The following is a 144,179-nucleotide window of genomic DNA, read 5'->3' on the forward strand; positions in this document are numbered from 1 at the left end:
GGAGACAGTGTCCACACGAGGGAGACAGTGTCCACACGACAGTGTCCACACGAGGGAGACAGTGTCCACACGAGGGAAACAGTGTCCACACGACAGTGTCCACACGAGGACGACAGTGTCCACACGAGGGAGACATTGTCCACACGTGGGAGACAGAGTCCACACGACAGTGTCCACACGAGGACGACAGTGTCCACACGAGTGAGACAGTTTCCACACGACAGTGTCCAAACGAGGACGACAGTGTCCACACGAGGGAGACAGTGTCCACACGAGGAAGACAGTGTCCACACGACAGTGTCCACACGAGGACGACAGTGTCAACACAAGGGAGACAGTGTCCACACGACAGTGTCCACACGAGGACGACAATGTCCACACGACAGTGTCCACACGAGGGAGACAGTGTCCACACAAGGACGACAGTGTCCACACGACAATGTCCACACGAGGACGACAGTGTCCACACGAGGGAGACAGTGTCCACACCAGAGTGTCCACACGAGGGAGACAGTGTCCATACTACAGTGTCCATACGAGGACGACAATGTCCACTCGAGGATGACAGTGTCCACACGAGGGAGACAGTGTCCACACGAGGACGACAGTGTCCACACGACAGTGTCCACACGAGGGAGACAGTGTCCACACGAGGGTGACAGTGTCCACACAAGGACGACAGTGTCCAAACGACAGTGTCCACACGTGGACGACAGTGTCGAAACGAGGGAGACAGTGTCCACACGACAGTGTCCACACGAGGGAGACAGTGTCCACACGAGGGAGACAGTGTCACCACAAGGACGACAGTATCCACACGGCAGTGTCCACACGAGGACGACAGTGTCCACACGAGGGAGACATTGTCCACACGACAGTGTCTACACGAGGGAGACAGTGTCCACACGAGGGAGACAGTGTCACCACAAGGACGACAGTGTCCACACGACAGTGTCCACACGAGGGAGACAGTGTCCACACGAGGGAGACAGTGTCCACACGACAGTGTCCACACGAGGGAGACAGTGTCCACACGACAGTGTCCACACGAGGGAGACAGTGTCCACACGAGGGAGACAGTGTTCAAACGAGGGAGACAGTGTCCACACGAGGGAGACAATGTCCACACGAGGGAGACAGTATACACACGACAGTGTCCACACGAGGGAGACAGTGTCCACACGAGGGAGACAGTGTTCAGACGAGGGAGACAGTGTCCAAACGAGGGAGACAGTGTCCACACGAGGGAGACAGTGTCAACACGAGGGAGACAGTGTCCACACGACAGTGTCAACACGAGGGAGACAGTGTCCACACGAGGGAGACAGTGTCCACACATCAGTGTCCACACGAGGGAGACAGTGTCCACACCACAGTGTCCACACGAGGGAGACAATGTCCACACGAGGACGACAGTGTCCTTACGAGGGAGACAGTGTCCATACGAGGACGACAGTGTCCACACGACAGTGTCCACACGAGGACGACAGTGTCCACACGAGGGAGACAGTGTCCACACCAGAGTGTCCACACGAGGGAGACAGTGTCCATACTACAGTGTCCATACGAGGACGACAATGTCCACTCGAGGATGACAGTGTCCACACGAGGGAGACAGTGTCACCACAAGGACGACAGTATCCACACGGCAGTGTCCACACGAGAACGACAGTGTCCACACAAGGGAGACAGTGTCCACACGAGGACGACAGTGTCCACACGACAGTGTCCACACGAGGGAGACAGTGTCCACACGAGGGAGACAGTGTCCACACGACAGTGTCCACACGAGGGAGACAGTGTCCACACGAGGGAGACAGTGTTCAAACGAGGGAGACAGTGTCCACACGAGGGAGACAATGTCCACACGAGGGAGACAGTATACACACGACAGTGTCCACACGAGGAGACAGTGTCCACACGAGGAGACAGTGTCAACACGAGGTAGACAGTGTCCACACTAGGGAGACAGTGTCCACACGAGGGAGACAGTGTCCACATGAGGACAACAGTGTCCACACCAGGGAGACAGTGTCCACACGAGCACGACAGCGTCCACACGACAGTGTCCACACGAGGGAGACAGTGTCCACACGAGGGAGACAGTGTCCACACGACAGTGTCCACACGAGGACGACAGTGTCAAAACGAGGGAGACAGTGTCCACACGACAGTGTCCACACGAGGACGACAGTGTCCACACGAGGGAAACAGTGTCCACACGAGGGAGACATTGTTCACACGAGGAAGACAGTGTCCACACGACAGTGTCCACACGAGGGAGACAGTGTCCACACGAGGGAGACAGTGTTCACACGAGGGAGACAGTGTCCACACGACAGTGTCCACACGAGGGAGACAGTGTCCACACGAGGGAGACAGTGTTCACACGAGGGAGACAGTGTCCAAACGAGGGAGACAGTGTCCACACGAGGGAGACAGTGTCCACACGACAGTGTCCACACGAGGGAGACAGTGTCCACACGAGGGAGACAGTGTTCACACGAGGGAGACAGTGTCCAAACGAGGGAGACAGTGTCCACACGAGGGAGACAGTGTCAACACGAGGGAGACAGTGTCCACACGACAGTGTCAACACGAGGGAGACAGTGTCCACACGAGGGAGACAGTGTCCACACCACAGTGTCCACACGAGGGAGACAGTGTCCACACCACAGTGTCCACACAAGGGAGACAGTGTCCACACGAGGGAGACAGTGTTCAGACGAGGGAGACAGTGTCCAAACGAGGGAGACAGTGTCCACACGAGGGAGACAGTGTCAACACGAGGGAGACAGTGTCCACACGACAGTGTCAACACGAGGGAGACAGTGTCCACACGAGGGAGACAGTGTCCACACATCAGTGTCCACACGAGGGAGACAGTGTCCACCCCACAGTGTCCACACGAGGGAGACAATGTCCACACGAGGACGAAAGTGTCCACATGAGGGAGATAGTGTCCACACGAGGGAGACAGTGTCCACACGACAGTGTCCACACGAGGGAGACAGTGTCCACACGAGGGAGACAGTGTTCACACGAGGGAGACAGTGTCCAAACGAGGGAGACAGTGTCCACACGAGGGAGACAGTGTCAACACGAGGGAGACAGTGTCCACACGACAGTGTCAACACGAGGGAGACAGTGTCCACACGAGGGAGACAGTGTCCACACCACAGTGTCCACACGAGGGAGACAGTGTCCACACGACAGTGTCCACACGAGGGAGACAGTGTCCACACGAGGGAGACAGTGTTCAGACGAGGGAGACAGTGTCCAAACGAGGGAGACAGTGTCCACACGAGGGAGACAGTGTCAACACGAGGGAGACAGTGTCCACACGACAGTGTCAACACGAGGGAGACAGTGTCCACACGTGGGAGACAGTGTCCACACATCAGTGTCCACACGAGGGAGACAGTGTCCACACCACAGTGTCCACACGAGGGAGACAATGTCCACACGAGGACGACAGTGTCCTTACGAGGGAGACAGTGTCCATACGAGGACGACAGTGTCCACACGACAGTGTCCACACGAGGACGACAGTGTCCACACGAGGACGACAGTGTCCACACCACAGTGTCCACATGAGGGAGACAGTGTCCACACAAGGACGACAGTGTCCACACGAGGGAGACAGTGTCTACACCACAGTGTCCACACCACAGTGTCCACATGAGGGAGACAGTGTCCACACGAGGGAGACAGTGTCCACACCAGAGTGTCCATATGAGGGAGAAAGTGTCCACACGAGGGAGAGAGTGTCCAAAACACAGTGTCCACAAGAGGACGACAGTGTCCACACGAGGGAGACAGTGTCCACACGAGGGAGACAGTGTCCACACGAGGGAGACAGTGTCCACACGACAGTGTCCACACGAGGACGACAGTGTCCACACGAGGGAGACCTTGTCCACACGAGGGAGACAGTGTCCACACGAGGGAGACAGTGTCCACACGAGGGAAACAGTGTCCACACGACAGTGTCCACACGAGGACGACAGTGTCCACACGAGGGAGACATTGTCCACACGTGGGAGACAGAGTCCACACGACAGTGTCCACACGAGGACGACAGTGTCCACACGAGTGAGACAGTTTCCACACGACAGTGTCCAAACGAGGACGACAGTGTCCACACGAGGGAGACAGTGTCCACACGAGGGAGACAGTGTTCACACCACAGTGTCCAAACGAGGACGACAGTGTCCACACGAGGGACACAGTGTCCACACGAGGAAGACAGTGTCCACACGACAGTGTCCACACGAGTGAGACAGTTTCCACACGACAGTGTCCAAACGAGGACGACAGTGTCCACACGAGGGACACAGTGTCCACACGAGGAAGACAGTGTCCACACGACAGTGTCCACACGAGGACGACAGTGTCAACACAAGGGAGACAGTGTCCACACGACAGTGTCCACACAAGGGAGACAGTGTCCACACGACAATGTCCACACGAGGACGACAGTGTCCACACGAGGGAGACAGTGTCCACACCAGAGTGTCCACACGAGGGAGACAGTGTCCATACTACAGTGTCCACACGAGGACGACAATGTCCACACGAGGACGACAGTGTCCACACGAGGGAGACAGTGTCCACACGAGGACGACAGTGTCCACACGACAGTGTCCACACGAGGGAGACAGTGTCCACACGAGGGTGACAGTGTCCACACAAGGACGACAGTGTCCAAACGACAGTGTCCACACGTGGACGACAGTGTCGACACGAGGGAGACAGTGTCCACACGACAGTGTCCACACGACAGTGTCCACAAGAGGACGACAGTGTCACCACAAAGACGACAGTGTCCACACGGCAGTGTCCACACGAGGACGACAGTGTCCACACGAGGGAGACATTGTCCACACGACAGTGTCCACACGAGGACGAAAGTGTCCACACAAGGGAGACAGTGTCCACACGACAGTGTCCACACGAGGGAGACAGTGTCCACACGAGGGAGACAGTGTCACCACAAAGACGACAGTGTCCACACGGCAGTGTCCACACGAGGACGACAGTGTCCACACGAGGGAGACATTGTCCACACGACAGTGTCTACACGAGAACGACAGTGTCCACACAAGGGAGACAGTGTCCACAAGAGGACAACAGTGTCCACACGACAGTGTCCACACGAGGGAGACAGTGTCCACACGAGGGAGACAGTGTCCACACGACAGTGTCCACACGAGGGAGACAGTGTCCACACGAGGGAGACAGTGTCCACACGACAGTGTCCACACGAGGACGACAGTGTCCACACGAGGGAGACAGTGTCCACACGAGGGAAACAGTGTCCACACCACAGTGTCCACACGAGGACGACAGTGTCCACACGAGGGAGACAGTGTCCACACCACAGTGTCCACATGAGGGAGACAGTGTCCACACGAGGGAGACAGAGTCCACACGACAGTGTCCACACGAGGACCACAGTGTCCACACGAGGGAGACAGTGTCCACACGACAGTGTCCACACGACAGTGTCCACAAGAGGACGACAGTGTCCACACGAGGGAGACAGTGTCCACACGACAGTGTCCACACGAGGACGAAAGTGTCCACACGAGGGAGACAGTGTTCACACGAGGGAGACAGTGTCCACACGAGGGAGACAGTGTCCACAAGACAGTGTCCACACGAGGGAGACAGTGTCCACGCGAGGGAGACAGTGTTCACACGAGGGAGACAGTGTTCACACCACAGTGTCCACACGAGGGAGACAGTGTCCACACCCAAGTGTCCACACGAGGACGACATGGTCCACACGAGGACGACAGTGTCCACACGAGGGAGACAGTGTCCACACGAGGAGACAGTGTCAACATGAGGGAGACATTGTCCACACGAGGGAGACAGTGTCCACACCACAGTGTCCACACGAGGGAGACAGTGTCCACACCCAAGTGTCCACACGAGGACGACATGGTCCACACGAGGACGACAGTGTCCACACGAGGGAGACAGTGTCCACACGAGGGAGACAGTGTTCACACCACAGTGTCCACACGAGGGAGACAGTGTCCACACCCAAGTGTCCACACGAGGACGACATGGTCCACACGAGGACGACAGTGTCCACACGAGGGAGACAGTGTCCACACGAGGAGACAGTGTCAACATGAGGGAGACATTGTCCACACGAGGGAGACAGTGTCCACACCACAGTGTCCACACGAGGGAGACAGTGTCCACACCACAGTGTCCACACGAGGACGACAAGGTCCACACGAGGACGACAGTGTCCACACGAGGGAGACAGTGTCCACACGAGGAGACAGTGTCAACACGAGGTAGACAGTGTCCACACTAGGGAGACAGTGTCCACACGAGGGAGACAGTGTCCACACGAGGGAGACAGTGTCCACATGAGGACGACAGTGTCCACACGACAGTGTCCACACGAGGTCAACAGTGTCCACACTAGGGAGACAGTGTCCACACGAGGGAGACAATGTCCACACGAGGGAGACAGTATACACATGACAGTGTCCACACGAGGAGACAGTGTCCACACGAGGAGACAGTGTCAACACGAGGTAGACAGTGTCCACACTAGGGAGACAGTGTCCACACGAGGGAGACAGTGTCCACATGAGGACGACAGTGTCCACACGACAGTGTCCACACGAGGGAGACAGTGTCCACACGAGGGAGACAGTGTCCACACGAGGGAGACAGTGTTCACACGACAGTGTCCACACGAGGACGACAGTGTCCACACGAGGGAAACAGTGTCCACACGAGGGAGACAGTGTTCACACGAGGAAGACAGTGTCCACACGAGGGAGACAGTGTCCACACGAGGGAGACAGTGTCCACACGACAGTGTCCACACGAGGGAGACAGTGTCCACACGAGGGAGACAGTGTTCACACGAGGGAGACAGTGTCCAAACGAGGGAGACAGTGTCCACACGAGGGAGACAGTGTCAACACGAGGGAGACAGTGTCCACACGACAGTGTCCACACGAGGGAGACAGTGTCCACACGAGGGAGACAGTGTTCACACGAGGGAGACAGTGTCCAAACGAGGGAGACAGTGTCCACACGAGGGAGACAGTGTTCACACGAGGGAGACAGTGTCCACACGACAGTGTCCACACGAGGGAGACAGTGTCAACACGAGGTAGACAGTGTCCACACTAGGGAGACAGTGTCCACACGAGGGAGACAGTGTCCACATGAGGACGACAGTGTCCACACGACAGTGTCCACACGAGGTCAACAGTGTCCACACTAGGGAGACAGTGTCCACACGAGGGAGACAATGTCCACACGAGGGAGACAGTATACACATGACAGTGTCCACACGAGGAGACAGTGTCCACACGAGGAGACAGTGTCAACACGAGGTAGACAGTGTCCACACTAGGGAGACAGTGTCCACACGAGGGAGACAGTGTCCACATGAGGACGACAGTGTCCACACGACAGTGTCCACACGAGGGAGACAGTGTCCACACGAGGGAGACAGTGTCCACACGAGGGAGACAGTGTTCACACGACAGTGTCCACACGAGGACGACAGTGTCCACACGAGGGAAACAGTGTCCACACGAGGGAGACAGTGTTCACACGAGGAAGACAGTGTCCACACGAGGGAGACAGTGTCCACACGAGGGAGACAGTGTCCACACGACAGTGTCCACACGAGGGAGACAGTGTCCACACGAGGGAGACAGTGTTCACACGAGGGAGACAGTGTCCAAACGAGGGAGACAGTGTCCACACGAGGGAGACAGTGTCAACACGAGGGAGACAGTGTCCACACGACAGTGTCCACACGAGGGAGACAGTGTCCACACGAGGGAGACAGTGTTCACACGAGGGAGACAGTGTCCAAACGAGGGAGACAGTGTCCACACGAGGGAGACAGTGTTCACACGAGGGAGACAGTGTCCAAACGAGGGAGACAGTGTCCACACTAGGGAGACAGTGTCCACACGAGGGAGACAGTGTCCACATGAGGACGACAGTGTCCACACGACAGTGTCCACACGAGGGAGACAGTGTCCACACGAGGGAGACAGTGTCCACACGACAGTGTCCACACGAGGACGACAGTGTCAAAACGAGGGAGACAGTGTCCACACGACAGTGTCCACACGAGGACGACAGTGTCCACACGAGGGAAACAGTGTCCACACGAGGGAGACAGTGTTCACACGAGGAAGACAGTGTCCACACGAGGGAGACAGTGTCCACACGAGGGAGACAGTGTCCACACGACAGTGTCCACACGAGGGAGACAGTGTCCACACGAGGGAGACAGTGTTCACACGAGGGAGACAGTGTCCAAACGAGGGAGACAGTGTCCACACGAGGGAGACAGTGTCAACACGAGGGAGACAGTGTCCACACGACAGTGTCCACACGAGGGAGACAGTGTCCACACGAGGGAGACAGTGTTCACACGAGGGAGACAGTGTCCAAACGAGGGAGACAGTGTCCACACGAGGGAGACAGTGTTCACACGAGGGAGACAGTGTCCAAACGAGGGAGACAGTGTCCACACGAGGGAGACAGTGTCCACACCACAGTGTCCACACGAGGGAGACAGTGTCCACACGACAGTGTCCACACGAGGGAGACAGTGTCCACACGAGGGAGACAGTGTCCACACGAGGGAGACAGTGTCAACACGAGGGAGACAGTGTCCACACGACAGTGTCAACACGAGGGAGACAGTGTCCACACGAGGGAGACAGTGTCCACACATCAGTGTCCACACGAGGGAGACAGTGTCCACACCACAGTGTCCACACGAGGGAGACAATGTCCACACGAGGACGACAGTGTCCTTACGAGGGAGACAGTGTCCATACGAGGACGACAGTGTCCACACGACAGTGTCCACACGAGGACGAAAGTGTCCACACGAGGACGACAGTGTCCACACCACAGTGTCCACATGAGGGAGACAGTGTCCACACAAGGACGACAGTGTCCACACGAGGACGACAGTGTCCACACCACAGTGTCCACATGAGGGAGACAGTGTCCACACGAGGGAGACAGTGTCCACACCAGAGTGTCCATATGAGGGAGAAAGTGTCCACACGAGGGAGAGTGTCCAAAACACAGTGTCCACAAGAGGACGACAGTGTCCACACGAGGGAGACAGTGTCCACACGAGGGAGACAGTGTCCACACGACAGTGTCCACACGAGGACGACAGTGTCCACACGAGGGAGACCTTGTCCACACGAGGGAGACAGTGTCCACACGAGGGAGACAGTGTCCACACGAGGGAAACAGTGTCCACACGACAGTGTCCACACGAGGACGACAGTGTCCACACGAGGGAGACATTGTCCACACGTGGGAGACAGAGTCCACACGACAGTGTCCACACGAGGACGACAGTGTCCACACGAGTGAGACAGTTTCCACACGACAGTGTCCAAACGAGGACGACAGTGTCCACACGAGGGAGACAGTGTCCACACGACAGTGTCCACACGAGGACGACAGTGTCAACACAAGGGAGACAGTGTCCACACGACAGTGTCCACACGAGGACGACAATGTCCACACGACAGTGTCCACACGAGGGAGACAGTGTCCACACGAGGGAGACAGTGTCCACACAAGGACGACAGTGTCCACACGACAATGTCCACACGAGGACGACAGTGTCCACACGAGGGAGACAGTGTCCACACCAGAGTGTCCACACGAGGGAGACAGTGTCCATACTACAGTGTCCACACGAGGGAGACAGTGTCCACACGAGGACGACAGTGTCCACACGACAGTGTCCACACGAGGGAGACAGTGTCCACACGAGGGTGACAGTGTCCACACAAGGACGACAGTGTCCAAAAGACAGTGTCCACAAGTGGACGACAGTGTCGACACGAGGGAGACAGTGTCCACACCACAGTGTCCACACGAGGGAGACAGTGTCCACACCACAGTGTCCACACGAGGACGACAAGGTCCACACGAGGACGACAGTGTCCACACGAGGGAGACAGTGTCCACACGAGGAGACAGTGTCAACACGAGGTAGACAGTGTCCACACTAGGGAGACAGTGTCCACACGAGGGAGACAGTGTCCACATGAGGACGACAGTGTCCACACGACAGTGTCCACACGAGGACAACAGTGTCCACACTAGGGAGACAGTGTCCACACGAGGAGACAGTGTCCACACGAGGAGACAGTGTCAACACGAGGTAGACAGTGTCCACACTAGGGAGACAGTGTCCACACGAGGGAGACAGTGTCCACATGAGGACGACAGTGTCCACACGACAGTGTCCACACGAGGGAGACAGTGTCCACACGAGGGAGACAGTGTCCACACGACAGTGTCCACACGAGGACGACAGTGTCAAAACGAGGGAGACAGTGTCCACACGACAGTGTCCACACGAGGACGACAGTGTCCACACGAGGGAAACAGTGTCCACACGAGGGAGACAGTGTCCACACGAGGGAGACAGTGTCCACACGAGGGAGACAGTGTCCACACGAGGGAGACAGTGTCCACACGACAGTGTCCACACGAGGGAGACAGTGTCCACACGAGGGAGACAGTGTTCACACGAGGGAGACAGTGTCCAAACGAGGGAGACAGTGTCCACACGAGGGAGACAGTGTCAACACGAGGGAGACAGTGTCCACACGACAGTGTCCACACGAGGGAGACAGTGTCCACACGAGGGAGACAGTGTTCACACGAGGGAGACAGTGTCCACACGAGGGAGACAGTGTCCACACGACAGTGTCCACACGAGGACGACAGTGTCAAAACGAGGGAGACAGTGTCCACACGACAGTGTCCACACGAGGACGACAGTGTCCACACGAGGGAAACAGTGTCCACACGAGGGAGACAGTGTCCACACGAGGGAGACAGTGTCCACACGAGGGAGACAGTGTCCACACGAGGGAGACAGTGTCCACACGACAGTGTCCACACGAGGGAGACAGTGTCCACACGAGGGAGACAGTGTTCACACGAGGGAGACAGTGTCCAAACGAGGGAGACAGTGTCCACACGAGGGAGACAGTGTCAACACGAGGGAGACAGTGTCCACACGACAGTGTCCACACGAGGGAGACAGTGTCCACACGAGGGAGACAGTGTTCACACGAGGGAGACAGTGTCCAAACGAGGGAGACAGTGTCCACACGAGGGAGACAGTGTCCACACCACAGTGTCCACACGAGGGAGACAGTGTCCACACGACAGTGTCCACACGAGGGAGACAGTGTCCACACGAGGGAGACAGTGTTCAGACGAGGGAGACAGTGTCCAAACGAGGGAGACAGTGTCCACACGAGGGAGACAGTGTCAACACGAGGGAGACAGTGTCCACACGACAGTGTCAACACGAGGGAGACAGTGTCCACACGAGGGAGACAGTGTCCACACATCAGTGTCCACACGAGGGAGACAGTGTCCACACCACAGTGTCCACACGAGGGAGACAATGTCCACACGAGGACGACAGTGTCCTTACGAGGGAGACAGTGTCCATACGAGGACGACAGTGTCCACACGACAGTGTCCACACGAGGACGACAGTGTCCACACGAGGACGACAGTGTCCACACCACAGTGTCCACATGAGGGAGACAGTGTCCACACAAGGACGACAGTGTCCACACGAGGACGACAGTGTCCACACCACAGTGTCCACATGAGGGAGACAGTGTCCACACAAGGACGACAGTGTCCACACGAGGATGACAGACTCCACACCACAGTGTCCACACCACAGTGTCCACACCACAGTGTCCACATGAGGGAGACAGTGTCCACACGAGGGAGACAGTGTCCACACCAGAGTGTCCATATGAGGGAGAAAGTGTCCACACGAGGGAGAGTGTCCAAAACACAGTGTCCACAAGAGGACGACAGTGTCCACACGAGGGAGACAGTGTCCACACGAGGGAGACAGTGTCCACACGACAGTGTCCACACGAGGACGACAGTGTCCACACGAGGGAGACCTTGTCCACACGAGGGAGACAGTGTCCACACGAGGGAGACAGTGTCCACACGAGGGAAACAGTGTCCACACGACAGTGTCCACACGAGGACGACAGTGTCCACACGAGGGAGATATTGTCCACACGTGGGAGACAGAGTCCACACGACAGTGTCCACACGAGGACGACAGTGTCCACACGAGTGAGACAGTTTCCACACGACAGTGTCCAAACGAGGACGACAGTGTCCACACGAGGGAGACAGTGTCCACACGACAGTGTCCACACGAGGACGACAGTGTCAACACAAGGGAGACAGTGTCCACACGACAGTGTCCACACGAGGACGACAATGTCCACACGACAGTGTCCACACGAGGGAGACAGTGTCCACACGAGGGAGACAGTGTCCACACAAGGACGACAGTGTCCACACGACAATGTCCACACGAGGACGACAGTGTCCACACGAGGGAGACAGTGTCCACACCAGAGTGTCCACACGAGGGAGACAGTGTCCATACTACAGTGTCCACACGAGGACGACAATGTCCACACGAGGACGACAGTGTCCACACGAGGGAGACAGTGTCCACACGAGGACGACAGTGTCCACACGACAGTGTCCACACGAGGGAGACAGTGTCCACACGAGGGTGACAGTGTCCACACAAGGACGACAGTGTCCAAAAGACAGTGTCCACAAGTGGACGACAGTGTCGACACGAGGGAGACAGTTTCCACACGACAGTGTCCACACGAGGACGAAAGTGTCCACACAAGGGAGACAGTGTCCACACGACAGTGTCCACACGAGGGAGACAGTGTCACCACAAGGACGACAGTGTCCACAAGGCAGTGTCCACACGAGGACGACAGTGTCCACACGAGGGAGACATTGTCCACACGACAGTGTCCACACGACGGAGACAGTGTCCACACCACAGTGTCCACACGAGGACGACAGTGTCCACACCACAGTGTCCACACGAGGGAGACAATGTCCACACGAGGACGACAGTGTCCTTACGAGGGAGACAGTGTCCATACGAGGACGACAGTGTCCACACGAGGACGACAGTGTCCACACCACAGTGTCCACATGAGGGAGACAGTGTCCACACAAGGACGACAGTGTCCACACGAGGATGACAGACTCCACACCACAGTGTCCACACCACAGTGTCCACACCACAGTGTCCACATGAGGGAGACAGTGTCCACACGAGGGAGACAGTGTCCACACCAGAGTGTCCATATGAGGGAGAAAGTGTCCACACGAGGGAGAGAGTGTCCAAAACACAGTGTCCACAAGAGGACGACAGTGTCCACACGAGGGAGACAGTGTCCACACGAGGGAGACAGTGTCCACACGAGGGAGACAGTGTCCACACGACAGTGTCCACACGAGGACGACAGTGTCCACACGAGGGAGACCTTGTCAACACGAGGGAGACAGTGTCCACACGACAGTGTCCACACGAGGGAGACAGTGTCCACACGAGGGAAACAGTGTCCACACGACAGTGTCCACACGAGGACGACAGTGTCCACACGAGGGAGACATTGTCCACAAGTGGGAGACAGAGTCCACACGACAGTGTCCACACGAGGACGACAGTGTCAACACGAGTGAGACAGTTTCCACACGACAGTGTCCAAACGAGGACGACAGTGTCCACACGAGGGAGACAGTGTCCACACGAGGGAGACAGTGTCCACACAAGGACGACAGTGTCCACACGACAATGTCCACACGAGGACGACAGTGTCCACACGAGGGAGACAGTGTCCACACCAGAGTGTCCACACGAGGGAGACAGTGTCCATACTACAGTGTCCACACGAGGACGACAATGTCCACACGAGGACGACAGTGTCCACACGAGGGAGACAGTGTCCACACGAGGACGACAGTGTCCACACGACAGTGTCCACACGAGGGAGACAGTGTCCACACGAGGGTGACAGTGTCCACACAAGGACGACAGTGTCCAAACGACAGTGTCCACACGTGGACGACAGTGTCGACACGAGGGAGACAGTGTCCACACGACAGTGTCCACACGAGGACGAAAGTGTCCACACAAGGGAGACAGTGTCCACACGACAGTGTCCACACGAGGGAGACAGTGTCCACACGACAGTGTCCACACGAGGACGACAGTGTCCACACGAGGGAGACAGTGTCCACACGAGGGAGACAGTGTCCACACCACAGTGTCCACACGAGGACGACAGTGTCCACACGAGGGAGACAGTGTCCACACCACAGTGTCCACACGAGGACGACAGTGTCCACACGAGGGAGACAGTGTCCACACGACAGTGTCCACACGAGGACGAAAGTGTCCACACGAAGGAGACAGTGTTCACACGAGGGAGACAGTGTCCACACGAGGGAGACAGTGTCCACACAACAGTGTCCACACGAGGGAGACAGTGTCCACGCGAGGGAGACAGTGTTCACACAAGGGAGACAGTGTCCACACGAGGGAGACAGTGTTCACACGAGGGAGACAGTGTTCACACGAGGGAGACAGTGTCCACACGACAGTGTCAACACGAGGGAGACAGTGTCCACACCACAGTGTCAACATGAGGGAGACATTGTCCACACGAGGGAGACAGTGTCCACACCACAGTGTCCACAAGAGGACGACAGTGTCCACACGAGGGAGACAGTGTCCACACGACAGTGTCCACACGAGGACGAAAGTGTCCACACGAGGGAGACAGTGTTCACACGAGGGAGACAGTGTCCACACGAGGGAGACAGTGTCCACAAGACAGTGTCCACACGAGGGAGACAGTGTCCACGCGAGGGAGACAGTGTTCACACGAGGGAGACAGTGTCCACACGAGGGAGACAGTGTTCACACCACAGTGTCCACACGAGGGAGACAGTGTCCACACCCAAGTGTCCACACGAGGACGACATGGTCCACACGAGGACGACAGTGTCCACACGAGGGAGACAGTGTCCACACTAGGGAGACAGTGTCCACACGAGGGAGACAATGTCCACACGAGGGAGACAGTATACACATGACAGTGTCCACACGAGGAGACAGTGTCCACACGAGGAGACAGTGTCAACACGAGGTAGACAGTGTCCACACTAGGGAGACAGTGTCCACACGAGGGAGACAGTGTCCACATGAGGACGACAGTGTCCACACGAGGGAGACAGTGTCCACACGAGGGAGACAGTGTCCACACGACAGTGTCCACACGAGGGAGACAGTGTCCACACGAGGGAGACAGTGTCCACACGAGGGAGACAGTGTCCACACGACAGTGTCCACACGAGGACGACAGTGTCCACACGAGGGAGACCTTGTCAACACGAGGGAGACAGTGTCCACACGACAGTGTCCACACGAGGGAGACAGTGTCCACACGAGGGAAACAGTGTCCACACGACAGTGTCCACACGAGGACGACAGTGTCCACACGAGGGAGACATTGTCCACAAGTGGGAGACAGAGTCCACACGACAGTGTCCACACGAGGACGACAGTGTCAACACGAGTGAGACAGTTTCCACACGACAGTGTCCAAACGAGGACGACAGTGTCCACACGAGGGAGACAGTGTCCACACGAGGGAGACAGTGTCCACACAAGGACGACAGTGTCCACACGACAATGTCCACACGAGGACGACAGTGTCCACACGAGGGAGACAGTGTCCACACCAGAGTGTCCACACGAGGGAGACAGTGTCCATACTACAGTGTCCACACGAGGACGACAATGTCCACACGAGGACGACAGTGTCCACACGAGGGAGACAGTGTCCACACGAGGACGACAGTGTCCACACGACAGTGTCCACACGAGGGAGACAGTGTCCACACGAGGGTGACAGTGTCCACACAAGGACGACAGTGTCCAAACGACAGTGTCCACACGTGGACGAAAGTGTCCACACGAGGGAGACAGTGTCCACACGACAGTGTCCACACGAGGACGAAAGTGTCCACACAAGGGAGACAGTGTCCACACGACAGTGTCCACACGAGGGAGACAGTGTCCACACGAGGGAGACAGTGTCACCACAAAGACGACAGTGTCCACACGGCAGTGTCCACACGAGGACGACAGTGTCCACACGAGGGAGACATTGTCCACACGACAGTGTCTACACGAGAACGACAGTGTCCACACAAGGGAGACAGTGTCAACACGAGGACGACAGTGTCCACACGACAGTGTCCACACGAGGGAGACAGTGTCCACACGACAGTGTCCACACGAGGACGACAGTGTCCACACGAGGGAGACAGTGTCCACACGAGGGAGACAGTGTCCACACCACAGTGTCCACACGAGGACGACAGTGTCCACACGAGGGAGACAGTGTCCACACCACAGTGTCCACACGAGGACGACAGTGTCCACACGAGGGAGACAGTGTCCACACGACAGTGTCCACACGAGGGAGACAGTGTCCACACGACAGTGTCCACACGAGGACGAAAGTGTCCACACGAAGGAGACAGTGTTCACACGAGGGAGACAGTGTCCACACGAGGGAGACAGTGTCCACACAACAGTGTCCACACGAGGGAGACAGTGTCCACGCGAGGGAGACAGTGTTCACACAAGGGAGACAGTGTCCACACGAGGGAGACAGTGTTCACACGAGGGAGACAGTGTTCACACGAGGGAGACAGTGTCAACACGAGGGAGACAGTGTCCACACCACAGTGTCAACATGAGGGAGACATTGTCCACACGAGGGAGACAGTGTCCACACCACAGTGTCCACAAGAGGACGACAGTGTCCACACGAGGGAGACAGTGTCCACACGACAGTGTCCACACGAGGACGAAAGTGTCCACACGAGGGAGACAGTGTTCACACGAGGGAGACAGTGTCCACACGAGGGAGACAGTGTCCACAAGACAGTGTCCACACGAGGGAGACAGTGTCCACGCGAGGGAGACAGTGTTCACACGAGGGAGACAGTGTCCACACGAGGGAGACAGTGTTCACACCACAGTGTCCACACGAGGGAGACAGTGTCCACAAGACAGTGTCCACACGAGGGAGACAGTGTCCACGCGAGGGAGACAGTGTCCACACGAGGGAGACAGTGTCCACAAGACAGTGTCCACACGAGGGAGACAGTGTCCACGCGAGGGAGACAGTGTTCACACGAGGGAGACAGTGTCCACACGAGGGAGACAGTGTTCACACCACAGTGTCCACACGAGGGAGACAGTGTCCACACCCAAGTGTCCACACGAGGACGACATGGTCCACACGAGGACGACAGTGTCCACACGAGGGAGACAGTGTCCACACGAGGAGACAGTGTCAACATGAGGGAGACATTGTCCACACGAGGGAGACAGTGTCCACACCACAGTGTCCACACGAGGGAGACAGTGTCCACACCACAGTGTCCACACGAGGACGACAAGGTCCACACGAGGACGACAGTGTCCACACGAGGGAGACAGTGTCCACACGAGGAGACAGTGTCAACACGAGGTAGACAGTGTCCACACTAGGGAGACAGTGTCCACACGAGGGAGACAGTGTCCACATGAGGACGACAGTGTCCACACGACAGTGTCCACACGAGGTCAACAGTGTCCACACTAGGGAGACAGTGTCCACACGAGGGAGACAATGTCCACACGAGGGAGACAGTATACACATGACAGTGTCCACACGAGGAGACAGTGTCCACACGAGGAGACAGTGTCAACACGAGGTAGACAGTGTCCACACTAGGGAGACAGTGTCCACACGAGGGAGACAGTGTCCACATGAGGACGACAGTGTCCACACGAGGGAGACAGTGTCCACACGAGGGAGACAGTGTCCACACGACAGTGTCCACACGAGGACGACAGTGTCAAAACGAGGGAGACAGTGTCCACACGACAGTGTCCACACGAGGACGACAGTGTCCACACGAGGGAAACAGTGTCCACACGAGGGAGACAGTGTTCACACGAGGAAGACAGTGTCCACACGAGGGAGACAGTGTCCACACAACAGTGTCCACACGAGGGAGACAGTGTCCACACGAGGGAGACAGTGTTCACACGAGGGAGACAGTGTCCAAACGAGGGAGACAGTGTCCACACGAGGGAGACAGTGTCAACACGAGGGAGACAGTGTCCACACGACAGTGTCCACACGAGGGAGACAGTGTCCACACGAGGGAGACAGTGTCCACACGAGGGAGACAGTGTCCAAACGAGGGAGACAGTGTCCACACGAGGGAGACAGTGTTCACACGAGGGAGACAGTGTCCAAACGAGGGAGACAGTGTCCACACGAGGGAGACAGTGTCCACACCACAGTGTCCACACGAGGGAGACAGTGTCCACACGACAGTGTCCACACGAGGGAGACAGTGTCCACACGAGGGAGACAGTGTTCAGACGAGGGAGACAGTGTCCAAACGAGGGAGACAGTGTCCACACGAGGGAGACAGTGTCAACACGAGGGAGACAGTGTCCACACGACAGTGTCAACACGAGGGAGACAGTGTCCACACGAGGGAGACAGTGTCCACACATCAGTGTCCACACGAGGGAGACAGTGTCCACACCACAGTGTCCACACGAGGGAGACAATGTCCACACGAGGACGACAGTGTCCTTACGAGGGAGACAGTGTCCATACGAGGACGACAGTGTCCACACGACAGTGTCCACACGAGGACGACAGTGTCCACACGAGGACGACAGTGTCCACACCACAGTGTCCACATGAGGGAGACAGTGTCCACACAAGGACGACAGTGTCCACACGAGGACGACAGTGTCCACACCACAGTGTCCACATGAGGGAGACAGTGTCCACACAAGGACGACAGTGTCCACACGAGGATGACAGACTCCACACCACAGTGTCCACACCACAGTGTCCACATGAGGGAGACAGTGTCCACACGAGGGAGACAGTGTCCACACCAGAGTGTCCATATGAGGGAGAAAGTGTCCACACGAGGGAGAGTGTCCAAAACACAGTGTCCACAAGAGGACGACAGTGTCCACACGAGGGAGACAGTGTCCACACGAGGGAGACAGTGTCCACACGACAGTGTCCACACGAGGACGACAGTGTCCACACGAGGGAGACCTTGTCCACACGAGGGAGACAGTGTCCACACGAGGGAGACAGTGTCCACACGAGGGAAACAGTGTCCACACGACAGTGTCCACACGAGGACGACAGTGTCCACACGAGGGAGATATTGTCCACACGTGGGAGACAGAGTCCACACGACAGTGTCCACACGAGGACGACAGTGTCCACACGAGGGAGACAGTGTCCACACGACAGTGTCCACACGAGGACGACAGTGTCAACACAAGGGAGACAGTGTCCACACGACAGTGTCCACACGAGGACGACAATGTCCACACGACAGTGTCCACACGAGGGAGACAGTGTCCACACGAGGGAGACAGTGTCCACACAAGGACGACAGTGTCCACACGACAATGTCCACACGAGGACGACAGTGTCCACACGAGGGAGACAGTGTCCACACCAGAGTGTCCACACGAGGGAGACAGTGTCCATACTACAGTGTCCACACGAGGACGACAATGTCCACACGAGGACGACAGTGTCCACACGAGGGAGACAGTGTCCACACGAGGACGACAGTGTCCACACGACAGTGTCCACACGAGGGAGACAGTGTCCACACGAGGGTGACAGTGTCCACACAAGGACGACAGTGTCCAAAAGACAGTGTCCACAAGTGGACGACAGTGTCGACACGAGGGAGACAGTGTCCACACCACAGTGTCCACACGAGGGAGACAGTGTCCACACCACAGTGTCCACACGAGGACGACAAGGTCCACACGAGGACGACAGTGTCCACACGAGGGAGACAGTGTCCACACGAGGAGACAGTGTCAACACGAGGTAGACAGTGTCCACACTAGGGAGACAGTGTCCACACGAGGGAGACGGTGTCCACATGAGGACGACAGTGTCCACACGACAGTGTCCACACGAGGACAACAGTGTCCACACTAGGGAGACAGTGTCCACACGAGGGAGACAATGTCCACACGAGGGAGACAGTATACACATGACAGTGTCCACACGAGGAGACAGTGTCCACACGAGGAGACAGTGTCAACACGAGGTAGACAGTGTCCACACTAGGGAGACAGTGTCCACACGAGGGAGACAGTGTCCACATGAGGACGACAGTGTCCACACGACAGTGTCCACACGAGGGAGACAGTGTCCACACGAGGGAGACAGTGTCCACACGACAGTGTCCACACGAGGACGACAGTGTCAAAACGAGGGAGACAGTGTCCACACGACAGTGTCCACACGAGGACGACAGTGTCCACACGAGGGAAACAGTGTCCACACGAGGGAGACAGTGTTCACACGAGGAAGACAGTGTCCACACGAGGGAGACAGTGTCCACACGAGGGAGACAGTGTCCACACGACAGTGTCCACACGAGGGAGACAGTGTCCACACGAGGGAGACAGTGTTCACACGAGGGAGACAGTGTCCAAACGAGGGAGACAGTGTCCACACGAGGGAGACAGTGTCAACACGAGGGAGACAGTGTCCACACGACAGTGTCCACACGAGGGAGACAGTGTCCACACGAGGGAGACAGTGTTCACACGAGGGAGACAGTGTCCAAACGAGGGAGACAGTGTCCACACGAGGGAGACAGTGTTCACACGAGGGAGACAGTGTCCAAACGAGGGAGACAGTGTCCACACGAGGGAGACAGTGTCCACACCACAGTGTCCACACGAGGGAGACAGTGTCCACACGACAGTGTCCACACGAGGGAGACAGTGTCCACACGAGGGAGACAGTGTTCAGACGAGGGAGACAGTGTCCAAACGAGGGAGACAGTGTCCACACGAGGGAGACAGTGTCAACACGAGGGAGACAGTGTCCACACGACAGTGTCAACACGAGGGAGACAGTGTCCACACGAGGGAGACAGTGTCCACACATCAGTGTCCACACGAGGGAGACAGTGTCCACACCACAGTGTCCACACGAGGGAGACAATGTCCACACGAGGACGACAGTGTCCTTACGAGGGAGACAGTGTCCATACGAGGACGACAGTGTCCACACGACAGTGTCCACACGAGGACGACAGTGTCCACACGAGGACGACAGTGTCCACACCACAGTGTCCACATGAGGGAGACAGTGTCCACACAAGGACGACAGTGTCCACACGAGGACGACAGTGTCCACACCACAGTGTCCACATGAGGGAGACAGTGTCCACACAAGGACGACAGTGTCCACACGAGGATGACAGACTCCACACCACAGTGTCCACACCACAGTGTCCACATGAGGGAGACAGTGTCCACACGAGGGAGACAGTGTCCACACCAGAGTGTCCATATGAGGGAGAAAGTGTCCACACGAGGGAGAGTGTCCAAAACACAGTGTCCACAAGAGGACGACAGTGTCCACACGAGGGAGACAGTGTCCACACGAGGGAGACAGTGTCCACACGACAGTGTCCACACGAGGACGACAGTGTCCACACGAGGGAGACCTTGTCCACACGAGGGAGACAGTGTCCACACGAGGGAGACAGTGTCCACACGAGGGAAACAGTGTCCACACGACAGTGTCCACACGAGGACGACAGTGTCCACACGAGGGAGATATTGTCCACACGTGGGAGACAGAGTCCACACGACAGTGTCCACACGAGGACGACAGTGTCCACACGAGGAGACAGTGTCAACACGAGGTAGACAGTGTCAACACGAGGTAGACAGTGTCCACACTAGGGAGACAGTGTCCACACGAGGGAGACAGTGTCCACATGAGGACGACAGTGTCCACACGAGGGAGACAGTGTCCACACGAGGGAGACAGTGTCCACACGACAGTGTCCACACGAGGGAGACAGTGTCCACACGAGGGAGACAGTGTCCACACGAGGGAGACAGTGTCCACACGACAGTGTCCACACGAGGACGACAGTGTCCACACGAGGGAGACCTTGTCAACACGAGGGAGACAGTGTCCACACGACAGTGTCCACACGAGGGAGACAGTGTCCACACGAGGGAAACAGTGTCCACAAGTGGGAGACAGAGTCCACACGACAGTGTCCACACGAGGACGACAGTGTCCACACGAGGGAGACATTGTCCACAAGTGGGAGACAGAGTCCACACGACAGTGTCCACACGAGGACGACAGTGTCAACACGAGTGAGACAGTTTCCACACGACAGTGTCCAAACGAGGACGACAGTGTCCACACGAGGGAGACAGTGTCCACACGAGGGAGACAGTGTCCACACAAGGACGACAGTGTCCACACGACAATGTCCACACGAGGACGACAGTGTCCACACGAGGGAGACAGTGTCCACACCAGAGTGTCCACACGAGGGAGACAGTGTCCATACTACAGTGTCCACACGAGGACGACAATGTCCACACGAGGACGACAGTGTCCACACGAGGGAGACAGTGTCCACACGAGGACGACAGTGTCCACACGAGGGAGACAGTGTCCACACGAGGGTGACAGTGTCCACACAAGGACGACAGTGTCCAAACGACAGTGTCCACACGTGGACGACAGTGTCGACACGAGGGAGACAGTGTCCACACGACAGTGTCCACACGAGGACGAAAGTGTCCACACAAGGGAGACAGTGTCCACACGACAGTGTCCACACGAGGGAGACAGTGTCCACACGAGGGAGACAGTGTCACCACAAAGACGACAGTGTCCACACGGCAGTGTCCACACGAGGACGACAGTGTCCACACGAGGGAGACATTGTCCACACGACAGTGTCTACACGAGAACGACAGTGTCCACACAAGGGAGACAGTGTCAACACGAGGACGACAGTGTCCGGACGACAGTGTCCACACGACAGTGTCCACACGAGGGAGACAGTGTCCACACGACAGTGTCCACACGAGGACGACAGTGTCCACACGAGGGAGACAGTGTCCACACGAGGGAGACAGTGTCCACACCACAGTGTCCACACGAGGACGACAGTGTCCACACGAGGGAGACAGTGTCCACACCACAGTGTCCACACGAGGACGACAGTGTCCACACGAGGGAGACAGTGTCCACACGACAGTGTCCACACGAGGGAGACAGTGTCCACACGACAGTGTCCACACGAGGACGAAAGTGTCCACACGAAGGAGACAGTGTTCACACGAGGGAGACAGTGTCCACACGAGGGAGACAGTGTCCACACAACAGTGTCCACACGAGGGAGACAGTGTCCACGCGAGGGAGACAGTGTTCACACGAGGGAGACAGTGTTCACACGAGGGAGACAGTGTCCACACGAGGGAGACAGTGTTCACACGAGGGAGACAGTGTTCACACGAGGGAGACAGTGTCCACACGACAGTGTCAACACGAGGGAGACAGTGTCCACACCACAGTGTCAACATGAGGGAGACATTGTCCACACGAGGGAGACAGTGTCCACACCACAGTGTCCACAAGAGGACGACAGTGTCCACACGAGGGAGACAGTGTCCACACGACAGTGTCCACACGAGGACGAAAGTGTCCACACGAGGGAGACAGTGTTCACACGAGGGAGACAGTGTCCACACGAGGGAGACAGTGTCCACAAGACAGTGTCCACACGAGGGAGACAGTGTCCACGCGAGGGAGACAGTGTTCACACGAGGGAGACAGTGTCCACACGAGGGAGACAGTGTTCACACCACAGTGTCCACACGAGGGAGACAGTGTCCACACCCAAGTGTCCACACGAGGACGACATGGTCCACACGAGGACGACAGTGTCCACACGAGGGAGACAGTGTCCACACGAGGAGACAGTGTCAACATGAGGGAGACATTGTCCACACGAGGGAGACAGTGTCCACACCACAGTGTCCACACGAGGGAGACAGTGTCCACACCACAGTGTCCACACGAGGACGACAAGGTCCACACGAGGACGACAGTGTCCACACGAGGGAGACAGTGTCCACACGAGGAGACAGTGTCAACACGAGGTAGACAGTGTCCACACTAGGGAGACAGTGTCCACACGAGGGAGACAGTGTCCACATGAGGACGACAGTGTCCACACGACAGTGTCCACACGAGGTCAACAGTGTCCACACTAGGGAGACAGTGTCCACACGAGGGAGACAATGTCCACACGAGGGAGACAGTATACACATGACAGTGTCCACACGAGGAGACAGTGTCCACACGAGGAGACAGTGTCAACACGAGGTAGACAGTGTCCACACTAGGGAGACAGTGTCCACACGAGGGAGACAGTGTCCACATGAGGACGACAGTGTCCACACGAGGGAGACAGTGTCCACACGAGGGAGACAGTGTCCACACGACAGTGTCCACACGAGGACGACAGTGTCAAAACGAGGGAGACAGTGTCCACACGACAGTGTCCACACGAGGACGACAGTGTCCACACGAGGGAAACAGTGTCCACACGAGGAAGACAGTGTCCACACGAGGGAGACAGTGTCCACACAACAGTGTCCACACGAGGGAGACAGTGTCCACACGAGGGAGACAGTGTTCACACGAGGGAGACAGTGTCCAAACGAGGGAGACAGTGTCCACACGAGGGAGACAGTGTCAACACGAGGGAGACAGTGTCCACACGACAGTGTCCACACGAGGGAGACAGTGTCCACACGAGGGAGACAGTGTCCACACGAGGGAGACAGTGTCCAAACGAGGGAGACAGTGTCCACACGAGGGAGACAGTGTTCACACGAGGGAGACAGTGTCCAAACGAGGGAGACAGTGTCCACACGAGGGAGACAGTGTCCACACCACAGTGTCCACACGAGGGAGACAGTGTCCACACGACAGTGTCCACACGAGGGAGACAGTGTCCACACGAGGGAGACAGTGTTCAGACGAGGGAGACAGTGTCCAAACGAGGGAGACAGTGTCCACACGAGGGAGACAGTGTCAACACGAGGGAGACAGTGTCCACACGACAGTGTCAACACGAGGGAGACAGTGTCCACACGAGGGAGACAGTGTCCACACATCAGTGTCCACACGAGGGAGACAGTGTCCACACCACAGTGTCCACACGAGGGAGACAATGTCCACACGAGGACGACAGTGTCCTTACGAGGGAGACAGTGTCCACACGACAGTGTCCACACGAGGACGACAGTGTCCACACGACAGTGTCCACACGAGGACGACAGTGTCCACACGACAGTGTCCACACGAGGACGACAGTGTCCACACGAGGACGACAGTGTCCACACCACAGTGTCCACATGAGGGAGACAGTGTCCACACAAGGACGACAGTGTCCACACGAGGACGACAGTGTCCACACCACAGTGTCCACATGAGGGAGACAGTGTCCACACAAGGACGACAGTGTCCACACGAGGATGACAGACTCCACACCACAGTGTCCACACCACAGTGTCCACATGAGGGAGACAGTGTCCACACGAGGGAGACAGTGTCCACACCAGAGTGTCCATATGAGGGAGAAAGTGTCCACACGAGGGAGAGTGTCCAAAACACAGTGTCCACAAGAGGACGACAGTGTCCACACGAGGGAGACAGTGTCCACACGAGGGAGACAGTGTCCACACGACAGTGTCCACACGAGGACGACAGTGTCCACACGAGGGAGACCTTGTCCACACGAGGGAGACAGTGTCCACACGAGGGAGACAGTGTCCACACGAGGGAAACAGTGTCCACACGACAGTGTCCACACGAGGACGACAGTGTCCACACGAGGGAGACATTGTCCACACGTGGGAGACAGAGTCCACACGACAGTGTCCACACGAGGACGACAGTGTCCACACGAGTGAGACAGTTTCCACACGACAGTGTCCAAACGAGGACGACAGTGTCCACACGAGGGAGACAGTGTCCACACGACAGTGTCCACACGAGGACGACAGTGTCAACACAAGGGAGACAGTGTCCACACGACAGTGTCCACACGAGGACGACAATGTCCACACGACAGTGTCCACACGAGGGAGACAGTGTCCACACGAGGGAGACAGTGTCCACACAAGGACGACAGTGTCCACACGACAATGTCCACACGAGGACGACAGTGTCCACACGAGGGAGACAGTGTCCACACCAGAGTGTCCACACGAGGGAGACAGTGTCCATACTACAGTGTCCACACGAGGACGACAATGTCCACACGAGGACGACAGTGTCCACACGAGGGAGACAGTGTCCACACGAGGACGACAGTGTCCACACGACAGTGTCCACACGAGGGAGACAGTGTCCACACGAGGGTGACAGTGTCCACACAAGGACGACAGTGTCCAAAAGACAGTGTCCACAAGTGGACGACAGTGTCGACACGAGGGAGACAGTGTCCACACCACAGTGTCCACACGAGGGAGACAGTGTCCACACCACAGTGTCCACACGAGGACGACAAGGTCCACACGAGGACGACAGTGTCCACACGAGGGAGACAGTGTCCACACGAGGAGACAGTGTCAACACGAGGTAGACAGTGTCCACACTAGGGAGACAGTGTCCACACGAGGGAGACGGTGTCCACATGAGGATGACAGTGTCCACACGACAGTGTCCACACGAGGACAACAGTGTCCACACTAGGGAGACAGTGTCCACACGAGGGAGACAATGTCCACACGAGGGAGACAGTATACACATGACAGTGTCCACACGAGGAGACAGTGTCCACACGAGGAGACAGTGTCAACACGAGGTAGACAGTGTCCACACTAGGGAGACAGTGTCCACACGAGGGAGACAGTGTCCACATGAGGACGACAGTGTCCACACGACAGTGTCCACACGAGGGAGACAGTGTCCACACGAGGGAGACAGTGTCCACACGACAGTGTCCACACGAGGACGACAGTGTCAAAACGAGGGAGACAGTGTCCACACGACAGTGTCCACACGAGGACGACAGTGTCCACACGAGGGAAACAGTGTCCACACGAGGGAGACAGTGTTCACACGAGGAAGACAGTGTCCACACGAGGGAGACAGTGTCCACACGAGGGAGACAGTGTCCACACGACAGTGTCCACACGAGGGAGACAGTGTCCACACGAGGGAGACAGTGTTCACACGAGGGAGACAGTGTCCAAACGAGGGAGACAGTGTCCACACGAGGGAGACAGTGTCAACACGAGGGAGACAGTGTCCACACGACAGTGTCCACACGAGGGAGACAGTGTCCACACGAGGGAGACAGTGTTCACACGAGGGAGACAGTGTCCAAACGAGGGAGACAGTGTCCACACGAGGGAGACAGTGTTCACACGAGGGAGACAGTGTCCAAACGAGGGAGACAGTGTCCACACGAGGGAGACAGTGTCCACACCACAGTGTCCACACGAGGGAGACAGTGTCCACACGACAGTGTCCACACGAGGGAGACAGTGTCCACACGAGGGAGACAGTGTTCAGACGAGGGAGACAGTGTCCAAACGAGGGAGACAGTGTCCACACGAGGGAGACAGTGTCAACACGAGGGAGACAGTGTCCACACGACAGTGTCAACACGAGGGAGACAGTGTCCACACGAGGGAGACAGTGTCCACACATCAGTGTCCACACGAGGGAGACAGTGTCCACACCACAGTGTCCACACGAGGGAGACAATGTCCACACGAGGACGACAGTGTCCTTACGAGGGAGACAGTGTCCATACGAGGACGACAGTGTCCACACGACAGTGTCCACACGAGGACGACAGTGTCCACACGAGGACGACAGTGTCCACACCACAGTGTCCACATGAGGGAGACAGTGTCCACACAAGGACGACAGTGTCCACACGAGGACGACAGTGTCCACACCACAGTGTCCACATGAGGGAGACAGTGTCCACACAAGGACGACAGTGTCCACACGAGGATGACAGACTCCACACCACAGTGTCCACACCACAGTGTCCACATGAGGGAGACAGTGTCCACACGAGGGAGACAGTGTCCACACCAGAGTGTCCATATGAGGGAGAAAGTGTCCACACGAGGGAGAGTGTCCAAAACACAGTGTCCACAAGAGGACGACAGTGTCCACACGAGGGAGACAGTGTCCACACGAGGGAGACAGTGTCCACACGACAGTGTCCACACGAGGACGACAGTGTCCACACGAGGGAGACCTTGTCCACACGAGGGAGACAGTGTCCACACGAGGGAGACAGTGTCCACACGAGGGAAACAGTGTCCACACGACAGTGTCCACACGAGGACGACAGTGTCCACACGAGGGAGACATTGTCCACACGTGGGAGACAGAGTCCACACGACAGTGTCCACACGAGGACGACAGTGTCCACACGAGTGAGACAGTTTCCACACGACAGTGTCCAAACGAGGACGACAGTGTCCACACGAGGGAGACAGTGTCCACACGACAGTGTCCACACGAGGACGACAGTGTCAACACAAGGGAGACAGTGTCCACACGACAGTGTCCACACGAGGACGACAATGTCCACACGACAGTGTCCACACGAGGGAGACAGTGTCCACACGAGGGAGACAGTGTCCACACAAGGACGACAGTGTCCACACGACAATGTCCACACGAGGACGACAGTGTCCACACGAGGGAGACAGTGTCCACACCAGAGTGTCCACACAAGGGAGACAGTGTCCATACTACAGTGTCCACACGAGGACGACAATGTCCACACGAGGACGACAGTGTCCACACGAGGGAGACAGTGTCCACACGAGGACGACAGTGTCCACACGACAGTGTCCACACGAGGGAGACAGTGTCCACACGAGGGTGACAGTGTCCACACAAGGACGACAGTGTCCAAAAGACAGTGTCCACACGAGGACGAAAGTGTCCACACAAGGGAGACAGTGTCCACACGACAGTGTCCACACGAGGGAGACAGTGTCACCACAAGGACGACAGTGTCCACAAGGCAGTGTCCACACGAGGACGACAGTGTCCACACGAGGGAGACATTGTCCACACGACAGTGTCCACACGACGGAGACAGTGTCCACACCACAGTGTCCACACGAGGACGACAGTGTCCACACCACAGTGTCCACACGAGGGAGACAATGTCCACACGAGGACGACAGTGTCCTTACGAGGGAGACAGTGTCCATACGAGGACGACAGTGTCCACACGAGGACGACAGTGTCCACACCACAGTGTCCACATGAGGGAGACAGTGTCCACACAAGGACGACAGTGTCCACACGAGGATGACAGACTCCACACCACAGTGTCCACACCACAGTGTCCACACCACAGTGTCCACATGAGGGAGACAGTGTCCACACGAGGGAGACAGTGTCCACACCAGAGTGTCCATATGAGGGAGAAAGTGTCCACACGAGGGAGAGAGTGTCCAAAACACAGTGTCCACAAGAGGACGACAGTGTCCACACGAGGGAGACAGTGTCCACACGAGGGAGACAGTGTCCACACGAGGGAGACAGTGTCCACACGACAGTGTCCACACGAGGACGACAGTGTCCACACGAGGGAGACCTTGTCAACACGAGGGAGACAGTGTCCACACGACAGTGTCCACACGAGGGAGACAGTGTCCACACGAGGGAAACAGTGTCCACACGACAGTGTCCACATGAGGACGACAGTGTCCACACGAGGGAGACATTGTCCACAAGTGGGAGACAGAGTCCACACGACAGTGTCCACACGAGGACGACAGTGTCAACACGAGTGAGACAGTTTCCACACGACAGTGTCCAAACGAGGACGACAGTGTCCACACGAGGGAGACAGTGTCCACACGAGGGAGACAGTGTCCACACAAGGACGACAGTGTCCACACGACAATGTCCACACGAGGACGACAGTGTCCACACGAGGGAGACAGTGTCCACACCAGAGTGTCCACACGAGGGAGACAGTGTCCATACTACAGTGTCCACACGAGGACGACAATGTCCACACGAGGACGACAGTGTCCACACGAGGGAGACAGTGTCCACACGAGGACGACAGTGTCCACACGACAGTGTCCACACGAGGGTGACAGTGTCCACACAAGGACGACAGTGTCCAAACGACAGTGTCCACACGTGGACGACAGTGTCGACACGAGGGAGACAGTGTCCACACGACAGTGTCCACACGAGGACGAAAGTGTCCACACAAGGGAGACAGTGTCCACACGACAGTGTCCACACGAGGGAGACAGTGTCCACACGAGGGAGACAGTGTCACCACAAAGACGACAGTGTCCACACGGCAGTGTCCACACGAGGACGACAGTGTCCACACGAGGGAGACATTGTCCACACGACAGTGTCTACACGAGAACGACAGTGTCCACACAAGGGAGACAGTGTCCACACGAGGACGACAGTGTCCACACGACAGTGTCCACACGAGGGAGACAGTGTCCACACGAGGGAGACAGTGTCCACACGACAGTGTCCACACGAGGACGACAGTGTCCACACGAGGGAGACAGTGTCCACACCACAGTGTCCACACGAGGACGACAGTGTCCACACGAGGGAGACAGTGTCCACACGACAGTGTCCACACGAGGACGACAGTGTCCACACGAGGGAGACAGTGTCCACACGACAGTGTCCACACGAGGGAGACAGTGTCCACACGACAGTGTCCACACGAGGACGAAAGTGTCCACACGAAGGAGACAGTGTTCACACGAGGGAGACAGTGTCCACACGAGGGAGACAGTGTCCACACGAGGGAGACAGTGTCCACACCACAGTGTCCACACGAGGACGACAGTGTCCACACGAGGGAGACAGTGTCCACACCACAGTGTCCACACGAGGACGACAGTGTCCACACGAGGGAGACAGTGTCTACACGACAGTGTCCACACGAGGGAGACAGTGTCCACACGACAGTGTCCACACGAGGACGAAAGTGTCCACACGAAGGAGACAGTGTTCACACGAGGGAGACAGTGTCCACACGAGGGAGACAGTGTCCACACAACAGTGTCCACACGAGGGAGACAGTGTCCACGCGAGGGAGACAGTGTTCACACGAGGGAGACAGTGTCCACACGAGGGAGACAGTGTTCACACGAGGGAGACAGTGTCCACACGACAGTGTCCACACGAGGGAGACAGTGTCCACACCACAGTGTCAACATGAGGGAGACATTGTCCACACGAGGGAGACAGTGTCCACACCACAGTGTCCACACGAGGGAGACAGTGTCCACACCACAGAGTCCACACGAGGACGACAAGGTCCACACGAGAACGACAGCGTCCACACAAGGGAGACAGTGTCCACACGACAGTGTCCACACGAGGGAGACAGTGTCCACACGAGGGAGACATTGTCCACACAAGGACGACAGTGTCCACACGACAGTGTCCACACGAGGACGACAGTGTCCACACGAGGAAGACAGTGTCCACACGAGGACGACAGTGTCCACACGACAGTGTCCAAACGAGGGAGACAGTGTCCACACGAGGGAGACAGTGTCCACACGAGGGAGACAGTGTCCACACGACAGTGTCCAGACGAGGACGACAGTGTCCACACGACAGTGTCCAGACGAGGGAGACAGTGTCCACACGAGGGAGACAGTGTCCACACGACAGTGTCCACACGAGGACGACAGTGTCTAAACGAGGGAGACAGTGTCCACACGACAGTGTCCACACGAGGAAGACAGTGTCTACACGAGGGAGACAGTGTCCACAAGAAAGTGTCCACACGAGGACGACAGTGTCCACACGAGGGAGACAGTGTCCACACGAGGGACACAGTGTTAACACAAGGGAGACAGTGTCCACACGAGGGAGACAGTGTCCACACGACGGAGACAGTGTTCACACGAGGAGACAGTGTCCACACGAGGGAGACAGTGTCCACACTAGGTAGACAGTGTCCACACGAGGGAGACAGTGTCCACACGAGGACGACAGTGTCCACACGACAGTGTCCACACGAGGACAACAGTGTCCACACGAGGACGACAGTGTCCACACGAGGACGACAGTGTCCACACGAGGGAGACAGTGTCCACACGAGGGAGACAGTGTCCACACGAGGGAGACAGTGTTCACACGAGGAAGACAGTGTCCACACGAGGGAGACAGTGTCCACACCACAGTGTCCACACGAGGACGACAAGGTCCACACGAGGACGACAGTGTCCATACGAGGACGACAGTGTCCACACGACAGTGTCCACACGAGGGAGACAGTGTCCACACGAGGGAGACATTGTCCACACAAGGACGACAGTGTCCACACGAGAACGACAGCGTCCACACAAGGGAGACAGTGTCCACACGACAGTGTCCACACGAGGGAGACAGTGTCCACACGAGGGAGACATTGTCCACACAAGGACGACAGTGTCCACACGACAGTGTCCACACGAGGACGACAGTGTCCACACGAGGAAGACAGTGTCCACACGAGGACGACAGTGTCCACACGACAGTGTCCACACGAGGGAGACAGTGTCCACACGACAGTGTCCAAACGAGGGAGACAGTGTCTAAACGAGGGAGACAGTGTCCACACGACAGTGTCCACACGAGGACGACAGTGTCTACACGAGGGAGACAGTGTCCACAAGAAAGTGTCCACACGAGGACGACAGTGTCCACACGAGGGAGACAGTGTCCACACGAGGGACACAGTGTTCACACGAGGGAGACAGTGTCCACACGACGGAGACAGTGTTCACACGAGGGAGACAGTGTCCACACGAGGGAGACAATGTCCACACGAGGGAGACGGTGTCCACACGAGGAGACAGTGTTCACACGAGGAGACAGTGTCAACACGAGGGAGACAGTGTCCACACTAGGGAGACAGTGTCCACACGAGGGAGACAGTGTCCACACGAGGAGACAGTGTTCACACGAGGAGACAGTGTCAACACGAGGGAGACAGTGTCCACACTAGGGAGACAGTGTCCACACGAGGGAGACAGTGTCCACACGAGGACGAGTGTCCACACGACAGTGTCCACACGAGGACAACAGTGTCCACACGAGGACGACAGTGTCCAAACGAGGGAGACAGTGTCCACACGACAGTGTCCACACGAGGACGACAGTGTCCACACGAGGGAGACAGTGTCCACACGAGGGAGACAGTGTTCACATGAGGAAAACAGTGTCCACGCGAGGGAGACAGTGTCCACACGACAGTGTCCACACGAGGGAGACAGTGTCCACACGACAGTGTCCACACGAGGGAGACAGTGTCCACACGAGGGAGACAGTGTCCACACGAGGGAGACAGTGTTCACACGAGGAAGACAGTGTCCACACGAGGGAGACAGTGTCCACACAAGGGAGACATTTTCCACACGACAGTGTCCACACGAGGAGACAGTGTCCACACGAGGGGACAGTGTCCACACAAGGAGACAGTGTCCACACGAGGGAGACAATGTCCACACGAGGGAGACAGTGTCCACACTAGGGAGACAGTGTCCACACGAGGGAGACAGTGTCCACACGAGGACGACAGTGTCCACACGACAGTGTCCACACAAGGACAACAGTGTCCACACGAGGACGACAGTGTCCAAACGAGGGAGACAGTGTCCACACGACAGTGTCCACACGAGGACGACAGTGTCCACACGAGGGAGACAGTGTCCACACTAGGGAGACAGTGTCCACACGAGGGAGACAGTGTCCACACGAGGACGACAGTGTCCACACGACAGTGTCCACACAAGGACAACAGTGTCCACACGAGGACGACAGTGTCCAAACGAGGGAGACAGTGTCCACACGACAGTGTCCACACGAGGACGACAGTGTCCACACGAGGGAGACAGTGTCCACACAAGGGAGACAGTGTCCACACGAGGGAGACAGTGTCCACACGACAGTGTCCACACGAGGACGAAAGTGTCCACACGAAGGAGACAGTGTTCACACGAGGGAGACAGTGTCCACACGAGGGAGACAGTGTCCACACAACAGTGTCCACACGAGGGAGACAGTGTCCACGCGAGGGAGACAGTGTTCACACGAGGGAGACAGTGTCCACACGAGGGAGACAGTGTCCACACGAGGGAGACAGTGTTCACACGAGGGAGACAGTGTCCACACGACAGTGTCCACACGAGGGAGACAGTGTCCACACCACAGTGTCAACATGAGGGAGACATTGTCCACACGAGGGAGACAGTGTCCACACCACAGTGTCCACACGAGGGAGACAGTGTCCACACCACAGAGTCCACACGAGGACGACAAGGTCCACACGAGGACGACAGTGTCCACACGAGGGAGACAGTGTCCATACGAGGACGACAGTGTCCACACGACAGTGTCCACACGAGAACGACAGCGTCCACACAAGGGAGACAGTGTCCACACGACAGTGTCCACACGAGGGAGACAGTGTCCACACGAGGGAGACATTGTCCACACAAGGACGACAGTGTCCACACGACAGTGTCCACACGAGGACGACAGTGTCCACACGAGGAAGACAGTGTCCACACGAGGACGACAGTGTCCACACGACAGTGTCCAAACGAGGGAGACAGTGTCCACACGAGGGAGACAGTGTCCACACGAGGGAGACAGTGTCCACACGACAGTGTCCAGACGAGGACGACAGTGTCCACACGACAGTGTCCAGACGAGGGAGACAGTGTCCACACGAGGGAGACAGTGTCCACACGACAGTGTCCACACGAGGACGACAGTGTCTAAACGAGGGAGACAGTGTCCACAAGAAAGTGTCCACACGAGGACGACAGTGTCCACACGAGGGAGACAGTGTCCACACGAGGGACACAGTGTTAACACAAGGGAGACAGTGTCCACACGAGGGAGACAGTGTCCACACGACGGAGACAGTGTTCACACGAGGAGACAGTGTCAACACGAGGGAGACAGTGTCCACACTAGGTAGACAGTGTCCACACGAGGGAGACAGTGTCCACACGAGGACGACAGTGTCCACACGACAGTGTCCACACGAGGACAACAGTGTCCACACGAGGACGACAGTGTCCAAACGAGGGAGACAGTGTCCACACGACAGTGTCCACACGAGGACGACAGTGTCCACACGAGGGAGACAGTGTCCACACGAGGGAGACAGTGTCCACACGAGGGAGACAGTGTTCACACGAGGAAGACAGTGTCCACACGAGGGAGACAGTGTCCATACGAGGACGACAGTGTCCACACGACAGTGTCCACACGAGGGAGACAGTGTCCACACGAGGGAGACATTGTCCACACAAGGACGACAGTGTCCACACGAGAACGACAGCGTCCACACAAGGGAGACAGTGTCCACACGACAGTGTCCACACGAGGGAGACAGTGTCCACACGAGGGAGACATTGTCCACACAAGGACGACAGTGTCCACACGACAGTGTCCACACGAGGACGACAGTGTCCACACGAGGAAGACAGTGTCCACACGAGGACGACAGTGTCCACACGACAGTGTCCCAACGAGGGAGACAGTGTCCACACGAGGGAGACAGTGTCCACACGACAGTGTCCAAACGAGGGAGACAGTGTCTAAACGAGGGAGACAGTGTCCACACGACAGTGTCCACACGAGGACGACAGTGTCTACACGAGGGAGACAGTGTCCACAAGAAAGTGTCCACACGAGGACGACAGTGTCCACACGAGGGAGACAGTGTCCACACGAGGGACACAGTGTTCACACGAGGGAGACAGTGTCCACACGACGGAGACAGTGTTCACACGAGGGAGACAGTGTCCACACGAGGGAGACAATGTCCACACGAGGGAGACGGTGTCCACACGAGGAGACAGTGTTCACACGAGGAGACAGTGTCAACACGAGGGAGACAGTGTCCACACTAGGGAGACAGTGTCCACACGAGGGAGACAGTGTCCACACGAGGAGACAGTGTTCACACGAGGAGACAGTGTCAACACGAGGGAGACAGTGTCCACACTAGGGAGACAGTGTCCACACGAGGGAGACAGTGTCCACACGAGGACGAGTGTCCACACGACAGTGTCCAAACGAGGACAACAGTGTCCACACGAGGACGACAGTGTCCAAACGAGGGAGACAGTGTCCACACGACAGTGTCCACACGAGGACGACAGTGTCCACACGAGGGAGACAGTGTCCACACGAGGGAGACAGTGTTCACATGAGGAAAACAGTGTCCACGCGAGGGAGACAGTGTCCACACGACAGTGTCCACACGAGGGAGACAGTGTCCACACGACAGTGTCCACACGAGGGAGACAGTGTCCACACGAGGACGACAGTGTCCAAACGAGGGAGACAGTGTCCACACGACAGTGTCCACACGAGGACGACAGTGTCCACACTAGGGAGACAGTGTCCACACGAGGGAGACAGTGTCCACACGAGGACGACAGTGTCCACACGACAGTGTCCACACAAGGACAACAGTGTCCACACGAGGACGACAGTGTCCAAACGAGGGAGACAGTGTCCACACGACAGTGTCCACACGAGGACGACAGTGTCCACACGAGGGAGACAGTGTCCACACAAGGGAGACAGTGTTCACATGAGGAAAACAGTGTCCACGCGAGGGAGACAGTGTCCACACGACAGTGTCCACACGAGGGAGACAGTGTCCACACGAGGGGACAGTGTCCACACGAGGGACAGTGTCCACACAAGGGAGACATTTTCCACACGACAGTGTCCACACGAGGAGACAGTGTCCACACGAGGGGACAGTGTCCACACGAGGAGACAGTGCACCTGATGATCTTAATATTGATATATTATTATAGTTAAAGAACTTTCAGTTACAGACAAACCAAAGACTTTGACAAATTAAACTACATTTGAATAAAAGTACAAAGTTGTCTTGATATGAACATGTTTATGTCCTGCAGGTGGACATGTCCTGCAGGTGGACCTGTTTTATGTCCTGCAGGTGGACATGTTTTATGTCCTGCAGGTGGACCTGTTTTATGTCCTGCAGGTGGACATGTTTTATGTCCTGCAGGTGGACATGTCCTGCAGGTGGACATGTTTTATGTCCTGCAGGTGGACATGTCCTGCAGGTGGACATGTTTATGTCCTGCAGGTGGACATGTCCTGCAGGTGGACATGTTTATGTCCTGCAGGTGGACATGTTTATGTCCTGCAGGTGGACATGTCCTGCAGGTGGACATGTCCTGCAGGTGGACATGTTTATGTCCTGCAGGTGGACATGTTTATGTCCTGCAGGTGGACATGTTTATGTCCTGCAGGTGGACATGTCCTGCAGGTGGACATGTTTATGTCCTGCAGGTGGACATGTTTATGTCCTGCAGGTGGACATGTCCTGCAGGTGGACATGTCCTGCAGGTGGACATGTTTATGTCCTGCAGGTGGACATGTTTATGTCCTGCAGGTGGACATGTCCTGCAGGTGGACATGTCCTGCAGGTGGACATGTTTATGTCCTGCAGGTGGACATGTTTATGTCCTGCAGGTGGACATGTCCTGCAGGTGGACATGTCCTGCAGGTGGACATGTTTATGTCCTGCAGGTGGCTCTGACGGGAACAGCTGTAGAACTCTAATAAACCAAACCAGAGACAAACATGTTTTTGACGTCTTTATTGTCTAGAGAATCACAGCAGGAAGTGACATCATCGACTGTAGAAGAAGCCCCGCCCCCAAAACCCACTAAAATGTATTTAAATCGTAAATAAAAGAGAAAAGCCAATCACGGCTCAGCTCTGAGTCACGTGACAGGAAGTGGCAGGATAAATATGAGACGATCCGAGCGTAAGAAAATAAAGCAGAAACTTTAGATTTGTACAAGAGTTAGAGCTCCGAGGTTAAAGGTCACGCCAGGTCACGCCTGCAAGGACAAGGAGACGCGTCAGATGCCCTCCCGTACCCTCAGAGTGTCAGATGCCCTCCCGTACCCTCAGTGTGTCAGATGCCCTCCCGTACCCTCAGTGTGTCAGATGCCCTCCCGTACCCTCAGTGTGTCAGATGCCCTCCCGTACCCTCAGAGTGTCAGATGCCCTCCCGTACCCTTAGAGTGTCAGATGCCCTCCCGTACCCTCAGTGTGTCAGATGCCCTCCCGTACCCTCAGAGTGTGTCAGATGCCCTCCCGTACCCTCAAGTGTGTCAGATGCCCTCCCGTACCCTCAGAGTGTCAGATGCCCTCCCGTACCCTCAGTGTCAGATGCCCTCCCGTACCCTCAGAGTGTCAGATGCCCTCCCGTACCCTCAGAGTGTCAGATGCCCTCCCGTACCCTCAGAGTGTCAGATGCCCTCCCGTACCCTCAGTGTGTGTCAGATGCCCTCCCGTACCCTCAGAGTGTCAGATGCCCTCCCGTACCCTCAGAGTGTCAGATGCCCTCCCGTACCCTCAGAGTGTCAGATGCCCTCCCGTACCCTCAGTGTGTCAGATGCCCTCCCGTACCCTCAGAGTGTCAGATGCCCTCCCGTACCCTCAGAGTGTCAGATGCCCTCCCGTACCCTCAGAGTGTCAGATGCCCTCCCGTACCCTCAGAGTGTCAGATGCCCTCCCGTACCCTCAGAGTGTCAGATGCCCTCCCGTACCCTCAGAGTGTCAGATGCCCTCCCGTACCCTCAGAGTGTCAGATGCCCTCCCGTACCCTCAGTGTGTCAGATGCCCTCCCGTACCCTCAGAGTGTCAGATGCCCTCCCGTACCCTCAGAGTGTCAGATGCCCTCCCGTACCCTCAGTGTGTCAGATGCCCTCCCGTACCCTCAGAGTGTGTCAGATGCCCTCCCGTACCCTCAGTGTGTCAGATGCCCTCCCGTACCCTCAGAGTGTCAGATGCCCTCCCGTACCCTCAGTGTGTCAGATGCCCTCCCGTACCCTCAGAGTGTCAGATGCCCTCCCGTACCCTCAGAGTGTCAGATGCCCTCCCGTACCCTCAGTGTCAGATGCCCTCCCGTACCCTCAGAGTGTCAGATGCCCTCCCGTACCCTCAGAGTGTCAGATGCCCTCCCGTACCCTCAGAGTGTCAGATACCCTCCCGTACCCTCAGTGTGTGTCAGATACCCTCCCGTACCCTCAGTGTGTGTCAGATGCCCTCCCGTACCCTCAGAGTGTCAGATGCCCTCCCGTACCCTCAGAGTGTCAGATGCCCTCCCGTACCCTCAGTGTGTCAGATGCCCTCCCGTACCCTCAGAGTGTCAGATGCCCTCCCGTACCCTCAGAGTGTCAGATGCCCTCCCGTACCCTCAGAGTGTCAGATGCCCTCCCGTACCCTCAGAGTGTCAGATGCCCTCCCGTACCCTCAGAGTGTCAGATGCCCTCCCGTACCCTCAGAGTGTCAGATGCCCTCCCGTACCCTCAGAGTGTCAGATGCCCTCCCGTACCCTCAGAGTGTCAGATGCCCTCCCGTACCCTCAGAGTGTCAGATGCCCTCCCGTACCCTCAGAGTGTCAGATGCCCTCCCGTACCCTCAGAGTGTCAGATGCCCTCCCGTACCCTCAGTGTGTCAGATGCCCTCCCGTACCCTCAGAGTGTGTCAGATGCCCTCCCGTACCCTCAAGTGTGTCAGATGCCCTCCCGTACCCTCAGAGTGTCAGATGCCCTCCCGTACCCTCAGTGTCAGATGCCCTCCCGTACCCTCAGAGTGTCAGATGCCCTCCCGTACCCTCAGAGTGTCAGATGCCCTCCCGTACCCTCAGAGTGTCAGATACCCTCCCGTACCCTCAGTGTGTGTCAGATGCCCTCCCGTACCCTCAGTGTGTCAGATACCCTCCCGTACCCTCAGAGTGTCAGATGCCCTCCCGTACCCTCAGTGTGTCAGATGCCCTCCCGTACCCTCAGAGTGTCAGATGCCCTCCCGTACCCTCAGAGTGTCAGATGCCCTCCCGTACCCTCAGAGTGTCAGATGCCCTCCCGTACCCTCAGAGTGTCAGATGCCCTCCCGTACCCTCAGAGTGTCAGATGCCCTCCCGTACCCTCAGAGTGTCAGATGCCCTCCCGTACCCTCAGAGTGTCAGATGCCCTCCCGTAGCAGCCACTGCTCGTTCAGCTCTTTGTCCTGTTTCAGTTTCATACAAGAGAAAAGGTCACAGACGACAGGCAACGCCACACGCTCCTGAAACAGAGGTCACAGGGGGTCAAAGGTTACAGGGGGGTCAGAGGTCAATGAGGGGTCTATAGACTGAGTGTGATTCTAGTTCTTGGTTCTCTTCTACAGACTGAGTGTGGCTCTAGTTCCTGGTTCTCTTCAGACTGAGTGTGGCTCTAGTTCCTGGTTCTCTTCAGACTGAGTGTGGTTCTAGTTCCTGGTTCTCTTCAGACTGAGTGTGGTTCTAGTTCCTGGTTCTCTTCAGACTGAGTGTGGTTCTAGTCCCTGGTTCTCTTCAGACTGAGTGTGGCTCTAGTTCCTGGTTCTCTTCAGACTGAGTGTGGTTCTAGTCCCTGGTTCTCTTCAGACTGAGTGTGGTTCTAGTCCCTGGTTCTCTTCAGACTGAGTGTGGCTCTAGTCCCTGGTTCTCTTCAGACTGAGTGTGGTTCTAGTCCCTGGTTCTCTTCAGACTGAGTGTGGCTCTAGTCCCTGGTTCTCTTCAGACTGAGTGTGGCTCTAGTCCCTGGTTCTCTTCAGACTGAGTGTGGTTCTAGTTCCTGGTTCTCTTCAGACTGAGTGTGGTTCTAGTCCCTGGTTCTCTTCAGACTGAGTGTGGCTCTAGTTCCTGGTTCTCTTCAGACTGAGTGTGGCTCTAGTCCCTGGTTCTCTTCAGACTGAGTGTGGGTCTAGTTCCTGGTTCTCTTCAGACTGAGTGTGGCTCTAGTTCCTGGTTCTCTTCAGACTGAGTGTGGTTCTAGTCCCTGGTTCTCTTCAGACTGAGTGTGGTTCTAGTCCCTGGTTCTCTTCAGACTGTGTGTGGTTCTAGTCCCTGGTTCTCTTCAGACCGAGTGTGGTTCTAGTTCCTGGTTCTCTTCAGACTGAGTGTGGCTTTAGTTCCTGGTTCTCTTCAGACTGAGTGTGGTTCTAGTTCCTGGTTCTCTTCAGACTGAGTGTGGCTCTAGTTCCTGGTTCTCTTCAGACTGAGTGTGGCTCTAGTTCCTGGTTCTCTTCAGACTGAGTGTGGTTCTAGTTTCTGGTTCCCTTCAGACTGAGTGTGGTTCTAGTTCCTGGTTCTCTTCCGACTGAGTGTGGTTCTAGTTCCTGGTTCTCTTCAGACTGAGTGTGGCTCTAGTTCCTGGTTCTCTTCAGACCGAGTGTGGCTCTAGTTCCTGGTTCTCTTCAGACTGAGTGTGGTTCTAGTTCCTGGTTCTCTTCAGACCGAGTGTGGCTCTAGTTCCTGGTTCTCTTCAGACTGAGTGTGGTTCTAGTTCCTGGTTCTCTTCAGACTGAGTGTGGTTCTAGTCCCTGCTTCTCTTCTACAGACTGAGTGTGGTTCTAGTCCCTGGTTCTCTTCAGACTGAGTGTGGTTCTAGTTCCTGGTTCTCTTCAGACTGAGTGTGGCTCTAGTTCCTGGTTCTCTTCAGACTGAGTGTGGCTCTAGTTCCTGGTTCTCTTCAGACTGAGTGTGGTTCTAGTTCCTGGTTCTCTTCAGACTGAGTGTGGTTCTAGTTCCTGGTTCCCTTCACACTGAGTGTGGGTCTAGTCCCTGGTTATCTTCAGACTGAGTGTGGTTCTAGTTCCTGGTTCTCTTCAGACTGAGTGGTTCTAGTTCCTGGTTCTCTTCAGACTGAGTGTGGTTCTAGTTCCTGGTTCTCTTCAGACTGAGTGTGGTTCTAGTTCCTGGTTCTCTTCAGACTGAGTGGTTCTAGTTCCTGGTTCTCTTCAGACTGAGTGTGGTTCTAGTTCCTGGTTCTCTTCAGACTGAGTGTGGCTCTAGTTCCTGGTTCTCTTCAGACTGAGTGTGGCTCTAGTTCCTGGTTCTCTGCAGACTGAGTGTGGTTCTAGTTCCTGGTTCTCTTCAGACTGAGTGTGGCTCTAGTTCCTGGTTCTCTTCAGACTGAGTGTGGTTCTAGTTCCTGGTTCTCTTCAGACTGAGTGTGGTTCTAGTTCCTGGTTCTCTTCAGACTGAGTGTGGCTCTAGTTCATGGTTCTCTTCAGACTGAGTGTGGCTCTAGTTCATGGTTCTCTTCAGACTGAGTGTGGTTCTAGTCCCCGGTTCTCTTCTACAGACTGAGTGTGGTTCTAGTCCCTGGTTCTCTTCAGACTGAGTGTGGTTCTAGTTCCTGGTTCTCTTCAGACTGAGTGTGGCTCTAGTCCCTGGTTCTCTTCAGACTGAGTGTGGTTCTAGTTCTTGGTTCTCTTCAGACTGAGTGTGGCTCTAGTTCCTGGTTCTCTTCAGACTGAGTGTGGCTCTAGTTCCCGGTTCTCTTCAGACTGAGTGTGGTTCTAGTCCCCGGTTCTCTTCAGACTGAGTGTGGTTCTAGTTCCCGGTTCTCTTCAGACTGAGTGTGGTTCTAGTCCCTGGTTCTCTTCAGACTGAGTGTGGCTCTAGTCCCTGGTTCTCTTCAGACTGAGTGTGGCTCTAGTTTCTGGTTCTCTTCAGACGTAGTGTGGTTCTAGTCCCTGGTTCTCTTCAGACTGAGTGTGGTTCTAGTTCCTGGTTCTCTTCAGACTGAGTGTGGCTCTAGTTCCTGGTTCTCTTCTACAGACTGAGTGTGGTTCTAGTCCCTGGTTCTCTTCAGACTGAGTGTGGTTCTAGTTCCTGGTTCTCTTCAGACTGAGTGTGGGTCTAGTTCCTGGTTCTCTTCAGACTGAGTGTGGTTCTAGTCCCCGGTTCTCTTCTACAGACTGAGTGTGGTTCTAGTTCCTGGTTCTCTTCAGACTGAGTGTGGTTCTAGTCCCCGGTTCTCTTCTACAGACTGAGTGTGGTTCTAGTTCCTGGTTCTCTTCAGACTGAGTGTGGTTCTAGTCCCTGGTTCTCTTCAGACTGAGTGTGGTTCTAGTTCTTGGTTCTCTTCAGACTGAGTGTGGCTCTAGTTCCCGGTTCTCTTCAGACTGAGTGTGGCTCTAGTTCCCGGTTCTCTTCAGACTGAGTGTGGTTCTAGTCCCCGGTTCTCTTCAGACTGAGTGTGGTTCTAGTTCCTGGTTCTCTTCAGACTGAGTGTGGTTCTAGTCCCTGGTTCTCTTCAGACTGAGTGTGGCTCTAGTCCCTGGTTCTCTTCAGACTGAGTGTGGCTCTAGTTTCTGGTTCTCTTCAGACGTAGTGTGGTTCTAGTCCCTGGTTCTCTTCAGACTGAGTGTGGTTCTAGTTCCTGGTTCTCTTCAGACTGAGTGTGGCTCTAGTTCCTGGTTCTCTTCTACAGACTGAGTGTGGTTCTAGTCCCTGGTTCTCTTCAGACTGAGTGTGGTTCTAGTTCCTGGTTCTCTTCAGACTGAGTGTGGGTCTAGTTCCTGGTTCTCTTCAGACTGAGTGTGGTTCTAGTCCCCGGTTCTCTTCTACAGACTGAGTGTGGTTCTAGTTCCTGGTTCTCTGCAGACTGAGTGGGGCTCTAGTTCCTGGTTCTCTTCAGACTGAGTGTGGTTCTAGTTCCTGGTTCTCTTCAGACGTAGTGTGGTTCTAGTCCCTGGTTCTCTTCAGACTGAGTGTGGTTCTAGTCCCTGGTTCTCTTCAGACCGAGTGTGATTCTAGTTCCTGGTTCTCTTCAGACTGAGTGTGGCTCTAGTTCCTGGTTCTCTTCAGACTGAGTGTGGTTCTAGTTCCTGGTTCTCTTCAGACTGAGTGTGGCTCTAGTTCCTGGTTCTCTTCAGACTGAGTGTGGTTCTAGTTCCTGGTTCTCTTCAGACTGAGTGTGGCTCTAGTTCCTGGTTCTCTTCAGACTGAGTGTGGTTCTAGTTCCTGGTTCTCTTCAGACTGAGTGTGGTTCTAGTTCCTGGTTCTCTTCAGACTGAGTGTGGTTCTAGTTCCTGGTTCTCTTCAGACTGAGTGTGGTTCTAGTTCCTGGTTCTCTTCAGACGTAGTGTGGTTCTAGTCCCTGGTTCTCTTCAGACTGAGTGTGGTTCTAGTCCCTGGTTCTCTTCAGACCGAGTGTGATTCTAGTTCCTGGTTCTCTTCAGACTGAGTGTGGCTCTAGTTCCTGGTTCTCTTCAGACTGAGTGTGGCTCTAGTTCCTGGTTCTCTTCAGACTGAGTGTGGCTCTAGTTCATGGTTCTCTTCAGACTGAGTGTGGTTCTAGTTCCTGGTTCTCTTCAGACTGAGTGTGGTTCTAGTTCCTGGTTCTCTTCAGACTGAGTGTGGCTCTAGTTCCTGGTTCTCTTCAGACTGAGTGTGGTTCTAGTTCCTGGTTCTCTTCAGACTGAGTGTGGTTCTAGTTCCTGGTTCTCTTCAGACTGAGTGTGGTTCTAGTTCCTGGTTCTCTTCAGACTGAGTGTGGCTCTAGTTCCTGGTTCTCTTCAGACTGAGTGTGGTTCTAGTTCCTGGTTCTCTTCAGACTGAGTGTGGCTCTAGTTCCTGGTTCTCTTCAGACTGAGTGTGGCTCTAGTTCCTGGTTCTCTTCAGACTGAGTGTGGTTCTAGTCCCCGGTTCTCTTCTACAGACTGAGTGTGGTTCTAGTTCCTGGTTCTCTGCAGACTGAGTGGGGCTCTAGTTCCTGGTTCTCTTCAGACTGAGTGTGGTTCTAGTTCCTGGTTCTCTTCAGACGTAGTGTGGTTCTAGTTCCTGGTTCTCTTCAGACTGAGTGTGGTTCTAGTCCCTGGTTCTCTTCAGACCGAGTGTGGCTCTAGTTCCTGGTTCTCTTCAGACCGAGTGTGGTTCTAGTTCCTGGTTCTCTTCAGACTGAGTGTGGCTCTAGTTCCTGGTTCTCTTCAGACTGAGTGTGGTTCTAGTTCCTGGTTCTCTTCAGACTGAGTGTGGCTCTAGTTCATGGTTCTCTTCAGACTGAGTGTGGTTCTAGTTCCTGGTTCTCTTCAGACTGAGTGTGGTTCTAGTTCCTGGTTCTCTTCAGACTGAGTGTGGTTCTAGTTCCTGGTTCTCTTCAGACTGAGTGTGGTTCTAGTTCCTGGTTCTCTTCAGACGTAGTGTGGTTCTAGTCCCTGGTTCTCTTCAGACCGAGTGTGGTTCTAGTCCCTGGTTCTCTTCAGACCGAGTGTGGTTCTAGTTCCTGGTTCTCTTCAGACTGAGTGTGGCTCTAGTTACTGGTTCTTTTCAGACTGAGTGTGGTTCTAGTTCCTGGTTCTCTTCAGACTGAGTGTGGTTCTAGTTCCTGGTTCTCTGCAGACTGAGTGGGGCTCTAGTTCCTGGTTCTCTTCAGACTGAGTGTGATTCTAGTCCCTGGTTCTCTTCAGACTGAGTGTGGCTCTAGTTCCTGGTTCTCTTCAGACTGAGTGTGATTCTAGTCCCTGGTTCTCTTCAGACTGAGTGTGGTTCTAGTTCCTGGTTCTCTTCAGACTGAGTGTGGCTCTAGTTCCTGGTTCTCTTCAGACTGAGTGTGGTTCTAGTTTCTGGTTCCCTTCAGACTGTGTGGTTCTAGTTCCTGGTTCTCTTCAGACTGAGTGTGGCTTTAGTTCCTGGTTCTCTTCAGACTGAGTGTGGTTCTAGTTCCTGGTTCTCTTCAGACTGAGTGTGGCTCTAGTTCCTGGTTCTCTTCAGACTGAGTGTGGTTCTAGTTTCTGGTTCCCTTCAGACTGTGTGGTTCTAGTTCCTGGTTCTCTTCAGACTGAGTGTGGCTCTAGTTCCTGGTTCTCTTCAGACTGAGTGTGGTTCTAGTTCCTGGTTCTCTTCAGACTGAGTGTGGCTCTAGTTCCTGGTTCTCTTCAGACTGAGTGTGGCTCTAGTTCCTGGTTCTCTGCAGACTGAGTGGGGCTCTAGTTCCTGGTTCTCTTCAGACTGAGTGTGGTTCTAGTCCCTGGTTCTCTTCAGACTGAGTGTGGTTCTAGTTCCTGGTTCTCTTCTACAGACTGAGTGTGGTTCTAGCTCCTGGTTCTCTGCAGACTGAGTGTGGTTCTAGTTCCTGGTTCTCTTCAGACTGAGTGTGGCTCTAGTTCATGGTTCTCTTCAGACTGAGTGTGGTTCTAGTTCCTGGTTCTCTTCAGACTGAGTGTGGTTCTAGTTCCTGGTTCTCTTCAGACTGAGTGTGGTTCTAGTTCCTGGTTCTCTTCAGACTGAGTGTGGTTCTAGTTCCTGGTTCTCTTCAGACTGAGTGTGGTTCTAGTTCCTGGTTCTCTTCAGACTGAGTGTGGTTCTAGTTCCTGGTTCTCTTCAGACGTAGTGTGGTTCTAGTCCCTGGTTCTCTTCAGACCGAGTGTGGTTCTAGTCCCTGGTTCTCTTCAGACCGAGTGTGGTTCTAGTTCCTGGTTCTCTTCAGACTGAGTGTGGCTCTAGTTACTGGTTCTTTTCAGACTGAGTGTGGTTCTAGTTCCTGGTTCTCTTCAGACTGAGTGTGGTTCTAGTTCCTGGTTCTCTGCAGACTGAGTGGGGCTCTAGTTCCTGGTTCTCTTCAGACTGAGTGTGGCTCTAGTTCCTGGTTCTCTTCAGACTGAGTGTGGTTCTAGTCCCTGGTTCTCTTCAGACTGAGTGTGGTTCTAGTTCCTGGTTCCTTTCAGGCAGTGTGGTTCTAGTCCCTGGTTCCTTTCAGACAGTGTGGTTCTAGTTCCTGGTTCTCTTCAGACTGAGTGTGGTTCTAGTTCCTGGTTCTCTTCAGACTGAGTGTGGCTCTAGTTCCTGGTTCTCTTCAGACTGAGTGTGGTTCTAGTTCCTGGTTCCTTTCAGGCAGTGTGGTTCTAGTCCCTGGTTCCTTTCAAACAGTGTGGTTCTAGTCCCTGGTTCCTTTCAGACAGTGTGGTTCTAGTTCCTGGTTCCCTTCAGACAGTGTGGTTCTGAGCTCACCTGAGCGCTGGAGCGTTTCCGTAGCAACCACTTGTCCTCCTCAGGCGTGCCGTGGGCGGGGCCTGTGCCAGGGGAGGGGCTGGGCTCTGGCGTCTGATTGGTCGGAGTCTTTGACGGGGCGACCCACAGCTCGGCCTGCAGAGGGCGCCGGAACGGACAGCTCTCTGTGGTCTCCATGGAAACGCTCGAGGAGGCGGGGCTAGGGCAAAAGGGGGCAGGGCTTGAGGTCACGGGGTGGAGCCAAGCCTCAAGAATCGCCTGAACCTGGAAAAGAAAAACAATCGGAATTTAAAGATGATTTTTTACAACTCCAATGTTTGAGGCTGAACTCTGACCTTCTGCTCTCGCTCCCTGAAGGACAACGGCAACGTCTTCATCAGGGGCGTGTCCTTCTCCTTTGAGGGCGTGGTCTTGACCCCGTTCTTGTCCCGCCCCTCTCTCTTCAGGAGCCACTGTCTCAGAGCGTCTCGTCCACAGTTTTCATCACAAACACAGCTCCTCAGAGAAGAACAGCTCTGGTTCGCTTTACACAGAGTCTGCACCGGCGCCACCTGCAGGACACAACGTGTATTCACCATGTATACAACATGTATACAACGTGTACACCACATGTACTCACCGTGTACTCACCGTGTACTCACCGTGTACTCACCATGTACTCACCATGTACTCACCAGTACTCAACATGTACTCAACATGTACTCAACATGTACTCAACATGTACTCACCATGTACTCACCATGTACTCACCATGTACTCAACATGTACTCAACATGTACTCAACATGTACTCACCATGTACTCACCATGTACTCACCATGTACTCACCATGTACTCACCATGTACTCACCATGTACTCACCATGTACTCACCATGTACTCACCATGTACTCACCATGTACTCACCATGTACTCACCATGTACTCACCATGTACTCAACATGTACTCAACATGTACTCAACATGTACTCACCGCGTATTCACCGCGACTCACCGCGACTCACCGCGACTCACTGCGTCTCACTGCGTCTCACTGCGTCTCACTGCGTCTCACTGCGTCTCACTGCGACTCACTGCGTCTCACTGCGTCTCACTGCGTCTCACTGCGTCTCACCGCGTCTCACCGCGTCTCACCGCGTCTCACCGCAAGTATTTGCTGAGAGTGGGTTAAACTCGTGTTAAAATCAGTTACTGTCTCCGAGTCTCACCTGCTGCAGCCACGCCTCCAGTGCCTCACTGCGGCTCCACTCAGGGCGCTGGGTCTTGTCCTGGGTCTTGTCCTGGGTCTTGTCCTGGGTCTTGTCCTGGGTCTTGTCCTGGGTCTTGTCCTGGGTCTTGTCCTGGGTCTTGTCCTGGGTCTTGTCCTGGGTCTTGTCCTGGGTCTTGTCCTGGGTCTTGTCCTGGGTCTTGTCCTGGGTCTTGAGACAGCGTAGTGTCCCCAGCGTGTGTCCCAGGTTCTCGATCTCCAGTGTTTGCGTGGGTCGTTTACAGGACGAACAGTTGCCTCGAGGCAGCAGCCAATCGGAGCTGTCCCAGCGCTCTTCAAAGGGCCTAAGCACCGCCCCCCACAGCTCCAACACCTCTGATTGGTCCGGCTCGTCTGCGCTCAGCTCTGATTGATCAATCTCCTCAAAAGAAGATGAAGTGCTGCAGCTGATGCTCCGCGCTCTGTTGCTAAGGCCGTCGTTATGGGCAGGATTAGAGGTAAGGGGCGTGGTTTCCTTCACAAGCCACGCCTCAAGGTCGAGCAGATGCCCCTCCCACGCAGAGAACACATCAAACTGAGTCTGGACTGAGACCGGGTTCTGGGACGAGAAACAAGACTGAGCATGGACCAGAGCCCGGACCCGGACCTGGACCCGGACCAGAGCCCGGACCTGGACCCGGACCAGAGCCCGGACCTGGACCCGGACCAGAGCCCGGACCTGGACCCGGACCAGAGCCCGGACCTGGACCCGGACCAGAGCCCGGACCTGGACCCGGACCAGAGCCCGGACCTGGACCAGAGCCCGGGCCCGGACCTGGACCCGGACCAGAGCCCGGGCCCGGACCCGGACCAGAGCCCGGGCCCGGGCCCGGACCCGGACCAGAGCCCGGGCCCGGGCCCGGACCCGGACCAGAGCCCGGGCCCGGGCCCGGACCCGGGCCCGGACCCGGACCAGAGCCCGGGCCCGGGCCCGGACCCGGACCAGAGCCCGGGCCCCGACCCGGACCAGAGCCCGGGCCCCGACCCGGACCAGAGCCCGGGCCCCGACCCCGACCCGGACCAGAGCCCGGGCCCCGACCCGGACCAGAGCCCGGGCCCCGACCCGGACCAGAGCCCGGGCCCGGACCCGGACCAGAGCCCGGGCCCGGGCCCGGACCAGAGCCCGGGCCCGGGCCCGGACCCGGACCAGAGCCCGGGCCCGGGCCCGGACCAGAGCCCGGGCCCGGACCAGAGCCCGGGCCCGGGCCCGGACCAGAGCCCGGGCCCGGGCCCGGACCAGAGCCCGGGCCCGGGCCCGGACCCGGACCAGAGCCCGGGCCCGGGCCCGGACCCGGACCAGAGCCCGGGCCCGGACCCGGACCAGAGCCCGAGCCCGGGCCCGGACCAGAGCCCGAGCCCGGGCCCGGACCAGAGCCCGGGCCCGGGCCCGGGCCCGGACCCGGACCAGAGCCCGAGCCCGGGCCCGGACCCGGACCAGAGCCCGAGCCCGGGCCCGGACCCGGACCAGAGCCCGAGCCCGGGCCCGGACCAGAGCCCGAGCCCGGGCCCGGACCAGAGCCCGGGCCCGGGCCCGGACCCGGACCAGAGCCCGGGCCCGGGCCCGGACCAGAGCCCGGGCCCGGGCCCGGACCCGGACCAGAGCCCGAGCCCGGGCCCGGACCAGAGCCCGAGCCCGGGCCCGGACCAGAGCCCGGGCCCGGGCCCGGACCCGGACCAGAGCCCGGGCCCGGGCCCGGACCAGAGCCCGGGCCCGGGCCCGGACCCGGACCAGAGCCCGGACCTGGACCAGAGCCCGGACCTGGACCAGAGCCCGGACCTGGACCAGAGCCCGGACCTGGACCAGAGCCCGGACCTGGACCCGGACCTGGACCAGAGCCCGGACCTGGACCCGGACCAGAGCCCGGACCTGGACCAGAGCATGGGTCAGAGCCTCACCTGGGAATGTGAGGTCACCAGCCAATCCCGCGGCTCAGAGCTCTGGTAACCCTGAGCAACTGACTGTGGCTCCGCCCCCAGCAGCCACTGGCTCAGAGCGCCCTCTGTCTTCTGCACAGAGAAGTTTGAGTTCATTAAAGGCACAGAACAAAACATGACCAATCAGAGCTCACCTGTCTCTTGGGGGCGGGGCAGTGAGCAGGGCTGTGGGCTGATGATGTCACCACTCCAAACGACGTAATGGCCGTACGTAAAGAGCGAGTGTCTCCATGGAAACAGAGGTCAGGGGTTTCCTCTGGGGTCAAGCTCAGGGTCGACAGGCTGAAACAAACCGTAGTTTAGTCCTGGTTTAGACAGGATCCGGGGTCGGGGGTCGGGGGTCCAGTCCTAGTCCAGTCTCACCTCTCTAACACAGAGTTCAGCTGATTGGTCAGGTGGTTCTTCAGCTCGTTGCTGATTGGCTGCTTCTGGAGCTGGTCTGAGATCAGTTCCAGCTGTGCTGTGAGCTGTGGACACAGGGTCAGAGGTCAGAGGCACTGGAACACATGATAATATCATATTTAATATGATCATCACCCGGTTCATCTGCAGCAGCTGCTGCTGAAACGTCTCACTCTTGATCTGCTCCAGGAGCTCGACCTGCTGCAGGAGCCACAGCTCCCTGCAGCGCAGCGCCTCCTGCTGGCGACTCATGAGGCTCTGCACCTGCCCACGCACCTGAGGGACACACAGAGGTGAGACACCCTGAGGGGGACACACAGAGGTGAGACACACAGAGGTGAGACACCCTGAGGGGGACACACAGAGGTGAGACACCCTGAGGGGGACACACAGAGGTGAGACACAGAGGTGAGACACAGAGGGTGAGACACAGAGGGTGAGACACAGAGGGTGAGACACAGCCCCCCCTCACCACCATGGACGATGATGATGGTGCAGTTCTACACGACCATCATCGAGACCGTCATCGAGACCGTCATCGAGACAGTCATCGAGACCGTCATCGAGACCGTCATCGAGACCGTCATCGACACCGTCATCGAGACCGTCATCGAGACCGTCATCGACACCGTCATCGAGACCGTCATCGACACCGTCATCGAGACCGTCATCGAGACCGTCATCGACACCGTCATCGAGACCGTCATCGAGACCGTCATCGAGACCGTCATCGAGACCGTCATCGACACCGTCATCGAGACCGTCATCGAGACCGTCATCGACACCGTCATCGAGACCGTCATCGAGACCGTCATCGAGACAGTCATCGAGACCGTCATCGAGACCGTCATCGAGACCGTCATCGACACCGTCATCGAGACAGTCATCGAGACCGTCATCGAGACCGTCATCGAGACCGTCATCGAGACCGTCATCGAGACCGTCATCGAGACCGTCATCGAGACCGTCATCGACACCGTCATCGAGACAGTCATCGAGACCGTCATCGAGACCGTCATCGAGACCGTCATCGAGACCGTCATCGAGACCGTCATCGACACCGTCATCGAGACCGTCATCGAGACCGTCATCGAGACCGTCATCGACACCGTCGGGCCCTGTGGTGTTGATAACTCGCGCCGCCTGCTGCCCTCGGCCGTGCGGGCACCGAGCGGGCACCGAGCAGGCACCGAGCGCCACACGCCGCTCTAAGAGGCGGAGTGTGATCAGAGGGTCTCAAACCTCAGAGACACTGGATTAAACTATGAAGAGTTTAGGGAAGTCAAGAAATGAAGTGTGACATTCTCACCTGAAGTCCTAGAGCTGTTCTCTTTCAGGTCCTCAGTCTGTTAGGTCTGTGTACTTTTCCCTCCTCTGTCCTTGTTCCTCTGCTCAACCTTTAAACCTTCTCTCCTCCTCCTTTTCCCTCTCTCCTCCTCCTGGAAAGGTCCGATCGTTTGTTCAGTTCAGACTCAGATTAAATGTCTCAGACTCGTCTCATTCTCCTGCCTCAAACCTCCTTTAATCTCCTGAAACCTCCTTTAATCTCCTGAAACCTCCTTTAAATCTCCTGAAACCTCCTTTAAATCTCCTTTAATCTCCTGAAACCTCCTTTAAATCTCCTTTAATCTCCTGAAACCTCCTTTAAATCTCCTTTAATCTCCTGAAACCTCCTTTAAATCTCCTTTAATCTCCTGAAACCTCCTTTAAACCTCCTGAGGTTGGACCACACGATGAGCCACATGTGATCTGGCCTTTCAAAATAAAACTATTCATACAGTTAGAAAACCGAAATAGGACAAAACGCTTTAGATCTGTCCTGTCCTCACACTCTGTCCTCACACAGAGACACGCACAGGGAGGGACACGCACAGGGAGAGACGCGCACAGGGAGAGACGCGCACAGGGAGAGACGCGCACAGGGAGGGACGCGCACAGGGAGAGACGCGCACAGGGAGGGACGCACAGGGAGGGACACGCACAGGGAGAGACGCACAGGGAGGGACGCACAGGGAGGGACACGCACAGGGAGAGACGCGCACAGGGAGAGACGCGCACAGGGAGAGACGCGCACAGGGAGGGACGCGCACAGGGAGGGACGCGCACAGGGAGAGACGCGCACAGGGAGGGACACGCACAGGGAGGGACACGCACAGGGAGGGACGCACAGGGAGGGACGCGCACAGGGAGAGACGCGCACAGGGAGAGACGCACAGGGAGGGACACGCACAGGGAGAGACGCACAGGGAGGGACGCACAGGGAGGGACACGCACAGGGAGAGACGCACAGGGAGGGACGCACAGGGAGGGACACGCACAGGGAGAGACGCACAGGGAGAGACGCGCACAGGGAGGGACGCACAGGGAGGGACACGCACAGGGAGAGACGCACAGGGAGGGACGCACAGGGAGGGACACGCACAGGGAGAGACGCGCACAGGGAGAGACGCGCACAGGGAGGGACGCGCACAGGGAGAGACGCGCACAGGGAGGGACACGCACAGGGAGGGAGACGCACAGGGAGAGACGCACAGGGAGGGACGCGCACAGGGAGAGACGCGCACAGGGAGAGACGCACAGGGAGGGACACGCACAGGGAGAGACGCACAGGGAGGGACGCACAGGGAGGGACACGCACAGGGAGAGACGCACAGGGAGAGACACGCACAGGGAGAGACACGCACAGACCAGAGCTCCGCCCAAAGCCATGTTACAGCCAGTGTGTTCTGAGCGTTTGTGTCTTACCTCTGTGGCGTTTTGTCTCAGTTCTTTCTCCGTCTTTAAAACACTGTCCACTGCCTCGTCCAACTGCTGCTGCGCCCGACTGCACTGTCCCCACAGGTCCATAGTGGAGCTGCACAGAGACACAACATGAACACTGTCCCCACAGGTCCATAGTGGAGCTGCACAGAGACACAACATGAACACTGTCCCCACAGGTCCATAGTGGAGCTGCACAGAGACACAACATGAACACTGTCCCCACAGGTCCATAGTGGAGCTGCACAGAGACACAACATGAACACTGTCCCCACAGGTCCATAGTGGAGCTGCACAGAGACACAACATGAACACTGTCCCCACAGGTCCATAGTGGAGCTGCACAGAGACACAACATGAACACTGTCCCCACAGGTCCATAGTGGAGCTGCACAGAGACACAATATGAACACTGTCCCCACAGGTCCATAGTGGAGCTGCACAGAGACACAATATGAACACTGTCCCCACAGGTCTATAGTGGAGCTTCACAGAGACACAACATGAACACTGTCCCCACAGGTCCATAGTGGAGCTGCACAGAGACACAACATGAACACTGTCCCCACAGGTCTATAGTGGAGCTTCACAGAGACACAACATGAACACTGTCCCCACAGGTCCATAGTGGAGCTGCACAGAGACACAACATGAACACTGTCCCCACAGGTCCATAGTGGAGCTGCACAGAGACACAATATGAACACTGTCCCCACAGGTCCATAGTGGAGCTGCACAGAGACACAACATGAACACTGTCCCCACAGGTCCATAGTGGAGCTGCACAGAGACACAACATGAACACTGTCCCCACAGGTCCATAGTGGAGCTTCACAGAGACACAACATGAACACTGTCCCCACAGGTCCATAGTGGAGCTTCACAGAGACACAACATGAACACTGTCCCCACAGGTCCATAGTGGAGCTGCACAGAGACACAACATGAACACTGTCCCCACAGGTCCATAGTGGAGCTGCACAGAGACACAACATGAACACTGTCCCCACAGGTCCATAGTGGAGCTGCACAGAGACACAACATGAACACTGTCCCCACAGGTCCATAGTGGAGCTTCACAGAGACACAACATGAACACTGTCCCCACAGGTCCATAGTGGAGCTTCACAGAGACACAACATGAACACTGTCCCCACAGGTCCATAGTGGAGCTGCACAGAGACACAACATGAACACTGTCCCCACAGGTCCATAGTGGAGCTGCACAGAGACACAATATGAACACTGTCCCCACAGGTCTATAGTGGAGCTTCACAGAGACACAACATGAACACTGTCCCCACAGGTCCATAGTGGAGCTGCACAGAGACACAACATGAACACTGTCCCCACAGGTCCATAGTGGAGCTTCACAGAGACACAACATGAACACTGTCCCCACAGGTCCATAGTGGAGCTGCACAGAGACACAACATGAACACTGTCCCCACAGGTCCATAGTGGAGCTGCACAGAGACACAACATGAACACTGTCCCCACAGGTCCATAGTGGAGCTGCACAGAGACACAACATGAACACTGTCCCCACAGGTCCATAGTGGAGCTTCACAGAGACACAACATGAACACTGTCCCCACAGGTCCATAGTGGAGCTGCACAGAGACACAACATGAACACTGTCCCCACAGGTCCATAGTGGAGCTTCACAGAGACACAACATGAACACTGTCCCCACAGGTCCATAGTGGAGCTGCACAGAGACACAACATGAACACTGTCCCCACAGGTCCATAGTGGAGCTGCACAGAGACACAACATGAACACTGTCCCCACAGGTCCATAGTGGAGCTGCACAGAGACACAACATGAACACTGTCCCCACAGGTCCATAGTGGAGCTGCACAGAGACACAACATGAACACTGTCCCCACAGGTCCATAGTGGAGCTGCACAGAGACACAACATGAACACTGTCCCCACAGGTCCATAGTGGAGCTGCACAGAGACACAACATGAACACTGTCCCCACAGGTCCATAGTGGAGCTGCACAGAGACACAACATGAACACTGTCCCCACAGGTCCATAGTGGAGCTGCACAGAGACACAACATGAACACTGTCCCCACAGGTCCATAGTGGAGCTGCACAGAGACACAACATGAACACTGTCCCCACAGGTCCATAGTGGAGCTGCACAGAGACACAACAGCTGAGGTCCAGTTCCTGTGTATGAGAGATAAACCTGGTCCTGGTTTCCGTGGAAACAGGCGCTTTATCAGAACTTCACCAGCTGAGACCACGCCCAGGACCACGCCCTGAGACGTGGTAGACAGAACCTTCTGCACACGTCTAAGACACAACACAGAACCTTCTGCACACGTCTGAAGACACAACACAGAACCTTCTGCACACGTCTAAGACACAACACAGAACCTTCTGCACACGTCTAAGACACAACACAGAACCTTCTGCACACGTCTAAGACACAACACAGAACCTTCTGCACACGTCTAAGACACAACACAGAACCTTCTGCACACGTCTAAGACACAACACAGAACCTTCTGCACACGTCTAAGACACAACACAGAACCTTCTGCACACGTCTAAGACACAACACAGAACCTTCTGCACACGTCTAAAGACACAACACAGAACCTTCTGCACACGTCTAAGACACAACACAGAACCTTCTGCACACGTCTAAAGACACAACACAGAACCTTCTGCACACGTCTAAGACACAACACAGAACCTTCTGCACACGTCTAAGACACAACACAGAACCTTCTGCACACGTCTAAAGACACAACACAGAACCTTCTGCACACGTCTAAGACACAACACAGAACCTTCTGCACACGTCTAAGACACAACACAGAACCTTCTGCACACGTCTGAAGACACAACACAGAACCTTCTGCACACGTCTAAAGACACAACACAGAACCTTCTGCACACGTCTAAGACACAACACAGAACCTTCTGCACACGTCTAAGACACAACACAGAACCTTCTGCACACGTCTAAGACACAACACAGAACCTTCTGCACACGTCTAAGACACAACACAGAACCTTCTGCACACGTCTAAAGACACAACACAGAACCTTCTGCACACGTCTTAAGACACAACACAGAACCTTCTGCACACGTCTAAGACACAACACAGAACCTTCTGCACACGTCTAAGACACAACACAGAACCTTCTGCACACGTCTAAGACACAACACAGAACCTTCTGCACACGTCTAAGACACAACACAGAACCTTCTGCACACGTCTAAGACACAACACAGAACCTTCTGCACACGTCTAAGACACAACACAGAACCTTCTGCACACGTCTAAGACACAACACAGAACCTTCTGCACACGTCTAAGACACAACACAGAACCTTCTGCACACGTCTAAGACACAACACAGAACCTTCTGCACACGTCTAAGACACAACACAGAACCTTCTGCACACGTCTAAGACACAACACAGAACCTTCTGCACACGTCTAAAGACACAACACAGAACCTTCTGCACACGTCTAAGACACAACACAGAACCTTCTGCACACGTCTAAGACACAACACAGAACCTTCTGCACACGTCTGAAGACACAACACAGAACCTTCTGCACACGTCTAAAGACACAACACAGAACCTTCTGCACACGTCTAAGACACAACACAGAACCTTCTGCACACGTCTAAGACACAACACAGAACCTTCTGCACACGTCTGAAGACACAACACAGAACCTTCTGCACACGTCTAAGACACAACACAGAACCTTCTGCACACGTCTAAGACACAACACAGAACCTTCTGCACACGTCTAAGACACAACACAGAACCTTCTGCACACGTCTAAGACACAACACAGAACCTTCTGCACACGTCTAAGACACAACACAGAACCTTCTGCACACGTCTAAGACACAACACAGAACCTTCTGCACACGTCTAAGACACAACACAGAACCTTCTGCACACGTCTAAAGACACAACACAGAACCTTCTGCACACGTCTAAAGACACAACACAGAACCTTCTGCACACGTCTAAGACACAACACAGAACCTTCTGCACACGTCTAAGACACAACACAGAACCTTCTGCACACGTCTAAGACACAACACAGAACCTTCTGCACACGTCTAAGACACAACACAGAACCTTCTGCACACGTCTAAGACACAACACAGAACCTTCTGCACACGTCTAAGACACAACACAGAACCTTCTGCACACGTCTAAGACACAACACAGAACCTTCTGCACACGTCTAAGACACAACACAGAACCTTCTGCACACGTCTAAGACACAACACAGAACCTTCTGCACACGTCTAAGACACAACACAGAACCTTCTGCACACGTCTAAGACACAACACAGAACCTTCTGCACACGTCTAAGACACAACACAGAACCTTCTGCACACGTCTAAGACACAACACAGAACCTTCTGCACACGTCTAAAGACACAACACAGAACCTTCTGCACACGTCTAAGACACAACACAGAACCTTCTGCACACGTCTGAAGACACAACACAGAACCTTCTGCACACGTCTAAAGACACAACACAGAACCTTCTGCACACGTCTAAGACACAACACAGAACCTTCTGCACACGTCTAAAGACACAACACAGAACCTTCTGCACACGTCTAAGACACAACACAGAACCTTCTGCACACGTCTAAGACACAACACAGAACCTTCTGCACACGTCTAAAGACACAACACAGAACCTTCTGCACACGTCTAAAGACACAACACAGAACCTTCTGCACACGTCTAAAGACACAACACAGAACCTTCTGCACACGTCTAAGACACAACACAGAACCTTCTGCACACGTCTAAGACACAACACAGAACCTTCTGCACACGTCTAAGACACAACACAGAACCTTCTGCACACGTCTAAAGACACAACACAGAACCTTCTGCACACGTCTAAGACACAACACAGAACCTTCTGCACACGTCTAAGACACAACACAGAACCTTCTGCACACGTCTAAAGACACAACACAGAACCTTCTGCACACGTCTAAAGACACAACACAGAACCTTCTGCACACGTCTAAGACACAACACAGAACCTTCTGCACACGTCTAAGACACAACACAGAACCTTCTGCACACGTCTAAGACACAACACAGAACCTTCTGCACACGTCTAAGACACAACACAGAACCTTCTGCACACGTCTAAGACACAACACAGAACCTTCTGCACACGTCTAAAGACACAACACAGAACCTTCTGCACACGTCTAAGACACAACACAGAACCTTCTGCACACGTCTAAGACACAACACAGAACCTTCTGCACACGTCTGAAGACACAACACAGAACCTTCTGCACACGTCTAAAGACACAACACAGAACCTTCTGCACACGTCTAAGACACAACACAGAACCTTCTGCACACGTCTAAAGACACAACACAGAACCTTCTGCACACGTCTAAGACACAACACAGAACCTTCTGCACACGTCTAAGACACAACACAGAACCTTCTGCACACGTCTAAAGACACAACACAGAACCTTCTGCACACGTCTAAAGACACAACACAGAACCTTCTGCACACGTCTAAAGACACAACACAGAACCTTCTGCACACGTCTAAGACACAACACAGAACCTTCTGCACACGTCTAAGACACAACACAGAACCTTCTGCACACGTCTAAGACACAACACAGAACCTTCTGCACACGTCTAAGACACAACACAGAACCTTCTGCACACGTCTAAAGACACAACACAGAACCTTCTGCACACGTCTAAAGACACAACACAGAACCTTCTGCACACGTCTAAGACACAACACAGAACCTTCTGCACACGTCTAAGACACAACACAGAACCTTCTGCACACGTCTAAGACACAACACAGAACCTTCTGCACACGTCTAAGACACAACACAGAACCTTCTGCACACGTCTAAGACACAACACAGAACCTTCTGCACACGTCTAAAGACACAACACAGAACCTTCTGCACACGTCTAAGACACAACACAGAACCTTCTGCACACGTCTAAAGACACAACACAGAACCTTCTGCACACGTCTAAGACACAACACAGAACCTTCTGCACACGTCTAAGACACAACACAGAACCTTCTGCACACGTCTAAGACACAACACAGAACCTTCTGCACACGTCTAAGACACAACACAGAACCTTCTGCACACGTCTAAAGACACAACACAGAACCTTCTGCACACGTCTAAGACACAACACAGAACCTTCTGCACACGTCTAAGACACAACACAGAACATCATCTGTTTTCTCCCAGAAGCTTTTCTGTTTTCTGAGAAACAGGTCTAAACCCGGTGTTAGGCCGGGTCTAAACCGGGTCCAAACCGGGCCTAACACCGGGCCTAACACCGGGCCTAACACCGGGTCTTAGCCGGGTCCAAACCGGGCCGTACCTCGTGTTTTGGGGCCGGTTCTTGCCTCTGCGCTGCGCCGCCATTTTGTGCCTCTGTCCGTGGCACGTAGCTGCGCGTACACCAGACCTGCGCGCGCACAATCAGCTGAGCGGCCACGTGTGAGCTGTCACGTGGTCATGTATATAACGTGATACGTGATACATATATCATATATATATATTATATATATATGTATGTATATATATACACACATACATATACACATATATATATATATATACACATATACAAAGTGATATAATATGTACATGTACAAAGTGATATAATATATACATGTACTTGTACAAAGTGATATAATATATACATGTACAAAGTGATATAATATATACATGTACTTGTACAAAGTGATATAATATATACTTGTACAAAGTGATATAATAAATACATGTACTTGTACAAAGTGATATGATATATAAGATAAGATAAGATAAGATATTCCTTTATTGTCCCACATGGGGAAATTTCATTGGTGCAACGCAGGTAGATACAGAGGTAGATCCAGAAGAACAGATCACTTATAGGAAGTCTGAAAAACACTTTCAGTAGAAGATCTCCTATAAATAAATAAAAAACTCCCATAGACAAATAAATAAATACATAAATACCATTGCATGTGATCACGACAGTAATTGCACATGAATATGTGTCACGACAGCACATAGATTGCACATGAATTCCAACAGCAATTGCACATATGACAGAATTGCACATCAGTATTAGGTTAGGTCAGTATTGCGAGTGTTCAGTACTAACAGTTTTTTGTTATAAAGTCTAACAGCAGCAGAAGGAAAGACCTACGGAACCTTTCCTTCGCACATCGAGGGTGGATCAGTCTCTCACTGAAGCTGCTCTCCAGAGCGGAGAGAGTGTCCTGCAGGGGACAGAGTGTCCTGCAGGGGACAGAGTGTCCTGCAGGGGGTGACACTCATGGTCCAGCATAGATGTGAATCTAGCCAGGACCCTCCTGTCCCCCACCTCCTGCACCGAGTCCAGAGCACAGCCCAGGACGGAGCTGGACTTCTTGATGACTCTGTCCAGCTTCCTCCTCTCCCTCTCTGTGATGCTGCTGCTCCAGCAGGCCACACCTACAGGAGCTGATGCACCACAGAGTCAGAGAAGGTCTTCAGGAGTGGCCCTGTCACTCCAAAAGACCTGAGTCTCCTCAGGAGGTAGAGCCGACTCTGGCTCTTCCTGTACAGTGCGTCTGTGTTATGAGTCCAGTTCAGTTTGTGGTTCAGATGAACACCCAGGTACTTGTATGAGTCACTCTCTCAATGTCCCGTCCCTGGATGTTCACTGGTGAGGGGGTAGTGGGGTGGCGTCTGCGGAAATCCACCACCATCTCCTTGGTCTTCCCCGCGTTGATGAGGAGGTGGTTCCGCTGACACCAGTCCACAAAGTCCTGCTCCAGTCCTCTGTACTCCGCGTCATCGTCGTCCGTGATGAGTCCGATGATGGCAGAGTCGTCAGAGAACTTCTGCAGGACACAGCTGTCCGTGTCGTGTCTGAAGTCTGCAGTGTAAAGGGTGAAGAGAAAGGGCGCGAGGACAGTGCCCTGGGGCGCCCCCACACTGCAGGTCCGAGTGTCAGACACACAGTTCCGGGCTCTCACAAACTGGGGTCGGTCTGTGAGGTAGTCCAGAATCCACTCTGCCAGGTCGTACTCCACACCAGCCGTCTCCAGCTTGTCCCTCAGGAGCTGATGGTGTTGAAGGCACTGGAGAGATCGAAGAACAGGATCCTCACAGAGCTGCCAGGCTTTTCCAGGTGAGAGAGAGAGCGGTGCAGCAGGGAGATGACGGCGTCCTCCACTCCGATGCCAGACCGATATGCAAACTGCAGCGGGTCCATGGCTGAGCTCACGGTGGAGCGGAGGTGGTCCAGGACCAGCCGCTCCAGTGTCTTCATCAGGTGGGACGTGAGAGCCACTGGCCTGAAGCTGTTGAGGTCTTTGGGGCGCGGTGTCTTAGGCACAGGTACCAGACAGGAGGTCTTCCAGACCTGTGGTACCACCCTCAGCTTCAGGCTCATGTTGAAGACATGCTCCATAACTCCACACAGTTCATCTGCGCAGGACTTAAGGAGCCTGGGGCTGATGCCATCAGGTCCTGCTGCCTTCCTCACTTTAATCCTCTTCAGCTCACTCCTCACCTGTGCTGCTGTGACAGTCAGTGGTTGGCAGGGGGACCGTGTGCTGGGGGGATGGGTGAGTCCAGGCGAAGTGGGGAGCTGATGGTCCGGGGCAGATAAGCGAAGAGGAACAGATGCAGGGCATTGTCCAGCTGTGGAAGAGGGAGCATGCAGCTGTGCAGGGGGAGGGGCGGGTGACCGATCAAACCTCAAGAAGTGAGCATTTAAATCATTCACCCACTGTAGATCCCCCTCTGTCTGGGCAGGGGGGATTTTGAAGCCCGAGATGGTTTTCAGGCTCCTCCACACTCCCTGAATGTTCTTTTGCTGCAGCTGCTCCTCCATCCTCCTCTTGTAGCCGGCCTCAGCCTGCCTGATCTTCCTCCTCAGCTCCTTCTGCACAGTCCTCAGCTCCTCCTTGTTCCCTGACCTGAAGGCTCTCTTCTTCTCCTTCAGCAGAGCCTTCAGTTCACGGTTAATCCATGGCTTGTTGTTTGGAAAACACTGCACCGTCCGGGAGGGAACAATGTTCTCAAAACAGAAGTTGATGTAGTCCTGATGCTCTGTGATGGTGTTGATGTCCTCCCCATGTGGGTCATAAAGCTCAGTCCAGACAGTGGTGCTGAAGCAGTCCCTCAGAGCCTCCTCACTCTCAGCAGACCACATCCTCACCTCACGGGACACCACAGGCTGCCTGCGCACGATGGGTTCATACACAGGCCTCAGATGTACAAGGTTGTGGTCCGAGCTGCCCAGGGGAGGGAGGGGGGAAGAGGAATAAGCCTCCTTGGTGTTGGCAAAAAACAAGTCCAATGTTCTATTCTCTCTGGTGGGGCAGGTAACATACTGGGTGTATGTTGGTAGGACAGAAGAGGGAGAAGCGTGGTTAAAGTCACCAGAGATGAGGAAGAGAGCCTGTGGATGCTGTGTTTGCAGCCTACAAGTGCAGGAGAGCAGTGCTTCACAAGCATTTTCAGCATTGGCAGACGGGGTCACATAGACCGCGATCAAAATCACATGTGAGAACTCCCGGGGCAGATAGTATGGCCTCATGCCAATAGCCAATAGTTCAATATCCTTGCTACATAGCTGCTCCCTCACTGTGCAGTGTTCGGGTTTGGACCAGCTCGTGTTCACATACACCGCGAGACCGCCTCCTCTTTTTTTCCCGGATTCTCTCGTTCTGTCGCCCGCAGCAGATGAAAATTGTCCAAACCTACAATAGAGTCTGGCATTTCTGCTGTTAACCAGGTCTGTGAAAATCAAGACGCTGCTGTCCCTATAAATCCTCTGGGACCGCATGAGGCTCGCTATTTCCGTCATTTTATTTTGAAGGGACCTCACGTTACCCATGACTACGGCGGGAACCGACTTCCTGTTTGTCCCTCTCTTCTCTCTGAGTTTACGTCCAGCCCGTCTGCTTCGTTGCGTTTTCCTTAGGATGTCCGCCGGGATAACGTGACGATCTCCGGGTAAGACGACTGTTCTCCGCAGTTTCATGAGTTCCTCCTTTGTGGAAACGCGGTACGGCGCCGGCCGGGGGGCGGGGCCGGAGCCGGGGGGCGGGGCCGGAGCCGGGGGGCGGGGCCGGAGCCGGGGGGCGGGGCCGGAGCCGGGGGACTCAGAGCCAAGACACATCGCAACGACACGACAAAAACACTCAATCCAGCCGAAAAAAGTCAAAAACAGTTGAATTAAAAAACTATTCCAGCGCGTGTCACTATCGTACAGTAAAATAGAAAAAATATACTAATTATATTTACAAAATATAGGAGATAAAGCACAATAAGTGTGAGAAAGAAGAGAGAGCGTTTACACCGGGCTGCCAGCTGTACCAGCGCCTTATGACGCTTTGTACATGTACAAAGTGATATAATATATACTTGTACTTGTACAAAGTGATATAATATATACATGTACTTGTACAAAGTGATATGATATATACATGTACTTGTACAAAGTGATATGATATATACATGTACTTGTACAAAGTGATATGATATATACTTGTACTTGTACAAAGTGATATGATATATACTTGTACATGTACAAAGTGATATGATATATACTTGTACTTGTACAAAGTGATATAATATATACATGTACAAAGTGATATAATATATACATGTACTTGTACAAAGTGATATGATATATACTTGTACTTGTACAAAGTGATATAATATATACATGTACAAAGTGATATAATATATACATGTACAAAGTGATATGATATATACTTGTACTTGTACAAAGTGATATGATATATACATGTACTTGTACAAAGTGATATGATATATACATGTACTTGTACAAAGTGATATGATATATACATGTACTTGTACAAAGTGATATGATATATACTTGTACATGTACAAAGTGATATGATATATACTTGTACTTGTACAAAGTGATATAATATATACATGTACAAAGTGATATAATATATACATGTACTTGTACAAAGTGATATGATATATACTTGTACATGTACAAAGTGATATGATATATACTTGTACTTGTACAAAGTGATATAATATATACATGTACAAAGTGATATGATATATACATGTACTTGTACAAAGTGATATGATATATACTTGTACTTGTACAAAGTGATATAATATATACATGTACTTGTACAAAGTGATATGATATATACTTGTACTTGTACAAAGTGATATAATATATACATGTACAAAGTGATATAATATATACATGTACATGTACAAAGTGATATGATATATACTTGTACATGTACAAAGTGATATGATATATACTTGTACTTGTACAAAGTGATATGATATATACATGTACTTGTACAAAGTGATATGATATATACTTGTACATGTACAAAGTGATATGATATATACATGTACAAAGTGATATAATATATACATGTACTTGTACAAAGTGATATAATATATACATGTACAAAGTGATATAATATATACATGTACTTGTACAAAGTGATATAATATATACTTGTACTTGTAAAAAGTGATATGATATATACTTGTACAAAGTGATATAATATATACATGTACAAAGTGATATGATATATACTTGTACATGTACAAAGTGATATGATATATACTTGTACATGTACAAAGTGATATAATATATACATGTACTTGTACAAAGTGATATGATATATACTTGTACTTGTACAAAGTGATATAATATATACATGTACAAAGTGATATAATATATACATGTACTTGTACAAAGTGATATAATATATACTTGTACTTGTAAAAAGTGATATGATATATACTTGTACAAAGTGATATAATATATACATGTACAAAGTGATATGATATATACTTGTACGAAGTGATATAATATATACATGTACTTGTACAAAGTGATATAATATATACATGTACTTGTACAAAGTGATATAATATATACATGTACTTGTACAAAGTGATATGATATATACTTGTACAAAGTGATATAATATATACTTGTACTTGTACAAAGTGATATAATATATACATGTACTTGTACAAAGTGATATGATATATACATGTACTTGTACAAAGTGATATGATATATACATGTACTTGTACAAAGTGATATAATATATACATGTACAAAGTGATATAATATATACATGTACTTGTACAAAGTGATATAATATATACTTGTACAAAGTGATATAATATATACTTGTACTTGTACAAAGTGATATAATATATACATGTACTTGTACAAAGTGATATGATATATACATGTACTTGTACAAAGTGATATGATATATACATGTACTTGTACAAAGTGATATGATATATACTTGTACTTGTACAAAGTGATATGATATATACTTGTACTTGTACAAAGTGATATGATATATACATGTACTTGTACAAAGTGATATGATATATACATGTACTTGTACAAATTGATATGATATATACATGTACTTGTACAAAGTGATATGATATATACTTGTACATGTACAAAGTGATATGATATATACTTGTACTTGTACAAAGTGATATGATATATACATGTACTTGTACAAAGTGATATGATATATACATGTACTTGTACAAAGTGATATGATATATACTTGTACATGTACAAAGTGATATGATATATACATGTACTTGTACAAAGTGATATGATATATACTTGTACATGTACAAAGTGATATGATATATACATGTACTTGTACAAAGTGATATGATATATACTTGTACTTGTACAAAGTCCACACAGCTCTGATAAGAAGAGAAGTAAAAACAAAAACATCTGACTCTTTTACAGCCGGTTTATGTCTTTGTGTTTTTATTGTGACAAGTTTGACAAGTCATCACCAAACCTGTCTGACCACAAACCAGGTCTAAACCAGGTCTAAACCAGGTCTAAACCAGGACTAAACCAGGTCTAAACCAGGACTAAACCAGGTCTAAACCAGGTCTAAACCAGGTCTAAACCAGGTCTAAACCAGGTCTAAACCAGGACTAAACCAGGACTAAACCAGGTCTAAACCAGGACTAAACCAGGTCTAAACCAGGTCTAAACCAGGACTAAACCAGGACTAAACCAGGTCTAAACCAGGACTAAACCAGGTCTAAACCAGGACTAAACCAGGTCTAAACCAGGACTAAACCAGGACTAAACCAGGTCTAAACCAGGACTAAACCAGGTCTAAACCAGGACTAAACCAGGTCTAAACCAGGACTAAACCAGGTCTAAACCAGGACTAAACCAGGTCTAAACCAGGACTAAACCAGGTCTAAACCAGGACTAAACCAGGTCTAAACCAGGTCTAAACCAGGACTAAACCAGGTCTAAACCAGGACTAAACCAGGTCTAAACCAGGACTAAACCAGGACTAAACCAGGTCTAAACCAGGTCTAAACCAGGTCTAAACCAGGTCTAAACCAGGTCTAAACCAGGACTAAACCAGGTCTAAACCAGGACTAAACCAGGACTAAACCAGGTCTAAACCAGGACCAGTTCCTGGAGCCCGGGTGCAGGACAAACACACGCCGCCTCTCGCGCTCCTTCAGCGGGCAGAGGCTCACACTCACCCCGGGGCCGGAGGCTCGCAGCGGGGCTCGGGGTTCATGGTGCCGCGGTGACTCGACTCGGTTTGTTCGATTAAACTCGGGAGGTTCCTGGGGAAATGTGGAGCGCGAGGCCGCAGCGGTCACTTTCCTCCAATGTCGGCGTGACGTCACCAGAGGACGGCGAAACAACGCGAGTTAAAACGAGATGTGGAGCCATAACAGACACGAGCGCCTCCTGCGACAGAGCGAGGGAACTGCACCACACTCTGTTGTGCAAGTCTCTCTAAAGGACAGAAGGGGGCGCCAGTGAGGGACAACTTGTACTTCCATTTGTCCCCAGACGTTGTCCCCAGACGTTGTCCCCAGACGTTGTCCCCAGACGTTGTCCCCAGACGTTGGCCCCAGACGTTGGCCCCAGACGTTGGCCCCATATATGGAAATGCCTGGTGTGGTTAAATACAATAGAACATCATCTGCAGCGGGCGACTTTATGCTCCGCCCCATCAATTGTGACGCCATGAATTGTCTTTCATTGTCTCATAAATTGGGCCAATGGTTCCATGTACAAAGCAAACAGGAGGAGACCAGGCACAGCCCTGTCTCACTCCTCTGTCCAGAATCAGTGGGTCATGTGACCATTGATTTTAATTCTCATTGTTTGATGATTTTAAAAAGCCACAAAAACATTTTTTTTTACAATTAATTCTTCTATTTTAAATTTGTTTATTACTTTAAATAAATAAGTCCATACTTATTCTTCCATCTTTGTTTAGTTGTGTTTGTGTGTGTCTCATTGTGTGTAAAGATGGTCTTATGTCCTCTTGTGTCTTTGTGGATTCAGTTTGTTCCGTTCTTTTGGACATAATTGAGGTGAATAAACGATAGTCTCTATGAGGCAGAGTCCAGTCGCTCCTTCAGGGACATGATGTCTTTAGAGCTTTATAACACTCTGAGGTGTGTCTTTAGAGCTTTATACACTCTGAGGTGTGTCTTTAGAGCTTTATACACTCTGAGGTGTGTCTTTAGAGCTTTATACACTCTGAGGTGTGTCTTTAGAGCTTTATAACACTCTGAGGTGTGTCTTTAGAGCTTTATACACTCTGAGGTGTGTCTTTAGAGCTTTATACACTCTGAGGTGTGTCTTTAGAGCTTTATACACTCTGAGGTGTGTCTTTAGAGCTTTATACCGCTCTGAGGTGTGTCTTTAGAGCTTTATACACTCTGAGGTGTGTCTTTAGAGCTTTATACCGCTCTGAGGTGTGTCTTTAGAGCTTTATACACTCTGAGGTGTGTCTTTAGAGCTTTATAACACTCTGAGGTGTGTCTTTAGAGCTTTATACACTCTGAGGTGTGTCTTTAGAGCTTTATACACTCTGAGGTGTGTCTTTAGAGCTTTATACCACTCTGAGATGTGTCTTTAGAGCTTTATACACTCTGAGGTGTGTCTTTAGAGCTTTATAACACTCTGAGGTGTGTCTTTAGAGCTTTATACACTCTGAGGTGTGTCTTTAGAGCTTTATACCACTCTGAGGTGTGTCTTTAGAGCTTTATACCGCTCTGAGGTGTGTCTTTAGAGCTTTATACCACTCTGAGGTGTGTCTTTAGAGCTTTATACCACTCTGAGGTGTGTCTTTAGAGCTTTATACCGCTCTGAGGTGTGTCTTTAGAGCTTTATACCACTCTGAGGTGTGTCTTTAGAGCTTTATACCGCTCTGAGGTGTGTCTTTAGAGCTTTATACCACTCTGAGGTGTGTCTTTAGAGCTTTATACCACTCTGAGGTGTGTCTTTAGAGCTTTATACACTCTGAGGTGTGTCTTTAGAGCTTTATAACACTCTGAGGTGTGTCTTTAGAGCTTTATACACTCTGAGGACCCAGGAGACTAAGGAAGAAACAAAAGATAACGTAGAAGGTTAAAATGACTAAAAATGTAATTTATTATTTGATAGATTTCGGTAAAAAAGAAACACAATGTTCCAAAATGTGGTTAATTAGGGAATAACATAAGATTCATTAAACAGAGATAAACAGAAATAAACTACCGTATTTTCCGGATTATAATTTTTTACATAGATTTTGCCGGAGCGACTTATATGTGATATTTGTTATTTTCACACTGACAACCACAAGAGGGCGCTGTGGGCTCTGAGCGACGCAGAAGAAGAATCTGCACTTCCTCTGGAGTTTGTGGAGTGGTTTACAAAGTGACACAGAGGAAGAAGAATTCAATGGATTTAGTGATTTGGGGTAAAACTGATGCTTTGCTAAATTTGTTAGCATGTTCTTTATGCTATAGTTATCTGAATAACTGTTCATATGTTACGTTAACATACCAGACACTTACCACAGTTCTGTCTGTGCGTCCTGTAGCTGAAGGTGTTAGCGTTAGCATACCTACGCGTCATGTAGCTGAAGGTGTTAGCGTTAGCATACGTACACCGCGTCATGTAGATGAAGGTGTTAGCGTTAGCATACGTACACGGCGTCATGTAGCTGAAGGTGTTAGCGTTAGCATACGTACACGGCGTCATGTAGCTGAAGGTGTTAGCGTTAGCATACCTACGCGTCATGTAGCTGAAGGTGTTAGCGTTAGCATACGTACACCGCGTCATGTAGATGAAGGTGTTAGCGTTAGCATACGTACACGGCGTCATGTAGCTGAAGGTGTTAGCGTTAGCATACGTACACGGCGTCATGTAGCTGAAGGTGTTAGCGTTAGCATACGTACACCGTGTCATGTAGCTGAAGGTGTTAGCGTTAGCATACGTACACCGTGTCATGTAGCTGAAGGTGTTAGCGTTAGCATACGTACACCGTGTCATGTAGCTGAAGGTGTTAGCGTTAGCATACATACACCGTTTCATGTAGCTGATGGTGTTAGCATTAGCATACGTACACCGTGTCATGTAGCTGAAGGTGTTAGCGTTAGCATACGTACACCGTGTCATGTAGCTGAAGGTGTTAGCGTTAGCATACGTACACCGTGTCATGTAGCTGAAGGTGTTAGCGTTAGCATACGTACACCGTGTCATGTAGCTGAAGGTGTTAGCGTTAGCATACGTACACCGCGTCATGTAGCTGAAGGTGTTAGCGTTAGCATACGTATCCTCAGTTATAGTTGTTGTTTGAAGTGTGTTTCGTGTTCTTGTGTGTGAGGCGTTCTGGATCCAGCTGGACCAGGTCCAGGGAGGGCGGGTCCAGGGAGGGCAGGAGGCGTGTCCAGGGAGGGCGGGTCCAGGGAGGGTGGGACAGGGTCCAGTCGTGTCTCAGTTTGAGCCGTTTTAGAGCCAGTTGTGAAGGACAAAGTTTACAGAATGTAGTGACCAATCAGAACGCAGCTTCAGTCTCGAGGGATGTGATTGGTCGGATCCTAAAGCGTGGACAGGAAGTCTTTCACCTGAAACACAAACGAAAATGAGATCAGCCCAAGATTTAGCCACGCCACATACTTTATATTATAGTACTTTAGTACAATATATACAGTACATGTAGTCCATTATATACTGTACTACAGTACATGCAGTCCTTCATATACTGTACTACAGTACAGTAATAGCAGTATTAGTAGTAATAGTATCAGACACAGTAGTAGTAATAGCAGTATTAGTAGTAGTAGTATCAGACACAGTAGTAGTAATAGCAGTATTAGTAGTAGTAGTATCAGACACAGTAGTAGTAATAGCAGTATTAGTAATAATAGTATCAGACACAGTAGTAGTAATAGCAGTAATAGTAGTAATAGTATCAGACACAGTAGTAGTAATAGCAGTATTAGTAGTAGTAGTATCAGACACAGTAGTAGTAATAGCAGTATTAGTAGTAGTAGTATCAGACACAGTGGTAGTAATAGCAGTATTAGTAGTAGTAGTATCAGACACAGTAGTAGTAATAGCAGTATTAGTAGTAATAGTATCAGACACAGTAGTAGTAATAGCAGTATTAGTAGTAGTAGTATCAGACACAGTAGTAGTAATAGCAGTATTAGTAGTAGTAGTATCAGACACAGTAGTAGTAATAGCAGTATTCGTAGTAATAGTATCAGACACAGTAGTAGTAGTACAAGTACCTTGTCCATCAGGTCTTGCTGTTGGATTGTGTCGTTCTTGAAGTCCTGGTCCACGTCCAGGACTAAAACGGGGACGTGGTTCAGATACTCACAGTCCAGCCTGGACACAAGAGCGTGGACACTATAGAAACTGCAAGTACCATGTGTACATACACAAGCACAGGTACCAGTGAGTACCAGTGAGTACCAGTACCAGTAAGTGACAGCACCAGTAAGTGACAGCACCAGTAAGTGACAGTACCAGTACCAGTAAGTGACAGCACCAGTAAGTGACAGCACCAGTAAGTGACAGCACCAGTACCAGTAAGTGACAGCACCAGTACCAGTAAGTGACAGCACCAGTAAGTGACAGCACCAGTACCAGTAAGTGACAGCACCAGTAAGTGACAGCACCAGTACCAGTAAGTGACAGCACCAGTACCAGTAAGTGACAGCACCAGTACCAGTAAGTGACAGCACCAGTAAGTGACAGCACCAGTACCAGTAAGTGACAGCACCAGTAAGTGACAGCACCAGTAAGTGACAGCACCAGTACCAGTAAGTGACAGCACCAGTACCAGTAAGTGACAGCACCAGTACCAGTAAGTGACAGCACCAGTAAGTGACAGCACCAGTAAGTGACAGCACCAGTACCAGTAAGTGACAGCACCAGTAAGTGACAGCACCAGTAAGTGACAGCACCAGTACCAGTAAGTGACAGCACCAGTAAGTGACAGCACCAGTAAGTGACAGCACCAGTAAGTGACAGCACCAGTAAGTGACAGCACCAGTAAGTGACAGTACCAGTAAGTGACAGTACCAGTAAGTGACAGCACCAGTACCAGTAAGTGACAGCACCAGTAAGTGACAGCACCAGTAAGTGACAGCACCAGTACCAGTAAGTGACAGCACCAGTAAGTGACAGCACCAGTAAGTGACAGCACCAGTAAGTGACAGTACCAGTAAGTGACAGCACCAGTACCAGTAAGTGACAGCACCAGTAAGTGACAGCACCAGTAAGTGACAGCACCAGTACCAGTAAGTGACAGCACCAGTACCAGTAAGTGACAGCACCAGTACCAGTAAGTGACAGCACCAGTAAGTGACAGCACCAGTACCAGTAAGTGACAGCACCAGCAAGTGACAGCACCAGTACCAGTAAGTGACAGCACCAGTACCAGTAAGTGACAGCACCAGTAAGTGACAGTACCAGTAAGTGACAGTACCAGTAAGTGACAGCACCAGTACCAGTAAGTGACAGCACCAGTAAGTGACAGCACCAGTAAGTGACAGCACCAGTACCAGTAAGTGACAGCACCAGTAAGTGACAGCACCAGTAAGTGACAGCACCAGTAAGTGACAGCACCAGTACCAGTAAGTGACAGCACCAGTAAGTGACAGCACCAGTACCAGTAAGTGAGAGCACCAGTAAGTGACAGCACCAGTACCAGTAAGTGACAGCACCAGTAAGTGACAGCACCAGTAAGTGACAGCACCAGCACCAGTAAGTGACAGCACCAGCAAGTGACAGCACCAGTAAGTGACAGCACCAGTACCAGTAAGTGACAGCACCAGTACCAGTAAGTGACAGTACCAGTAAGTGACAGCACCAGTAAGTGACAGCACCAGTACCAGTAAGTGACAGCACCAGTAAGTGACAGCACCACAGCACCAGTACCAGTAAGTGACAGCACCAGTACCAGTAAGTGACAGCACCAGTAAGTGACAGCACCAGTAAGTGACAGCACCAGTACCAGTAAGTGACAGCACCAGTACCAGTAAGTGACAGCACCAGTACCAGTAAGTGAAAGTACCAGTAAGTGACAGCACCAGTAAGTGACAGCACCAGTAAGTGACAGCACCAGTACCAGTAAGTGACAGCACCAGTACCAGTAAGTGACAGCACCAGTACCAGTAAGTGAAAGTACCAGTAAGTGACAGCACCAGTAAGTGACAGCACCAGTACCAGTAAGTGAAAGTACCAGTAAGTGACAGCACCAGTAAGTGACAGCACCAGTAAGTGACAGCACCAGTACCAGTAAGTGACAGCACCAGTACCAGTAAGTGACAGCACCAGTAAGTGACAGCACCAGTAAGTAGAAGTAGAAGTATTCTTCTCGTGTACCTGAGGTTCCTGTGGTAGAGCCAGGCCTCGTGTTTGAAGTGCAGTTGTTCCAGATACTCCAGAGGAATGTCCTGCTCCTCCTCTCGACCTCTGTGAAGTAACCTCTGCATACAGCGCTAAGAAGTACACACATGTACACTATAATACACAGACAGCGCTAAGAAGTACACACATGTACACTATAATACACAGACAGCGCTAAGAAGTACACACAAGTACACTATAATACACAGACAGCGCTAAGAAGTACACACATGTACACTATAATACACATACAGCGCTAAGAAGTACACACATGTACACTATAATACACAGACAGCGCTAAGAAGTACACACATGTACACTATAATACACAGACAGCGCTAAGAAGTACACACATGTACACTATAATACACAGACAGCGCTAAGAAGTACACACAAGTACACTATAATACACAGACAGCGCTAAGAAGTTCACACAAGTACACTATAATACACAGACAGCGCTAAGAAGTACACACAAGTACACTATAATACACAGACAGCGCTAAGAAGTACACACATGTACACTATAATACACATACAGCGCTAAGAAGTACACACAAGTACACTATAATACACAGACAGCGCTAAGAAGTACACACATGTACACTATAATACACATACAGCACTAAGAAGTACACACATGTACACTATAATACACATACATCGCTAAGAAGTACACACATGTACACTATAATACACAGACAGCGCTAAGAAGTACACACATGTACACTATAATACACATACAGCGCTAAGAAGTACACACATGTACACTATAATACACATACAGCGCTAAGAAGTACACACATGTACACTATAATACACATACAGCGCTAAGAAGTACACACACACATGTACACTATAATACACATACAGCGCTAAGAAGTACACACATGTACACTATAATACACAGACAGCACTAAGAAGTACACACATGTACACTATAATACACAGACAGCGCTAAGAAGTACACACATGTACACTATAATACACATACAGCGCTAAGAAGTACACACATGTACACTATAATACACATACAGCACTAAGAAGTACACACATGTACACTATAATACACAGACAGCGCTAAGAAGTACACACATGTACACTATAATACACAGACAGCGCTAAGAAGTACACACATGTACACTATAATACACAGACAGCACTAAGAAGTACACACAAGTACACTATAATACACAGACAGCACTAAGAAGTACACACATGTACACTATAATACACATACAGCACTAAGAAGTACACACATGTACACTATAATACACATACAGCGCTAAGAAGTACACACATGTACACTATAATACACATACAGCACTAAGAAGTACACACATGTACACTATAATACACAGACAGCACTAAGAAGTACACACATGTACACTATAATACACATACTATTACAACATGTATGAGTGAATTAATGAAGCCTTGTTAGGAGACATTAGAAGAGTCATTAGTGTGGAGTGAATGAGGGGTCAGGAGGGTGGAGGGGTCAGGAGTGAGTGAGGGGTCAGGAGTGAATGACGTGTCAGGAGTGAATGAGGGGCCAGGAGGGTGGAGTGAATGAGGGGTCAAGGGTCAAGAGTGAATGAGGGGTCAGGAGTGAATGAGGGGTCAGGAGGGTGGAGTGAATGAGGGGTCAAGGGTCAAGAGTGAATGAGGGGTCAGGAGGGTGGAGGGGTCAGGAGTGAGTGAGGGGTCAGGAGTGAATGACGTGTCAGGAGTGAATGAGGGGCCAGGAGGGTGGAGTGAATGAGGGGTCAAGGGTCAAGAGTGAATGAGGGGTCAGGAGTGAATGAGGGGTCAGGAGGGTGGAGTGAATGAGGGGTCAAGGGTCAAGAGTGAATGAGGGGTCAGGAGTGAATGAGGGGTCAGGAGGGTGGAGTGAATGAGGGGTCAGGAGGGTGGAGTGAATGAGGGGTCAGGAGGGTGGAGTGAATGAGGGGTCAAGGGTCAAGAGTGAATGAGGGGTCAGGAGTGAATGAGGGGTCAGGAGTGTGGAGTGAATGAGGGGTCAGGAGGGTGGAGTGAATGAGGGGTCAGGAGGGTGGAGTGAATGAGGGGTCAGGAGGGTGGAGTGAATGAGGGGTCAGGAGGGTGGAGTGAATGAGGGGTCAGGAGTGTTACTGACCTGTGGCTGTGCTCTCAGGTACACGATGGCGTCCAGGTTTAAGTCTGGATTGAACTGGTCCAGGATCCACTGGTGCCAGTCCTGATAAACTGACCACTCAGTGTCAGTGATAGAGCCGCTCTCCAACAGAGACGACGCAAACACATATCTGCAGAGAAAGACCTGGTTTAGTCCTGGTTTAGTCCTGGTCTAGTCCTGGTTTAGTCCTGGTCTAGTCCTGGTCTAGTCCTGGTCTAGTCCTGGTCTAGTCCTGGTTTAGTCCTGGTCTAGTCCTGGTTTAGTCCTGGTCTAGTCCTGGTTTAGTCCTGGTTTAGTCCTGGTTTAGTCCTGGTTTGGTCCTGGTTTAGTCCTGGTTTAGACGTGGTTTAGTCTTGGTCTAGTCCTGGTCTAGTCCTGGTTTAGTCCTGGTTTAGTCCTGGTTTAGTCCTGGTTTAGTCCTGGTTTAGTCCTGGTTTAGTCCTGGTCTAGTCCTGGTCTAGTCCTGGTCTAGGGCTTACTTAGACTTATTATTACACTGCCATTGCAGTCTCATTGCAGTGTTATTACAGCGCTATTACAGTGCCAGTGCAGTGCCAGCACCATTACAGTGTTATTACAGCGTTATTACAGTGTTATTACAGTGCCAGCGCCATTACAGTGTTATTACAGCGTTATTACAGTAATATTACAGTGCCAGTGCAGTGTTATTACCTGTCAGAATACACGGATTGCTCATAAAACTGCACAGGTTTGTCAGATTCCAGCAGTTTCACAGATGGCGGCTGAAGCTGAGAGCGAACTCTGCTCAGACACGCAAACGACTGAAAGAAAGCAGTAGTACTATACTGTAGTATTATACTATAGCAGTAGTACTGTAGTATTACACTGTAGTATTATACTATAGCAGTAGTACTGTAGTATTACACTGTAGTATTATACTATAGCAGTAGTACTGTAGTATTACACTGTAGTATTATACTATAGCAGTAGTACTGTAGTATTACACTGTAGTATTATACTATAGCAGTAGTACTGTAGTATTACACTGTAGTATTATACTATAGCAGTAGTACTGTAGTATTACACTGTAGTATTATACTATAGCAGTAGTACTGTAGTATTACACTGTAGTATTATACTATAGCAGTAGTACTGTAGTATTACACTGTAGTATTATACTATAGCAGTAGTACTGTAGTATTATACTATAGCAGTAGTACTGTAGTATTACACTGTAGTATTATACTATAGCAGTAGTACTGTAGTATTACACTGTAGTATTATACTATAGCAGTAGTACTGTAGTATTACACTGTAGTATTATAACATAGCAGTAGTACTGTAGTATTACACTGTGGTATTATACTATAGCAGTAGTACTGTAGTATTACACTGTAGTATTATACTATAGCAGTAGTACTGTAGTATTATACTATAGCAGTAGTACTGTAGTATTATACTATAGCAGTAGTACTGTAGTATTATACTATAGCAGAAGTATTTGTACCTGGAAAGTGTAGGACCAGCGTGTGGGTTTACTGTAGAGCATCTGCAGCAGGTTTCCTCCTTTCTGAGAAGAACTCAGCTCCTGAAACACACGGAAATAAAACAGTAAATATAGCCGCAAGCGGCAATGATCGGCCCTCGCTACGCCGCCGCCACGCCGCAAGAGGAGGGGGCGTGGCTAACGCGCCCCAATTGTCCTTTTATTACATCTACTGCTGAATCTGTGACGCTGTCACATCTTCTCCCCTTTGTTTTACATCAAAAAGACATTTTATTTTGAATTCTTGGCAAAATGTGCGGCTCTGCCGCACAGACACCGTGACTCTTTGAATAAAAATGTGGATAACTTTTGATGGTCCTGAAGATGAGTCTCACCACATTTCAGGTTAAACGGGCTAAAGCCCTGAGGGGGAGGAGTCTGTGAAAGTATAAAGTGTAAACATGTTCTGGCGATTTCCCCATTGGAATAACATGGGAGGTTTTGGTCATCGCTACGGCAACGACATAACAATTATGACATGAGTCATTGACTTTTTTGATGGGGCCAAAATTGAGTTTTGTGTCAAATTTCATATAATTTCGCAAAACTAAACATTTAACCTCCATATAAAATCTGTAGGGGGCGCTGTGGCGCCAAATTAATTTATTTCACTTCAAGTAGGTTTAGGGCAAAGAGTTTAACAACTGATTATAATTTGACTTAATTCGGACTTTATCTGCGCAAACGCCAGAAATGTTAAATTTGGGAGATTTCTGAAATTCTAGCTAAAGTTTGCGGCTTCGCCCAAACCCACAGAAACTGTGACAGGGTCAATGTCATTTGGATAACTTTTGATGTCCCACTCCTCAGTAGCATTTTCACCAAATTTCAGCTTTTTAGGGCCAACGCCCTGGGAGGAGTTCGTAAAAGTACGACGTTTGGAAAAACTCCAAAGTCATGTTTAGTCATTTTTGAAGCAATATGGCCGACATTTGGTTGGGCGGACGGCGTTGCCGTGATAATATTTTTTACTTCTCTTGTCACCATCTACCTCTGCGCCAAATTTCATGATTCTACGATCAGATTTTTTTTGGGTCATTTCCCATCTCTCAATGCATTTTTGGTACATTTGGGGCTGACGCGCCAATTCTTTTAATTTTAGAAAAAGGAAATAGCCAGAATGTAGAGGCACGATTTTTAGAGGTGTGAACATTTTTGTGACTTTTCGTCAATGTCACTGGGTGAAAAATAGGGGGCGTGTCCCGAGAAGAAGAGAAGAATAATATTCCGATGCGAAAACAATGTTTCCCATTTTCCAAATATCATAAACTATACATTTTCGGAAAGCGCTCGCGCTTTCCTACCTCATGGTGTGGGTCCCTGGTCACTGACGGGTACTTTCGTTCATTTTGAGTGGGCTCCGCCCACTTTGTGTTTTTGGCCCTCAAAACAGTAATAATGTTACATTTTTGCATCACATGTTTATATGAACGGAACATGCAAGAGATGGAACGTATTCATGAGACACTTAGAGCAAATGAGTGCTTTATATGGGGATGACGACCGCTCATCTCAATGTAAAGTGCTCGTTTAGTGCCACTTTTGCACCGGCTTCGTCCGTTTACAACGGTAATGTTCCATTTTACTACAACTAATTAGTCTGCACGGGGCGTGTCTGAGTGAAGGAGTGCGTTAGTGAGTGTTTGGAAGTGGGCGAGCGCTTCGAGCTCGATTTTGTGCGCACTACGTGCACTTTCGCAGCCGTGGAGATTAATAGGCCTCTCGCAGCTTGTGGCGCTCGGGCCTAATAACAGTATATTCTTACCTCATAAATATTCTCTCTGTCAGTTTGGACGTTGCACCACTTTGCGATGGGTTCAGGGATCACTTCCCACTCTGCACAAGTGTCCTCCAAGAGACGCACAAAGGTGGACTTCCCCGCCGCTAACACACACACACACACACACACACACACACACACACACACACACACACACACACACACACACACACACACAAACAAACAACACACACACACACACAAAAACATACAACACACACAAACAAACATACAACACACATATACACACACACACACACAAACAAACATACAACACACATATACACACACACACACACACAAACAAACATACAACACACACAAACAAACATACAACACACATATACACACACACACACACACACAAACAAACATACAACACACAACACACACAAACAAACATACAACACACATATACACACACAAACAAACATACAACACACAACACAAACAAACATACAACACACATATACACACACACACACACAAACAAACATACAACACACACACACACACACATACACACATACAACACACACACACAAACAAACAAACATACAACACAAACACACAAACATACAACACAAACACACAAACAAACATACAACACACACACACACATACAACACACACACATATACAACACACACACACATACAACACACACACATACAATACACACACATATACAACACACACACACATACAACACACACACACACATACAATACACACACATATACAACACACACACACATACAACACACACACACACATACAATACACACACATATACAACACACACACACACATACAACACACACACACACACAAACAAACATACAACACACACACATATACAACACACACACACACACATACACAAACAAACATACAACACACACACATATACAACACACACACACACACATACAACACACACACACACAAACAAACATACAACACACATACACAAACACACACATACAACACACACAAACAAACAAAACACACACACACACACAAAACAAACATACAACACACACACTTTAATGACTAAATCATGATTAAATACAGTTTAATCATTATAGTTTGTGACGTAAAGTCAATATAAAGCGCGTTCTCTGATCGGACTTTTCAATCACATTTTCATGACATTTTCATGACATTTTCATGACATTTTCATGACATTTCAGAGGTAAACATCAGGATTTGGCGCCCTCTCTCTCCGCCACACACCGGGCCGGTCACGGAGACTAAAGCGTGTCTAAGATGAGCTGAAATAACAGATCAAGAGCTAAACTCACCGATGTTGCCCTCGATGGAAATCTTCCGGTGTTTCCTGGACTCGGAGCTCCGCGCTCTCTTCGGGGGAGTCGCCATGTCTGTGCCCGGGCTCGCGGCTCTTTCCGCGGGATGGAGCTGCGCCTGGAGCCGGGGGAGTTTCTGGTTCTGTTTGCGCTGCGTGTCCTGGGTCAGGGGTCAGGGGTCAGGGGTCACGGGTCACGGGTCACGGGTCAGTGTTTGGTTCTGTCTTGCGTCTGAAGCAGAAAAGCGCAGAATCAACTGTGCTCAAACTGAAACCGCGCGCGCCTGACGTCATATCCACTTCCGGTGAACGAGGCGGTCACTTCCGGTGTATTTGGGGACACATACGTATAATAATAATACGTTTGTTTGTTTGTTTGTTTGTTTGTTTGTTTGTTTGTCCAGCTCAGGCCCTGTGTTCACTTTGATGTTAAGGTCTAAAGACACACCTCAGTGTGGTATAAAGCTCTAAAGAAACACCTCAGAGTGTTATAAAGCTCTAAAGACACACCTCAGAGTGTTATAAAGCTCTAAAGACACACCTCAGAGTGTTATAAAGCTCTAAAGAAACACCTCAGAGTGTTATAAAGCTCTAAAGACACACCTCAGAGTGTTATAAAGCTCTAAAGAAACACCTCAGTGTGGTATAAAGCTCTAAAGAAACACCTCAGAGTGTTATAAAGCTCTAAAGACACACCTCAGAGTGTTATAAAGCTCTAAAGACACACCTCAGAGTGTATAAAGCTCTAAAGACACACCTCAGAGTGTATAAAGATCTAAAGACACACCTCAGAGTGTATAAAGCTCTAAAGACACACCTCAGAGTGTATAAAGCTCTAAAGAAACACCTCAGAGTGTTATAAAGCTCTAAAGACACACCACAGAGTGTAGAAAGCTCTAAAGACACACCTCAGAGTGTTATAAAGCTCTAAAGACACACCTCAGAGTGTATAGAGCTCTAAAGACACACCTCAGAGTGTATAGAGCTCTAAAGACACACCTCAGAGTGTATAAAGCTCTAAAGACACACCTCAGAGTGTATAAAATTCTAAAGACACATCTCAGAGTAGTATAAAGCTCTAAAGACACACCTCAAAGTGTATAAAGCTCTAAAGACACACCTCAGAGTGTATAAAGCTCTAAAGACACACCTCAGAGTGTATAAAGCTCTAAAGACACACCTCAGAGTGTATAAAACTCTAAAGACACACATCAGATTGGTATAAAGCTCTAAAGACACACCTCAGAGTGGTGTTAAGCTCTAAAGACACACCAAAGAGTGTATAAAGCTCTAAAGACACACCTCAGAGTGTATAAAGCTCTAAAGACACACCTCAGAGTGATATAAAGCTCTAAAGACACACCTCATAGTGTATAAAGCTCTAAAGACACACCTCATAGTGTATAAAGCTCTAAAGACACACCTCAGAGTGTATAAAGCTCTAAAGACACACCTCAGAGTGGTATAAAGCTCTAAAGACACACCTCAGAGTGTATAAAGCTCTAAAGACACACCTCAGAGTGTATAAAGCTCTAAAGACACACCTCAGAGTGTATAAAGCTCTAAAGACACACATCAGAGTGGTATAAAGCTCTAAAGACACACCTCAGAGTGGTGTTAAGCTCTAAAGACGCACCTAAGAGTGTATGAAGCTCTAAAGACACACCTCAGAGCGTATAAAACTCTAAAGACACACATCAGATTGGTATAAAGCTCTAAAGACACACCTCAGAGTGGTGTTAAGCTCTAAAGACACACCAAAGAGTGTATAAAGCTCTAAAGACACACCTCAGAGTGTATAAAGCTCTAAAGACACACCTCAGAGTGATATAAAGCTCTAAAGACACACCTCATAGTGTATAAAGCTCTAAAGACACACCTCAGAGTGTATAAAGCTCTAAAGACACACCTCAGAGTGGTATAAAGCTCTAAAGACACACCTCAGAGTGGTGTTAAGCTCTAAAGACACACCAAAGAGTGTATAAAGCTCTAAAGACACACCTCAGAGTGTATAAAGCTCTAAAGACACACCTCAGAGTGATATAAAGCTCTAAAGACACACCTCAGAGTGTATAAAGCTCTAAAGACACACCTCAGAGTGTATAAAGCTCTAAAGACACACCTCAGAGTGTATAAAGCTCTAAAGACACACCTCAGAGTGATATAAAGCTCTAAAGACACACCTCAGAGTGTATAAAGCTCTACAGACACACCTCAGAGAGGTATGAAGCTCTAAAGACACACCTCAGAGTGTATAAAGCTCTAAAGACACACCTCAGAGTGTATAAAGCTCTAAAGACACACCTCAGAGTGTATAAAGCTGTAAAGACACACCTCAGAGCGGTATAAAGCTCTAAAGACACACCTCAGAGTGTATAAAGCTCTAAAGACACACCTCAGAGTGTATAAAGCTCTAAAGACACACCTCAGAGTGTATAAAGCTCTAAAGACACACCTCAGAGTGTATAAAGCTCTAAAGGCACACCTCAGAGCGTATAAAGCTCTAAAGACACACCTCAGAGCGTATAAAGCTCTAAAGACACACCTCAGAGCGTATAAAGCTCTAAAGACACACCTCAGAATGTATAAAGCTCTAAAGACACACCTAAGAGTGTATAAAGCTCTAAAGACACACCTGAGAGTGTATAAAGCTCTAAAGACACACCTCAGAGTGTATAAAGCTGTAAAGACACACCTCAGAGCGGTATAAAGCTCTAAAGACACACCTCAGAGTGTATAAAGCTCTAAAGACACACCTCAGAGTGTATAAAGCTCTAAAGACACACCTCAGAGTGTATAAAGCTCTAAAGACACACCTCAGAGTGTATAAAGCTCTAAAGGCACACCTCAGAGTGTATAAAGCTCTAAAGACACACCTCAGAGTGTATAAAGCTCTAAAGACACACCTCAGAGTGTATAAAGCTCTAAAGACACACCTCAGAGTTTATAAAGCTCTAAACACACCTCAGAGTGGTATAAAGCTCTAAAGACACACCTCAGAGTGTAATAATGCTCTAAAGACACACCTCAGAGTGGTGTTAAGCTCTAAAGACACACATCAGAGTGGTGTTAAGCTCTAAAGACACACCTAAGAGTGTATAAAGCTCTAAAGACACACCTCAGAGTGTATAAAGCTCTAAAGACACACCTGAGGGTGTATAAAGCTCTAAAGACACACCTCAGAGTGTATAAAGCTCTAAAGACACACCTCAGAGTGTATAAAGCTCTAAAGACACACCTCAGAGTGTATAAAGCTCTAAAGACACACCTCAGAGTGGTATAAAGCTCTAAAGACACACCTCAGAGTGTATAAAGCTCTAAAGACACACATCAGAGTGGTATAAAGCTCTAAAGACACACCTCAGAGTGGTGTTAAGCTCTAATAACACACCAAAGAGTGTATAAAGCTCTAAAGACACACCTCAGAGTGTATAAAGCTCTAAAGACACACCTCAGAGTGATATAAAGCTCTAAAGACACACCTCATAGTGTATAAAGCTCTAAAGACACACCTAAGAGTGTATAAAGCTCTAAAGACACACCTCAGAGTGTATAAAGCTCTAAAGACACACCTCAGAGTGTATAAAGCTCTAAAGACACACCTCAGAGTGTATAAAGCTCTAAAGACACACCTCAGAGTGGTATAAAGCTCTAAAGACACACATCAGAGTGGTATAAAGCTCTAAAGACACACCTCAGAGTGGTGTTAAGCTCTAAAGACACACCTAAGAGTGTATGAAGCTCTAAAGACACACCTCAGAGCGTATAAAACTCTAAAGACACACATCAGATTGGTATAAAGCTCTAAAGACACACCTCAGAGTGGTGTTAAGCTCTAATAACACACCAAAGAGTGTATAAAGCTCTAAAGACACACCTCAGAGTGTATAAAGCTCTAAAGACACACCTCAGAGTGATATAAAGCTCTAAAGACACACCTCATAGTGTATAAAGCTCTAAAGACACACCTCAGAGTGTATAAAGCTCTAAAGACACACCTCAGAGTGGTATAAAGCTCTAAAGACACACCTCAGAGTGGTGTTAAGCTCTAAAGACACACCAAAGAGTGTATAAAGCTCTAAAGGCACACCTCAGAGTGTATAAAGCTCTAAAGACACACCTCAGAGTGTATAAAGCTCTAAAGACACACCTCAGAGTGTATAAAGCTCTAAAGACACACCTCAGAGTTTATAAAGCTCTAAACACACCTCAGAGTGGTATAAAGCTCTAAAGACACACCTCAGAGTGTAATAATGCTCTAAAGACACACCTCAGAGTGGTGTTAAGCTCTAAAGACACACATCAGAGTGGTGTTAAGCTCTAAAGACACACCTAAGAGTGTATGAAGCTCTAAAGACACACCTCAGAGCGTATAAAACTCTAAAGACACACATCAGATTGGTATAAAGCTCTAAAGACACACCTCAGAGTGGTGTTAAGCTCTAATAACACACCAAAGAGTGTATAAAGCTCTAAAGACACACCTCAGAGTGTATAAAGCTCTAAAGACACACCTCAGAGTGATATAAAGCTCTAAAGACACACCTCATAGTGTATAAAGCTCTAAAGACACACCTAAGAGTGTATAAAGCTCTAAAGACACACCTCAGAGTGTATAAAGCTCTAAAGACACACCTCAGAGTGTATAAAGCTCTAAAGACACACCTCAGAGTGGTATAAAGCTCTAAAGACACACATCAGAGTGGTATAAAGCTCTAAAGACACACCTCAGAGTGGTGTTAAGCTCTAAAGACACACCTAAGAGTGTATGAAGCTCTAAAGACACACCTCAGAGCGTATAAAACTCTAAAGACACACATCAGATTGGTATAAAGCTCTAAAGACACACCTCAGAGTGGTGTTAAGCTCTAATAACACACCAAAGAGTGTATAAAGCTCTAAAGACACACCTCAGAGTGTATAAAGCTCTAAAGACACACCTCAGAGTGATATAAAGCTCTAAAGACACACCTCATAGTGTATAAAGCTCTAAAGACACACCTCAGAGTCTATAAAGCTCTAAAGACACACCTCAGAGTGGTATAAAGCTCTAAAGACACACCTCAGAGTGGTGTTAAGCTCTAAAGACACACCAAAGAGTGTATAAAGCTCTAAAGACACACCTCAGAGTGTATAAAGCTCTAAAGACACACCTCAGAGTGATATAAAGCTCTAAAGACACACCTCAGAGTGTATAAAGCTCTAAAGACACACCTCAGAGTGTATAAAGCTCTAAAGACACACCTCAGAGTGATATAAAGCTCTAAAGACACACCTCAGAGTGTATAAAGCTCTACAGACACACCTCAGAGTGTATAAAGCTCTAAAGGCACACCTCAGAGTGTATAAAGCTCTAAAGACACACCTCAGAGTGTATAAAGCTCTAAAGACACACCTCAGAGTGTATAAAGCTGTAAAGACACACCTCAGAGCGGTATAAAGCTCTAAAGACACACCTCAGAGTGTATAAAGCTCTAAAGACACACCTCAGAGTGTATAAAGCTCTAAAGACACACCTCAGAGTGTATAAAGCTCTAAAGACACACCTCAGAGTGTATAAAGCTGTAAAGACACACCTCAGAGCGGTATAAAGCTCTAAAGACACACCTCAGAGTGTATAAAGCTCTAAAGACACACCTCAGAGTGTATAAAGCTCTAAAGACACACCTCAGAGTGTATAAAGCTCTAAAGGCACACCTCAGAGCGTATAAAGCTCTAAAGACACACCTCAGAGCGTATAAAGCTCTAAAGACACACCTCAGAGCGTATAAAGCTCTAAAGACACACCTGAGAGTGTATAAAGCTCTAAAGACACACCTCAGAGTGTATAAAGCTGTAAAGACACACCTCAGAGCGGTATAAAGCTCTAAAGACACACCTCAGAGTGTATAAAGCTCTAAAGACACACCTCAGAGTGTATAAAGCTCTAAAGACACACCTCAGAGTGTATAAAGCTCTAAAGACACACCTCAGAATGTATAAAGCTCTAAAGACACACCTAAGAGTGTATAAAGCTCTAAAGACACACCTGAGAGTGTATAAAGCTCTAAAGACACACCTCAGAGTGTATAAAGCTGTAAAGACACACCTCAGAGCGGTATAAAGCTCTAAAGACACACCTCAGAGTGTATAAAGCTCTAAAGACACACCTCAGAGTGTATAAAGCTCTAAAGACACACCTCAGAGTGTATAAAGCTCTAAAGACACACCTCAGAGTGTATAAAGCTCTAAAGACACACCTCAGAGTTTATAAAGCTCTAAAGACACACCTCAGAGTGTAATAAAGCTCTAAAAACACACCTCAGAGTGTATAAAGCTCTAAAGACACACCTCAGAGTGGTGTTAAGCTCTAAAGACACACCTAAGAGTGTATAAAGCTCTAAAGACACACCTCAGAGTGTATAAAGCTCTAAAGACACACATCAGAGTGGTATAAAGCTCTAAAGACACACCTCAGAGTGGTGTTAAGCTCTAAAGACACACCTCAGAGTGTATAAAGCTCTAAAGACACACCTGAGAGTGTATAAAGCTCTAAAGACACACCTCAGAGTGTATAAAGCTCTAAAGACACACCTCAGAGTGTATAAAGCTCTAAAGACACACCTCAGAGTTTATAAAGCTCTAAACACACCTCAGAGTGGTATAAAGCTCTAAAGACACACCTCAGAGTGTAATAAAGCTCTAAAGACACACCTCAGAGTGGTGTTAAGCTCTAAAGACACACCTAAGAGTGTATAAAGCTCTAAAGACACACCTCAGAGTGTATAAAGCTCTAAAGACACACCTGAGGGTGTATAAAGCTCTAAAGACACACCTCAGAGTGTATAAAGCTCTAAAGACACACCTCAGAGTGTATAAAGCTCTAAAGACACACCTCAGAGTGTATAAAGCTCTAAAGACACACCTCAGAGTTTATAAAGCTCTAAAGACACACCTCAGAGTGGTATAAAGCTCTAAAGACACACCTCAGAGTGTAATAAAGCTCTAAAGACACACCTCAGAGTGGTGTTAAGCTCTAAAGACACACATCAGAGTGGTGTTAAGCTCCAAAGACACACCTAAGAGTGTATAAAGCTCTAAAGACACACCTCAGAGTGTATAAAGCTCTAAAGACACACATCAGAGTGGTATAAAGCTCTAAAGACACACCTCAGAGTGGTGTTAAGCTCTAAAGACACACCAAAGAGTGTATAAAGCTCTAAAGACACACCTCAGAGTGTATAAAGCTCTAAAGACGCACCTCAGAGTGATATAAAGCTCTAAAGACACACCTCAGAGTGTATAAAGCTCTAAAGACACACCTCAGAGTGTATAAAGCTCTAAAGACACACCTCAGAGTGGTATAAAGCTCTAAAGACACACCTCAGAGTGGTGTTAAGCTCTAAAGACACACCAAAGAGTGTATAAAGCTCTAAAGACACACCTCAGAGTGTATAAAGCTCTAAAGACACACCTCAGAGTGATATAAAGCTCTAAAGACACACCTCAGAGTGTATAAAGCTCTAAAGACACACCTCAGAGTGTATAAAGCTCTAAAGACACACCTCAGAGTGATTTAAAGCTCTAAAGACACACCTCAGAGTGTATAAAGCTCTACAGACACACCTCAGAGAGGTATGAAGCTCTAAAGACACACCTCAGAGTGTATAAAGCTCTAAAGACACACCTCAGAGTGTATAAAGCTGTAAAGACACACCTCAGAGCGGTATAAAGCTCTAAAGACACACCTCAGAGTGTATAAAGCTCTAAAGACACACCTCAGAGTGTATAAAGCTCTAAAGACACACCTCAGAGTGTATAAAGCTCTAAAGACACACCTCAGAGTTTATAAAGCTCTAAACACACCTCAGAGTGGTATAAAGCTCTAAAGACACACCTCAGAGTGTAATAAAGCTCTAAAGACACACCTCAGAGTGGTGTTAAGCTCTAAAGACACACATCAGAGTGGTGTTAAGCTCTAAAGACACACCTAAGAGTGTATAAAGCTCTAAAGACACACCTCAGAGTGTATAAAGCTCTAAAGACACACCTGAGGGTGTATAAAGCTCTAAAGACACACCTCAGAGTGTATAAAGCTCTAAAGACACACCTCAGAGTGTATAAAGCTTTAAAGACACACCTCAGAGTGTATAAAGCTCTAAAGACACACCTCAGAGTTTATAAAGCTCTAAAGACACACCTCAGAGTGGTATAAAGCTCTAAAGACACACCTCAGAGTGTAATAAAGCTCTAAAGACACACCTCAGAGTGGTGTGAAGCTCCAAAGACACACCTAAGAGTGTATAAAGCTCTAAAGACACACCTCAGAGTGTATAAAGCTCTAAAGACACACCTCAGAGTGTATAAAGCTCTAAAGACACACCTCAGAGTGTATAAAGCTCTAAAGACACACATCAGAGTGGTATAAAGCTCTAAAGACACACCTCAGAGTGGTGTTAAGCTCTAAAGACACACCTAAGAGTGTATGAAGCTCTAAAGACACACCTCAGAGCGTATAAAACTCTAAAGACACACATCAGATTGGTATAAAGCTCTAAAGACACACCTCAGAGTGGTGTTAAGCTCTAAAGACACACCAAAGAGTGTATAAAGCTCTAAAGACACACCTCAGAGTGTATAAAGCTCTAAAGACACACCTCAGAGTGATATAAAGCTCTAAAGACACACCTCATAGTGTATAAAGCTCTAAAGACACACCTCAGAGTGTATAAAGCTCTAAAGACACACCTCAGAGTGGTATAAAGCTCTAAAGACACACCTCAGAGTGGTGTTAAGCTCTAAAGACACACCAAAGAGTGTATAAAGCTCTAAAGACACACCTCAGAGTGTATAAAGCTCTAAAGACACACCTCAGAGTGATATAAAGCTCTAAAGACACACCTCAGAGTGTATAAAGCTCTAAAGACACACCTCAGAGTGTATAAAGCTCTAAAGACACACCTCAGAGTGATATAAAGCTCTAAAGACACACCTGAGAGTGTATAAAGCTCTAAAGACACACCTCAGAGTGTATAAAGCTCTAAAGACACACCTCAGAGTGTATAAAGCTCTAAAGACACACCTCAGAGTTTATAAAGCTCTAAACACACCTCAGAGTGGTATAAAGCTCTAAAGACACACCTCAGAGTGTAATAAAGCTCTAAAGACACACCTCAGAGTGGTGTTAAGCTCTAAAGACACACCTAAGAGTGTATAAAGCTCTAAAGACACACCTCAGAGTGTATAAAGCTCTAAAGACACACCTGAGGGTGTATAAAGCTCTAAAGACACACCTCAGAGTGTATAAAGCTCTAAAGACACACCTCAGAGTGTATAAAGCTCTAAAGACACACCTCAGAGTGTATAAAGCTCTAAAGACACACCTCAGAGTTTATAAAGCTCTAAAGACACACCTCAGAGTGGTATAAAGCTCTAAAGACACACCTCAGAGTGTAATAAAGCTCTAAAGACACACCTCAGAGTGGTGTTAAGCTCTAAAGACACACATCAGAGTGGTGTTAAGCTCCAAAGACACACCTAAGAGTGTATAAAGCTCTAAAGACACACCTCAGAGTGTATAAAGCTCTAAAGACACACATCAGAGTGGTATAAAGCTCTAAAGACACACCTCAGAGTGGTGTTAAGCTCTAAAGACACACCAAAGAGTGTATAAAGCTCTAAAGACACACCTCAGAGTGTATGAAGCTCTAAAGACGCACCTCAGAGTGATATAAAGCTCTAAAGACACACCTCAGAGTGTATAAAGCTCTAAAGACACACCTCAGAGTGTATAAAGCTCTAAAGACACACCTCAGAGTGGTATAAAGCTCTAAAGACACACCTCAGAGTGGTGTTAAGCTCTAAAGACACACCAAAGAGTGTATAAAGCTCTAAAGACACACCTCAGAGTGTATAAAGCTCTAAAGACACACCTCAGAGTGATATAAAGCTCTAAAGACACACCTCAGAGTGTATAAAGCTCTAAAGACACACCTCAGAGTGTATAAAGCTCTAAAGACACACCTCAGAGTGATTTAAAGCTCTAAAGACACACCTCAGAGTGTATAAAGCTCTACAGACACACCTCAGAGAGGTATGAAGCTCTAAAGACACACCTCAGAGTGTATAAAGCTCTAAAGACACACCTCAGAGTGTATAAAGCTCTAAAGACACACCTCAGAGTGTATAAAGCTCTAAAGACACACCTCAGAGTGTATAAAGCTCTAAAGACACACCTCAGAGTGTATAAAGCTCTAAAGACACACCTCAGAGTGTATAAAGCTCTAAAGACACACCTCAGAGTTTATAAAGCTCTAAACACACCTCAGAGTGTAATAAAGCTCTAAAGACACACCTCAGAGTGGTGTTAAGCTCTAAAGACACACATCAGAGTGGTGTTAAGCTCTAAAGACACACCTAAGAGTGTATAAAGCTCTAAAGACACACCTCAGAGTGTATAAAGCTCTAAAGACACACCTGAGGGTGTATAAAGCTCTAAAGACACACCTCAGAGTGTATAAAGCTCTAAAGACACACCTCAGAGTGTATAAAGCTTTAAAGACACACCTCAGAGTGTATAAAGCTCTAAAGACACACCTCAGAGTTTATAAAGCTCTAAAGACACACCTCAGAGTGGTATAAAGCTCTAAAGACACACCTCAGAGTGTAATAAAGCTCTAAAGACACACCTCAGAGTGGTGTGAAGCTCCAAAGACACACCTAAGAGTGTATAAAGCTCTAAAGACACACCTCAGAGTGTATAAAGCTCTAAAGACACACCTCAGAGTGTATAAAGCTCTAAAGACACACCTCAGAGTGTATAAAGCTCTAAAGACACACATCAGAGTGGTATAAAGCTCTAAAGACACACCTCAGAGTGGTGTTAAGCTCTAAAGACACACCTAAGAGTGTATGAAGCTCTAAAGACACACCTCAGAGCGTATAAAACTCTAAAGACACACATCAGATTGGTATAAAGCTCTAAAGACACACCAAAGAGTGTATAAAGCTCTAAAGACACACCTCAGAGTGTATAAAGCTCTAAAGACACACCTCAGAGTGATATAAAGCTCTAAAGACACACCTCATAGTGTATAAAGCTCTAAAGACACACCTCAGAGTGTATAAAGCTCTAAAGACACACCTCAGAGTGGTATAAAGCTCTAAAGACACACCTCAGAGTGGTGTTAAGCTCTAAAGACACACCAAAGAGTGTATAAAGCTCTAAAGACACACCTCAGAGTGTATAAAGCTCTAAAGACACACCTCAGAGTGATATAAAGCTCTAAAGACACACCTCAGAGTGTATAAAGCTCTAAAGACACACCTCAGAGTGTATAAAGCTCTAAAGACACACCTCAGAGTGATATAAAGCTCTAAAGACACACCTCAGAGTGTATAAAGCTCTACAGACACACCTCAGAGAGGTATGAAGCTCTAAAGACACACCTCAGAGTGTATAAAGCTCTAAAGACACACCTCAGAGTGTATAAAGCTGTAAAGACACACCTCAGAGCGGTATAAAGCTCTAAAGACACACCTCAGAGTGTATAAAGCTCTAAAGACACACCTCAGAGTGTATAAAGCTCTAAAGACACACCTCAGAGTGTATAAAGCTCTAAAGACACACCTCAGAGTGTATAAAGCTCTAAAGGCACACCTCAGAGCGTATAAAGCTCTAAAGACACACCTCAGAGCGTATAAAGCTCTAAAGACACACCTCAGAGCGTATAAAGCTCTAAAGACACACCTCAGAATGTATAAAGCTCTAAAGACACACCTAAGAGTGTATAAAGCTCTAAAGACACACCTGAGAGTGTATAAAGCTCTAAAGACACACCTCAGAGTGTATAAAGCTGTAAAGACACACCTCAGAGCGGTATAAAGCTCTAAAGACACACCTCAGAGTGTATAAAGCTCTAAAGACACACCTCAGAGTGTATAAAGCTCTAAAGACACACCTCAGAGTGTATAAAGCTCTAAAGACACACCTGAGAGTGTATAAAGCTCTAAAGACACACCTCAGAGTGTATAAAGCTCTAAAGACACACCTCAGAGTGTATAAAGCTCTAAAGACACACCTCAGAGTTTATAAAGCTCTAAACACACCTCAGAGTGGTATAAAGCTCTAAAGACACACCTCAGAGTGTAATAAAGCTCTAAAGACACACCTCAGAGTGGTGTTAAGCTCTAAAGACACACATCAGAGTGGTGTTAAGCTCTAAAGACACACCTAAGAGTGTATAAAGCTCTAAAGACACACCTCAGAGTGTATAAAGCTCTAAAGACACACCTGAGGGTGTATAAAGCTCTAAAGACACACCTCAGAGTGTATAAAGCTCTAAAGACACACCTCAGAGTGTATAAAGCTCTAAAGACACACCTCAGAGTGTATAAAGCTCTAAAGACACACCTCAGAGTTTATAAAGCTCTAAAGACACACCTCAGAGTGGTATAAAGCTCTAAAGACACACCTCAGAGTGTAATAAAGCTCTAAAGACACACCTCAGAGTGGTGTTAAGCTCCAAAGACACACCTAAGAGTGTATAAAGCTCTAAAGACACACCTCAGAGTGTATAAAGCTCTAAAGACACACCTCAGAGTGTATAAAGCTCTAAAGACACACCTCAGAGTGTATAAAGCTCTAAAGACACACATCAGAGTGGTATAAAGCTCTAAAGACACACCTCAGAGTGGTGTTAAGCTCTAAAGACACACCTAAGAGTGTATGAAGCTCTAAAGACACACCTCAGAGCGTATAAAACTCTAAAGACACACATCAGATTGGTATAAAGCTCTAAAGACACACCTCAGAGTGGTGTTAAGCTCTAAAGACACACCAAAGAGTGTATAAAGCTCTAAAGACACACCTCAGAGTGTATAAAGCTCTAAAGACACACCTCAGAGTGATATAAAGCTCTAAAGACACACCTCATAGTGTATAAAGCTCTAAAGACACACCTCAGAGTGTATAAAGCTCTAAAGACACACCTCAGAGTGGTATAAAGCTCTAAAGACACACCTCAGAGTGGTGTTAAGCTCTAAAGACACACCAAAGAGTGTATAAAGCTCTAAAGACACACCTCAGAGTGTATAAAGCTCTAAAGACACACCTCAGAGTGATATAAAGCTCTAAAGACACACCTCAGAGTGTATAAAGCTCTAAAGACACACCTCAGAGTGTATAAAGCTCTAAAGACACACCTCAGAGTGATATAAAGCTCTAAAGACACACCTCAGAGTGTATAAAGCTCTACAGACACACCTCAGAGAGGTATGAAGCTCTAAAGACACACCTCAGAGTGTATAAAGCTCTAAAGACACACCTCAGAGTGTATAAAGCTGTAAAGACACACCTCAGAGTGTATAAAGCTCTAAAGACACACCTCAGAGTGTATAAAGCTTTAAAGACACACCTCAGAGTGTATAAAGCTCTAAAGGCACACCTCAGAGCGTATAAAGCTCTAAAGACACACCTCAGAGCGTATAAAGCTCTAAAGACACACCTCAGAGCGTATAAAGCTCTAAAGACACACCTCAGAATGTATAAAGCTCTAAAGACACACCTAAGAGTGTATAAAGCTCTAAAGACACACCTGAGAGTGTATAAAGCTCTAAAGACACACCTCAGAGTGTATAAAGCTGTAAAGACACACCTCAGAGCGGTATAAAGCTCTAAAGACACACCTCAGAGTGTATAAAGCTCTAAAGACACACCTCAGAGTGTATAAAGCTCTAAAGGCACACCTCAGAGTGTATAAAGCTCTAAAGACACACCTCAGAGTGTATAAAGCTCTAAAGACACACCTCAGAGTGTATAAAGCTCTAAAGACACACCTCAGAGTTTATAAAGCTCTAAACACACCTCAGAGTGGTATAAAGCTCTAAAGACACACCTCAGAGTGTAATAAAGCTCTAAAGACACACCTCAGAGTGGTGTTAAGCTCTAAAGACACACATCAGAGTGGTGTTAAGCTCTAAAGACACACCTAAGAGTGTATAAAGCTTTAAAGACACACCTGAGGGTGTATAAAGCTCTAAAGACACACCTCAGAGTGTATAAAGCTCTAAAGACACACCTCAGAGTGTATAAAGCTCTAAAGACACACCTCAGAGTGTAAAAAGCTCTAAAGACACACCTCAGAGTTTATAAAGCTCTAAAGACACACCTCAGAGTGGTATAAAGCTCTAAAGACACACCTCAGAGTGTAATAAAGCTCTAAAGACACACCTCAGAGTGGTGTTAAGCTCTAAAGACACACATCAGAGTGGTGTTAAGCTCCAAAGACACACCTAAGAGTGTATAAAGCTCTAAAGACACACCTCAGAGTGTATAAAGCTCTAAAGACACACCTCAGAGTGTATAAAGCTCTAAAGACACACCTCAGAGTGTATAAAGCTCTAAAGACACACATCAGAGTGGTATAAAGCTCTAAAGACACACCTCAGAGTGGTGTTAAGCTCTAAAGACACACCTAAGAGTGTATGAAGCTCTAAAGACACACCTCAGAGCGTATAAAACTCTAAAGACACACATCAGATTGGTATAAAGCTCTAAAGACACACCTCAGAGTGGTGTTAAGCTCTAAAGACACACCAAAGAGTGTATAAAGCTCTAAAGACACACCTCAGAGTGTATAAAGCTCTAAAGACACACCTCAGAGTGATATAAAGCTCTAAAGACACACCTCATAGTGTATAAAGCTCTAAAGACACACCTCAGAGTGTATAAAGCTCTAAAGACACACCTCAGAGTGGTATAAAGCTCTAAAGACACACCTCAGAGTGGTGTTAGGCTCTAAAGACACACCAAAGAGTGTATAAAGCTCTAAAGACACACCTCAGAGTGTATAAAGCTTTAAAGACACACCTCAGAGTGTATAAAGCTCTAAAGACACACCTCAGAGTTTATAAAGCTCTAAAGACACACCTCAGAGTGGTATAAAGCTCTAAAGACACACCTCAGAGTGTAATAAAGCTCTAAAGACACACCTCAGAGTGGTGTGAAGCTCCAAAGACACACCTAAGAGTGTATAAAGCTCTAAAGACACACCTCAGAGTGTATAAAGCTCTAAAGACACACCTCAGAGTGTATAAAGCTCTAAAGACACACCTCAGAGTGTATAAAGCTCTAAAGACACACATCAGAGTGGTATAAAGCTCTAAAGACACACCTCAGAGTTGTGTTAAGCTCTAAAGACACACCTAAGAGTGTATGAAGCTCTAAAGACACACCTCAGAGCGTATAAAACTCTAAAGACACACATCAGATTGGTATAAAGCTCTAAAGACACACCTCAGAGTGGTGTTAAGCTCTAAAGACACACCAAAGAGTGTATAAAGCTCTAAAGACACACCTCAGAGTGTATAAAGCTCTAAAGACACACCTCAGAGTGATATAAAGCTCTAAAGACACACCTCATAGTGTATAAAGCTCTAAAGACACACCTCAGAGTGTATAAAGCTCTAAAGACACACCTCAGAGTGGTATAAAGCTCTAAAGACACACCTCAGAGTGGTGTTAAGCTCTAAAGACACACCAAAGAGTGTATAAAGCTCTAAAGACACACCTCAGAGTGTATAAAGCTCTAAAGACACACCTCAGAGTGATATAAAGCTCTAAAGACACACCTCAGAGTGTATAAAGCTCTAAAGACACACCTCAGAGTGTATAAAGCTCTAAAGACACACCTCAGAGTGATATAAAGCTCTAAAGACACACCTCAGAGTGTATAAAGCTCTACAGACACACCTCAGAGAGGTATGAAGCTCTAAAGACACACCTCAGAGTGTATAAAGCTCTAAAGACACACCTCAGAGTGTATAAAGCTCTAAAAACACACCTCAGAGTGTTATAAAGCTCTAAAGACACACCTCAGAGTGTATAAAGCTCTAAAGACACACCTCAGAGTGTATAAAGCTCTAAAGACACACCTCAGAGTGTATAAAGCTCTAAAGGCACACCTCAGAGCGTATAAAGCTCTAAAGACACACCTCAGAGCGTATAAAGCTCTAAAGACACACCTCAGAGCGTATAAAGCTCTAAAGACACACCTCAGAATGTATAAAGCTCTAAAGACACACCTAAGAGTGTATAAAGCTCTAAAGACACACCTGAGAGTGTATAAAGCTCTAAAGACACACCTCAGAGTGTATAAAGCTGTAAAGACACACCTCAGAGCGGTATGAAGCTCTAAAGACACACCTCAGAGTGTATAAAGCTCTAAAGACACACCTCAGAGTGTATAAAGCTCTAAAGACACACCTCAGAGTGTATAAAGCTCTAAAGGCACACCTCAGAGTGTATAAAGCTCTAAAGACACACCTCAGAGTGTGTAAAGCTCTAAAGACACACCTCAGAGTGTATAAAGCTCTAAAGACACACCTCAGAGTTTATAAAGCTCTAAACACACCTCAGAGTGGTATAAAGCTCTAAAGACACACCTCAGAGTGTAATAAAGCTCTAAAGACACACCTCAGAGTGGTGTTAAGCTCTAAAGACACACATCAGAGTGGTGTTAAGCTCTAAAGACACACCTAAGAGTGTATAAAGCTCTAAAGACACACCTGAGGGTGTATAAAGCTCTAAAGACACACCTCAGAGTGTATAAAGCTCTAAAGACACACCTCAGAGTGTATAAAGCTCTAAAGACACACCTCAGAGTGTATAAAGCTCTAAAGACACACCTCAGAGTGTATAAAGCTCTAAAGACACACATCAGAGTGGTATAAAGCTCTAAAGACACACCTCAGAGTGGTGTTAAGCTCTAAAGACACACCTCAGAGCGTATAAAACTCTAAAGACACACATCAGATTGGTATAAAGCTCTAAAGACACACCTCAGAGTGGTGTTAAGCTCTAAAGACACACCAAAGAGTGTATAAAGCTCTAAAGACACACCTCAGAGTGTATAAAGCTCTAAAGACACACCTCAGAGTGATATAAAGCTCTAAAGACACACCTCATAGTGTATAAAGCTCTAAAGACACACCTCAGAGTGTATAAAGCTCTAAAGACACACCTCAGAGTGGTATAAAGCTCTAAAGACACACCTCAGAGTGGTGTTAAGCTCTAAAGACACACCAAAGAGTGTATAAAGCTCTAAAGACACACCTCAGAGTGTATAAAGCTTTAAAGACACACCTCAGAGTGTATAAAGCTCTAAAGACACACCTCAGAGTTTATAAAGCTCTAAAGACACACCTCAGAGTGGTATAAAGCTCTAAAGACACACCTCAGAGTGTAATAAAGCTCTAAAGACACACCTCAGAGTGGTGTGAAGCTCCAAAGACACACCTAAGAGTGTATAAAGCTCTAAAGACACACCTCAGAGTGTATAAAGCTCTAAAGACACACCTCAGAGTGTATAAAGCTCTAAAGACACACCTCAGAGTGTATAAAGCTCTAAAGACACACATCAGAGTGGTATAAAGCTCTAAAGACACACCTCAGAGTGGTGTTAAGCTCTAAAGACGCACCTAAGAGTGTATGAAGCTCTAAAGACACACCTCAGAGCGTATAAAACTCTAAAGACACACATCAGATTGGTATAAAGCTCTAAAGACACACCTCAGAGTGGTGTTAAGCTCTAAAGACACACCAAAGAGTGTATAAAGCTCTAAAGACACACCTCAGAGTGTATAAAGCTCTAAAGACACACCTCAGAGTGATATAAAGCTCTAAAGACACACCTCATAGTGTATAAAGCTCTAAAGACACACCTCAGAGTGTATAAAGCTCTAAAGACACACCTCAGAGTGGTATAAAGCTCTAAAGACACACCTCAGAGTGGTGTTAAGCTCTAAAGACACACCAAAGAGTGTATAAAGCTCTAAAGACACACCTCAGAGTGTATAAAGCTCTAAAGACACACCTCAGAGTGATATAAAGCTCTAAAGACACACCTCAGAGTGTATAAAGCTCTAAAGACACACCTCAGAGTGTATAAAGCTCTAAAGACACACCTCAGAGTGATATAAAGCTCTAAAGACACACCTCAGAGTGTATAAAGCTCTACAGACACACCTCAGAGTGTATAAAGCTCTAAAGACACACCTCAGAGTGTATAAAGCTCTAAAGACACACCTCAGAGTGTATAAAGCTCTAAAGACACACCTCAGAGTGTATAAAGCTCTAAAGACACACCTCAGAGTGTATAAAGCTCTAAAGGCACACCTCAGAGCGTATAAAGCTCTAAAGACACACCTCAGAGCGTATAAAGCTCTAAAGACACACCTCAGAGCGTATAAAGCTCTAAAGACACACCTCAGAATGTATAAAGCTCTAAAGACACACCTAAGAGTGTATAAAGCTCTAAAGACACACCTGAGAGTGTATAAAGCTCTAAAGACACACCTCAGAGTGTATAAAGCTGTAAAGACACACCTCAGAGTGTATAAAGCTCTAAAGACACACCTCAGAGTGTATAAAGCTCTAAAGACACACCTCAGAGTGTATAAAGCTCTAAAGACACACCTCAGAGTGTATAAAGCTCTAAAGACACACCTCAGAGTGTATAAAGCTCTAAAGGCACACCTCAGAGTGTATAAAGCTCTAAAGACACACCTCAGAGTGTATAAAGCTCTAAAGACACACCTCAGAGTTTATAAAGCTCTAAACACACCTCAGAGTGGTATAAAGCTCTAAAGACACACCTCAGAGTGTAATAATGCTCTGAAGACACACCTCAGAGTGGTGTTAAGCTCTAAAGACACACCTAAGAGTGTATAAAGCTCTAAAGACACACCTCAGAGTGTATAAAGCTCTAAAGACACACCTGAGGGTGTATAAAGCTCTAAAGACACACCTCAGAGTGTATAAAGCTCTAAAGACACACCTCAGAGTGTATAAAGCTCTAAAGACACACCTCAGAGTTTATAAAGCTCTAAAGACACACCTCAGAGTGGTATAAAGCTCTAAAGACACACCTCAGAGTGTATAAAGCTCTAAAGACACACCTCAGAGTGGTATAAAGCTCTAAAGACACACATCAGAGTGGTGTTAAGCTCTAAAGACACACATCAGAGTGGTGTTAAGCTCTAAAGACACACCTAAGAGTGTATAAAGCTCTAAAGACACACCTCAGAGTGTATAAAGCTCTAAAGACACACCTCAGAGTGTATAAAGCTCTAAAGACACACCTCAGAGTGTATAAAGCTCTAAAGACACACATCAGAGTGGTATAAAGCTCTAAAGACACACCTCAGAGTGGTGTTAAGCTCTAAAGACACACCTAAGAGTGTATGAAGCTCTAAAGACACACCTCAGAGCGTATAAAACTCTAAAGACACACATCAGATTGGTATAAAGCTCTAAAGACACACCTCAGAGTGTATAAAGCTCTAAAGACACACCTCAGAGTGTATAAAGCTCTAAAGACACACCTCAGAGTGATATAAAGCTCTAAAGACACACCTCATAGTGTATAAAGCTCTAAAGACACACCTCAGAGTGTATAAAGCTCTAAAGACACACCTCAGAGTGGTATAAAGCTCTAAAGACACACCTCAGAGTGGTGTTAAGCTCTAAAGACACACCAAAGAGTGTATAAAGCTCTAAAGACACACCTCAGAGTGTATAAAGCTCTAAAGACACACCTCAGAGTGATATAAAGCTCTAAAGACACACCTCAGAGTGTATAAAGCTCTAAAGACACACCTCAGAGTGTATAAAGCTCTAAAGACACACCTCAGAGTGATATAAAGCTCTAAAGACACACCTCAGAGTGTATAAAGCTCTACAGACACACCTCAGAGAGGTATGAAGCTCTAAAGACACACCTCAGAGTGTATAAAGCTCTAAAGACACACCTCAGAGTGTATAAAGCTGTAAAGACACACCTCAGAGCGGTATAAAGCTCTAAAGACACACCTCAGAGTGTATAAAGCTCTAAAGACACACCTCAGAGTGTATAAAGCTCTAAAGACACACCTCAGAGTGTATAAAGCTCTAAAGGCACACCTCAGAGCGTATAAAGCTCTAAAGACACACCTCAGAGCGAATAAAGCTCTAAAGACACACCTCAGAGCGTATAAAGCTCTAAAGACACACCTCAGAATGTATAAAGCTCTAAAGACACACCTAAGAGTGTATAAAGCTCTAAAGACACACCTGAGAGTGTATAAAGCTCTAAAGACACACCTCAGAGTGTATAAAGCTGTAAAGACACACCTCAGAGCGGTATAAAGCTCTAAAGACACACCTCAGAGTGTATAAAGCTCTAAAGACACACCTCAGAGTGTATAAAGCTCTAAAGACACACCTCAGAGTGTATAAAGCTCTAAAGGCACACCTCAGAGTGTATAAAGCTCTAAAGACACACCTCAGAGTGTATAAAGCTCTAAAGACACACCTCAGAGTGTATAAAGCTCTAAAGACACACCTCAGATTTTATAAAGCTCTAAACACACCTCAGAGTGGTATAAAGCTCTAAAGACACACCTCAGAGTGTAATAAAGCTCTAAAGACACACCTCAGAGTGGTGTTAAGCTCTAAAGACACACATCAGAGTGGTGTTAAGCTCTAAAGACACACCTAAGAGTGTATAAAGCTCTAAAGACACACCTCAGAGTGTATAAAGCTCTAAAGACACACCTGAGGGTGTATAAAGCTCTAAAGACACACCTCAGAGTGTATAAAGCTCTAAAGACACACCTCAGAGTGTATAAAGCTCTAAAGACACACCTCAGAGTGGTATAAAGCTCTAAAGACACACCTCAGAGTGTAATAAAGCTCTAAAGACACACCTCAGAGTGGTGTTAAGCTCTAAAGACACACATCAGAGTGGTGTTAAGCTCCAAAGACACACCTAAGAGTGTATAAAGCTCTAAAGACACACCTCAGAGTGTATAAAGCTCTAAAGACACACCTCAGAGTGTATAAAGCTCTAAAGACACACCTCAGAGTGTATAAAGCTCTAAAGACACACATCAGAGTTGTATAAAGCTCTAAAGACACACCTCAGAGTGGTGTTAAGCTCTAAAGACACACCTAAGAGTGTATGAAGCTCTAAAGACACACCTCAGAGCGTATAAAACTCTAAAGACACACATCAGATTGGTATAAAGCTCTAAAGACACACCTCAGAGTGGTGTTAAGCTCTAAAGACACACCAAAGAGTGTATAAAGCTCTAAAGACACACCTCAGAGTGTATAAAGCTCTAAAGACACACCTCAGAGTGATATAAAGCTCTAAAGACACACCTCATAGTGTATAAAGCTCTAAAGACACACCTCAGAGTGTATAAAGCTCTAAAGACACACCTCAGAGTGGTATAAAGCTCTAAAGACACACCTCAGAGTGGTGTTAAGCTCTAAAGACACACCAAAGAGTGTATAAAGCTCTAAAGACACACCTCAGAGTGTATAAAGCTCTAAAGACACACCTCAGAGTGATATAAAGCTCTAAAGACACACCTCAGAGTGTATAAAGCTCTAAAGACACACCTCAGAGTGTATAAAGCTCTAAAGACACACCTCAGAGTATATAAAGCTCTACAGACACACCTCAGAGAGGTATGAAGCTCTAAAGACACACCTCAGAGTGTATAAAGCTCTAAAGACACACCTCAGAGTGTATAAAGCTCTACAGACACACCTCAGAGAGGTATGAAGCTCTAAAGACACACCTCAGAGTGTATAAAGCTCTAAAGACACACCTCAGAGTGTATAAAGCTGTAAAGACACACCTCAGAGCGGTATAAAGCTCTAAAGACACACCTCAGAGTGTATAAAGCTCTAAAGACACACCTCAGAGTGTATAAAGCTCTAAAGACACACCTCAGAGTGTATAAAGCTCTAAAGGCACACCTCAGAGCGTATAAAGCTCTAAAGACACACCTCAGAGCGTATAAAGCTCTAAAGACACACCTCAGAGCGTATAAAGCTCTAAAGACACACCTCAGAATGTATAAAGCTCTAAAGACACACCTAAGAGTGTATAAAGCTCTAAAGACACACCTGAGAGTGTATAAAGCTCTAAAGACACACCTCAGAGTGTATAAAGCTGTAAAGACACACCTCAGAGTGTATAAAGCTCTAAAGACACACCTCAGAGTGTATAAAGCTCTAAAGACACACCTCAGAGTGTATAAAGCTCTAAAGACACACCTCAGAGTGTATAAAGCTCTAAAGACACACCTCAGAGTGTATAAAGCTCTAAAGACACACCTCAGAGTGTATAAAGCTCTAAAGGCACACCTCAGAGTGTATAAAGCTCTAAAGACACACCTCAGAGTGTATAAAGCTCTAAAGACACACCTCAGAGTCTATAAAGCTCTAAACACACCTCAGAGTGGTATAAAGCTCTAAAGACACACCTCAGAGTGTAATAATGCTCTAAAGACACACCTCAGAGTGGTGTTAAGCTCTAAAGACACACATCAGAGTGGTGTTAAGCTCTAAAGACACACCTCAGAGTGTATAAAGCTCTAAAGACACACCTCAGAGTGTATAAAGCTCTAAAGACACACCTGAGGGTGTATAAAGCTCTAAAGACACACCTCAGAGTGTATAAAGCTCTAAAGACACACCTCAGAGTGTATAAAGCTCTAAAGACACACCTCAGAGTTTATAAAGCTCTAAAGACACACCTCAGAGTGGTATAAAGCTCTAAAGACACACCTCAGAGTGTATAAAGCTCTAAAGACACACCTCAGAGTGTATAAAGCTCTAAAGACACACCTCAGAGTGTATAAAGCTCTAAAGACACACATCAGAGTGGTATAAAGCTCTAAAGACACACCTCAGAGTGGTGTTAAGCTCTAAAGACACACCTAAGAGTGTATGAAGCTCTAAAGACACACCTCAGAGCGTATAAAACTCTAAAGACACACATCAGATTGGTATAAAGCTCTAAAGACACACCTCAGAGTGTATAAAGCTCTAAAGACACACCTCAGAGTGTATAAAGCTCTAAAGACACACCTCAGAGTGATATAAAGCTCTAAAGACACACCTCATAGTGTATAAAGCTCTAAAGACACACCTCAGAGTGTATAAAGCTCTAAAGACACACCTCAGAGTGGTATAAAGCTCTAAAGACACACCTCAGAGTGGTGTTAAGCTCTAAAGACACACCTCAGAGTGTATAAAGCTCTAAAGACACACCTCAGAGTGTATAAAGCTCTAAAGACACACCTCAGAGTGATATAAAGCTCTAAAGACACACCTCAGAGTGTATAAAGCTCTAAAGACACACCTCAGAGTGTATAAAGCTCTAAAGACACACCTCAGAGTGATATAAAGCTCTAAAGACACACCTCAGAGTGTATAAAGCTCTACAGACACACCTCAGAGAGGTATGAAGCTCTAAAGACACACCTCAGAGTGTATAAAGCTCTAAAGACCCACCTCAGAGTGTATAAAGCTGTAAAGACACACCTCAGAGCGGTATAAAGCTCTAAAGACACACCTCAGAGTGTATAAAGCTCTAAAGACACACCTCAGAGTGTATAAAGCTCTAAAGACACACCTCAGAGTGTATAAAGCTCTAAAGGCACACCTCAGAGCGTATAAAGCTCTAAAGACACACCTCAGAGCGAATAAAGCTCTAAAGACACACCTCAGAGCGTATAAAGCTCTAAAGACACACCTCAGAATGTATAAAGCTCTAAAGACACACCTAAGAGTGTATAAAGCTCTAAAGACACACCTGAGAGTGTATAAAGCTCTAAAGACACACCTCAGAGTGTATAAAGCTGTAAAGACACACCTCAGAGCGGTATAAAGCTCTAAAGACACACCTCAGAGTGTATAAAGCTCTAAAGACACACCTCAGAGTGTATAAAGCTCTAAAGACACACCTCAGAGTGTATAAAGCTCTAAAGGCACACCTCAGAGTGTATAAAGCTCTAAAGACACACCTCAGAGTGTATAAAGCTCTAAAGACACACCTCAGAGTGTATAAAGCTCTAAAGACACACCTCAGATTTTATAAAGCTCTAAACACACCTCAGAGTGGTATAAAGCTCTAAAGACACACCTCAGAGTGTAATAAAGCTCTAAAGACACACCTCAGAGTGGTGTTAAGCTCTAAAGACACACATCAGAGTGGTGTTAAGCTCTAAAGACACACCTCAGAGTGTATAAAGCTCTAAAGACACACCTCAGAGTGTATAAAGCTCTAAAGACACACCTCAGAGTGTATAAAGCTCTAAAGACACACCTCAGAGTGGTATAAAGCTCTAAAGACACACCTCAGAGTGGTGTTAAGCTCTAAAGACACACCAAAGAGTGTATAAAGCTCTAAAGACACACCTCAGAGTGTATAAAGCTCTAAAGACACACATCAGAGTGGTATAAAGCTCTAAAGACACACCTCAGAGTGGTGTTAAGCTCTAAAGACACACCAAAGAGTGTATAAAGCTCTAAAGACACACCTCAGAGTGTATAAAGCTCTAAAGACGCACCTCAGAGTGATATAAAGCTCTAAAGACACACCTCAGAGTGTATAAAGCTCTAAAGACACACCTCAGAGTGTATAAAGCTCTAAAGACACACCTCAGAGTGGTATAAAGCTCTAAAGACACACCTCAGAGTGGTGTTAAGCTCTAAAGACACACCAAAGAGTGTATAAAGCTCTAAAGACACACCTCAGAGTGTATAAAGCTCTAAAGACACACCTCAGAGTGATATAAAGCTCTAAAGACACACCTCAGAGTGTATAAAGCTCTAAAGACACACCTCAGAGTGTATAAAGCTCTAAAGACACACCTCAGAGTGATTTAAAGCTCTAAAGACACACCTCAGAGTGTATAAAGCTCTACAGACACACCTCAGAGAGGTATGAAGCTCTAAAGACACACCTCAGAGTGTATAAAGCTCTAAAGACACACCTCAGAGTGGTGTTAAGCTCTAAAGACACACCTAAGAGTGTATAAAGCTCTAAAGACACACCTCAGAGTGTATAAAGCTCTAAAGACACACCTGAGGGTGTATAAAGCTCTAAAGACACACCTCAGAGTGTATAAAGCTCTAAAGACACACCTCAGAGTGTATAAAGCTTTAAAGACACACCTCAGAGTGTATAAAGCTCTAAAGACACACCTCAGAGTTTATAAAGCTCTAAAGACACACCTCAGAGTGGTATAAAGCTCTAAAGACACACCTCAGAGTGTAATAAAGCTCTAAAGACACACCTCAGAGTGGTGTGAAGCTCCAAAGACACACCTAAGAGTGTATAAAGCTCTAAAGACACACCTCAGAGTGTATAAAGCTCTAAAGACACACCTCAGAGTGTATAAAGCTCTAAAGACACACCTCAGAGTGTATAAAGCTCTAAAGACACACATCAGAGTGGTATAAAGCTCTAAAGACACACCTCAGAGTGGTGTTAAGCTCTAAAGACACACCTAAGAGTGTATGAAGCTCTAAAGACACACCTCAGAGCGTATAAAACTCTAAAGACACACATCAGATTGGTATAAAGCTCTAAAGACACACCTCAGAGTGGTGTTAAGCTCTAAAGACACACCAAAGAGTGTATAAAGCTCTAAAGACACACCTCAGAGTGTATAAAGCTCTAAAGACACACCTCAGAGTGATATAAAGCTCTAAAGACACACCTCATAGTGTATAAAGCTCTAAAGACACACCTCAGAGTGTATAAAGCTCTAAAGACACACCTCAGAGTGGTATAAAGCTCTAAAGACACACCTCAGAGTGGTGTTAAGCTCTAAAGACACACCAAAGAGTGTATAAAGCTCTAAAGACACACCTCAGAGTGTATAAAGCTCTAAAGACACACCTCAGAGTGATATAAAGCTCTAAAGACACACCTCAGAGTGTATAAAGCTCTAAAGACACACCTCAGAGTGTATAAAGCTCTAAAGACACACCTCAGAGTGATATAAAGCTCTAAAGACACACCTGAGAGTGTATAAAGCTCTAAAGACACACCTCAGAGTGTATAAAGCTCTAAAGACACACCTCAGAGTGTATAAAGCTCTAAAGACACACCTCAGAGTTTATAAAGCTCTAAACACACCTCAGAGTGGTATAAAGCTCTAAAGACACACCTCAGAGTGTAATAAAGCTCTAAAGACACACCTCAGAGTGGTGTTAAGCTCTAAAGACACACCTAAGAGTGTATAAAGCTCTAAAGACACACCTCAGAGTGTATAAAGCTCTAAAGACACACCTGAGGGTGTATAAAGCTCTAAAGACACACCTCAGAGTGTATAAAGCTCTAAAGACACACCTCAGAGTGTATAAAGCTCTAAAGACACACCTCAGAGTGTATAAAGCTCTAAAGACACACCTCAGAGTTTATAAAGCTCTAAAGACACACCTCAGAGTGGTATAAAGCTCTAAAGACACACCTCAGAGTGTAATAAAGCTCTAAAGACACACCTCAGAGTGGTGTTAAGCTCTAAAGACACACATCAGAGTGGTGTTAAGCTCCAAAGACACACCTAAGAGTGTATAAAGCTCTAAAGACACACCTCAGAGTGTATAAAGCTCTAAAGACACACATCAGAGTGGTATAAAGCTCTAAAGACACACCTCAGAGTGGTGTTAAGCTCTAAAGACACACCAAAGAGTGTATAAAGCTCTAAAGACACACCTCAGAGTGTATGAAGCTCTAAAGACGCACCTCAGAGTGATATAAAGCTCTAAAGACACACCTCAGAGTGTATAAAGCTCTAAAGACACACCTCAGAGTGTATAAAGCTCTAAAGACACACCTCAGAGTGGTATAAAGCTCTAAAGACACACCAAAGAGTGTATAAAGCTCTAAAGACACACCTCAGAGTGTATAAAGCTCTAAAGACACACCTCAGAGTGATATAAAGCTCTAAAGACACACCTCAGAGTGTATAAAGCTCTAAAGACACACCTCAGAGTGTATAAAGCTCTAAAGACACACCTCAGAGTGATTTAAAGCTCTAAAGACACACCTCAGAGTGTATAAAGCTCTACAGACACACCTCAGAGAGGTATGAAGCTCTAAAGACACACCTCAGAGTGTATAAAGCTCTAAAGACACACCTCAGAGTGTATAAAGCTGTAAAGACACACCTCAGAGCGGTATAAAGCTCTAAAGACACACCTCAGAGTGTATAAAGCTCTAAAGACACACCTCAGAGTGTATAAAGCTCTAAAGACACACCTCAGAGTGTATAAAGCTCTAAAGACACACCTCAGAGTTTATAAAGCTCTAAACACACCTCAGAGTGTAATAAAGCTCTAAAGACACACCTCAGAGTGGTGTTAAGCTCTAAAGACACACATCAGAGTGGTGTTAAGCTCTAAAGACACACCTAAGAGTGTATAAAGCTCTAAAGACACACCTCAGAGTGTATAAAGCTCTAAAGACACACCTGAGGGTGTATAAAGCTCTAAAGACACACCTCAGAGTGTATAAAGCTCTAAAGACACACCTCAGAGTGTATAAAGCTTTAAAGACACACCTCAGAGTGTATAAAGCTCTAAAGACACACCTCAGAGTTTATAAAGCTCTAAAGACACACCTCAGAGTGGTATAAAGCTCTAAAGACACACCTCAGAGTGTAATAAAGCTCTAAAGACACACCTCAGAGTGGTGTGAAGCTCCAAAGACACACCTAAGAGTGTATAAAGCTCTAAAGACACACCTCAGAGTGTATAAAGCTCTAAAGACACACCTCAGAGTGTATAAAGCTCTAAAGACACACCTCAGAGTGTATAAAGCTCTAAAGACACACATCAGAGTGGTATAAAGCTCTAAAGACACACCTCAGAGTGGTGTTAAGCTCTAAAGACACACCTAAGAGTGTATGAAGCTCTAAAGACACACCTCAGAGCGTATAAAACTCTAAAGACACACATCAGATTGGTATAAAGCTCTAAAGACACACCAAAGAGTGTATAAAGCTCTAAAGACACACCTCAGAGTGTATAAAGCTCTAAAGACACACCTCAGAGTGATATAAAGCTCTAAAGACACACCTCATAGTGTATAAAGCTCTAAAGACACACCTCAGAGTGTATAAAGCTCTAAAGACACACCTCAGAGTGGTATAAAGCTCTAAAGACACACCTCAGAGTGGTGTTAAGCTCTAAAGACACACCAAAGAGTGTATAAAGCTCTAAAGACACACCTCAGAGTGTATAAAGCTCTAAAGACACACCTCAGAGTGATATAAAGCTCTAAAGACACACCTCAGAGTGTATAAAGCTCTAAAGACACACCTCAGAGTGTATAAAGCTCTAAAGACACACCTCAGAGTGATATAAAGCTCTAAAGACACACCTCAGAGTGTATAAAGCTCTACAGACACACCTCAGAGAGGTATGAAGCTCTAAAGACACACCTCAGAGTGTATAAAGCTCTAAAGACACACCTCAGAGTGTATAAAGCTGTAAAGACACACCTCAGAGCGGTATAAAGCTCTAAAGACACACCTCAGAGTGTATAAAGCTCTAAAGACACACCTCAGAGTGTTTAAAGCTCTAAAGACACACCTCAGAGTGTATAAAGCTCTAAAGACACACCTCAGAGTGTATAAAGCTCTAAAGGCACACCTCAGAGCGTATAAAGCTCTAAAGACACACCTCAGAGCGTATAAAGCTCTAAAGACACACCTCAGAATGTATAAAGCTCTAAAGACACACCTAAGAGTGTATAAAGCTCTAAAGACACACCTGAGAGTGTATAAAGCTCTAAAGACACACCTCAGAGTGTATAAAGCTGTAAAGACACACCTCAGAGCGGTATAAAGCTCTAAAGACACACCTCAGAGTGTATAAAGCTCTAAAGACACACCTCAGAGTGTATAAAGCTCTAAAGACACACCTCAGAGTGTATAAAGCTCTAAAGACACACCTGAGAGTGTATAAAGCTCTAAAGACACACCTCAGAGTGTATAAAGCTCTAAAGACACACCTCAGAGTTTATAAAGCTCTAAACACACCTCAGAGTGGTATAAAGCTCTAAAGACACACCTCAGAGTGTAATAAAGCTCTAAAGACACACCTCAGAGTGGTGTTAAGCTCTAAAGACACACATCAGAGTGGTGTTAAGCTCTAAAGACACACCTAAGAGTGTATAAAGCTCTAAAGACACACCTCAGAGTGTATAAAGCTCTAAAGACACACCTGAGGGTGTATAAAGCTCTAAAGACACACCTCAGAGTGTATAAAGCTCTAAAGACACACCTCAGAGTGTATAAAGCTCTAAAGACACACCTCAGAGTGTATAAAGCTCTAAAGACACACCTCAGAGTTTATAAAGCTCTAAAGACACACCTCAGAGTGGTATAAAGCTCTAAAGACACACCTCAGAGTGTAATAAAGCTCTAAAGACACACCTCAGAGTGGTGTTAAGCTCCAAAGACACACCTAAGAGTGTATAAAGCTCTAAAGACACACCTCAGAGTGTATAAAGCTCTAAAGACACACCTCAGAGTGTATAAAGCTCTAAAGACACACCTCAGAGTGTATAAAGCTCTAAAGACACACATCAGAGTGGTATAAAGCTCTAAAGACACACCTCAGAGTGGTGTTAAGCTCTAAAGACACACCTAAGAGTGTATGAAGCTCTAAAGACACACCTCAGAGCGTATAAAACTCTAAAGACACACATCAGATTGGTATAAAGCTCTAAAGACACACCTCAGAGTGGTGTTAAGCTCTAAAGACACACCAAAGAGTGTATAAAGCTCTAAAGACACACCTCAGAGTGTATAAAGCTCTAAAGACACACCTCAGAGTGATATAAAGCTCTAAAGACACACCTCATAGTGTATAAAGCTCTAAAGACACACCTCAGAGTGTATAAAGCTCTAAAGACACACCTCAGAGTGGTATAAAGCTCTAAAGACACACCTCAGAGTGGTGTTAAGCTCTAAAGACACACCAAAGAGTGTATAAAGCTCTAAAGACACACCTCAGAGTGTATAAAGCTTTAAAGACACACCTCAGAGTGTATAAAGCTCTAAAGACACACCTCAGAGTTTATAAAGCTCTAAAGACACACCTCAGAGTGGTATAAAGCTCTAAAGACACACCTCAGAGTGTAATAAAGCTCTAAAGACACACCTCAGAGTGGTGTGAAGCTCCAAAGACACACCTAAGAGTGTATAAAGCTCTAAAGACACACCTCAGAGTGTATAAAGCTCTAAAGACACACCTCAGAGTGTATAAAGCTCTAAAGACACACCTCAGAGTGTATAAAGCTCTAAAGACACACATCAGAGTGGTATAAAGCTCTAAAGACACACCTCAGAGTTGTGTTAAGCTCTAAAGACACACCTAAGAGTGTATGAAGCTCTAAAGACACACCTCAGAGCGTATAAAACTCTAAAGACACACATCAGATTGGTATAAAGCTCTAAAGACACACCTCAGAGTGGTGTTAAGCTCTAAAGACACACCAAAGAGTGTATAAAGCTCTAAAGACACACCTCAGAGTGTATAAAGCTCTAAAGACACACCTCAGAGTGATATAAAGCTCTAAAGACACACCTCATAGTGTATAAAGCTCTAAAGACACACCTCAGAGTGTATAAAGCTCTAAAGACACACCTCAGAGTGGTATAAAGCTCTAAAGACACACCTCAGAGTGGTGTTAAGCTCTAAAGACACACCAAAGAGTGTATAAAGCTCTAAAGACACACCTCAGAGTGTATAAAGCTCTAAAGACACACCTCAGAGTGATATAAAGCTCTAAAGACACACCTCAGAGTGTATAAAGCTCTAAAGACACACCTCAGAGTGTATAAAGCTCTAAAGACACACCTCAGAGTGATATAAAGCTCTAAAGACACACCTCAGAGTGTATAAAGCTCTACAGACACACCTCAGAGAGGTATGAAGCTCTAAAGACACACCTCAGAGTGTATAAAGCTCTAAAGACACACCTCAGAGTGTATAAAGCTCTAAAAACACACCTCAGAGTGTTATAAAGCTCTAAAGACACACCTCAGAGTGTATAAAGCTCTAAAGACACACCTCAGAGTGTATAAAGCTCTAAAGACACACCTCAGAGTGTATAAAGCTCTAAAGGCACACCTCAGAGCGTATAAAGCTCTAAAGACACACCTCAGAGCGTATAAAGCTCTAAAGACACACCTCAGAGCGTATAAAGCTCTAAAGACACACCTCAGAATGTATAAAGCTCTAAAGACACACCTAAGAGTGTATAAAGCTCTAAAGACACACCTGAGAGTGTATAAAGCTCTAAAGACACACCTCAGAGTGTATAAAGCTCTAAAGACACACCTCAGAGTGTATAAAGCTCTAAAGACACACCTCAGAGTGTATAAAGCTCTAAAGGCACACCTCAGAGTGTATAAAGCTCTAAAGACACACCTCAGAGTGTGTAAAGCTCTAAAGACACACCTCAGAGTGTATAAAGCTCTAAAGACACACCTCAGAGTTTATAAAGCTCTAAACACACCTCAGAGTGGTATAAAGCTCTAAAGACACACCTCAGAGTGTAATAAAGCTCTAAAGACACACCTCAGAGTGGTGTTAAGCTCTAAAGACACACATCAGAGTGGTGTTAAGCTCTAAAGACACACCTAAGAGTGTATAAAGCTCTAAAGACACACCTGAGGGTGTATAAAGCTCTAAAGACACACCTCAGAGTGTATAAAGCTCTAAAGACACACCTCAGAGTGTATAAAGCTCTAAAGACACACCTCAGAGTGTATAAAGCTCTAAAGACACACCTCAGAGTGTATAAAGCTCTAAAGACACACATCAGAGTGGTATAAAGCTCTAAAGACACACCTCAGAGTGGTGTTAAGCTCTAAAGACACACCTCAGAGCGTATAAAACTCTAAAGACACACATCAGATTGGTATAAAGCTCTAAAGACACACCTCAGAGTGGTGTTAAGCTCTAAAGACACACCAAAGAGTGTATAAAGCTCTAAAGACACACCTCAGAGTGTATAAAGCTCTAAAGACACACCTCAGAGTGATATAAAGCTCTAAAGACACACCTCATAGTGTATAAAGCTCTAAAGACACACCTCAGAGTGTATAAAGCTCTAAAGACACACCTCAGAGTGGTATAAAGCTCTAAAGACACACCTCAGAGTGGTGTTAAGCTCTAAAGACACACCAAAGAGTGTATAAAGCTCTAAAGACACACCTCAGAGTGTATAAAGCTTTAAAGACACACCTCAGAGTGTATAAAGCTCTAAAGACACACCTCAGAGTTTATAAAGCTCTAAAGACACACCTCAGAGTGGTATAAAGCTCTAAAGACACACCTCAGAGTGTAATAAAGCTCTAAAGACACACCTCAGAGTGGTGTGAAGCTCCAAAGACACACCTAAGAGTGTATAAAGCTCTAAAGACACACCTCAGAGTGTATAAAGCTCTAAAGACACACCTCAGAGTGTATAAAGCTCTAAAGACACACCTCAGAGTGTATAAAGCTCTAAAGACACACATCAGAGTGGTATAAAGCTCTAAAGACACACCTCAGAGTGGTGTTAAGCTCTAAAGACGCACCTAAGAGTGTATGAAGCTCTAAAGACACACCTCAGAGCGTATAAAACTCTAAAGACACACATCAGATTGGTATAAAGCTCTAAAGACACACCTCAGAGTGGTGTTAAGCTCTAAAGACACACCAAAGAGTGTATAAAGCTCTAAAGACACACCTCAGAGTGTATAAAGCTCTAAAGACACACCTCAGAGTGATATAAAGCTCTAAAGACACACCTCATAGTGTATAAAGCTCTAAAGACACACCTCAGAGTGTATAAAGCTCTAAAGACACACCTCAGAGTGGTGTTAAGCTCTAAAGACACACCAAAGAGTGTATAAAGCTCTAAAGACACACCTCAGAGTGTATAAAGCTCTAAAGACACACCTCAGAGTGATATAAAGCTCTAAAGACACACCTCAGAGTGTATAAAGCTCTAAAGACACACCTCAGAGTGTATAAAGCTCTAAAGACACACCTCAGAGTGATATAAAGCTCTAAAGACACACCTCAGAGTGTATAAAGCTCTACAGACACACCTCAGAGTGTATAAAGCTCTAAAGACACACCTCAGAGTGTATAAAGCTCTAAAGACACACCTCAGAGTGTATAAAGCTCTAAAGACACACCTCAGAGTGTATAAAGCTCTAAAGACACACCTCAGAGTGTATAAAGCTCTAAAGGCACACCTCAGAGCGTATAAAGCTCTAAAGACACACCTCAGAGCGTATAAAGCTCTAAAGACACACCTCAGAGCGTATAAAGCTCTAAAGACACACCTAAGAGTGTATAAAGCTCTAAAGACACACCTGAGAGTGTATAAAGCTCTAAAGACACACCTCAGAGTGTATAAAGCTGTAAAGACACACCTCAGAGTGTATAAAGCTCTAAAGACACACCTCAGAGTGTATAAAGCTCTAAAGACACACCTCAGAGTGTATAAAGCTCTAAAGACACACCTCAGAGTGTATAAAGCTCTAAAGACACACCTCAGAGTGTATAAAGCTCTAAAGGCACACCTCAGAGTGTATAAAGCTCTAAAGACACACCTCAGAGTGTATAAAGCTCTAAAGACACACCTCAGAGTTTATAAAGCTCTAAACACACCTCAGAGTGGTATAAAGCTCTAAAGACACACCTCAGAGTGTAATAATGCTCTGAAGACACACCTCAGAGTGGTGTTAAGCTCTAAAGACACACCTAAGAGTGTATAAAGCTCTAAAGACACACCTCAGAGTGTATAAAGCTCTAAAGACACACCTGAGGGTGTATAAAGCTCTAAAGACACACCTCAGAGTGTATAAAGCTCTAAAGACACACCTCAGAGTGTATAAAGCTCTAAAGACACACCTCAGAGTTTATAAAGCTCTAAAGACACACCTCAGAGTGGTATAAAGCTCTAAAGACACACCTCAGAGTGTATAAAGCTCTAAAGACACACCTCAGAGTGGTATAAAGCTCTAAAGACACACATCAGAGTGGTGTTAAGCTCTAAAGACACACATCAGAGTGGTGTTAAGCTCTAAAGACACACCTAAGAGTGTATAAAGCTCTAAAGACACACCTCAGAGTGTATAAAGCTCTAAAGACACACCTCAGAGTGTATAAAGCTCTAAAGACACACCTCAGAGTGTATAAAGCTCTAAAGACACACATCAGAGTGGTATAAAGCTCTAAAGACACACCTCAGAGTGGTGTTAAGCTCTAAAGACACACCTAAGAGTGTATGAAGCTCTAAAGACACACCTCAGAGCGTATAAAACTCTAAAGACACACATCAGATTGGTATAAAGCTCTAAAGACACACCTCAGAGTGTATAAAGCTCTAAAGACACACCTCAGAGTGTATAAAGCTCTAAAGACACACCTCAGAGTGATATAAAGCTCTAAAGACACACCTCATAGTGTATAAAGCTCTAAAGACACACCTCAGAGTGTATAAAGCTCTAAAGACACACCTCAGAGTGGTATAAAGCTCTAAAGACACACCTCAGAGTGGTGTTAAGCTCTAAAGACACACCAAAGAGTGTATAAAGCTCTAAAGACACACCTCAGAGTGTATAAAGCTCTAAAGACACACCTCAGAGTGATATAAAGCTCTAAAGACACACCTCAGAGTGTATAAAGCTCTAAAGACACACCTCAGAGTGTATAAAGCTCTAAAGACACACCTCAGAGTGATATAAAGCTCTAAAGACACACCTCAGAGTTTATAAAGCTCTAAAGACACACCTCAGAGTGTATAAAGCTGTAAAGACACACCTCAGAGCGGTATAAAGCTCTAAAGACACACCTCAGAGTGTATAAAGCTCTAAAGACACACCTCAGAGTGTATAAAGCTCTAAAGACACACCTCAGAGTGTATAAAGCTCTAAAGGCACACCTCAGAGCGTATAAAGCTCTAAAGACACACCTCAGAGCGAATAAAGCTCTAAAGACACACCTCAGAGCGTATAAAGCTCTAAAGACACACCTCAGAATGTATAAAGCTCTAAAGACACACCTAAGAGTGTATAAAGCTCTAAAGACACACCTGAGAGTGTATAAAGCTCTAAAGACACACCTCAGAGTGTATAAAGCTGTAAAGACACACCTCAGAGCGGTATAAAGCTCTAAAGACACACCTCAGAGTGTATAAAGCTCTAAAGACACACCTCAGAGTGTATAAAGCTCTAAAGACACACCTCAGAGTGTATAAAGCTCTAAAGGCACACCTCAGAGTGTATAAAGCTCTAAAGACACACCTCAGAGTGTATAAAGCTCTAAAGACACACCTCAGAGTGTATAAAGCTCTAAAGACACACCTCAGATTTTATAAAGCTCTAAACACACCTCAGAGTGGTATAAAGCTCTAAAGACACACCTCAGAGTGTAATAAAGCTCTAAAGACACACCTCAGAGTGGTGTTAAGCTCTAAAGACACACATCAGAGTGGTGTTAAGCTCTAAAGACACACCTAAGAGTGTATAAAGCTCTAAAGACACACCTCAGAGTGTATAAAGCTCTAAAGACACACCTGAGGGTGTATAAAGCTCTAAAGACACACCTCAGAGTGTATAAAGCTCTAAAGACACACCTCAGAGTGTATAAAGCTCTAAAGACACACCTCAGAGTGGTATAAAGCTCTAAAGACACACCTCAGAGTGTAATAAAGCTCTAAAGACACACCTCAGAGTGGTGTTAAGCTCTAAAGACACACATCAGAGTGGTGTTAAGCTCCAAAGACACACCTAAGAGTGTATAAAGCTCTAAAGACACACCTCAGAGTGTATAAAGCTCTAAAGACACACCTCAGAGTGTATAAAGCTCTAAAGACACACCTCAGAGTGTATAAAGCTCTAAAGACACACATCAGAGTTGTATAAAGCTCTAAAGACACACCTCAGAGTGGTGTTAAGCTCTAAAGACACACCTAAGAGTGTATGAAGCTCTAAAGACACACCTCAGAGCGTATAAAACTCTAAAGACACACATCAGATTGGTATAAAGCTCTAAAGACACACCTCAGAGTGGTGTTAAGCTCTAAAGACACACCAAAGAGTGTATAAAGCTCTAAAGACACACCTCAGAGTGTATAAAGCTCTAAAGACACACCTCAGAGTGATATAAAGCTCTAAAGACACACCTCATAGTGTATAAAGCTCTAAAGACACACCTCAGAGTGTATAAAGCTCTAAAGACACACCTCAGAGTGGTATAAAGCTCTAAAGACACACCTCAGAGTGGTGTTAAGCTCTAAAGACACACCAAAGAGTGTATAAAGCTCTAAAGACACACCTCAGAGTGTATAAAGCTCTAAAGACACACCTCAGAGTGATATAAAGCTCTAAAGACACACCTCAGAGTGTATAAAGCTCTAAAGACACACCTCAGAGTGTATAAAGCTCTAAAGACACACCTCAGAGTGATATAAAGCTCTAAAGACACACCTCAGAGTGTATAAAGCTCTACAGACACACCTCAGAGAGGTATGAAGCTCTAAAGACACACCTCAGAGTGTATAAAGCTCTAAAGACACACCTCAGAGTGTATAAAGCTGTAAAGACACACCTCAGAGCGGTATAAAGCTCTAAAGACACACCTCAGAGTGTATAAAGCTCTAAAGACACACCTCAGAGTGTATAAAGCTCTAAAGACACACCTCAGAGTGTATAAAGCTCTAAAGGCACACCTCAGAGCGTATACAGCTCTAAAGACACACCTCAGAGCGTATAAAGCTCTAAAGACACACCTCAGAGCGTATAAAGCTCTAAAGACACACCTCAGAATGTATAAAGCTCTAAAGACACACCTAAGAGTGTATAAAGCTCTAAAGACACACCTGAGAGTGTATAAAGCTCTAAAGACACACCTCAGAGTGTATAAAGCTGTAAAGACACACCTCAGAGTGTATAAAGCTCTAAAGACACACCTCAGAGTGTATAAAGCTCTAAAGACACACCTCAGAGTGTATAAAGCTCTAAAGACACACCTCAGAGTGTATAAAGCTCTAAAGACACACCTCAGAGTGTATAAAGCTCTAAAGACACACCTCAGAGTGTATAAAGCTCTAAAGGCACACCTCAGAGTGTATAAAGCTCTAAAGACACACCTCAGAGTGTATAAAGCTCTAAAGACACACCTCAGAGTTTATAAAGCTCTAAACACACCTCAGAGTGGTATAAAGCTCTAAAGACACACCTCAGAGTGTAATAATGCTCTAAAGACACACCTCAGAGTGGTGTTAAGCTCTAAAGACACACATCAGAGTGGTGTTAAGCTCTAAAGACACACCTAAGAGTGTATAAAGCTCTAAAGACACACCTCAGAGTGTATAAAGCTCTAAAGACACACCTGAGGGTGTATAAAGCTCTAAAGACACACCTCAGAGTGTATAAAGCTCTAAAGACACACCTCAGAGTGTATAAAGCTCTAAAGACACACCTCAGAGTTTATAAAGCTCTAAAGACACACCTCAGAGTGGTATAAAGCTCTAAAGACACACCTCAGAGTGTATAAAGCTCTAAAGACACACCTCAGAGTGTATAAAGCTCTAAAGACACACATCAGAGTGGTGTTAAGCTCTAAAGACACACATCAGAGTGGTGTTAAGCTCTAAAGACACACCTAAGAGTGTATAAAGCTCTAAAGACACACCTCAGAGTGTATAAAGCTCTAAAGACACACCTCAGAGTGTATAAAGCTCTAAAGACACACCTCAGAGTGTATAAAGCTCTAAAGACACACATCAGAGTGGTATAAAGCTCTAAAGACACACCTCAGAGTGGTGTTAAGCTCTAAAGACACACCTAAGAGTGTATGAAGCTCTAAAGACACACCTCAGAGCGTATAAAACTCTAAAGACACACATCAGATTGGTATAAAGCTCTAAAGACACACCTCAGAGTGTATAAAGCTCTAAAGACACACCTCAGAGTGTATAAAGCTCTAAAGACACACCTCAGAGTGATATAAAGCTCTAAAGACACACCTCATAGTGTATAAAGCTCTAAAGACACACCTCAGAGTGTATAAAGCTCTAAAGACACACCTCAGAGTGGTATAAAGCTCTAAAGACACACCTCAGAGTGGTGTTAAGCTCTAAAGACACACCTCAGAGTGTATAAAGCTCTAAAGACACACCTCAGAGTGTATAAAGCTCTAAAGACACACCTCAGAGTGATATAAAGCTCTAAAGACACACCTCAGAGTGTATAAAGCTCTAAAGACACACCTCAGAGTGTATAAAGCTCTAAAGACACACCTCAGAGTGATATAAAGCTCTAAAGACACACCTCAGAGTGTATAAAGCTCTACAGACACACCTCAGAGAGGTATGAAGCTCTAAAGACACACCTCAGAGTGTATAAAGCTCTAAAGACACACCTCAGAGTGTATAAAGCTGTAAAGACACACCTCAGAGCGGTATAAAGCTCTAAAGACACACCTCAGAGTGTATAAAGCTCTAAAGACACACCTCAGAGTGTATAAAGCTCTAAAGACACACCTCAGAGTGTATAAAGCTCTAAAGGCACACCTCAGAGCGTATAAAGCTCTAAAGACACACCTCAGAGCGAATAAAGCTCTAAAGACACACCTCAGAGCGTATAAAGCTCTAAAGACACACCTCAGAATGTATAAAGCTCTAAAGACACACCTAAGAGTGTATAAAGCTCTAAAGACACACCTGAGAGTGTATAAAGCTCTAAAGACACACCTCAGAGTGTATAAAGCTGTAAAGACACACCTCAGAGCGGTATAAAGCTCTAAAGACACACCTCAGAGTGTATAAAGCTCTAAAGACACACCTCAGAGTGTATAAAGCTCTAAAGACACACCTCAGAGTGTATAAAGCTCTAAAGGCACACCTCAGAGTGTATAAAGCTCTAAAGACACACCTCAGAGTGTATAAAGCTCTAAAGACACACCTCAGAGTGTATAAAGCTCTAAAGACACACCTCAGATTTTATAAAGCTCTAAACACACCTCAGAGTGGTATAAAGCTCTAAAGACACACCTCAGAGTGTAATAAAGCTCTAAAGACACACCTCAGAGTGGTGTTAAGCTCTAAAGACACACATCAGAGTGGTGTTAAGCTCTAAAGACACACCTAAGAGTGTATAAAGCTCTAAAGACACACCTCAGAGTGTATAAAGCTCTAAAGACACACCTGAGGGTGTCTAAAGCTCTAAAGACACACCTCAGAGTGTATAAAGCTCTAAAGACACACCTCAGAGTGTATAAAGCTCTAAAGACACACCTCAGAGTGGTATAAAGCTCTAAAGACACACCTCAGAGTGTAATAAAGCTCTAAAGACACACCTCAGAGTGGTGTTAAGCTCTAAAGACACACATCAGAGTGGTGTTAAGCTCCAAAGACACACCTAAGAGTGTATAAAGCTCTAAAGACACACCTCAGAGTGTATAAAGCTCTAAAGACACACCTCAGAGTGTATAAAGCTCTAAAGACACACCTCAGAGTGTATAAAGCTCTAAAGACACACATCAGAGTTGTATAAAGCTCTAAAGACACACCTCAGAGTGGTGTTAAGCTCTAAAGACACACCTAAGAGTGTATGAAGCTCTAAAGACACACCTCAGAGCGTATAAAACTCTAAAGACACACATCAGATTGGTATAAAGCTCTAAAGACACACCTCAGAGTGGTGTTAAGCTCTAAAGACACACCAAAGAGTGTATAAAGCTCTAAAGACACACCTCAGAGTGTATAAAGCTCTAAAGACACACCTCAGAGTGATATAAAGCTCTAAAGACACACCTCATAGTGTATAAAGCTCTAAAGACACACCTCAGAGTGTATAAAGCTCTAAAGACACACCTCAGAGTGGTATAAAGCTCTAAAGACACACCTCAGAGTGGTGTTAAGCTCTAAAGACACACCAAAGAGTGTATAAAGCTCTAAAGACACACCTCAGAGTGTATAAAGCTCTAAAGACACACCTCAGAGTGATATAAAGCTCTAAAGACACACCTCAGAGTGTATAAAGCTCTAAAGACACACCTCAGAGTGTATAAAGCTCTAAAGACACACCTCAGAGTGATATAAAGCTCTAAAGACACACCTCAGAGTGTATAAAGCTCTACAGACACACCTCAGAGAGGTATGAAGCTCTAAAGACACACCTCAGAGTGTATAAAGCTCTAAAGACACACCTCAGAGTGTATAAAGCTGTAAAGACACACCTCAGAGCGGTATAAAGCTCTAAAGACACACCTCAGAGTGTATAAAGCTCTAAAGACACACCTCAGAGTGTATAAAGCTCTAAAGACACACCTCAGAGTGTATAAAGCTCTAAAGACACACCTCAGAGTGTATAAAGCTCTAAAGGCACACCTCAGAGCGTATAAAGCTCTAAGGACACACCTCAGAGCGTATAAAGCTCTAAAGACACACCTCAGAGCGTATAAAGCTCTAAAGACACACCTCAGAATGTATAAAGCTCTAAAGACACACCTAAGAGTGTATAAAGCTCTAAAGACACACCTGAGAGTTTATAAAGCTCTAAAGACACACCTCAGAGTGTATAAAGCTCTAAAGACACACCTCAGAGTGTAATAAAGCTCTAAAGACACACCTCAGAGTGTATAAAGCTCTAAAGACACACCTCAGAGTGGTGTTAAGCTCTAAAGACACACCTAAGAGTGTATAAAGCTCTAAAGATACACCTCAGAGTGTATAAAGCTCTAAAGACACACATCAGAGTGGTATAAAGCTCTAAAGACACACCTCAGAGTGGTGTTAAGCTCTAAAGACACACCTCAGAGTGTATAAAGCTCTAAAGACACACCTCAGAGTGTATAAAGCTCTAAAGACACACCTGAGAGTGTATAAAGCTCTAAAGACACACCTCAGAGTGTATAAAGCTCTAAAGACACACCTCAGAGTGTATAAAGCTCTAAAGACAAACCTCAGAGTGTATAAAGCTCTAAAGACACACCTCAGAGTTTATAAAGCTCTAAAGACACACCTCAGAGTGTAATAAAGCTCTAAAAACACACCTCAGAGTGTATAAAGCTCTAAAGACACACCTCAGAGTGGTGTTAAGCTCTAAAGACACACCTAAGAGTGTATAAAGCTCTAAAGACACACCTCAGAGTGTATAAAGCTCTAAAGACACACCTCAGAGTGTATAAAGCTCTAAAGACACACATCAGAGTGGTATAAAGCTCTAAAGACACACCTCAGAGTGGTGTTAAGCTCTAAAGACACACCTCAGAGTGTATAAAGCTCTAAAGACACACCTCAGAATGTATAAAGCTCTAAAGACACACCTGAGAGTGTATAAAGCTCTAAAGACACACCTCAGAGTGTATAAAGCTCTAAAGACACACCTCAGAGTGTATAAAGCTCTAAAGACACACCTCAGAGTTTATAAAGCTCTAAAGACACACCTCAGAGTGGTATAAAGCTCTAAAGACACACCTCAGAGTGTAATAAAGCTCTAAAGACACACCTCAGAGTGGTGTTAAGCTCTAAAGACACACATCAGAGTGGTGTTAAGCTCTAAAGACACACCTCAGAGTGTATAAAGCTCTAAAGACACACCTCAGAGTGTATAAAGCTCTAAAGACACACCTCAGAGTGTAGAAAGCTCTAAAGACACACATCAGAGTGGTATAAAGCTCTAAAGACACACCTCAGAGTGGTGTTAAGCTCTAAAGACACACCTAAGAGTGTATGAAGCTCTAAAGACACACCTCAGAGCGTATAAAACTCTAAAGACACACATCAGATTGGTATAAAGCTCTAAAGACACACCTCAGAGTGGTGTTAAGCTCTAAAGACACACCAAAGAGTGTATAAAGCTCTAAAGACACACCTCAGAGTGTATAAAGCTCTAAAGACACACTTCAGAGTGATATAAAGCTCTAAAGACACACCTCAGAGTGTATAAAGCTCTAAAGACACACCTCAGAGTGTATAAAGCTCTAACGACACACCTCAGAGTGGTATAAAGCTCTAAAGACACACCTCAGAGTGTATAAAGCTCTAAAGACACACCTCAGAGTGTATAAAGCTCTAAAGACACACCTCAGAGTGATATAAAGCTCTAAAGACACACCTCAGAGTGTATAAAGCTCTACAGACACACCTCAGAGAGGTATGAAGCTCTAAAGACACACCTCAGAGTGTATAAAGCTCTAAAGACACACCTCAGAGTGTATAAAGCTGTAAAGACACACCTCAGAGCGGTATAAAGCTCTAAAGACACACCTCAGAGTGTATAAAGCTCTAAAGACACACCTCAGAGTGTATAAAGCTCTAAAGACACACCTCAGAGTGTATAAAGCTCTAAAGACACACCTCAGAGTGTATTAAGCTCTAAAGGCACACCTCAGAGTGTATAAAGCTCTAAAGACACACCTCAGAGTGTATAAAGCTCTAAAGACACACCTCAGAGTGTATAAAGCTCTAAAGACACACCTCAGAGTTTATGAAGCTCTAAACACACCTCAGAGTGGTATAAAGCTCTAAAGACACACCTCAGAGTGTAATAAAGCTCTAAAGACACACCTCAGAGTGGTGTTAAGCTCTAAAGACACACCTAAGAGTGTAAAAAGCTCTAAAGACACACCTCAGAGTGTATAAAGCTCTAAAGACACACCTGAGGGTGTATAAAGCTCTAAAGACACACCTCAGAGTGTATAAAGCTCTAAAGACACACCTCAGAGTGTATAAAGCTCTAAAGACACACCTCAGAGTGTATAAAGCTCTAAAGACACACATCAGAGTGGTATAAAGCTCTAAAGACACACCTCAGAGTGGTGTTAAGCTCTAAAGACACACCTAAGAGTGTATGAAGCTCTAAAGACACACCTCAGAGCGTATAAAACTCTAAAGACACACATCAGATTGGTATAAAGCTCTAAAGACACACCTCAGAGTGGTGTTAAGCTCTAAAGACACACCAAAGAGTGTATAAAGCTCTAAAGACACACCTCAGAGTGTATAAAGCTCTAAAGACACACCTCAGAGTGTATAAAGCTCTAAAGACACACCTCAGAGTGTATAAAGCTCTAAAGACACACATCAGAGTGGTATAAAGCTCTAAAGACACACCTCAGAGTGGTGTTAAGCTCTAAAGACACACCTAAGAGTGTATGAAGCTCTAAAGACACACCTCAGAGCGTATAAAACTCTAAAGACACACATCAGATTGGTATAAAGCTCTAAAGACACACCTCAGAGTGGTGTTAAGCTCTAAAGACACACCAAAGAGTGTATAAAGCTCTAAAGACACACCTCAGAGTGTATAAAGCTCTAAAGACACACCTGAGAGTGTATAAAGCTCTAAAGACACACCTCAGAGTGTATAAAGCTCTAAAGACACACCTCAGAGTTTATAAAGCTCTAAAGACACACCTCAGAGTGTAATAAAGCTCTAAAAACACACCTCAGAGTGTATAAAGCTCTAAAGACACACCTCAGAGTGGTGTTAAGCTCTAAAGACACACCTAAGAGTGTATAAAGCTCTAAAGACACACCTCAGAGTGTATAAAGCTCTAAAGACACACCTCAGAGTGTATAAAGCTCTAAAGACACACATCAGAGTGGTATAAAGCTCTAAAGACACACCTCAGAGTGGTGTTAAGCTCTAAAGACACACCTCAGAGTGTATAAAGCTCTAAAGACACACCTCAGAATGTATAAAGCTCTAAAGACACACCTGAGAGTGTATAAAGCTCTAAAGACACACCTCAGAGTGTATAAAGCTCTAAAGACACACCTCAGAGTGTATAAAGCTCTAAAGACACACCTCAGAGTTTATAAAGCTCTAAAGACACACCTCAGAGTGGTATAAAGCTCTAAAGACACACCTCAGAGTGTAATAAAGCTCTAAAGACACACCTCAGAGTGGTGTTAAGCTCTAAAGACACACATCAGAGTGGTGTTAAGCTCTAAAGACACACCTCAGAGTGTATAAAGCTCTAAAGACACACCTCAGAGTGTATAAAGCTCTAAAGACACACCTCAGAGTGTAGAAAGCTCTAAAGACACACATCAGAGTGGTATAAAGCTCTAAAGACACACCTCAGAGTGGTGTTAAGCTCTAAAGACACACCTAAGAGTGTATGAAGCTCTAAAGACACACCTCAGAGCGTATAAAACTCTAAAGACACACATCAGATTGGTATAAAGCTCTAAAGACACACCTCAGAGTGGTGTTAAGCTCTAAAGACACACCAAAGAGTGTATAAAGCTCTAAAGACACACCTCAGAGTGTATAAAGCTCTAAAGACACACTTCAGAGTGATATAAAGCTCTAAAGACACACCTCAGAGTGTATAAAGCTCTAAAGACACACCTCAGAGTGTATAAAGCTCTAACGACACACCTCAGAGTGGTATAAAGCTCTAAAGACACACCTCAGAGTGTATAAAGCTCTAAAGACACACCTCAGAGTGTATAAAGCTCTAAAGACACACCTCAGAGTGATATAAAGCTCTAAAGACACACCTCAGAGTGTATAAAGCTCTACAGACACACCTCAGAGAGGTATGAAGCTCTAAAGACACACCTCAGAGTGTATAAAGCTCTAAAGACACACCTCAGAGTGTATAAAGCTGTAAAGACACACCTCAGAGCGGTATAAAGCTCTAAAGACACACCTCAGAGTGTATAAAGCTCTAAAGACACACCTCAGAGTGTATAAAGCTCTAAAGACACACCTCAGAGTGTATAAAGCTCTAAAGACACACCTCAGAGTGTATTAAGCTCTAAAGGCACACCTCAGAGTGTATAAAGCTCTAAAGACACACCTCAGAGTGTATAAAGCTCTAAAGACACACCTCAGAGTGTATAAAGCTCTAAAGACACACCTCAGAGTTTATGAAGCTCTAAACACACCTCAGAGTGGTATAAAGCTCTAAAGACACACCTCAGAGTGTAATAAAGCTCTAAAGACACACCTCAGAGTGGTGTTAAGCTCTAAAGACACACCTAAGAGTGTAAAAAGCTCTAAAGACACACCTCAGAGTGTATAAAGCTCTAAAGACACACCTGAGGGTGTATAAAGCTCTAAAGACACACCTCAGAGTGTATAAAGCTCTAAAGACACACCTCAGAGTGTATAAAGCTCTAAAGACACACCTCAGAGTGTATAAAGCTCTAAAGACACACATCAGAGTGGTATAAAGCTCTAAAGACACACCTCAGAGTGGTGTTAAGCTCTAAAGACACACCTAAGAGTGTATGAAGCTCTAAAGACACACCTCAGAGCGTATAAAACTCTAAAGACACACATCAGATTGGTATAAAGCTCTAAAGACACACCTCAGAGTGGTGTTAAGCTCTAAAGACACACCAAAGAGTGTATAAAGCTCTAAAGACACACCTCAGAGTGTATAAAGCTCTAAAGACACACCTCAGAGTGTATAAAGCTCTAAAGACACACCTCAGAGTGTATAAAGCTCTAAAGACACACATCAGAGTGGTATAAAGCTCTAAAGACACACCTCAGAGTGGTGTTAAGCTCTAAAGACACACCTAAGAGTGTATGAAGCTCTAAAGACACACCTCAGAGCGTATAAAACTCTAAAGACACACATCAGATTGGTATAAAGCTCTAAAGACACACCTCAGAGTGGTGTTAAGCTCTAAAGACACACCAAAGAGTGTATAAAGCTCTAAAGACACACCTCAGAGTGTATAAAGCTCTAAAGACACACCTGAGAGTGTATAAAGCTCTAAAGACACACCTCAGAGTGTATAAAGCTCTAAAGACACACCTCAGAGTTTATAAAGCTCTAAAGACACACCTCAGAGTGTAATAAAGCTCTAAAAACACACCTCAGAGTGTATAAAGCTCTAAAGACACACCTCAGAGTGGTGTTAAGCTCTAAAGACACACCTAAGAGTGTATAAAGCTCTAAAGACACACCTCAGAGTGTATAAAGCTCTAAAGACACACCTCAGAGTGTATAAAGCTCTAAAGACACACATCAGAGTGGTATAAAGCTCTAAAGACACACCTCAGAGTGGTGTTAAGCTCTAAAGACACACCTCAGAGTGTATAAAGCTCTAAAGACACACCTCAGAATGTATAAAGCTCTAAAGACACACCTGAGAGTGTATAAAGCTCTAAAGACACACCTCAGAGTGTATAAAGCTCTAAAGACACACCTCAGAGTGTATAAAGCTCTAAAGACACACCTCAGAGTGTATAAAGCTCTAAAGACACACCTCAGAGTGGTATAAAGCTCTAAAGACACACCTCAGAGTGTAATAAAGCTCTAAAGACACACCTCAGAGTGGTGTTAAGCTCTAAAGACACACATCAGAGTGGTGTTAAGCTCTAAAGACACACCTAAGAGTGTATAAAGCTCTAAAGACACACCTCAGAGTGTATAAAGCTCTAAAGACACACCTCAGAGTGTATAAAGCTCTAAAGACACACATCAGAGTGGTATAAAGCTCTAAAGACACACCTCAGAGTGGTGTTAAGCTCTAAAGACAAACCTCAGAGTGTATAAAGCTTTAAAGACACACCTGAGAGTGTATAAAGCTCTAAAGACACACCTCAGAGTGTATAAAGCTCTAAAGACACACCTCAGAGTGTATAAAGCTCTAAAGACACACCTCAGAGTGTATAAAGCTCTAAAGACACACCTCAGAGATTATAAAGCTCTAAAGACACACCTCAGAGTGGTATAAAGCTCTAAAGACACACCTCAGAGTGTAATAAAGCTCTAAAGACACACCTCAGAGTGGTGTTAAGCTCTAAAGACACACATCAGAGTGGTGTTAAGCTCTAAAGACACACCTAAGAGTGTATAAAGCTCTAAAGACACACCTCAGAGTGTATAAAGCTCTAAAGACACACCTCAGAGTGTATAAAGCTCTAAAGACACACCTCAGAGTGTATAAAGCTCTAAAGACACACATCAGAGTGGTATAAAGCTCTAAAGACACACCTCAGAGTGGTGTTAAGATCTAAAGACACACCTAAGAGTGTATGAAGCTCTAAAGACACTCCTCAGAGCGTATAAAGCTCTAAAGACACACATCAGATTGGTATAAAGCTCTAAAGACACACCTCAGAGTGGTGTTAAGCTCTAAAGACACACCAAAGAGTGTATAAAGCTCTAAAGACACACCTCAGAGTGTATAAAGCTCTAAAGACACACCTCAGAGTGATATAAAGCTCTAAAGACACACCTCAGAGTGTATAAAGCTCTAAAGACACACCTCAGAGTGTATAAAGCTCTAAAGACACACCTCAGAGTGGTATAAAGCTCTAAAGACACACCTCAGAGTGGTGTTAAGCTCTAAAGACACACCAAAGAGTGTATAAAGCTCTAAAGACACACCTCAGAGTGTATAAAGCTCTAAAGACACACCTCAGAGTGATATAAAGCTCTAAAGACACACCTCAGAGTGTATAAAGCTCTAAAGACACACCTCAGAGTGTATAAAGCTCTAAAGACACACCTCAGAGTGATATGAAGCTCTAAAGACACACCTCAGAGTGTATAAAGCTCTAAAGACACACCTCAGAGTGTATAAAGCTCTAAAGACACACCTCAGAGTGTTATAAAGCTCTAAAGACACATGAGAGTTTATAAAGCTCTAAAGACACACCTCAGAGTGTAATAAAGCTCTAAAGACACACCTCAGAGTGTATAAAGCTCTAAAGACACACCTCAGAGTGTATAGAGCTCTAAAGACACACCTCAGAGTGTATAAAGCTCTAAAGACACACCTCAGAGTGTATAAAGCTCTAAAGACACACCTCAGAGTAGTATAAAGCTCTAAAGACACACCTCAGAGCGGTATAAAGCTCTAAAGACACACCTCAGAGTGTATAAAGCTCTAAAGACACACCTCAGAGTGTATAAAGCTCTAAAGACACATCTCAGAGTGTATAAAGCTCTAAAGACACACCTCAGAGTGTTATAAAGCTCTAAAGACACACCTCAGAGTGATATAAAGCTCTAAAGACACACCTCAGAGTGTTATAAAGCTCTAAAGACACACCTCATAGTGTATACAGCTCTAAAGACACACCTCAGAGTGTATAAAGCTCTAAAGACACACCTCAGAGTGTATAAAGCTCTAAAGGCACACCTCATAGTGTATAAAGCTCTAAAGACACACCTCAGAGTGTATAGAGCTCTAAAGACACACCTCAGAGTGTATAAAGCTCTAAAGACACACCTCAGAGTAGTATAAAGCTCTAAAGACACACCTCAGAGCGGTATAAAGCTCTAAAGACACACCGCAGAGTGTATAAAGCTCTAAAGACACACCTCAGAGTGTATAAAGCTCTAAAGACACACCTCAGAGTGTTATAAAGCTCTAAAGACACACCTCAGAGTGTATAGAGCTCTAAAGACACACCTCAGAGTGTATAAAGCTCTAAAGACACACATCAGAGTGTATAAAGCTCTAAAGACACACCTCAGAGTGTTATAAAGCTCTAAAGACACACCTCAGAGTGTATAAAGCTCTAAAGACACACCTCAGAGTGTATAAAGCTCTAAAGACACACCTCAGAGTGATATGAAGCTCTAAAGACACACCTCAGAGTGTTATAAAGCTCTAAAGACACACCTCAGAGTGTATAAAGCTCTAAAGACACACCTCAGAGTGTATAAAGCTCTAAAGACACACCTCATAGTGTATAAAGCTCTAAAGACACACCTCAGAGTGTTATAAAGCTCTAAAGACACACCTCAGAGTGTTATAAAGCTCTAAAGACACACCTCAGAGTGTAGAGAGCTCTAAAGACACACCTCAGAGTGTATAAAGCTCTAAAGACACACCTCAGAGTAGTATAAAGCTCTAAAGACACACCTCAGAGCGGTATAGAGCTCTAAAGACACACCTCAGAGTGTATAAAGCTCTAAAGACACACCTCAGAGTGTATAAAGCTCTAAAGACACACCTCAGAGTGTTATAAAGCTCTAAAGACACACCTCAGAGTGTATAGAGCTCTAAAGACACACCTCAGAGTGTATAAAGCTCTAAAGACACACATCAGAGTGTATAAAGCTCTAAAGACACACCTCAGAGTGTTATAAAGCTCTAAAGACACACCTCAGAGTGTATAAAGCTCTAAAGACACACCTCAGAGTGTATAAAGCTCTAAAGACACACTTCAGAGTGTATAAAGCTCTAAAGACACATCTCAGAGTGTATAAAGCTCTAAAGACACACTTCAGAGTGTATAAAGCTCTAAAGACACATCTCAGAGTGTATAAAGCTCTAAAGACACACCTCAGAGTGTATAAAGCTCTAAAGACACACCTCAGAGTGTATAAAGCTCTAAAGACACACCTCAGAGTTTATAAAGCTCTAAAGACACACCTCAGAGTGTATAAAGCTCTAAAGACACACCTCAGAGTGTATAAAGCTCTAAAGACACACCTCAGAGTGATATAAAGCTCTAAAGACACACCTCAGAGTGTATAAAGCTCTAAAGATACACCTCAGAGTGATATAAAGCTCTAAAGACACACCTCAGAGTGTATAAAGCTCTAAAGACACACCTCAGAGTGTATAAAGCTCTAAAGACACACCTCAGAGTGGTATAAAGCTCTAAAGACACACCTCAGAGTGGTGTTAAGCTCTAAAGACACACCAAAGAGTGTATAAAGCTCTAAAGACACACCTCAGAGTGTATAAAGCTCTAAAGACACACCTCAGAGTGATATAAAGCTCTAAAGACACACCTCAGAGTGTATAAAGCTCTAAAGACACACCTCAGAGTGTATAAAGCTCTAAAGACACACCTCAGAGAGGTATGAAGCTCTAAAGACACACCTCAGAGTGTATAAAGCTCTAAAGACACACCTCAGAGTGTATAAAGCTGTAAAGACACACCTCAGAGCGGTATAAAGCTCTAAAGACACACCTCAGAGTGTATAAAGCTCTAAAGACACACCTCAGAGTGTATAAAGCTCTAAAGACACACCTCAGAGTGTATAAAGCTCTAAAGATACACCTCAGAGTGATATAAAGCTCTAAAGACACACCTCAGAGTGTATAAAGCTCTAAAGACACACCTCAGAGTGTATAAAGCTCTAAAGACACACCTCAGAGTGGTATAAAGCTCTAAAGACACACCTCAGAGTGGTGTTAAGCTCTAAAGACACACCAAAGAGTGTATAAAGCTCTAAAGACACACCTCAGAGTGTATAAAGCTCTAAAGACACACCTCAGAGTGATATAAAGCTCTAAAGACACACCTCAGAGTGTATAAAGCTCTAAAGACACACCTCAGAGTGTATAAAGCTCTAAAGACACACCTCAGAGAGGTATGAAGCTCTAAAGACACACCTCAGAGTGTATAAAGCTCTAAAGACACACCTCAGAGTGTATAAAGCTCTAAAGACACACCTCAGAGTGTATAAAGCTCTAAAGACACACCTCAGAGTGTATAAAGCTCTAAAGGCACACCTCAGAGCGTATAAAGCTCTAAAGACACACCTCAGAGCGTATAAAGCTCTAAAGACACACCTCAGAGCGTATAAAGCTCTAAAGACACACCTCAGAATGTATAAAGCTCTAAAGACACACCTAAGAGTGTATAAAGCTCTAAAGACACACCTGAGAGTTTATAAAGCTCTAAAGACACACCTCAGAGTGTATAAAGCTCTAAAGACACACCTCAGAGTGTAATAAAGCTCTAAAGACACACCTCAGAGTGTATAAAGCTCTAAAGACACACCTCAGAGTGGTGTTAAGCTCTAAAGACACACCTAAGAGTGTATAAAGCTCTAAAGACACACCTCAGAGTGTATAAAGCTCTAAAGATACACCTCAGAGTGTATAAAGCTCTAAAGACACACATCAGAGTGGTATAAAGCTCTAAAGACACACCTCAGAGTGGTGTTAAGCTCTAAAGACACACCTCAGAGTGTATAAAGCTCTAAAGACACACCTCAGAGTGTATAAAGCTCTAAAGACACACCTGAGAGTGTATAAAGCTCTAAAGACACACCTCAGAGTGTATAAAGCTCTAAAGAAACACCTCAGAGTGTATAAAGCTCTAAAGACACACCTCAGAGTGTATAAAGCTCTAAAGACACACCTCAGAGTTTATAAAGCTCTAAAGACACACCTCAGAGTGTAATAAAGCTCTAAAAACACACCTCAGAGTGTATAAAGCTCTAAAGACACACCTCAGAGTGGTGTTAAGCTCTAAAGACACACCTAAGAGTGTATAAAGCTCTAAAGACACACCTCAGAGTGTATAAAGCTCTAAAGACACACATCAGAGTGGTATAAAGCTCTAAAGACACACCTCAGAGTGGTGTTAAGCTCTAAAGACACACCTCAGAGTGTATAAAGCTCTAAAGACACACCTCAGAGTGTATAAAGCTCTAAAGACACACCTGAGAGTGTATAAAGCTCTAAAGACACACCTCAGAGTGGTATAAAGCTCTAAAGACACACCTCAGAGTGTAATAAAGCTCTAAAGACACACCTCAGAGTGGTGTTAAGCTCTAAAGACACACATCAGAGTGGTGTTAAGCTCTAAAGACACACCTAAGAGTGTATAAAGCTCTAAAGACACACCTCAGAGTGTATAAAGTTCTAAAGACACACCTCAGAGTGTATAAAGCTCTAAAGACACACCTCAGAGTGTATAAAGCTCTAAAGACACACATCAGAGTGGTATAAAGCTCTAAAGACACACCTCAGAGTGTATAAAGCTTTAAAGACACACCTGAGAGTGTATAAAGCTCTAAAGACACACCTCAGAGTGTATAAAGCTCTAAAGACAGACCTCAGAGTGTATAAAGCTCTAAAGACACACCTCAGAGTGTATAAAGCTCTAAAGACACACCTCAGAGTTTATAAAGCTCTAAAGACACACCTCAGAGTGGTATAAAGCTCTAAAGACACACCTCAGAGTGTAATAAAGCTCTAAAGACACACCTCAGAGTGGTGTTAAGCTCTAAAGACACACATCAGAGTGGTGTTAAGCTCCAAAGACACACCTCAGAGTGTATAAAGCTTTAAAGACACACCTGAGAGTGTATAAAGCTCTAAAGACACACCTCAGAGTGTATAAAGCTCTAAAGACAGACCTCAGAGTGTATAAAGCTCTAAAGACACACCTCAGAGTGTATAAAGCTCTAAAGACACACCTCAGAGTTTATAAAGCTCTAAAGACACACCTCAGAGTGGTATAAAGCTCTAAAGACACACCTCAGAGCGTATAAAGCTCTACAGACACACCTCAGAGTGTATAAAGCTCTAAAGACACACCTCAGAGTGTATAAAGTTCTAAAGACACACCTCAGAGTGTATAAAGCTCTAAAGACACACCTCAGAGTGTATAAAGCTCTAAAGACACACATCAGAGTGGTATAAAGCTCTTAAGACACACCTCAGAGTGGTGTTAAGCTCTAAAGACAAACCTCAGAGTGTATAAAGATTTAAAGACACACCTGAGAGTGTATAAAGCTCTAAAGACACACCTCAGAGTGTATAAAGCTCTAAAGACACACCTCAGAGTGTATAAAGCTCTAAAGACACACCTCAGAGTTTATAAAGCTCTAAAGACACACCTCAGAGTGGTATAAAGCTCTAAAGACACACCTCAGAGTGTAATAAAGCTCTAAAGACACACCTCAGAGTGGTGTTAAGCTCTAAAGACACACCTCAGAGTGTATAAAGCTCTAAAGACACACCTCAGAGTGTATAAAGCTCTAAAGACACACCTCAGAGCGGTATAAAGCTCTAAAGACACATCTCAGAGTGTATAAAGCTCTAAAGACACACCTCAGAGTGTTATAAAGCTCTAAAGACACACCTCAGAGTGATATAAAGCTCTAAAGACACACCTCAGAGTGTTATAAAGCTCTAAAGACACACCTCATAGTGTATACAGCTCTAAAGACACACCTCAGAGTGTATAAAGCTCTAAAGACACACCTCAGAGTGTATAAAGCTCTAAAGACACACCTCAGAGTGTATAAAGCTCTAAAGACACACCTCAGAGTGTATAAAGCTCTAAAGACACATCTCAGAGTGTATAAAGCTCTAAAGACACACCTCAGAGTGATATAAAGCTCTAAAGACACACCTCATAGTGTATAAAGCTCTAAAGACACATCTCAGAGTGTATAAAGCTCTAAAGACACACCTCAGAGTGATATAAAGCTCTAAAGACACACCTCATAGTGTATAAAGCTCTAAAGACACACCTCAGAGTGGTGTTAAGCTCTAAAGACGCACCTAAGAGTGTATGAAGCTCTAAAGACACACCTCAGAGCGTATAAAACTCTAAAGACACACATCAGATTGGTATAAAGCTCTAAAGACACACCTCAGAGTGGTGTTAAGCTCTAAAGACACACATCAGAGTGGTGTTAAGCTCCAAAGACACACCTCAGAGTGTATAAAGCTTTAAAGACACACCTGAGAGTGTATAAAGCTCTAAAGACACACCTCAGAGTGTATAAAGCTCTAAAGACAGACCTCAGAGTGTATAAAGCTCTAAAGACACACCTCAGAGTGTATAAAGCTCTAAAGACACACCTCAGAGTTTATAAAGCTCTAAAGACACACCTCAGAGTGGTATAAAGCTCTAAAGACACACCTCAGAGCGTATAAAGCTCTACAGACACACCTCAGAGTGTATAAAGCTCTAAAGACACACCTCAGAGTGTATAAAGTTCTAAAGACACACCTCAGAGTGTATAAAGCTCTAAAGACACACCTCAGAGTGTATAAAGCTCTAAAGACACACATCAGAGTGGTATAAAGCTCTTAAGACACACCTCAGAGTGGTGTTAAGCTCTAAAGACAAACCTCAGAGTGTATAAAGATTTAAAGACACACCTGAGAGTGTATAAAGCTCTAAAGACACACCTCAGAGTGTATAAAGCTCTAAAGACACACCTCAGAGTGTATAAAGCTCTAAAGACACACCTCAGAGTTTATAAAGCTCTAAAGACACACCTCAGAGTGGTATAAAGCTCTAAAGACACACCTCAGAGTGTAATAAAGCTCTAAAGACACACCTCAGAGTGGTGTTAAGCTCTAAAGACACACCTCAGAGTGTATAAAGCTCTAAAGACACACCTCAGAGTGTATAAAGCTCTAAAGACACACCTCAGAGCGGTATAAAGCTCTAAAGACACATCTCAGAGTGTATAAAGCTCTAAAGACACACCTCAGAGTGTTATAAAGCTCTAAAGACACACCTCAGAGTGATATAAAGCTCTAAAGACACACCTCAGAGTGTTATAAAGCTCTAAAGACACACCTCATAGTGTATACAGCTCTAAAGACACACCTCAGAGTGTATAAAGCTCTAAAGACACACCTCAGAGTGTATAAAGCTCTAAAGACACACCTCAGAGTGTATAAAGCTCTAAAGACACACCTCAGAGTGTATAAAGCTCTAAAGACACATCTCAGAGTGTATAAAGCTCTAAAGACACACCTCAGAGTGATATAAAGCTCTAAAGACACACCTCATAGTGTATAAAGCTCTAAAGACACATCTCAGAGTGTATAAAGCTCTAAAGACACACCTCAGAGTGATATAAAGCTCTAAAGACACACCTCATAGTGTATAAAGCTCTAAAGACACACCTCAGAGTGGTGTTAAGCTCTAAAGACGCACCTAAGAGTGTATGAAGCTCTAAAGACACACCTCAGAGCGTATAAAACTCTAAAGACACACATCAGATTGGTATAAAGCTCTAAAGACACACCTCAGAGTGGTGTTAAGCTCTAAAGACACACCAAAGAGTGTATAAAGCTCTAAAGACACACCTCAGAGTGTATAAAGCTCTAAAGACACACCTCAGAGTGATATAAAGCTCTAAAGACACACCTCATAGTGTATAAAGCTCTAAAGACACACCTCAGAGTGTATAAAGCTCTAAAGACACACCTCAGAGTGGTATAAAGCTCTAAAGACACACCTCAGAGTGGTGTTAAGCTCTAAAGACACACCAAAGAGTGTATAAAGCTCTAAAGACACACCTCAGAGTGTATAAAGCTCTAAAGACACACCTCAGAGTGATATAAAGCTCTAAAGACACACCTCAGAGTGTATAAAGCTCTAAAGACACACCTCAGAGTGTATAAAGCTCTAAAGACACACCTCAGAGTGATATAAAGCTCTAAAGACACACCTCAGAGTGTATAAAGCTCTACAGACACACCTCAGAGTGTATAAAGCTGTAAAGACACACCTCAGAGTGTATAAAGCTCTAAAGACACACCTCAGAGCGGTATAAAGCTCTAAAGACACACCTCAGAGTGTATAAAGCTCTAAAGACACACCTCAGAGTGTATAAAGCTCTAAAGACACACCTCAGAGTGTATAAAGCTCTAAAGACACACCTCAGAGTGTATAAAGCTCTAAAGGCACACCTCAGAGCGTATAAAGCTCTAAAGACACACCTCAGAGCGTATAAAGCTCTAAAGACACACCTCAGAGTGTATGAAGCTCTAAAGACACACCTCAGAGCGTATAAAACTCTAAAGACACACATCAGATTGGTATAAAGCTCTAAAGACACACCTCAGAGTGGTGTTAAGCTCTAAAGACACACCAAAGAGTGTATAAAGCTCTAAAGACACACCTCAGAGTGTATAAAGCTCTAAAGACACACCTGAGAGTGTATAAAGCTCTAAAGACACACCTCAGAGTGTATAAAGCTCTAAAGACACACCTCAGAGTTTATAAAGCTCTAAAGACACACCTCAGAGTGTAATAAAGCTCTAAAAACACACCTCAGAGTGTATAAAGCTCTAAAGACACACCTCAGAGTGGTGTTAAGCTCTAAAGACACACCTAAGAGTGTATAAAGCTCTAAAGACACACCTCAGAGTGTATAAAGCTCTAAAGACACACCTCAGAGTGTATAAAGCTCTAAAGACACACATCAGAGTGGTATAAAGCTCTAAAGACACACCTCAGAGTGGTGTTAAGCTCTAAAGACACACCTCAGAGTGTATAAAGCTCTAAAGACACACCTCAGAATGTATAAAGCTCTAAAGACACACCTGAGAGTGTATAAAGCTCTAAAGACACACCTCAGAGTGTATAAAGCTCTAAAGACACACCTCAGAGTGTATAAAGCTCTAAAGACACACCTCAGAGTTTATAAAGCTCTAAAGACACACCTCAGAGTGGTATAAAGCTCTAAAGACACACCTCAGAGTGTAATAAAGCTCTAAAGACACACCTCAGAGTGGTGTTAAGCTCTAAAGACACACATCAGAGTGGTGTTAAGCTCTAAAGACACACCTCAGAGTGTATAAAGCTCTAAAGACACACCTCAGAGTGTATAAAGCTCTAAAGACACACCTCAGAGTGTAGAAAGCTCTAAAGACACACATCAGAGTGGTATAAAGCTCTAAAGACACACCTCAGAGTGGTGTTAAGCTCTAAAGACACACCTAAGAGTGTATGAAGCTCTAAAGACACACCTCAGAGCGTATAAAACTCTAAAGACACACATCAGATTGGTATAAAGCTCTAAAGACACACCTCAGAGTGGTGTTAAGCTCTAAAGACACACCAAAGAGTGTATAAAGCTCTAAAGACACACCTCAGAGTGTATAAAGCTCTAAAGACACACTTCAGAGTGATATAAAGCTCTAAAGACACACCTCAGAGTGTATAAAGCTCTAAAGACACACCTCAGAGTGTATAAAGCTCTAACGACACACCTCAGAGTGGTATAAAGCTCTAAAGACACACCTCAGAGTGTATAAAGCTCTAAAGACACACCTCAGAGTGTATAAAGCTCTAAAGACACACCTCAGAGTGATATAAAGCTCTAAAGACACACCTCAGAGTGTATAAAGCTCTACAGACACACCTCAGAGAGGTATGAAGCTCTAAAGACACACCTCAGAGTGTATAAAGCTCTAAAGACACACCTCAGAGTGTATAAAGCTGTAAAGACACACCTCAGAGCGGTATAAAGCTCTAAAGACACACCTCAGAGTGTATAAAGCTCTAAAGACACACCTCAGAGTGTATAAAGCTCTAAAGACACACCTCAGAGTGTATAAAGCTCTAAAGACACACCTCAGAGTGTATTAAGCTCTAAAGGCACACCTCAGAGTGTATAAAGCTCTAAAGACACACCTCAGAGTGTATAAAGCTCTAAAGACACACCTCAGAGTGTATAAAGCTCTAAAGACACACCTCAGAGTTTATGAAGCTCTAAACACACCTCAGAGTGGTATAAAGCTCTAAAGACACACCTCAGAGTGTAATAAAGCTCTAAAGACACACCTCAGAGTGGTGTTAAGCTCTAAAGACACACCTAAGAGTGTAAAAAGCTCTAAAGACACACCTCAGAGTGTATAAAGCTCTAAAGACACACCTGAGGGTGTATAAAGCTCTAAAGACACACCTCAGAGTGTATAAAGCTCTAAAGACACACCTCAGAGTGTATAAAGCTCTAAAGACACACCTCAGAGTGTATAAAGCTCTAAAGACACACATCAGAGTGGTATAAAGCTCTAAAGACACACCTCAGAGTGGTGTTAAGCTCTAAAGACACACCTAAGAGTGTATGAAGCTCTAAAGACACACCTCAGAGCGTATAAAACTCTAAAGACACACATCAGATTGGTATAAAGCTCTAAAGACACACCTCAGAGTGGTGTTAAGCTCTAAAGACACACCAAAGAGTGTATAAAGCTCTAAAGACACACCTCAGAGTGTATAAAGCTCTAAAGACACACCTCAGAGTGTATAAAGCTCTAAAGACACACCTCAGAGTGTATAAAGCTCTAAAGACACACATCAGAGTGGTATAAAGCTCTAAAGACACACCTCAGAGTGGTGTTAAGCTCTAAAGACACACCTAAGAGTGTATGAAGCTCTAAAGACACACCTCAGAGCGTATAAAACTCTAAAGACACACATCAGATTGGTATAAAGCTCTAAAGACACACCTCAGAGTGGTGTTAAGCTCTAAAGACACACCAAAGAGTGTATAAAGCTCTAAAGACACACCTCAGAGTGTATAAAGCTCTAAAGACACACCTGAGAGTGTATAAAGCTCTAAAGACACACCTCAGAGTGTATAAAGCTCTAAAGACACACCTCAGAGTTTATAAAGCTCTAAAGACACACCTCAGAGTGTAATAAAGCTCTAAAAACACACCTCAGAGTGTATAAAGCTCTAAAGACACACCTCAGAGTGGTGTTAAGCTCTAAAGACACACCTAAGAGTGTATAAAGCTCTAAAGACACACCTCAGAGTGTATAAAGCTCTAAAGACACACCTCAGAGTGTATAAAGCTCTAAAGACACACATCAGAGTGGTATAAAGCTCTAAAGACACACCTCAGAGTGGTGTTAAGCTCTAAAGACACACCTCAGAGTGTATAAAGCTCTAAAGACACACCTCAGAATGTATAAAGCTCTAAAGACACACCTGAGAGTGTATAAAGCTCTAAAGACACACCTCAGAGTGTATAAAGCTCTAAAGACACACCTCAGAGTGTATAAAGCTCTAAAGACACACCTCAGAGTGTATAAAGCTCTAAAGACACACCTCAGAGTGGTATAAAGCTCTAAAGACACACCTCAGAGTGTAATAAAGCTCTAAAGACACACCTCAGAGTGGTGTTAAGCTCTAAAGACACACATCAGAGTGGTGTTAAGCTCTAAAGACACACCTAAGAGTGTATAAAGCTCTAAAGACACACCTCAGAGTGTATAAAGCTCTAAAGACACACCTCAGAGTGTATAAAGCTCTAAAGACACACATCAGAGTGGTATAAAGCTCTAAAGACACACCTCAGAGTGGTGTTAAGCTCTAAAGACAAACCTCAGAGTGTATAAAGCTTTAAAGACACACCTGAGAGTGTATAAAGCTCTAAAGACACACCTCAGAGTGTATAAAGCTCTAAAGACACACCTCAGAGTGTATAAAGCTCTAAAGACACACCTCAGAGTGTATAAAGCTCTAAAGACACACCTCAGAGATTATAAAGCTCTAAAGACACACCTCAGAGTGGTATAAAGCTCTAAAGACACACCTCAGAGTGTAATAAAGCTCTAAAGACACACCTCAGAGTGGTGTTAAGCTCTAAAGACACACATCAGAGTGGTGTTAAGCTCTAAAGACACACCTAAGAGTGTATAAAGCTCTAAAGACACACCTCAGAGTGTATAAAGCTCTAAAGACACACCTCAGAGTGTATAAAGCTCTAAAGACACACCTCAGAGTGTATAAAGCTCTAAAGACACACATCAGAGTGGTATAAAGCTCTAAAGACACACCTCAGAGTGGTGTTAAGATCTAAAGACACACCTAAGAGTGTATGAAGCTCTAAAGACACTCCTCAGAGCGTATAAAGCTCTAAAGACACACATCAGATTGGTATAAAGCTCTAAAGACACACCTCAGAGTGGTGTTAAGCTCTAAAGACACACCAAAGAGTGTATAAAGCTCTAAAGACACACCTCAGAGTGTATAAAGCTCTAAAGACACACCTCAGAGTGATATAAAGCTCTAAAGACACACCTCAGAGTGTATAAAGCTCTAAAGACACACCTCAGAGTGTATAAAGCTCTAAAGACACACCTCAGAGTGGTATAAAGCTCTAAAGACACACCTCAGAGTGGTGTTAAGCTCTAAAGACACACCAAAGAGTGTATAAAGCTCTAAAGACACACCTCAGAGTGTATAAAGCTCTAAAGACACACCTCAGAGTGATATAAAGCTCTAAAGACACACCTCAGAGTGTATAAAGCTCTAAAGACACACCTCAGAGTGTATAAAGCTCTAAAGACACACCTCAGAGTGATATGAAGCTCTAAAGACACACCTCAGAGTGTATAAAGCTCTAAAGACACACCTCAGAGTGTATAAAGCTCTAAAGACACACCTCAGAGTGTTATAAAGCTCTAAAGACACATGAGAGTTTATAAAGCTCTAAAGACACACCTCAGAGTGTAATAAAGCTCTAAAGACACACCTCAGAGTGTATAAAGCTCTAAAGACACACCTCAGAGTGTATAGAGCTCTAAAGACACACCTCAGAGTGTATAAAGCTCTAAAGACACACCTCAGAGTGTATAAAGCTCTAAAGACACACCTCAGAGTAGTATAAAGCTCTAAAGACACACCTCAGAGCGGTATAAAGCTCTAAAGACACACCTCAGAGTGTATAAAGCTCTAAAGACACACCTCAGAGTGTATAAAGCTCTAAAGACACATCTCAGAGTGTATAAAGCTCTAAAGACACACCTCAGAGTGTTATAAAGCTCTAAAGACACACCTCAGAGTGATATAAAGCTCTAAAGACACACCTCAGAGTGTTATAAAGCTCTAAAGACACACCTCATAGTGTATACAGCTCTAAAGACACACCTCAGAGTGTATAAAGCTCTAAAGACACACCTCAGAGTGTATAAAGCTCTAAAGGCACACCTCATAGTGTATAAAGCTCTAAAGACACACCTCAGAGTGTATAGAGCTCTAAAGACACACCTCAGAGTGTATAAAGCTCTAAAGACACACCTCAGAGTAGTATAAAGCTCTAAAGACACACCTCAGAGCGGTATAAAGCTCTAAAGACACACCGCAGAGTGTATAAAGCTCTAAAGACACACCTCAGAGTGTATAAAGCTCTAAAGACACACCTCAGAGTGTTATAAAGCTCTAAAGACACACCTCAGAGTGTATAGAGCTCTAAAGACACACCTCAGAGTGTATAAAGCTCTAAAGACACACATCAGAGTGTATAAAGCTCTAAAGACACACCTCAGAGTGTTATAAAGCTCTAAAGACACACCTCAGAGTGTATAAAGCTCTAAAGACACACCTCAGAGTGTATAAAGCTCTAAAGACACACCTCAGAGTGATATGAAGCTCTAAAGACACACCTCAGAGTGTTATAAAGCTCTAAAGACACACCTCAGAGTGTATAAAGCTCTAAAGACACACCTCAGAGTGTATAAAGCTCTAAAGACACACCTCATAGTGTATAAAGCTCTAAAGACACACCTCAGAGTGTTATAAAGCTCTAAAGACACACCTCAGAGTGTTATAAAGCTCTAAAGACACACCTCAGAGTGTAGAGAGCTCTAAAGACACACCTCAGAGTGTATAAAGCTCTAAAGACACACCTCAGAGTAGTATAAAGCTCTAAAGACACACCTCAGAGCGGTATAGAGCTCTAAAGACACACCTCAGAGTGTATAAAGCTCTAAAGACACACCTCAGAGTGTATAAAGCTCTAAAGACACACCTCAGAGTGTTATAAAGCTCTAAAGACACACCTCAGAGTGTATAGAGCTCTAAAGACACACCTCAGAGTGTATAAAGCTCTAAAGACACACATCAGAGTGTATAAAGCTCTAAAGACACACCTCAGAGTGTTATAAAGCTCTAAAGACACACCTCAGAGTGTATAAAGCTCTAAAGACACACCTCAGAGTGTATAAAGCTCTAAAGACACACTTCAGAGTGTATAAAGCTCTAAAGACACATCTCAGAGTGTATAAAGCTCTAAAGACACACTTCAGAGTGTATAAAGCTCTAAAGACACATCTCAGAGTGTATAAAGCTCTAAAGACACACCTCAGAGTGTATAAAGCTCTAAAGACACACCTCAGAGTGTATAAAGCTCTAAAGACACACCTCAGAGTTTATAAAGCTCTAAAGACACACCTCAGAGTGTATAAAGCTCTAAAGACACACCTCAGAGTGTATAAAGCTCTAAAGACACACCTCAGAGTGATATAAAGCTCTAAAGACACACCTCAGAGTGTATAAAGCTCTAAAGATACACCTCAGAGTGATATAAAGCTCTAAAGACACACCTCAGAGTGTATAAAGCTCTAAAGACACACCTCAGAGTGTATAAAGCTCTAAAGACACACCTCAGAGTGGTATAAAGCTCTAAAGACACACCTCAGAGTGGTGTTAAGCTCTAAAGACACACCAAAGAGTGTATAAAGCTCTAAAGACACACCTCAGAGTGTATAAAGCTCTAAAGACACACCTCAGAGTGTATAAAGCTCTAAAGACACACCTCAGAGATTATAAAGCTCTAAAGACACACCTCAGAGTGGTATAAAGCTCTAAAGACACACCTCAGAGTGTAATAAAGCTCTAAAGACACACCTCAGAGTGGTGTTAAGCTCTAAAGACACACATCAGAGTGGTGTTAAGCTCTAAAGACACACCTAAGAGTGTATAAAGCTCTAAAGACACACCTCAGAGTGTATAAAGCTCTAAAGACACACCTCAGAGTGTATAAAGCTCTAAAGACACACCTCAGAGTGTATAAAGCTCTAAAGACACACATCAGAGTGGTATAAAGCTCTAAAGACACACCTCAGAGTGGTGTTAAGATCTAAAGACACACCTAAGAGTGTATGAAGCTCTAAAGACACTCCTCAGAGCGTATAAAGCTCTAAAGACACACATCAGATTGGTATAAAGCTCTAAAGACACACCTCAGAGTGGTGTTAAGCTCTAAAGACACACCAAAGAGTGTATAAAGCTCTAAAGACACACCTCAGAGTGTATAAAGCTCTAAAGACACACCTCAGAGTGATATAAAGCTCTAAAGACACACCTCAGAGTGTATAAAGCTCTAAAGACACACCTCAGAGTGTATAAAGCTCTAAAGACACACCTCAGAGTGGTATAAAGCTCTAAAGACACACCTCAGAGTGGTGTTAAGCTCTAAAGACACACATCAGAGTGGTGTTAAGCTCTAAAGACACACCTAAGAGTGTATAAAGCTCTAAAGACACACCTCAGAGTGTATAAAGTTCTAAAGACACACCTCAGAGTGTATAAAGCTCTAAAGACACACCTCAGAGTGTATAAAGCTCTAAAGACACACATCAGAGTGGTATAAAGCTCTAAAGACACACCTCAGAGTGTATAAAGCTTTAAAGACACACCTGAGAGTGTATAAAGCTCTAAAGACACACCTCAGAGTGTATAAAGCTCTAAAGACAGACCTCAGAGTGTATAAAGCTCTAAAGACACACCTCAGAGTGTATAAAGCTCTAAAGACACACCTCAGAGTTTATAAAGCTCTAAAGACACACCTCAGAGTGGTATAAAGCTCTAAAGACACACCTCAGAGTGTAATAAAGCTCTAAAGACACACCTCAGAGTGGTGTTAAGCTCTAAAGACACACATCAGAGTGGTGTTAAGCTCCAAAGACACACCTCAGAGTGTATAAAGCTTTAAAGACACACCTGAGAGTGTATAAAGCTCTAAAGACACACCTCAGAGTGTATAAAGCTCTAAAGACAGACCTCAGAGTGTATAAAGCTCTAAAGACACACCTCAGAGTGTATAAAGCTCTAAAGACACACCTCAGAGTTTATAAAGCTCTAAAGACACACCTCAGAGTGGTATAAAGCTCTAAAGACACACCTCAGAGCGTATAAAGCTCTACAGACACACCTCAGAGTGTATAAAGCTCTAAAGACACACCTCAGAGTGTATAAAGTTCTAAAGACACACCTCAGAGTGTATAAAGCTCTAAAGACACACCTCAGAGTGTATAAAGCTCTAAAGACACACATCAGAGTGGTATAAAGCTCTTAAGACACACCTCAGAGTGGTGTTAAGCTCTAAAGACAAACCTCAGAGTGTATAAAGATTTAAAGACACACCTGAGAGTGTATAAAGCTCTAAAGACACACCTCAGAGTGTATAAAGCTCTAAAGACACACCTCAGAGTGTATAAAGCTCTAAAGACACACCTCAGAGTTTATAAAGCTCTAAAGACACACCTCAGAGTGGTATAAAGCTCTAAAGACACACCTCAGAGTGTAATAAAGCTCTAAAGACACACCTCAGAGTGGTGTTAAGCTCTAAAGACACACCTCAGAGTGTATAAAGCTCTAAAGACACACCTCAGAGTGTATAAAGCTCTAAAGACACACCTCAGAGCGGTATAAAGCTCTAAAGACACATCTCAGAGTGTATAAAGCTCTAAAGACACACCTCAGAGTGTTATAAAGCTCTAAAGACACACCTCAGAGTGATATAAAGCTCTAAAGACACACCTCAGAGTGTTATAAAGCTCTAAAGACACACCTCATAGTGTATACAGCTCTAAAGACACACCTCAGAGTGTATAAAGCTCTAAAGACACACCTCAGAGTGTATAAAGCTCTAAAGACACACCTCAGAGTGTATAAAGCTCTAAAGACACACCTCAGAGTGTATAAAGCTCTAAAGACACATCTCAGAGTGTATAAAGCTCTAAAGACACACCTCAGAGTGATATAAAGCTCTAAAGACACACCTCATAGTGTATAAAGCTCTAAAGACACATCTCAGAGTGTATAAAGCTCTAAAGACACACCTCAGAGTGATATAAAGCTCTAAAGACACACCTCATAGTGTATAAAGCTCTAAAGACACACCTCAGAGTGGTGTTAAGCTCTAAAGACGCACCTAAGAGTGTATGAAGCTCTAAAGACACACCTCAGAGCGTATAAAACTCTAAAGACACACATCAGATTGGTATAAAGCTCTAAAGACACACCTCAGAGTGGTGTTAAGCTCTAAAGACACACCAAAGAGTGTATAAAGCTCTAAAGACACACCTCAGAGTGTATAAAGCTCTAAAGACACACCTCAGAGTGATATAAAGCTCTAAAGACACACCTCATAGTGTATAAAGCTCTAAAGACACACCTCAGAGTGTATAAAGCTCTAAAGACACACCTCAG

General features: G+C 47.0%; 2 protein-coding genes across 3 annotated transcripts; both read right to left on the minus strand.

The window, feature by feature from the left end:
• Positions 1–37,539: 37,539 nt before the first annotated feature.
• ncoa4 (nuclear receptor coactivator 4) lies at positions 37,540–66,834 on the minus strand. Of its 2 annotated transcripts, XM_072459677.1 has the most exons (11): positions 59,494–59,586; positions 53,054–53,162; positions 50,444–50,584; positions 50,270–50,373; positions 50,041–50,188; positions 49,868–49,978; positions 47,934–48,530; positions 47,064–47,279; positions 46,729–46,992; positions 39,923–40,034; positions 37,540–37,801 (listed from the first exon to the last, which is right to left on the minus strand). In XM_072459677.1, the coding sequence occupies exons 1-10, from the start codon at positions 59,535–59,537 to the stop codon at positions 39,933–39,935; spliced, it is 1,836 nt and encodes a 611-aa protein (XP_072315778.1). In that variant the 5' UTR covers positions 59,538–59,586; the 3' UTR covers positions 37,540–37,801; positions 39,923–39,932. The 2 variants fall into 2 exon arrangements, with proteins under 2 accessions (XP_072315778.1, XP_072315779.1); XM_072459678.1 differs by lacking the exons at positions 37,540–37,801; positions 59,494–59,586 and adding an exon at positions 66,687–66,834 and having other exon boundaries at positions 39,915–40,034.
• A 3,101-nt stretch (positions 66,835–69,935) lies between these two features.
• On the minus strand, positions 69,936–79,847 carry LOC140372547 (deoxycytidine kinase 2-like). Its single transcript, XM_072459679.1, has 8 exons — positions 79,611–79,847; positions 78,289–78,407; positions 76,485–76,565; positions 75,689–75,798; positions 74,999–75,146; positions 72,835–72,950; positions 70,731–70,830; positions 69,936–70,061 (listed from the first exon to the last, which is right to left on the minus strand). The coding sequence occupies exons 1-8, from the start codon at positions 79,684–79,686 to the stop codon at positions 70,035–70,037; spliced, it is 777 nt and encodes a 258-aa protein (XP_072315780.1). The 5' UTR covers positions 79,687–79,847; the 3' UTR covers positions 69,936–70,034.
• Positions 79,848–144,179: the final 64,332 nt, after the last annotated feature.

The sequence above is a fragment of the Eucyclogobius newberryi genome, unplaced genomic scaffold (genome assembly GCF_026437365.1).
Source record: "Eucyclogobius newberryi isolate DKJ021-1_F unplaced genomic scaffold, fEucNew1.0.hap1 SCAF_25, whole genome shotgun sequence".
In the NCBI taxonomy this organism is placed as follows: Eukaryota; Metazoa; Chordata; class Actinopteri; order Gobiiformes; family Gobiidae; genus Eucyclogobius; species Eucyclogobius newberryi.

Bases quoted from the DNA above. Each gene is read 5' to 3' on its own strand.
- ncoa4 (XM_072459677.1), bottom strand. From the start codon at position 59,537: ATGGCGGCGCAGCGCAGAGGCAAGAACCGGCCCCAAAACACGAG. The intron at 50,189-50,269 runs GTGAGACTGGAC...GGTTTGTTTCAG, and splicing joins CTGAACTCTGTGTTAGAGAG to CCTGTCGACCCTGAGCTTGA. The intron at 47,280-47,933 runs GTGAGACTCGGA...TGTGTCCTGCAG, and splicing joins TGGAGGCGTGGCTGCAGCAG to GTGGCGCCGGTGCAGACTCT.
- LOC140372547 (XM_072459679.1), bottom strand. From the start codon at position 79,686: ATGGCGACTCCCCCGAAGAGAGCGCGGAGCTCCGAGTCCAGGAAACAC. The intron at 76,566-78,288 runs GTAAGAATATAC...CGTGTGTTTCAG, and splicing joins ACAGAGAGAATATTTATGAG to GAGCTGAGTTCTTCTCAGAA. The intron at 72,951-74,998 runs GTCAGTAACACT...TGTACTTCTTAG, and splicing joins ACCTGAGAGCACAGCCACAG to CGCTGTATGCAGAGGTTACT.